The sequence below is a fragment of the Dipteris shenzhenensis genome, chromosome 1 (genome assembly GCF_047967505.1).
Source record: "Dipteris shenzhenensis isolate YYH24624 ecotype China chromosome 1, Dip_SZ_1.0, whole genome shotgun sequence".
Taxonomy (NCBI): Eukaryota; Viridiplantae; Streptophyta; class Polypodiopsida; order Gleicheniales; family Dipteridaceae; genus Dipteris; species Dipteris shenzhenensis.
The window spans coordinates 58058444-58202622 of NC_141596.1; the positions used below are offsets into that span (position 1 = coordinate 58058444).

A 144179-nucleotide genomic window follows, 5' to 3' on the forward strand; every position below is an offset into this window, starting at 1 on the left:
TACACCGGTCCATGTGCAAACATTGCTGCACTCAATTCAGGCATGTCCGCATCCAACGTAAACATCCTGCCCTTCTTCTTTCCTTTTGCTATCAAGCGACCATTATTTTTCATATCCTCAACAAAGCATCCATGAGGATTAAATTTGACCTGCAAGCCCTGCTCAACCATCTGACCAACAGAAACCAGGTTCTTGGTGATGTTCGGGACATGAAATACATCAGACAAGTATTTCTTTTTCCCATCCTGCATAGACAAAGGAATTTTGCCAATCTGCACAATAGGATGTGCAGTATCATCACCAGTCTCCACAAATCCTGGTTTTTCCATTTTCCTTGCATCCTGCATCCATTCAGCATGACCTGTCATGTGGTTTGACGCACCTGAGAGAGAGAGAGAGAGAGAGAGAGAGAGAGAGAGAGATTATTTCGAATTGCTACATGTTTTCTATTGTCTTGCTATAGGGATGGCACATGCACAGTTTCACCCCTTCATCCCTCTGGTCTATATTGATTCACAATCCATTGATGCTCGTCTTCAACATCTCCGCCTTCAAAGCTTCGGCAGCCTCGATTGGATGAGGGTGAATATTCATCCAGTAGCGTTGGTGCTTTGCCAGCATCTAGCTATGGGGTTTGCGGTGGAGTTTTTGGGTGAGCATCGGGAGCTAACAATTCAGTTGATCTATCATCGATTTTTGCCGGTGGATGGAGGAGTGCTTGTGCAACTCACTTGTTCAACTGAGTCGATGTTGGCTGAGTTTGGGACTCCTGCCAGAGGAGAGTACAGGCTTAACGCATGCAAGGATGCTCAAATGCGGGACCTGTATCACTAGATTTTGGATTCTATGTTTTTATAGGCAAAGACATATACGATCACTCCCGGTCTCAAGGGATGATTGCGGTGGCTGAGCAGCAACTAGTGCCATGGGCATGAATTCTAAAGGAGTGGATACATGTAGAGGCTCAGAGGGTGGCAACAACGGTTGATAAGAAGCACATGCTATGAACTCGAAGATTGGTCAGATTTTGGAGATCCCATTTCCTTTACATCTTGAGTATACAACGCCTCGATGGGATATGCCTTAATTCTTACTCTTGAGCTTGAAGGACCTTTGTAGGAGGAGGCTGAAGGTTCAGCTAGTCGAGTGCCTAAGAAGCAGAAACGTCAAGGACCTCATATCACTTAGGGCATTGTTTCTTCTCTTGCGCACCTAACTCCTCCTCATGCAGGTGGGACGGGGAGTGTGTTCTTCAGTGGAGTGATATTAACTCAGATCAACATTGTGCCTCCATTTCCACCACCGGTCATGGCAGAGAGGCTGACGGTGGTAGTGATGCAAGACCGAGCAAGGTGGGAGTGACTGATGTATCTATTTAGTGCATTTTCAGTTCGGATGAAGAGTAGAAATCCGGTGATGGCTTTTGGGTGGCCTCGCAAGATAAAAAGCACCCGGAGTGCGGGATGCTTTTGGACAGGCAAAGATAAAAGGTACTCGGATTACCGTGTGCTATTGCATAGGCATGGTAAAAGGTACCCGAAGTGATGTGTGCTATTGCACGAGCAGGTGATGACAACAAAGGACGTTCAGACAAGCATTAATAACTGATGACAATTGATGTTTTTCTGGATGGATTCAGAATAGAGATGCTTCTAATTCATGTGTACTGAGTGAAGGATTAAGATTAACTTACTGCACTATTTGTATCTATCATAGGGGATGGGTATTTGTTGTGGATTCGCACAGTCCACCGTGAGTGCCATGAGTTATTGCATAACCATGGGGGTGCATCAGTAACTTTGAGGGGTATGCGAGGGTAGGTTAGCCGCAACGATTGGTAGCTTAGTCCTCTAAGCGGTTGAGTCTTCAATGGTCTCTTCTTTAACCGTCAAACAGTTCTTGTATGCATGCTATTACTAGCATTCCAACGTTGTTCCTTACACAGTGGTTGTGAGAGCTCTTGCTCCGAAATATAGAGATCTTTAGTGTTGTGTCTCTATTCGCATTCTCTGTATTCTTGCCATTGATGTTATGCATATCATTTTATCTCCGGTTCCCATAGTGTCTGTGTGTAGTTATGATGCCACACTTTATAGTTTGCTTTGTGTTTTTTCATGTTTGTCGATTCGCTGAGAACGTTTAATACTTTTGTCGAATTAATGGGAGGTCTTGGGAAATTGAAATGACATGCATTTCCTCTTTTCTTGCATGTTTTCTTGTGCTTGTGCTTTTGAATGCCCTTGTTCTCAACTGCAAGCATCGAGATATAAGTGTACACATGCTTGTCAATAAATGCCTCCACGTCAGAGTCAGAGGACGTGCCAAAAATAGGTGCATCCTCGATCCATAGTAGACCATGATCATGCTGGCTTCCTCTATTTTGGAACTTGGTTATGAAGAAGAAGTCAAGAACTTTCCCCAAGATTGGAGCATCTTGCTTGAGCAAGAACTTCATTGCTTGGAACCTATGCACATAGTACCTTGTGGTTGTAACAGGGTCACCACGGATGAGTGTTTGCAAGTCTGCAACATGCATGTGCAAATTATGGGCATCGAAACATGGGTTCACCTTGCGCAAGCAAGAAACTAATGGCTTCTAGTTCTTCTTAGCAATTGAGAAAGTGAGAAAGAATGTTGGAGAGCCTAGCTGCCTAACCATTGCAAATAAGTTTTTCTTGAGGTTGTGCTTGTAGTCAGAAGAAGTACATAGACACACAAAGTCATGAAAGCCAATGTCGAACGCAAGATTTGCTTGATGTTTGTGTCTTGTGCTACATCCTTTACTTGTATTCTCTAGCCTTGCAGCAGCTGCCCATTTTGCATGTGAACCCAAGATGACGACAGCACTTGTGCAATGAGCACTTTCATTGTCTTGAAGATAAGTTCTCTATTGACAGTGCAAATCATCTATCTTTGTTTGTCAACTCCAAACGGGCAATGTCTTGATAAGATGTTTGGTCAAGCAACTTATACTATCGTGGGTGGCCATAGAAAAGTGTGGGGAAGGCGAGCTCCTCGCAATGCTTGTCCTTGAAAATGCTTAATGGGGATTGAAGCCCTTAGATGAGCGATGTTTATTCTTTTATCTTGAAAGTCCACCACTTGCTGTGCCGTGTAAATCCCATGTACAAGAGTACATGTTTGGATGTCATCTTCTTGTTGTGCGAGTAAACTTTCCCCGAGCGGCTCTACATCCACTTACATAGATGTGGCAGGGCAATGTACTCAACCCATTGTTCATTCAATGAGACGTTGTATTCTTTGTATAGTGGTGTGTCCAGCAACTTGCCAAGTGCTTTAAGAGTGAGGGTTGGGCGTACCAGGCCACTCATGTAACTATGAGTGTACTCTAGTTTGCACTTCAATGCAGCCATCACTGTCAAACTATCACTTAGAAAGCATGGCAAGAGACGTTGTGCTTTGTAGACATCATCAAAAACATTGACAATTGCACCACGGAGACTGTATTGGCCCTCATATATCAGCTCGCCTATTTGAGCGAATGAATCCTGATCGTTACTAAGCGCTCCTCTAGTGCATTGAATTTGCTTGCATCTTTTTTGTGTTTTGGCAATGGCATGTTTTTGGAAGCATAGGTTGGTACTTTGCCTTTACAAATTTGGCCATGGCATAGCTCGCATAGAAGATTGCATAGTGTGTTGTTCCTTGCGATCATATTGTGCTGGACCATGAATTGATTTGCTGCTATTGAAGTCCGCATTTTCCCTTTGAAGCCCAACATGCAACACGAATCATAGGAGAATGAAGGCGTATCCTGTATGTTCTTCAAGAACTTCTTGATGGCTCTTGACTCGGTTTGTGCAAATTGTTGCGTGCAAGAATGTGTACAGGTAGTCGCTCGTACCGACGGATTCACAATGGCTTGTGGATTGGCGCTTGTGGAATCCATGGCCAGAGTCAATTTTTGTTTTGTTTTGTAGACTTTTGTAATAATAGCCTTTGTTGAGTGCGTGAACAAAGGGAAGGATTCCACGTAGCATGTGGCATTATTTTTGCCAGTTGCATTAGGCATTGCAATGATCAAAGTCAACAGTGTGGCCTGGGGGGGCTTGGCCCATTGCACATAAGCACGTTTGCATTTGTGTTTGCATCTATGCAATGGTGAGAGCTCAGTGGGACTAGCGAGCTCATCCATGAGCAATGTGTTTACTTGTGTGAAACCATTCAACAATCTAGAAAGATGTGCAGTCTTGTCATGTTACGACAAATGAGTTCAAAAGAACATTGAAAGATCTCACTTTCACAATGAAGGCAATCATGGAGCAACGCACTTGAGTTGGAGCTGGTTTGAAGAATGAAAGTAATGTGCTCAAGATTAGTTGTGTTTGGATACATTAGTTGTGAGTCTGAAAGCAGTTCCCTCTAAAGAGGTGTCAAGCACGACGAAGACAAGAAAATAGAATTGCATAGAGCATGCACCAACATTCCATATGTGTGTGTTGGGAAGAAGTCAAGCAAGCATAGCACGAGGTCGTGGTTCCCTAGGTGTGCCATTCTGAAAATTGCATGCTTTTGCTCGTCAAAATCTTGCATGTCAAACTGTTCCTCCATGGACCAAATGTTTGGATGGCTGTGTTTGTTGTGAGTGCAAACAAAAGAACCATGAAATTAGAAATGAGGAGAAACACAATCATGTTATGGCAAACATCAAGCAAGTACAACAATGCATTTGGCTCGAATGCAACCAAATGACTAGAGCTATTAGCAACAATTTATAGAAATAATGTTCTTCGTTTACTGAAGCAAGACGCATGCAAACAATTGCCAGGTCACCATTTAGTTGTGATTGTTTTGGAGCTTTGTGGTAAATTTTGTTTGGATAACAGTGTCTAATTCGATTGGTCTTTTCTAATAGTCGGTCTTATGTGATCGGATGTGTCTTTCCTTACACAACAAATTGGTCGTGCAATTGTTTGACAACCTAGGGCATGGCCAACCAAAAAGAACAAAACAAATAATCAACTAGAGTTTGTATCGTCAGCCACAACTACCAGATGGCAATTGGGGCTCTGGTTGTAACGGAAGGAAAATACCCCTCATGCAATTGTTTTGCAACAGAGTGCGAGGCCAAGCCAAGACAAAGGGAACTAAGTATGCACTAAACCTTGTGACATTAGCCACAACTGAGTTCAAAAGAAACATACCCCACCTTCTGCCTCCCTTCTGCCTACGCTTGGCGCGCTGCTACATGGAATGCCTTGCATAGTGAACGCTTCGTGTCCTTGTTGATTGGTGAACCCTTCAGTAGCTCTGACTGTTTGGGAGGTTGATTACCAGAGGACAGAAGCCACGGAGGACTAAAAGTCAATGGCAGAACTTTGCGTTTGTTTTTATCGTCAGAGCAAATCATTGAACGAGGTCGTACAACTCTGTCTACACATGCACGATGATAAAATACTGCAAATCTCGAGGTCTTTCACTTAGACAACACCACACAGCACATGCTCACGAAATCATATCGTTCATAGAGGACATGGCATCGTCATTTGTTTGGGCAACCGCTTTCCCAGAAGCATGTTTCACCATCTCTGCAAAAGGGCGAAAGGAGGAATTTGCAAGTGTCCATGGACTATGGTGAATTCTGCCCTCCGTCCATCGAATCAGCAACAACATGGTTTTCGTCTGTCAATTCAAGCTCAGCCGTACCTTGAGGAAGAGCACCACAACACACCAGAATGTAGAACACAATCCCAACACTTCTTTATAGCCCACGAACGCATGCAACACCTTCCTGAGAATACCCTTGCATGCATGGGGGATCTTTGGAGTGGAATCTCCTTTCTTCACATGGACTTTTCCATGAAAAGGTTCTCCAAATCCAAATCGAATGAATAAATGAATTGCCACATAAATCTTTAGCCCAAGGAGTCTGTACGAATCCACAGTAGAACCCAAACCAAAGTACAGAAACGTTGGGGCAACATTGAAGCAGCACGCTCCATGGTAGGAATTGCAAGCGAATGAGCGGGCATGGCGCAGCAAAAATAAGAAACCAAGGATACTTATAGCCTGCATACGAGCAATGGACCAATGGTGCAATTACACGTCACACGCTGGGCCGACAAAAAAGAAGAAATTAATATGGGCTATGCAAAGAAGAAGAAGAAGAACAAACTTAACAAGGCAGGCGAGAAAGGAAAAATTGGATTTCTAAATTTCGAGGAAAAAAAGTTGACGAACATACAAAAAAGAAGTTGCATTTCTTATTACGACCATACAAAAGAAGTTGTGTGATAAAGAGCTATCCTGGAGAGAGAGCTATTGTGGAGTGTGACTGTGCTATGGCTCTGCGTCACATGTCCACCGTGGTCGGGTCTTCTTTGCGGGATACAACAGCCTCTGTCTTGCCGTCCAAATGCCCTGGTAAGCCGCTTCCTTCCTTTGCCCTGCTTCCAAGAGCAGTTGTTCATATATCCTTTGAATTTAGGGCTTTGCTTGCTCCCCCCCCCCCCCCACTCTATTATCAGAATTGCTAGCTTCTTCTGCCTTCTCATCTTTGATCTCCTTCCTCAAGGCATCTGTTCGAGGCAGAGACAAGATCTCTCGTGTTCCTTTTTTGAGAAAGTTCGCCATTCTGTAATGAGGTACTCTAGTCTTTGCTCTAAATTCAGGGGTTCACGCGTAGTTTTTCTGGGTTTTTTTATATTTGCAATCCTTTGCGTCCCTTGATCGCTACTCTCTTTTGAACTCAGTCATGGGAAAACAGGGGGCGGTCGAGCGCAAGTGACAATGATGCCTATTGGGACCCCGAAAGTGCCATACAGAACGCCAGGAGAGGGAGGCTGGCAGTGGGTCGACATTTGGAATGTGCTTGTATGTATGACCATGTTCATGATTTGAAGTGGAACGTCAATATTATTGAGCATTAATCGGACAGCTTTGTTGCACATTGGTATATCAATAGTTTACTTGTCTTAAATGAGAATGATCAAAACATAGTTGACCGTTAGCGGATCCTTCAAATTGTGTTCTGAATATGTTCTTTAGTAAAGCTCTGAGTATCTTCTTTTCATCATTGAGGTGCATTTTAGCTGTAACCATTGGGCATATCAGTAGTTACAAGCCGAGAGTACCTTACGCCTCTCTTGAAGCCACAGAGAGTCTCCACGCTCCTTCAGCCAGCTACAGATGTAGAGTCGCTACGTGGTCAGAGTATAGTTATTGGCATTGACTCATCTTCACAGAGAGTTTTCAGGCTTTCTGGTGAACTCAGGAGTGAGTTCTTAGAGGAAGGGGAGTATGTCATGTGCATGGTGGACCTAGGGTTGGATAGCAGGTTAACGTGGGTTACGGGATAGCATAGGGCTGGATGGCTATTTTTAGCCGAGATTGCTATATATAGAGATTGATTCATATATAGTGCTCGCTTTATATGGAGGGAGCTATTCATAGCATTGTGCTATCTATAGCAGGTTTCCTTCTATATAGAGGGAGGGCCAGTGCTATTGTGCAGATCAGTTGAGCGCTCCTCAACTGATGGATGGGGCTTGGACCCTGGCCGGGACTCTGGCCATCTACATGGCGGATCATAGGTGGTGTATCGAAGGTCCTTTGGACGGGCTCAGGTGGTATGGGACGCCTGGGTTAGATACGGGCCTATGGATGCGTCGAGCTGTAGCCCACGTGCTCGGGGGTGGTCAGGAGGATCGAGGCACCTGCGTTATGATTTTGGTTGTTTCGAGGACGAGATTCTAGGTCAGTGATAGGGTCAGATCCTGCGGGATCGTGTCATTTATGTCATGAGGTTAACGTGGGTTACGGGATAGCATAGGGTTGGATGGCTATTTTTAGTCGAGATTGCTATATATAGAGATTGATTCATATATAGTGCTCGCTTTATATGGAGGGAGCTATTCATAGCATTGTGCTATCTATAGCGGGTTTCCTTCTATATAGAGCGAGGGCCAGTGCTATTGTGTTCGCTTTATATGGAGGGAGCTATTCATAGCATTGTGCTATCTATAGCGGGTTTCCTTCTATATAGAGGGAGGGCCAATGCTATTGTGCAGATCAGTTGAGCGCTCCTCAACTGATGGATGGGGCTTGGACCTAGGCCGGGACTCTGGCCATCTACATGGCGGATCATAGGTGGTGTATCGAAGGTCCTCTGGACGGGCTCAGGCGGTATGGGACGCCTGGGCTGTAGCCCACGTGCTTGGGGGTGGTCGGGAGGATTAAGGCACCTGCGCTATGATTCTGGTTGTTTCGAGGACGAGATTCTAGGTCAGTGATAGGGTCAGATCCTGCGGGGTCGTGTCATTTGGTATCAGAGCCGTCCTATCACGATTGAATTCAACGCGAGGTATGCAGAAAAGATGTCTTACAGGTATGCTTTTTGAGATTGCTTTTGCAAATCTGAATTTCCGCTCATGTATGGGCTGAATCGTTGGCTGATGATGTGCGCTCATGATTGGGAGAGTTGTGGAAGAAATAGAAGTCCATAGGTTGTGCGCTCTCTCTCGGTTGCTACCTGTTTGGAAATCGTGATTCCCTGAGAAGGGTAGGCGATGAGAAGACTTGATGCTTTCAGCAGAGATATGAGGATGGATCGTTTCTGACCTATAACTACCCACGCTTGGGTTGCTGATGTGATTGGCTGTGTGGGGACGTGTGACAGTAGGCTGGTTAGGGAAAGAATTCGCTCTAGGTTCTCAAGGATGAGATTCCTACCCTAGAGACCTAGATTTGCTGCAGTTGAGAAGTAGGAGGAAAGAGAGAGCATTCAGAAAGCGGCTTGTCTAGGAGATACGGGCATCAGAGACAGGGGCGATATGATTGGGGCAGGTGCTTGGCTTTGGGAAGGAGTGCATGGCCTGATTTTAGCACGTTTTGGCTATTTTTGGCTGGCTGGAGAAAAGCGGGACCAGATCTATTAAAAGCGAGACTGTTTTTTGGTTTAAAAAAAAAGCAGGTTGCTTTTTTGTTTTTCTCTAGCAAGGAAAGCACTTGCTCAAATCAAGCACCCACCCTAAATTCACCTAGCTTTTGCTGGCCCTTCTTGGCTATTTATATACCCGGGATTTCTCTCTCTTTCTCACTTCAGCACTTCAGCGCATGGAGGCGAATTTCCCACCCTCTTTCTGTCTGAGATCAGCCTCTCAGATTCCGCCATCTTTCTTGTTGTCCTCTACCCGCCTTCTTCCTTGATTCCACGCAGCCCCAGATTCTCTTTTTGTAAGTGTGAAGAGCACGCGTTTGGACGCAGTTGCTTTTCTTCTAGTCCCTCTCCCGTGCGAGATATTTTTCAGCCATGGAAGGACATCAAAGTAATGAGACACCTACGTTGGATTACTGTTTTATTGAGATGGAGGACGAGGCTACATCGGAGGTTATTCCTCGTAGACCTCATGACCTGCTACGAGAGATGAATTCCTTGATGGATGAACTTTGGGCAGCTCTTCACTACTATAAAACCCCTCAGTACCAGAAGTATATTAAAGAAGGCTCATGCTGTTCTAAATGTAGACAGCTTGTTTTAGAGTTTTTATACCGCTTCCGTGCTATTGAGAAGTGATGAAGAGGTTGAAATCCTCAGTTTTGACCGACACCTAATTATTTTTTGCTCGACTGGATCTTTTAAACCACTCTTGGTTCAAGAAGCTCCCCAATTTTGCATGAATTATGTTCTAAATTGTCTTGTTATTAAATTGACCAGGTTTTGGTTAATTCGGATTTGATTTGTAACTAAGTGGCATTTATAATTTGATTGGTTTTTTCAAATTATATAACGTGTACTTTTGTTCCATATATCTTGCAGTTTTTTAGATATATGGTACATTGAGGATGCCTGAGACTTTGTTACATCTTAAACTGGACTTAACTAAGACAATTGGATTTCCCTTTCTCGAATCTTGGTGCGTAGATTCCTGTTTGGTTTCTATTTGAAGTTTTGATCTCGATGTGATTGTGAGTTATGGCGTTTCTTCGAGTTACTGTTTGGACATATGAAGGTTCTTATTGATTAGACCAGGATGAGTCTTGTTGGATACCTTCTTTGAATCATGTCCAAAGGCGGGGTCATTCTGATTCTGACTCTTTTAGCCCAAGGTCGTGGATAGCAGGATTCAAGAGTTGTTAGGGATGCTACATGCTGTTTCCTTCTTTGACCTATTGGTTGGGGTATTGTAACACAAGGGGGTGATATAATCACATTAAGAAAAGGATTGAGAATGGATTTGCCACCCTGACTCAATCTGGGATCATCTGAGTTGAAGAGGGATTGGCTACCTGATTCACTCATATTGTCCACTGAGTTTTTTATTTGCAGTATACTTTGGTGGTATGGGACACTAAGGTATGTTACACTTAAGATTCTCTGATGTGGTGGTATAATCCAGCGTGAAATAATACCCAAGGACCTCTAGGGTGAAGTACAAGTAGGCTGAATTGAATTGGGGGCAACCTGATTAGATTTTTTTTTACGAGGGCTGACTAAGATTCTTTACCCTGAGAGAAGCCATGTTTTTTTTGGGTTCAACCCTGGAGCTCCATAGTCTAGACTCAATCTCAAGGAGGGTTACCGCATATCTTCTGATGATGGTATGTCAGTGCCTTGTTTGGAACTTGATGTTCCTAGATAAGAGATCCTAAGAACTGGATGATCCTGTGATTGGAGCGGTTTATTGTGCACAAGTTTATACAGGATATTCGATAGTGGATCTTGTTTTAAGAGATTTCGGATTGTATGTTTCCGTAGTCTTTGGATCACATAGGATGTTATTCCTATGATGGTTGACTTTAAACATGTCTAGAACAGTACCATTGACTGGATATAGCCAACTGAATTTTTACTAATTATCCTCATGTAGGGGCATTTCGAGGATAGATCAAGGGGACCATATTTTTGGTCAGGATTTTGCCCATTGATACTTCCATGAAGATTCTTCCATCATGAGTTATGAACGGGACCTAATTGTTCTACGATGGAAAGTCTGTCATGTATTTCAACCCAAGAATTTGAATTACAAGGGTATTCCGTTGAGGGATTTTCTGAATACTAAGTAATTCAAGAATTAGGGTTGATAGAAGTTGCAACCAAAAAATTGGCCTCGAGCGGTTCAATTGATGGGGTTGTTCGAACAATGATTCCTCGATCTCAACCTAAGATTTTGAGTTCAAGGATACTCAATAGATAAGGTTGATAGAATCATTTACCTTTAAGTATAGATTTTACCATGCTTGTGTACGGATATGTCAACAGAACTAACTTTGTGGATTCAGGCGTTACTTGATTTCTCGAGGAGAATACTCAATGATACATAACCTTGTTTAGATTGCGAGATTTACTTTCCTTGGGTTGGTTATCACAGATTGTGGCTTTGGCCTTGGATTCTCTTTGATTTGAATCTCATGGAAAGTATAGCACACTCAAACTGATAGTCAGAGTATAGTTATTGGCATTGACTCATCTTCACAGAGAGTTTTCAGGCTTTTTGGTGAACTCAGGAGTGAGTTCTTAGAGGAAGGGGAGTATGTCATGTGCATGGTGTACCTAGGGTTGGATAGCAGGTTAACGTGGGCTACGGGATAGCATAGGGCTGGATGGCTATTTTTAGCCGAGATTGCTATATATAGAGATTGATTCATATATAGTGCTCGCTTTATATGGAGGGAGCTATTCATAGCATTGTGCTATCTATAGCGGGTTTCCTTCTATATAGAGGGAGGGCCAGTGCTATTGTGCAGATCAGTTGAGCGCTCCTCAACTGATGGATGGGGCTTGGACCCAGGCCGGGACTTTGGCCATCTACATGGCGGATCATAGGTGGTGTATCGAAGGTCTTCTGGACGGGCTCAGGTGGTATGGGACGCCTGGGTTAGATACGGGCCTATGGATGAGTCGAGCTGTAGCCCACATGCTCGGGGGTGGTCGGGAGGATCGAGGCACTTGCGCTATGATTCTGGTTGTTTCGAGGACGAGACTCTAGGTCAGTGATAGGGTCAGATCCTGCGGGGTCGTGTCATTATAGCACTAGGAAACTTGTGCCAAAGAAGAGCGCTAGGATAGAGAAGCTAGAGAAGAATGGGATTGTGCAGCTAAGGAATGGGAATGTACCGATAGAGAAGCCCGAGGAGAACGAAACCAATCAACCGATAAAGATGCTGAAGAAGAACGGGATCGTGCAACTACAATACTGAGAGTTTAGAGAAGCCAAAGAGGAGGGAGATCGAGAGGTTTGAGATGTCAAAGATGGGCAGGTTAAAGCATTGATCCCGTTTTTGCTCTAGGCTAAAATACCGAGCGCACCCTACTAGCTCCACCCTGTACAAAGGCTGCGCTCCAAGGGAAGCTCAAGTTTGACATGTATGACAGGACAACAAAATCATTTGTACTCTTGTCTTGGCTCAATCAACTAGAGAGTTATTTTTCCATTATGCAGAGACAAGACATGAGAGGTGCATCCTTGCTTCCATGCACTTGATAGGGGAAGCCACTGCAATGAAGGGGGAAAAAGGGCCAATTTAGAGGCCCTTTAGAGGCCTTTTAGGTGGAAAATGTGGAGGGACTCCCATCCACCCCCTGTTGTACACTTTTTGATGTGAAATCTAATCTTATCTACTTCCACCTTCTTCTTCCTACGTTTTGCCTACACTCTTCCCCAATCTCTCTCTATCTTCCTCTTCCCCTCACCCTCTTCTCTCTCTTCGCTCCCCTCTCTCTCTCTCTCTCTCTCTCTCCCCTTCTTTCTCTCCCCTACCCTCTCCCCCATCTTTGGCCTTCCCAAATCTGCCCCTTCTCCTGCATTGCATTGGTATCAGAGCTCCTTCCTAGGGCCATGTGCTTCTCATTCTCAGTGCTGTCTACTGGATGGACTCCATGCAAGCAGAAGGAGTTCAACGTCAAGCAAGTATAACGAAGACCAACTGTAAGATGGAGCAATACAGTGTCAACGACCAGCTTCAAAATCAACTGAAAATCCCATGAGGATTGCGGGCTGCAACGCATTGCTGTCCAGCGCCAAGTCCATTGCTGTAAGCCGTCACCTAAGCTTCACTGCAAGCGATGCCATCTTCTACACAGACGGCTTCATCAGCAACTTGCAGCCATAATAGCGCTTCCTTCTACGAATCCATCATTTCTTCAAAATGATGGTTACTACCTTCGTATCCCCACTCGTCTTAGATCAGTACTTGGCTGACTTCTATGCATTGTCACAGACTGGTACAGTCCAAGAGTATCTGCAGTGCTTTTGGAGACTTTCCATGTTTGTACAGGACGTATCTAAGAAAGGGAAGTTGGTGCGTTTCATCTAGGGATTGAGTCCTTTCCTAGCTGCATATCCGAAGGCACATAACCCTCAGACTATTGAGAGGGCAGCCTAGCTTGTAGAAGTGTTTGAGCCCAAATATGTCAGCAAGTATAAAATAGCAGCGGGCAGCACATACGGGAATGCAAATGAGGCTGAGAAGAAGTGTAAGGTGACTGATTGGAATGATAGGAAATCTGCAGCAGCACCTTTTCCACGGTTTCCTACTGTTTTATGGAGTAAGATGCTCTATGCTAAGCCATACACGCCATCAGATGCCAAGCTAGGAACCAAGCCTACTGCTGGAAAGGAAAAATCAGCAATTCAGCAGTATACTAGGGCTATAATGGACAGTAGGAAGAAAGCAAACTTGTGCTTTAAGTTTGGCGAGAAATGGAAGATGCGGAACACTAGCTCAGCCAAGCTTAGCATGATCATTGAACTCTCTGATGATGAGGCTTTAGTTGATGCCACAGAGTTCTTGGATGCCTCCCATGATGGGATGGCAAGAACACATGATTTTGACGAGGTTCTTGACATTGGAGCCATGAAGGGAACTGAATTTCCTTTTGATCTGGGTGGCGCTACTGTGTTCATGTTATGCAATCACTTGACATTCAGCCCGCTCGTGGCATGCGAGGTCGTAGGCCTACATCTTTTCTTGTGGAGCATCAGGTTGCTATACCTTTTCATGCACGTGAGGATGCTAATGGTAATGCTCCTGTGGATGAGGAGATCTATTCGGATGCGCAGCAACAATTTATGCTATCTCTTTTCATGCCTTGATGTGTGCCAAAAGTGCTGAAACTATCAGATTGAAAGGGATGATTAATGGCAGGACTGTTCACGTGTTGGTGGACAGCAATAGCACTCACAGTTTTATTAATTGCAAAACCTTACAGAAGGTGGGACTCGTTGCTACTGAAATAGATCACGGGCTGAGAGTAGAGGTGGCAAATGGACAGCATATGATCAGCAATTGGTTTGCCAGGATGCACGAATCAAGTTCTCTGATGATTATGAATTTGCAGGTGATCTCTTGGCATTGGATATGGGCCCAATAGATGCTGTCTTGGGCTGTGATTGGTTGAAATCATTGGGCAAAATCAGCATGGACCTAAATGCTTTGTCACTTAGCTTTGTCCACAGCATAGTATTGCAACCCCTAAATTGCAGGTCATTTCAGCAAGGCAGCTGACCAAAGAGCTCAAGAGGGAGTGTGCCATCTATGCGCTGAATGTGTCAGTATCTAAGGAGGGCAGCATTCCCCATGTTAAGGATTGTGATATGCAGAAATTGCTCTCAGAATTTGCTGATGTGTTTGCTGATATGCCTTCACAGTTGCCCCCAAGGAGAGATGTTGATCATGCCAGAGTCTTGGAATCCGGTAGCAAGCCAATTAATAAGGCCCCATACCACCATCTATCTAAGGTAGAAGGGGGAGAAGTGGCAACACAGGTGCGAGAATTGCTAGAGAAGACTTTTATCTCTCATAGCACTTCTCCTTTTGCATCCCTTGTACTCCTGGTAAAGAAAAAAGATGGCTCATACTGCATGTGCATTGACTATAGAGACTTAAATAAGGTTACTATCAAGAATAGGTTTCCGATCCCTAGGATTTTCGCACAGAGAGAGGTTTATATGAGTTCAAAATGATGCCTTTTGGATTGACCAATGCACCGGCTACTTTCTAGGCACTCATGAACAAGATTTTGCAGCCCCTTCTTGACTTATGTGTGATGGAATTTTTTGATGACATCCTCTTTACAACAAGGATAAGCAGGAACACATCAATCATGTCAAGCAAGTGCTGGAAATTCTGAGGTTGCATTAGCTTTATGCTAAAGCCAGCAAGTGTACTTTCATGGTAAGAGAGGTTGAGTATCTTGGTCATATTGTGAGCAGGGATGGAATTCGGGTGGATCCAGCCAAGGTCAAATGCACAAGGGAGTGGCCACAACCACAGAATCCCACCAACTCAGAGGCTTTTGGGTCTTGCTTCTTTTTATAGGAGATTTATTGAACATTTTGCCAAGAGGGCAGCCCCTCTCGCTGACTTGTTGAAAAAGGATGCTTTCAAGTGGTCACAAGAAGCACAACTCACTTTTGAGGACCTTAAAGATGTCTTGAGTAATGCACTTGTACTTGTATGCCCGGATTTTTCACGGCCCTTCAATGTAGAGACAAATGCAAGTGGCAAAGGCCTGGGGACTGTTCTGAGACAAGAGCTTGGAGTTATAGCTTTCGAGAGCAGAAAATTTGAGGCCAAGGAATTGAACTATCATGTTTATGATCAGCAAATGTTGGCTATCCTACATGCTTTCGAGACATGGCACCACTACCTGTACGGTGGAAAGATTAAAGTTAAGACGGATCATAGGACACTCAAGTACTTTCATACGCAGCGCAATATGTCCATGAAGCAGAAGAGGTGGTTGGCTGCAGTTCAGTCCTATGACTTTGACATTGAGTGCAGGAAGGGTAAAGAAAATGTGGTTGCCGATGCCTTGTCTAGAATGTGGGCTTGTAGTTTATCTGTCATTTCCACCATCTGTCAGGAGTGGATTCATGGGATCCAGGTAAAATATATGCAGAATTCAAAGGCAGCTCTCATATTTTTGGGGAGCCTTCAATCCAAGGGCATGCTGAATTTAAGCTGCATAATGGGCTGTTGTACTGCAAGGACATATTTATCTTGTGCCGGACTCCAAGTATACATTGCTGGTTTTGCACGAAATGCACTCATCTCCTATGGCAGGACATGTGGGTATCACTAAGACATATGAAAAGGTCAAATAGAGCTTCATCTGGGATGGCATGTAGTAGGATGTGGTTCAATATGTCACTGAATGCTTGCCTTGCCAACAGAATAAGGTGGACAAACCGCAGGTCTTTTACAGCCATTACCATTCCAGAAGGCAAATGGTCTCACATAACTATGGATTTCATCACAGGGTTTCCTTCTACAAAGAGGGGATGGGATAGCATTTATGTGGTGGTGGATAGAATGACAAAACATGCTCACTTCATACCCACTAAGACCTTGTATTCAGCATCACAGGTTGCTTGGCAATTTATTGAGCATATTTTTAAGCATCATGGCTTCCCTCAGGAAATTGTTAGTGAGAGAGATGCAAAATTTATCTGTCACTTTTGGCAGGAGTTATTCACAGCAGTGGGTACTCTCCTCACATCTAGCACTACTTACCACCATGAGACGGATAGTCAGAAAGGGTGAACAAATGCGTGGAGGAATACGAATACTTTAGGCACTTTTGTCATGATACATAGAAGTCTTGGGATAAGTGGTTGGCTCTTGCTGAATTTTGTTACAACATTACTAAAGACCTTTCCATTGGCATGAGCCCTTTTGCAATGTATGGATATAAGATTGGGATGCCGCCTCTTATTTCAGACATGGCTGTGAAAACTCAGCAAGCAAGAAGTGACTTGGAAAGAATGGATGCCCTTCTGCAGTTGGCTAACAAGACTATGCAGGATGCCCAAGCCAAGCAGAAGAAGTATGTGGATGAACGCATGGGGTATCCATCTTTTGAAGAAGGAGATTATGTGCATTTACGCCTTCTTAAGTACCATTATGCCTCGCTGAAAGGTAACGCCAACACGAAGCTTGCTCACAGGTATTACGGTCCCCACAAGATCATCGGCCAAGTTAAAGAGGTGGCATATGAGTTGGAGCTTCCCAGTACCTCCAAGATTCATAATGTTTTCCATGTGTCCTTGCCGAAGCTACATGTAGGACATCATGTCCAAGTTCTTTCGGAGTTACCACCTATTGATGAGGTGTTGGATCATGTGCCTGCTTAGGGCACGCCCTCATGGGGGGGACCTTTGCTATACAAGGTCTTGTGAAAGAAGCTCGTTGGTTGGAGGTACATGTTGGTTAGTGCATGCTGATTGGTTGAATTACATACGTGCCCTTGATTGGCGCGAATCTGTGCATGGGAGCCAAGTGGAACGACCTGTGCATGGCGGTTAGCTGAATAGTTGGTGTTCTAGTGACCTTCACAAAGATGGAGCGGCTACGGGCGTGATTCTTTTCCGAGCTCTAGCTCATGAGAGTCGTTTGAGGATGAAGTGTTGTCGCCAACCTCTCTCTTGGATGGATCTAGATTTTAATGTATTGGTAGCTGCTAGAATAACTTGTGTCTATCATAGGGTCGTTTAGGTGTGTCTCTGTGTTGCAAGGTCTGTAGTTGTGTCTACTTTGTAATCAACAACAAGGTTGGTCGGCCTGAGCTGAAGGTCCATGCAAAGGTTGAAGGTTTTGTAATTAGATCATATGGGGATTGCACATCAGGGAGACGAGGTTGCCATGGTTGGCTCTCGATTCCTCGATGAGGTTGGCAGCAGAGGGAGACGAGCGATGCTGGTATGCACGGACTCACAGATGGTTTGTGAGACTAGGGTTCCACATCGATAGGATACCTCCTTTTCAGTACAGTTTAGATGCCCCTCTGGTACTCCCACCCACCATCCCGATTGGGCCACACACCAACCAAGTCATTCGTGAGGATCTCCTGCAGCTACACACCTTTAGGACCTGGTTGGAGCTTCCAGTGAAGCTGAGTTTCTACAGAGATTATTGTCTTCGTATTTCGGAGGAGAGATTCATCACACCACCGGGGTACACTGAGCTTCATATGCCTCACTCACTACGGATCTCCATCGGATAGTTTCAGGTATCATCACACTGCCTCCGCATAGAGGGCAGCAGAGCAGAGGGGATTCCTAGGGAGCATCGCTTATGCATATTGTGCGACTGTCGAGAGGTCGAGTCGAAGGAGCATTTTATTTTCAGGTGCCCAGTGTACTACGAGATCCGAGGTCGCTACCACTGCCTCTTCAGAGACAGCTCGGGGCTCCTTTCCAGATTCCTCGCCTACCGAGATCAGAGATGCCTCGCGACCTTCATTCACGAGGGGGTCCGACACAAAGAGTACTTACTCAGGCGACGGGGCTTGGCCACATCATCATACACCTCTCAAAGCAGGATCACAGAGTTCTTCCCATCGAGTGACATTGATCGTTCAGTCTCTAGCCACAGACGTGACAGAGACCCAGACCCGACGACCTCAGCACGACACACAAGACATCGAGGGGACACACGGATCACTCTGGGGGACCTCCCGTCATTGTTTAGACCCGGGATACGTCCCACGGGAGTCATGGTGGCTTTGGTCTTGCATCGAGCCTCGTCCAGGAGATCGAGACGTACATCACCCCTTGACGGGCACCAGCGTCCCATCACCGGCTATGCACCAGCTAGGGCGACATGACATACGGAGGATTCCGCTCCACTCCAATCCTTTTCTTTTCATTGTTACATCCAGATGTATTTGATTTGATTATGTATGATCAGACTTAGGATTCAACATGGGTGATCTTAGTTTTTTCCATACGTTACCATACGCATACGTCATACGAGTACGGAAGTATGATTGGAGTATGGTTCAGCCTTTGGGGCTGAAACATACGTGACCCTAGTTTTATCCAAAAAATATAGATTGATCATTGATCATTGTACACATTAAATTGACACAGAGGTATTTACTATTAAATTGAAACTTGAAACTTGTATAATTGTATTAATTTTAAAGTTGTCAATCATGAGTCATGAGTCATGAGTCGTGAATCGTGATTCTTCATTCATGAAAGACTCCAGCCTCCAGAGACCGTAGTCATCTAGATTCTAGATTTTGATACATCATAGATGGAATCATAGATCATAGATCAATAATCAATACTACACCAAAAGGTCCAAAACATCATGATCAAACTTCAAAGGAAGTAGGTACACCGTATTAGTAACTACACCAAAACATCATAAAGAAAAGGCTGCCAGTGTGCCACCGCCTCAAGCTGCATCTTCATTCTCATCCTCTTGCTCATCCTCATCCTCATCATCATCTGCATCAATGCCTGCACCCTCCTCATCCTCCTCCTGCTCCTCATCACTATCATCCTCATCTGCCTCGCCATGGAACTCCAAAAGACTAGAGCTGCTTGAAGCTGCAGCAACATCCATCGTTCATGTAAGTCTAACAATAGGGGCTGCAATGTCTTCTCCCTCTGTATCTGCTTGCGTCGCTAGCAGCCTATCATCATCCTTCTCCTTGTTGATCATTTCTAGGGTCACTTCTATCTTCTCAAATCCCCTTTCCTTGATTTTGGAAATGAGACGCAAATTAGTATGGATGTATACTAATTTCTCGGTATTCTTTGGAAGCAGCCTATTCCTTCTTTTAGTATGGATAAGAGAGAATGTGCTCCAATTCCTCTCACAAGGAGAAGCACATGTGCCTTGCGAGAGCACTCGAAGAGCTAACCGCTGTAAATTTGGTGTGTGAGCCCCAAATGTCTCCCACCATTTCACCCCTTGGTGCATTCTCTTTTCATCCTTTGCAATCGCACGAGCAAATGGGCCTGACATGGATTTGTAAATATCCAACTCATCACATAAGGTGCCTTGGCTGTCAACATCATACTTGGTGTACCGCTCTATGGCATCCATCCACCCATCGTGCACCTCCTTGTCACTATCTAGATCTTTCTCTCTCCAAATAGGATGGAGAACAAACGCTGCCGCATGCAATAGAGAATGCATCATATTCCACTTGTCAACACATAAGGCTCTAACATCAGCCAGCTTTGAGGATTCAATCCCATCAATAGTTGCCATCTTCTCGACCATCCGATCAGTGAGTTCATATACAAGTCCCATGGTAGCCCCTTCCCTATCAGCCAGGCGAAGGATCTTCAAAATAGGTGCACAAAGCTTCACAATGAGTCTTGCATCTTGCCAAAATGAAGCACCCAATATAATAGAAGACACCTGTTGTGCTTTCACAGTGCGTGACACCTTCTTCTTGCAATACTCATCACTGACAACCATGCGACGCAATCCATTGTATACCCTCTCATCCAACAAGTTTGCTAACATGATAAACATGTAAGCAAACCGTGTTTGTGCTGGCTTCACCAATTCCTTCTTGCTGAATTTTCTATACATTTCTAACACGGTGTGTTTCCGGGTAACAAATGTCACAATCATGTTAGCATGTACCAACACTGGCTTTACCCATGGAAGCTTTCCAATGTCCTCAAACAAGAGGTCAAGGCAATGGCATGTGCATCTAGTATAGAAAATGTGAGGCCACTCTTCCTCCACCAATTCTCCTGCCCGCACACAGTTAGATGCATTGTCCATACACACCTGCACCACATTTTCAGCCCCAACATCAAGAATGGCATCTTTCAGTATCCCAAAGATGTACTCCCCTGACTTATACTGCCCACTTGTGTCCACGGACTTCAAGAAGGCTGAACCAAATATGCATGAGACCATAATATTGATTATAGGCCGGCGTCGAGTGTCAGACCAACCATCACAAGTTATGGTGCAGCCATATTTTTTCCACTTATCCCGAAACTGTAGCATCTCTTGATCTATGCATACTGCTTCATTAGTTAGCTCCGTTGTGCGCAAAACATTGTAGGATGGAGGCTTGAAGGTAGGCCCAACTTGGCCAATGGCACGAACCATCTCCAAAAAATAAGGGCTCCTCACCTTCCAATGAGGAATATCCTCTGCAAAGAAAAAACGACGGAGAGCAATGTATGCATCCTTCCGTGCTTGTGACTCCCATGCCTTTTCCAAGGTTCCCTTTGACGTCTTCAACTTCTTTTGCTTTGGCTCATATGCACTGCCAGATGCATTTCCACTTGCAGTACCACTCACTGAGGCATCTCCCAAATCAGCCACATCTTCAACAAGCTGTTTTGCAGCAGTTTTTAGGGCCACCTTTGCCTGCAATCTTCGACAAGTATCTTTCACATTTTGAGGAGGAGCAGTACACTTGTCAACCCCCAAGCCTGTGAGCCCAAGAAAATGTGCCCTTATACGGGTCGGTCCTCCATCCCATGAATGAGGGCAATATTTACATTTACAAGTGAATTGGCCCTTCCCCAAAGGCTTCAAGGCCTCTACAAATTCCCATTCTGGTCCTTTTTGTCTTCCCATTTGTAGATCTGCAAGCTGCAAATTTGCAAAAGAGGGCAAATAAGGCATTGGGCAAAGGAACAATTTCCAAAGAGGGCTTGAAGTCCTTGCAGGCTGCCCTGTTAGATGGCATCAACTAAAGAGAGAGCACTTGCTGCAAAACAGGAAAAAAAAGCAGCCATTGCATTTACCTTGACACTTGGAGCAGGTAGAACGTAGAGGCAAGCTGCGGGCTGCAATTGTACGGTGACCACTCACCTCCAAAGCAAGTAGAAGAGGGCAAAGGGCTGTCTAAATAGAGGGCAGCAAGGTGCTGAAGAAGAGGGCAAACTGAAGAAGAGTGACGGGCTGAGGGGACTCGGGAGTCGGGACTGAAGAAGAGCGCAGCAAGGTGCTGAAGAAGAGGGCAAAGGGCTGCAGCCTGCCTAAATAGAGGGCAAAGTTCAAAGTTCAAACGTCAGCCTAAATAGGCTCTTGAGGGCCGAGGCAGCAATGGTTGGTGTGCAGCCTGCAAGCAGAGAGTCGGTCGACGGCGAACAGTTCGGAAGCCTTCGCAAGGATGTCGTACGGAATCCGGATTCGAACATAGCAGCCAAGCAACAATATAAGCCTTAAGGTACGCATCCCGATTTTTTCACCCCAAAAAAAGTCACGTATGGAAATCCGTATGGACGTCCGTACGTACAGCGGTACGGAAAAAACGGCCGTACACGTACGGATGCAACAGTGTGGGTGATGATGCTCGTTTCAGTAGCTCCATCCTTACTGTGATTTGTATCAGGTTTTCTTTCAGTCTCATAGACCCATCGGTCTTCCGAAGACTCTAATAAAATTTCTTTCTTTCTTTCTTGCTCTCTCTCTCTCTCTCTCTCTCTCTCTCTCTCTCTCTCTCTCTCTCTCTCCCCTCCTTTTCTTCGCTATCCTCTCCCCCTTTTCTGCCATCTTTGGCCTTCCCAAATTCGCTCCTTCTCCTTCATTGCAGCCGCCACTTAGTAGCACAAGTGGCACAAATAGAATTACAATGTAGAGTTAGACGTAGCGAACTATGATTGGGAGGAGTCCATCTAGGACATCTGAACGAGTTTTTTGCCACCACAGTACATGGACCGCCTTCTTGCCTGGTTCTTTGTGCTTATGCAAAGGGCAACGGAGTCGGTCAACCACTATGCAAATAGCTTTCACTAATTGGCTATACATTTATAGGTACCAGATGGGGACCGGATTGGCAAGTTTTTGCATGATCTCCGTTACTATTCTCAGGGGTATGTGGAAAGCATTAGGCTGAAGATACATGCCATTGCTTATGAGCTCTCTTAGAAATTTAAGCTCATGAGTAGGGGCCAAGGGCCCAAAGGACTCCCTAACAAAAATTGCTAGGAGATTTTAGGCAAAGGGGACTCCATGCCTACAGGAGCGTTCCAGATAGGATAACATATGCAAATAGTACAAATGGGGGTTTCCTCATTGCAAAGGAGAAGCAGAGTCATATGACAAGGAGGGTTTCTATTGTCATTGCCATGAGCACGGCCATGATAAGCAGCATTCATTTGTATGTTGGAAGTATAGGGACAATTCCCGACTTGTGAGCCCCCAAATGAGGAGATCAATGGGGGTCGACATCTACAAGTTGCTGGGTGTAATCTGTGCCACATGTGCACAGGTAGGAGTGAGGGAGGCTGCCACGTGGTCACCGGACAGGCTGCCAGGTGGGCAACCCTTTAAGACTGTTGCAGAGCTGCTGCTGTGCAGGTGTACATAGGCTCTGGTACAGGCTCATGCAGTGTGCAAATGGGCTGGCATGCAACCAGCAGAAGGCATCAGCAGAAGGCCTCTGATAGGCCAGAGGATTTGAGCAGCACATTGGCAGATGTGGCGGACGGTTGGGTTAGTTACAGACTGGGTGGCAGACCAGACCCTGGTCTGTGGCTATACAGACCTGCCACTTTGGCACTCTGTTGCCGGTTGGGTTGACCTGTTGCTGGGTTGGTAGGCTGACCGGTCTGATGGGCCACATAGAGGGCTATCTAGCCCTCCCTATAAAAGGCCACATAGTGGTTACAGTTAGTAGTTCAGTCAAGGTTCAGCCAGTATTGGGCTCTACAGAGTGTACACAGCTACACTGTGTAGGAGAGTGCATGTGAGTTCAGGAGGGAGCATCAGGGAGAGCTCACCATAGAGCAAGCTACTGAAGTCTATGAGAGGCACATGGTGATCCAGGAGGGGTTTTACTGCAGAGGGTTCAGCTAACATAGCTCGTGTTGGTGCCAGACCTCATCATATTTTTGTTTCAGGTGTTGGTACAGTGCAACGTTGACAGACAGCTGCTTGACTTCCGATTTGACCCCCTCAGAGTACCAGAGAGAGACCTAGTAGAGCCTGGGGTAACGAGGCACTCAGAGGATGCACAACAGGTTACAGGATATGGCTGACACCTACTGTATCCACAGGAGTACTCATGGCGACTGCTTTGCCTATTCCCTATTTTGGGTAGAAGGGGACGCTGGATGGGAATAATTACCTGATCTGGAAGATCAAGCTACGGAGTCACTTGGTGGCGAGGGAACTATGGCAGATTACTGAGGATGTCAAGGTCAAGCCTGAGGACCTATGCGACGGGCAATGTGCTGATGAAGGTAGATCCAGATGATGTCAAAGATTGGATGGTCACAGTGCTGATGCAGTGTTGGAATGAATGCAGATTCAATACTTCTGCACATTCAATTTAAGGCTTGGAAGATCTTAAAGGATCTGTACGAGACCTACAATGTTGCACGGAAAGCTACTCTCCAGAATCAATTTTTCAACATGACCTTGGGAGGGGCAGAGACCGCAAATGAGGCTTGGAAGGTCTTAAAGGATCTGTACGAAACCAAAAATGTTGCACGGATAGTTATTCTCCAGAATCAATTATTCTCGATGACCTTGGGAGAGAGAGAAAATGTATCATAGTCTGTAGGTCTATGAAACTAAAAAATTTGGATAGAAAATACTGAAGAGTGGACTCCAAAAGCGTACTCACATTATAGACTGAGAGTCTTTAGGTTCCGATTTGAACTCCCTGATGAGAGCATTGCCTTCATGGTAACTTACCCTCCCTTCTAGCTGCCCTCACATTCACTAACTGAGTGGCTTTTGGTCTAAATTGGGATTGAGCGAGTTCTGCTGGTATCCATACTCTTGTACCTTTCAAATTTGTTGGTTTGTCTGAGAATATGTACTCTAGTAGCTCTTGTTGCAAGAGTGAGTATTGCATGAATACCATCTAGCTTGATTCTAATCATGTCGTCCTTGGCCACTCAATGCTTGTTGCTGTCTTTATTTGTTCATATCTTTCATCGAACGTTGCTTGAGCTTGATACCAATCCTCTCTACAAAGCATTAGCCTCTCTTTCTTTGTCCTCTTTGATTGCTAAATTGCCTTGTTTCTCTGGCATGGTGCTGACCTCATGAGAGATCAGAGTATCAAGCTTAGAGATAACAATGGGATGGGCTTTATTCACACATTGACGTATTGCTTCTCTCATTGAATCAGAGCTGAGCTGTTTGTTGACTTGATTCTCCAAGGTCGAGAAGCTTTTTGGTAGCTCTGCCATGTTTCTTTTGAGCCGCTGGTTTTCCTCTTTAAGGTCGTCGATCTGCTGTTGCAGGTTTAGGACCTGTGTGTCCATTCTGGTAGAGGCAAGGGGGAGAAGCCACCACTTGAGATGACCTTCCTACCAGCCCTGGCTTGGAGGACTGCTATCTGAAACTGTATTGCAGCTGTTGCTGTCGGTGCTACTGCTGCGACGCATTCTCCAGCGTGTTGCATTGCTCCACCCTAAAAGGAGCTGAAACAAATCTTCCACATAGGCTCTTGCATAGGTACTTTCACTGTTAGTTATGACAATACCCCATGACCTGATGTAGAAACCAACTTTATACTGGACAGGTCCTAGATATAGGTGGTGGTAGGACCCTTGAGGCAATAGTGCATGTTCACTCTTTCTTTTATCTATTTTGATGTTCCACTGCAGTAGCATATTTATCCTAGCTTGTATATGCGCAGGGCACTAGCTTAGTTGCTCCCTGTATGAGGAGAAGCCACGAGCATGTTAGCACAGGTGAAGAAGAGATGCGGATGCAGACTCCCATTCCATGTTGGAGGGGGACTACATGTTGGGACTGTTCTTTGCTGTACAAGATAGCATCTTGCTGTCCATAGGGAAGACGACGAGGCACACAGCCTCATACTCTTCACCTGAGATGGTGATACGACACATGGGCCACATGGCATTTATTTTGACCTGTTTGTGTGACAGAACAGCCAAAGAACGACTGCAGCAGGTGGTGTGGCAGCAGCCACATGTAAAAGCGCATCCACATGGCAAATAGCTACATGGCAACAGTCAGCACATGATGTGGCATTAGCCATGTGTTAGTTGGCAGCAGGGTCGGCTGGTCGTCCGCTGATTGGGCTAGATCTAGGGCTGGTTGCCCTAGCCTAGCCCAAGCTTGGGCCATTGTGCATCCACTCTATCATAAGCACAAGTGACTCTTCATCTCTTTATCACATGAAGAGATGAAGAGGACATCAAGAGTGGTCGTGTGGTGCCATTGCTTCTTGACCTCTAGTTTCTTGATTTGTGCAAGGAACGCTATTGAAATCTAGTAGAGGAGAGCGTGGTTTCCAGATATTGTACGTGTGGTCGGGTTTAGTTTTCAGCCTGTTTGGGCTGTGTACATTCAGGATCTACTGTGTCTCTTCTCCTTCTTAAAGATGGATTCCGACCCCTCTCTAGCCTCTTGGTTCATTTGGATCAGGAACATGGTTGTTGAGATTCGAGTGTCTTATGATAAGACAGAGACGTGTCTTACCTTTAAACACGCTTTATATTTGTAAAAAACTTAAATGCGCGAAACTTTGGAAATGTGACTTTGCACTTGGAAATTGCAATTTTGAGTTTCTAGAATCTAGCAGCTAGCTATGCTAGCAAGCTGTAACCAAGGTCCAAAGCTATATACTTGACACTAGCTATGTCTTAAAGATAAGATATGTAAGACATGTCATTTTAGTTATAATAATAAATATTTAATTCACATACTTTTTTTTTTTTGTAAAACCAAGATACTTATATAATAAAACATTCATTTACATCCAGGCCGTGCTCAAAATAGAGCTACAGCCCTATCCATCAGAAACAGTAAAAGAAAAGTTGAATACAAGAAACATCCAAATCTTCCTCATGTAAGGCATCATATAAAGACTGCCTTAATGAGGCTCTGAAAAACTCATAAGGATGCTGAAGAGGAGAATTCAGATATGCTTGGATGCGCTGCAGCCAGAGGGTCCATAAGGCCTAGTATCTGATCCAGTGGAAGAAGAGAGAATACTGTGACAAAGAAGCTGATAGTTTGCCATACATCCAAAAAAACCTGTAGAATCTGTGTGCTGGAAATCTGAGAGATAAAAAATAGGAGATTCTATCTAGAAGGTCTCTGGAATATGAACAAAACCACTATAGATGCGGAATACTCTCCGATGCAAGGTGACATCTTGGATAGAGAGGTGAAGCTATTCGTCGTTTAGCCAATTTCACTCCCACTGGGAGAATACCAACAATACATCTCCATAAGAATAGTCTTTGCTTCAATGGCATTTTCAACTTCCATATCATTTGCAATCTTCCTTTCCACCAGGCTGATGATTTGTTCAGATGCCATAAAGAATTAGCATAATGGGCAATCCAAGGAGGAGGTAAAATTAATCTATAAGCCTGTATAGATGTCAATGACTGCAAAGGCTTAGAAGAAATGCTTGAACTTGAAGACTGAGGTGCCAATCTTGCAGCCTGTCACTGCCATTCAATGTCGGAATCGGAACCAGAGGAAGTAGGAGATCAGCAATAGCTTTCCAAATAGGTCTATGATGCATTGCCAGGTTGTATTGTCTACATGCTGCTGGAAAAAGGAGAAGATTTCCTTGCATATCTACAACATCATCAATGAACCAAATACCCATTTTCATAAGATTGTAAGCTCTGATGGGTTGTTGAACAGCAAGGGGAGAGGAAAACACAGCACTCCAATGAATACTCTCCAATCTGAGTGATGATGCTAGAGAAGCAGGATGAGGAGACCATTTGATGTGAGAGAGTACTTGCTTCCAATCCTGAATCAAGGAATTAGAAAATGGACAAGCAGGGATTTTACCTTGAAATTTTCCAAGTACTACTTCCGATGGATCTACTATCCAATATCCATAAGCTTGTGTGCGCATCTGACCACACAAAATTGCTAGCATAATAGACCAAGGCTGCTCTTGTTGAAAGAATGTTTTGAGCATAGTGATCTTTCTTGCCAACACATGATATTTGATGTTTATTATATTCAAACCACCATGCATTCTGGGTGAGCAAAGCAAGTCCATTTTGAGCAACCGTAAAGCTTTTTTATGAAGCTTGGTTTTCCAAAAAATCTCCATGGCTTGAGACATAAAGGATGAGAGATCTCGAGATGACCAATGTAATAGAGGAAGGTAGAACTGGACATAAGCTAGAACAATAGATTGGACAATTCGAAGCCGTACATGCAGAGGCCATGTGGAAATCTTCCAATATTGTAATTTGTCCTGAATTTTGTTGAACACCCATAACATTTGTTGCTTATTACTGATTTTCCAGCCAATAGGATACCCCAAATGTCTAACTATATTTTCCGGTTGAATAATCTTGCCTGGCCACAGAATAGCATGCCAATCACAAAGCTTGAGAGGCATGAGTTTTGATTTCTGAAAATTAATTTTAAGACCAGCTGCCAACCTAAAATCTGAAAGGGTATCCATCAATAGGCGAATCTCCAATGGACTGTTCTTTAGCATGAAGAATGAATCGTCTGCATAGGCCTGCGCTATGAAGGGTCGTGAACCAGAAATCTGAAGCCCCTCTAGCTGTCCAGTATCAACCATGTGATCCATATAAAGAAGCAATGGATGTGAAGCGATGGCATAAAGCAAGGCACTGAGAGGACATCCTTGTCGAACCGAACGTTCGAGAGTCCAAGACTCAGACAAATGTTTCCCTATAAAGCATTGTGCAGTAGAATTTGAATAAAGCCAATATATGACATTAGATAGCTTTGGCCCAAAACCAAGTTTTTGCATGATTTGAGAGACATAATCCCACTGTACTGTATCAAACGCCTTTGCCACATCCACCTGCATGACCATATTGCCTGGGATGAAGTCCATCATGAAGGATATCCTTTATCCGATGTACTAACATTTTGGCAATCAGTTTGTATATCACCGGCATCAAAGTAATTGGTCTCCAGTCATCCATAGTCTCACAAAGAATCTTTTTGGGCACAAGCCTCACTAGACCATGCTTCCAAGCTGAGAGAAGATGTTGGTGCTGCCATGCTGCATTAATAAACTGCAGAATTGGACCCTTCATTTCTGGCCAAAAGGCTTCGAAAAATTCAACCGTCAGACCATCCCAGCCAGGGGATTTATGTTTACCCAAATGCTTAAGGGCTTCCTCCAGTTCATCATCTGAAAAAGACATTTCCAGCATTGAGGCTTTTTGCGAGGAGACAATGGGAGAAACAAGCTCAGTAAATCTGTTACGAGCCAATGCAACCTGAGGTGCAGAAGAAGAAGGCTGAGAATAAAGGAGCTGAAAGTGATCCAGACATTGTTTTTCAAGCTGAGAGAGAGATTGGGTCCAGAGACCATCTGATTTCCTTACCCTCATGATAGATTGGCTTTGCCTATGTGCATGTAAGTTCCGGAAAAAAGATTTAGAGGAACAGCCCTTATCTAGCATGGGTTTAACTCTGGCCCTAATCTGCCATTTAGACAGCTTGCGTTTGTCATTGGCATCAATTATAGAGGAAGCACAAGATAATAAATGATGCTGTTCAGAATCAGATAGAGATCTTTGATGACTAATCTGTACAAGATACTGCTTGTATGATTTTGCCCACTGGATATGCTGTCTGGTTTCTGCCAAGTACCATCTTCCATATTCCTTGATGACATTTTGAATACGATTTATGAAAGAGATCCAAGCAAATTCCAGATCCTCCTGAGCATGGGATAGCAATGGCCTGCAAGCCAGTCTGATCATATGCTGAAATATTTCAAGAGAAAGATAGAATTGATTAACCTGTAAATTTCTGACTGAGGAGAGCTGCAAGTCATCCAGAGGCATACCAAAAGAAAGGGTGAGCCAAAGTGGAGTGTGATCAGATAGTTGTTGTGAATAATCAGTCCACATCTGACATGTATATTCATCATATTGCTGAGCATGAATGAGATAAAATCTATCAAGCCTGGCCCAATAATCTGTGAAAGCATTATGATGATATGTAAATCCCATCACTGAAGGATGAGTTGCTGTCCATAAATCTGCAAATCGAAGTGATGATGTCATGTGTTCCCATTGCTGGATTTCAGAGGGCAGCATATGTGATTTATGCGTGGTATTGTCCTTCCAGTGAGGAGAATTGTTGAAATCACCACAAAGTAGAGCATTAGAGGACCAAGGATATTGCTTTATGGAGTTCCACATTTGAGCTCTGGAAGCTGAATTTTGAGAGGCATACAAAGATCCTATTTCAAAAATCTCTCCATTGATCATACATTGAATAATCATCCATCGTCCACCTAGATCATTATATGCTATCAAGGGTTGCAGATCATGTCTGGCTAAAATGCACAGCCCAGAGAATTGTTCTGATCCTGAATAGAATATATCATATCCTGAAAAAAACCCTTAATTCACATACACACACACACACACACACACACACACACACACACATAGATAGACATAAAGATTGATTTTAATTAGATATTTATTATTATAACTTAATGACATGTCTTATGTATCTTATCTTCAAGACACTTCAGACAGCTGTGTTTGAAGCGTGTCTGATGAGGTACTACAAGGAGACCACAGCTGACCACGCACGTTGATTGACATCAGCGCTCTCTCATGGGTTTTATCCCTCAGCGGTGCCTCCGGATTCTTTGTGTACTGAGATCCATTCTCAGTTGCCCAGTGGACCTGGTTTCTCAGACAACATATAGAGGACCCCACAATGATGCCACACTGCAAATATATAGTTCTTCCCATGGGTTCAGATGTTTAGTATTTGTATTCGTGTTTGTCTTGGGTGCGGATGCCCGCTTAGTGGCTCCACCCATATCATGTTTTTTCTCGTTATGTTTGGATCCTCATGTTTTTTCTCGTTATGTTTGGATCCTTAGTCTCATAGACCCTTTGGTCTTTCGAAGGCTTTAATAAACTTTTCTCTTTCTTACTTTCTCTCTCATGTCTGAACTATTGTTGGGTAAAGGTTCCTTCTGCTGATGTGCATTCATGGTGAAATCTCTCACATGGTATCAAAGCCAAGTGGGCTCTTTGATGTTTGAAGAAGATGACAGATCTGTCCACCTACAGTTCATGTCTCCTTACTTTGAAGCGGCTGATTTCATGGTTGAGTATTGAGCGGAGGGGGACCTTGAGTTCAAGGAGGCCTACTTGGTGAAGTAGATGCGTATCAGACGGGCAGCAAACCCCTTGAGATCTAATTGGAAGTCCAGGAGAATGCAGCAAAACAGGCCATTTGAAGCACATATCTCAGTTGGCTGTTTTTTTTCTCAGCAAGTTTCCAGCCTTGTGTTTCTTTGTGTTAAGCAAGCAGAAGAGCAGGAACCAAATACCTCCCATTCCAAACCTTAGGGAGGGCAAACTTGATGAACCTCACTACCCCTTGTAGAAGATCAAGGTCAAGAGGCTCCTCATCTCTTGGAGACTGTGGAAGGTGACATATCGGTCCTTTCCTGTCATGGGTCTCTGCAGGCCATGGCATGGCTTCCTACGTGGTAGTTCTGCATCCCTGCAGCCCACAGAAGCATGTCAGTCAGTAGGTTGCAGCACAAGGATAGGATGACATCAGCCTGTATGGCAGCTGACATCAGCAGCACAGGATGCACTACAGTATGGCAGCCTGTACAGAGCTGCCACATGGATGCACAGCAGGTGGAGTAAGTACAGCAGGTACCTAACTATCACATATCAGGTTGGGACTCGTGGGAACCCTACAAACAGGAGTCGGGTGCCATGCCAACTGGTCGGCAGCCTGCAGCACCAGTGAGGTCAGTCTGTGGCATCCTGCAGGGAGTCAGCCCTCTAGAAGACCTATTTTTATATAAAGGGCATTCCCCCTTCAGTCCAGCATCTTCAGGACAGCAAAAGCCCCAGTAGCAACAACAGAACCACCGCACGTCTAGAAGCAGGCTAAATAGCATCTCCAGCAGCCCCCGTCAATGCAGCAGTGGCAGACAGCCCATAGCAGTTCCAGGAGCTCACGCAGCTCCAGCAGAAACAGTCGCAATAGCCTCTTCAGCAGCAGATCCCATAGTCTCTACGGGATCCCTCCTGTCATGTGGACAATTCTTGTTGTCCTTGGCTTTTTGGAGAGAAAATGCAATCAGAACATATACATCGCATCAAAATGGTTTAGCAGAAAGGAGTAACAAAAAGTGTGTCTAATAAAAAGCATTTGCTAAGTCACTATTGGTAGAAGTCATAAACACAGGCAACTATTTGTTGAATAGACTATTAGCAGATGTAGCACAAGGTATGACATCTTATGAACCATTATTGGATACAAGTCAAAGATTGAGCATTTGATTAGAAAGCATTGGTTATGCTCTTATGACAACTAAGTTGCAAAATAGATTAGCCATTGTGTTTCAAAGATGTAGTTCAAAAGCAAGAATGACAAGCAATTAGAAAGAAATGAATGCAAAATCGGTCCTGGGACGTCGCTTGGCTCCTGTGATGTACCGTGTAGTAGTAAGGGAGGAGTTACCTTGGGACGAGTAACCACTGCGTAAGCAAGCCCCCCCCCCCCCCCCCTAAATACTAGTCTCGCTCCTGCTAGAGCCAAGGGTTACAGTAAGGGAGAAACTGCCTTGGGATGGGAAAATGCAAGCAAGTACCCCAATGTTGGATCGCCTGACCTCACCGAACAACATTGGAAATGCTAGTGATGGTCTTGTCTCTTTGGCAGGTGATTTAGTTAGGCCTAGCTCAGTAAATCAAAACCAAAAGTTGGAAGAAACATATATCGAGAAAGGTTTGACTTTTAAGCTAGGTCAAACATGAATAATCTTCATGATTCTGGGGCAGGTAACATTAAATGGTCTAACTTTAAGGCCTTATTTATTAGCACTCATTATACAAATAATAACATAAGAATTCTTAATAAACTAAGGTGTCTTAGAAACAAGCATCTTAAGACTTTCGTTTCTATTAGTCCTATTCATACCACACAAGTAATTTATGTTATCTATAATATACATAGTAGGAATATGCTTTATGTAGGACAAAAATGGCAAAATCAGGTTTCGTTGCTTTCCTATTGAGCATATAGAGGGCCATTTTAATAATGCCAAGGATTTTTACAAGGTTGCTCGACCTTGTGACTTGTTTTTGATGAGAACTTTACACATTTTCTTCCAAAGAGATTTTAATTTGGAAGGAAAAAAAAACGATGAAACTCTTCTTCGAAGATTCCGTAGGAAATTTGTCGTATCTTATATGGACAAATGTTCCAATAACTTTGTTTTTATTTGCAAGAAGTTTTGCTTCGAATGTCTTTTGAGAGAAGTGAACTCGTTTGCCAAACCTTGCGCCCCTGCCTTAGTTTCTTAAAGGATCTATTTGTCGGAGATATCATAGTCAAAGAATGTGATGTGTTAGTGTGAAGTACTAGATGATCTAGTACTAGTCTATGTGAGTGAGTCTGGTGTTGTTACACTTGATGAATGAATGAAAGCCTTCTTCATGTCTTCATTTGAGCATCATTTCCTCACACCCTAACTCTCTCTCTCTCCATCCATGTTTCTAACATGGTATCAGAGCCACCTTCCATAGCTGCTGCCATGTCACCCTTGCCCTAACCCTATTTCTGCTTCAGCCCTTCTTCCTGCAGCCTGCAGCCGCTTCAGCCCTGCTTCATTTCGCCCTGTTTTGCCTCCATTCCCTGCTGTTTGCAGCTGTTTAGAGCCTCTCCATAAGCCGCCTCTGCCTCGCCTTTTCCTGCCTGCTCAGCTGCCTCTATTCCACCTCCTTTTTCAGCCATTTGCTTCTGTTTTCCCCTCCATAGCCTGCCGTCTCTACCCAGACTGTCTAGGAGCTGTCCTCGAGTTGCTCTAGGCAGCTTTGGCGCCCTGTAAGCTAGCTGGTCAGCACTTCCTGCAAGAGGCGCCTGCATGTGTGGTTCCCCAAGGACGGTTTGGAGCTCTCCATCACCAAAATCAGGGTTTTGGAGCTGCTGCTGCATATTTTCCTTCAACAGAGTCACTTCCAAGCTATTTCCAGTGCTCCAGCATACATATACCAGCCGACTTTTACTGTGGTGACCTGCTGCAGCACTTTGGAGTGCCTTGCTGAGCCGCTTTGCAGATTTCGAGACCCGCCTTTGCCTCTGGAGCACCTACAGCAACCGCCTTTGGACTTTGGGCCCTGCTGTGTGTATTTTAGAGCATTTACAGCCACCGCCTATCCGTTGCACTGCTTTTTTATTAGGGTTTGTCTTTCCGGACACCCTCTTGCTGCGTTTTGATCAGGGTTTACATTTTGGAGCCTCTGAGGCTCTTCTTCGCATTCGGTCACTCTCCGATCGGCACATCGAGAGTCATGATATGATGTCCCTTGGTAGCTGCTCCTATGGACTTCATCGACACACCATTCGAGGGCATCCTAGCCTGGTTCTTCACCTACATACCTCTTCGCATCAAGATGTGCACACTCTTGTGTGGTACCTACTTCGGGATCATGGGTTCTCTGCCCTTAATATGCATAAAATGAATGCAAATATTTCTATGTTTGAGTTAAAGGTTCTCTGCCTTGAGTAGTTCCTCTAAAATGAATGTTTGAAGAGTCAATAAGAGGTCCTCTTCCTTGGGTTGTCCCCCAAAAATGATTGTATTGTGTTTTACTCTGGTTGATGGTATTGACCACCCAGTTCAGAGTAAGGGGGGATGACGAGTGATGGTTTGCCCTTGCCGGTCGCAAGCTGACGAAGAAGTCACTATCACACGGGAGGTGTTGGATAGTTGGACTTGCTCTTTGCAGTATTGCGGTGGAGGGGGGGTCGGTCTACTCATGCGTGTTGGGTCTCACACCTCTTTGCTCTGAAGGGGGGTGTTGGAGATATCATAGTCAAAGAGTGTGGTGATGTGATGTATTAGTGTGAAGTACTAGATAATCTAGTATTAGTCTATGTGAGTGAGTCTTGTGTGAGTGCCACGTGTCATCATGGGACTTATCCCATATGCACTAGGTGCTAGTGTGTGAGTGAGTAGCTTACATAAGGCTTGTACTTCACTTGTCTTGTTACACTTGATGAATGAATGAAAGCCTTCTTCATGTCTTCATTTGAGCATCATTTCCTCACACCCTAACTCTCTCTCTCTCTCTCTCTCTCTCTCTCTCTCTCCCCCCCCCCCCTTCACCATGTTTCTAACAGTATTCTCAAAACACCAGGGTTTTTGTAAGTCTTCAGGGTTTGTTTGCAATCCAAGTATCCCTTTTCTTTGTGCTGCTTGGAAGTTTCACAAAATTCCAAAAAGGCCAAGATTTATTGCAGCGGCTTGTAAGACTACTTTGACAGACTCTAAATGGCTAAGCTATTGCTTTAAATGTTAGAAAATACCCAACAGAGGGTACACGCAGCGGAAATAATGTCCAGGAGCTCACACAGTGTGCGGTGTGGGTGTGGAATCACAAACTTCTTTACTTATGTGCATTCAATAGGTGTGCAGACTCATCAATAGACAATGAACCAAACTAGATAGAGAAACCACCAAATAATATATTTCCGTCCACAACTATGGACACAATACAAGAGAGACAGATCCAGAGTCCCACCAATGGTGTGGTCCTCTGATCTTACCACAAAGTCCTCCTCCTATCTGCTGGCTATCTCTAGACTAGAGTCCGCGTGCTCCACCTCGAACGTAAGTAAACTTTCCGTCTAGGATGATCCTCTCCACCTTGCTGTCTGGGAACCAGCCTAGGTGGGCAGCTTCCTGGCTAAGTCTGCAGCCCTGCTAGCACCTCTCTATCCTCCTGAATGTAGGTCCAGAGGGTGGCTACCTGCTGCTCCTTTCTGCTCTGGATCTGCTGCTGCAAGTGATGTCCAAATAAGGCCTGAATGGCCTCTTTATATAGGCCCCAGGGCCTGTACCAAAAAACCGACTCAGTCTGTACAAAAACCGACTCAGTCTGTACAAAAAACCGACCCCACAGTTCCCCATTTATGGGACTGTGGGCTGCCCTTTTGGGGCACTCATTACAAGGGCCCTTGGCCCACCTTTCAAGGGCAGATGCCCTATAAATACAGGGTCCAGCCCCCCCCCCCCAAAATCTACTGCAGACAATGCGCCTCTTGTCTAGATCCATCGCAATCTGTCCCAGCCATGCTTCCGCACTTTTCTGTCCATCTGTCCTGCACATAACAGTCCTAGATGTGCTGCCCACATGACAGCCATGATGCTGTCTATGTGGCAGCCCCTTTCTCTCTTTTTCTGTTGGGTTCTGCCCTAGGTCTCCCTCCCCCATGCTCTCCTCATATGGGGGCTTACAGATGGGGAGGTGACCTTTCCAACACCCCCTCTCACCGACACATCTCAGCCCAATGCCAACACGTCGATGAAGATGCTCCAGTAACTCCCTGGTCGTAGTCCTCTGGAACCTTTTGGTGTCGAAATCTTTTCCTGGCTTTTCATCTAGTGGCTCCTGCTCCACCAGGTCCGGTTCTGCTTCCGCACACCATCCTGGTACACAGGTCCATCTCTGGTAGCACCACCTGGTACCACCTCCTTCAGTCACATTCCCGCCTCTGAACTTGAGCAACCCAGCCGTCACGATCTTCCAGTCGTCCCCCTCATAATGAGTGAACAACCTGGAGTCTTCCAGGCACCATGCTCTGAGGGTTTGTTTCAACCCGTCCTTCCTTTGGCAAGGTCTGCAACCAATGAATATTTCCAGATAACCTGGACCATGAACTTGTTGGGGTAAAGGCACTGGCCACCCTTGTAACAGTATTAATCTAGTACTACTAAGTACACTAAGTACACATTGTACTTAGGTACTTAGTGACCCTAGTCTTATCCATATATATATACTTGTGTGTACTTGGGGAGGTACCACTCAATCTTTTATCCCCACCTACTGGTGTGTGACTACTGTGAGTGTGTCTCTCTACTCCCTACTCTATCTCTCCCTCACACTCTCCGTCAACTGGTATCAGAGCCTTGCGGGCTCTCTCCCTCTCTCCCTAGCCTACCCCTACCGTACGGACAAGTCCGTACGGCCGTACACCGTCCGTACAGCCGTACGGACGGATCGCGGGCATCGTTGCCAGGACGTGGCTGCAAGACGGATCGCGGGCATCGTTGCCAGGAAGTGGCTGCAAGACGGATCGCGACAGCCAACACGTGGCTGCACGTCGCAGCCAAGGGCTGCTGCAAGAAAGAGCGCGTGTGGCGTAGCCAGTGCACGACTTTGCACTACGCAGCCAAGGGCTGCTGCAAGGTGGGAGCGCGGGCTGTGTAGCTGGACAACGTAGCTGGAGCGGCGTAGCTGCGGCGCATCTGCAAGTCACAGCGTGCGAACGACGACCAACAGGTCGACCAGAGCCAAAGCTGCAGGACGTAGGGCGTGGCTGCACATCGCAGCCAAGGGCTGCATCTGCGCAGACCAGAACTTCAGGGATTTGGCATTAGTGACAGCCTGTGAGAGCTGTGTGACTGAGTTGGGCTTCCAGTAACAGCTCCGGGTTGTGTGCAGGCCTTTTGTGTCTGGGAATTGATGCTGGGACAGCCCGAAGAGGGTGATTATGCTGTGAAGGTTCTTGTGGATTTGCAGAGCAGCTTACCAAAGTTTCTGTGCTAGAAGTGTGTATGCTTGACACTTGGGCAGAGGTTTATGCTTTTGTCAGTGTGTACCCGCACATGCCTTGTGAGCAGTAGCAGTTGATGCCATTTACTGTGTTAATGCACGGAATGTGCAGCAAATTCAAGGGGCTTTTGATGCTATTATGCTTGGGACAAATGCTTTAGTTTGTTGCTGCAAGTACATCCACATTTGGTACAGATTTAGTCGATTTTGACCAAGTTTGACTTTAGTCAAATTTGGGGCTTTTGTAGCCTGACCAGAAATCTGTCAAGTGGGAGCACTCTACATGCATCAGGCTATCTCGTAAAGCACTACTATGCTTTGAAAGTGCAAATTTGACTTACAGTTTTTTTTTTTTTTGGTCAAAGGTCAATCTTTTAATTGGGGTCAAATCTCTGATTTTCTTCATGCTTTCAAAGGGCTTTTAAGCAATCTCACTTCCAAACTGTGAATTCAGTTGGGGGGAAGTTTCTGGAGCATATGGAGGTCTAAAATCAGAGATCTTCATCCACAATCTGAGATTCACTGTTTTTTTGACAGTCCGGGACTGTCAACCAGCAAGTTTGACCAGATTTCACTGTCAAAAAGGTCAAAAAAGTACTGCTATTTTTTCAGAAAATAGTTCTGGGATTTTTCTGGAGCATTTTGAAGGAGCTGTACCGCACTTTCGCCAGCAAAAAGACAGGAACAGATTGCTGTACTGTTTCTGCAGCAAGTGGGAGAAAGACTTTCAGTTGGTTTTATGCCACTGAAACAGTACCCAGTTCATTTTCTGATCGTACTTCCGCTGCGGGGGGAATTTTCTTGGAGTAACTAGTGCTTAATTGCACGACTACAGGGAGTCAAACTCTATTCTCTTTACCATGAGTTCCGGCAGTGATGTGTCGTCCTTGTTTCAGATAAAGAAGCTCGAAGGAGCTAAAAATTACGACATATGGAGGACACAATGCTACAATGTGTTGATGCAGAAGGACCAGTACAAACCTATAAAGGAGAAGGGTGTTAAGCCCTCCAACATTACTGATGAGCAGTGGGAGAAGATGGACGGCTTGGCCAGGTCGACCATTATGCTTACAGTTATTGATTCACTGGTTGTAGGCATCAGGGATGAACCTACTGCGTGGGAGATGTGGCAACGTCTTGAGGATACTTATGCCAAGAAAAGTGCCACGGGAAAAGCTTACTGGCTAAAAAAGCTTGTTGGTCTTCAAATGAAGGAGGGGACAGCTATGTCCACTCATATTATTGAGTTTAACAGCATATTCAGCCAGGTGATCAACCAGGGGTTGAAGCTCGATGATGAGCTGAAAGCTACACTCATCCTATGTTCTCTACCTGAGTCATGGGACACATTCAGGACTTCTACCAGCAACTCAAAAACCATTCTGGTATTTGCAGATGTGGAGAGTGCTCTTCTACAGGAAGAGATGAACAGAAAGAACAATGCTATTGGGAAGTCAAATGCTTTGAATGCACGCAGCAGGTCCAAAACACGTGGTAAAGACAAAGAAAGAGAGAGGAGCAAGTCCCGCTCTAAGAGTGATCTTGTATGCAACTATTGTGGCAAGAAGGGACATATTGAGAAAAAGTGTTTTCAAAAGAAGAATGACCAAAGAGCCAAAGAAGGCAAGGCTCAAGGCAAGTCTAAGGGCAAAGAAAAAGAAGAGCTGAATGTTACTTATGTTAGTGACAGTGACAGTGGACATGAGATATGTTTCACCTCTTCACTGGAGGCTCATACACTTCATGCTGGTGATGGATCAGATATGTTTTCCTGGATTATAGATTCAGGTGCTTCCTTTCATGTGACATCCTACAGAGATCTGTTTGTCAGATATGCAGGAGGGCAGAAGGGAGTTGTCTTTCTTGGTGATAACCATGCATGTTCTATCATTGGTATAGGTGATGTCAGACTTGTTCTTGAAAATGGCCAGCAGTTAATGCTTAAAGGGGTCAGGCATGTTCCTGAGGTGAAGAAGAACTTGATTTCCACAGGGTTGTTGGATGATGATGGTTATCTTACCACCTTTGGTAATTAGAAATGGAAAATCAGCAAAGGGGCAATGGCTATTGCCAGGGGTCCTAAGGTTGATACTTTGTACTCACTTCATGCTGGACATTGTCCGCATTCTGATGTAAATGCCACCGAGCTGCCAAAGATTTCATTGTGGCATAGCCGGCTTGGCCATATGAGTATTAAGGGAATGGAGCAATTGGCTCATTTTGGTTACTTGCCGAGTCTAAAATATTCAGATTTGCAGAAATGTGAATTTTGTCTCTACGGTCGTCAAGTACAAATACCTCATAAGAGAAGGTCAAATCAGAAATTACAGCTCTTGGAGCTAGTACATACAGATGTGTGTGAGATGCCTACACTCTCTTTAGGAGGTTCAAAATACATACTGTCATTCATAGATGACGCCACCCGCAAAGTGTGGGTTTACACTCTCAGAAAGAAGAGTGATACGTTCAAGGCTTTCACTAAGTTTGTTGCACTAGTTGAAAATGAGACAGGCAAAAAACTGAAAGCCTTACGATCTGACAATGGTGGCGAGTACTTGTCCAAAGAATTTCAAGAATTCTGTGAGGCAAAGGGTATCCAAAGGGTTTTGTCTGCACCATATGATCCTCCACAGAATGGTACAGCTGAAAAAATGTTCAGGACCATTCAAGAGAAAGTCAGATCCATGTTGTCACATGCTGCATTGCCCCACACATTTTGGGCTGAAGCTGTAAAGACAGCTGTGCACCTTATTAACAGGTCACCAAACAAGAGACTATGTGGTGGTGTGCCTGAACAAGCATGGACGGGCAAGCCTCCGTCTTACAAACACCTACGGGTCTTTGGTTGTGTCGCGTATGTGCATGTACGCAGGGAGGACAGAACTAAACTGGATCCAAAGTCTCTTAAATGCATATTCCTAGGTTACGGTGACAAAGGTGAGATGGGCTACAGGATTTGGGATCCCAAGAACAGAAAACTTATACGCAGCAATGATGTCGTGTTTGATGAAACCATCATGTTCAAGGAACCTGTTGTACAGCAGGAACCTTTAAAAGTAACTATTGATGATGACAGGCATCATGGGCAACACAGACAGGCTGTAAATCAGCCACAACAGCAGCATAATCAGCCATTAAATGATGCTGCAGCAGATCCTAATGGACAGCCAGTTATGGCAGAAAACATCCCAATGGATGAGGCACAGTTAGGTAATCTTCCTGACATGCAAATGCAGCCAGGAATCATGGAACAGCCACCTTATCTGGGTGATGAACAGGCTGGACAGCCAGCTCAAGATGATGGTCTTTGGGTTAGAAGGTCAACCAGACAGACGCGGCAGCCAGAAAGATTTGTTCCAGGCATTGATTATTTGATGCTCACTGATTGTGGAGAGCCTTCATGCTACAAAGAGGCTAGGCAGAGGGTAGACAAGGTTCAATGGGATCTTGCTATGAAGTCTGAAATGGACAGTCTTCACAAGAATGGCACTTGGGAATTGGTACCCTTGCCTCCTGGTAAGAAGGTACTGCCATGCAAATGGGTTTATAGACTTAAAGTCACACCTGGTGAAAAGCCAAGGCATAAAGCCAGAGTGGTTGCCAAAGGGTTCAAGCAGGTATATGGTGTTGACTTTGAGGAGATATTCTCTCCCGTTGTCAAGATGACAACACTCAGAACTGTATTAGCATTGGTTGCACATGCAGATATGGATTTGATCCAAATGGATGTCAAAACAGCATTTCTTCATGGTGATTTACATGAGGAGATTTTTATGCAGCAGCCAGAGGGTTTTACAGTGAAGGGCAAAGAGAAGCTTGTATGCAGACTGAAGAAAAGTCTTTATGGTCTAAAGCAGGCACCCAGGGAATGGTATCATAAGTTTGATACATTCATGCGAACCCAGGGTTACAGGAGAAGTGACATTGATCACTGCTTATATACCAAGAAAGCTTCAGATGGCAGTTTACTTATCCTCATTTTGTATGTGGATGACATGTTAATTGCTGGAAAATCTCATAAGGAAATGAATGCCTTGAAAAAGAGATTGCACCAGACCTTTGATATGAAGGATCTTGGTGATGCCAACCATATATTGGGTATGCGCATACTTCGGGATAGGGAAAAGCGGTTGCTATACTTGTCTCAGAAGGAATACATTGGCAAGGTCTTGCAGAGATTTCACATGGAGGGGGGGAAGAGTATTGGTACTCCATTACCTCCTTATGTGAAAATCAGCGCTTTGGACAGCCCTCAGACAGATGCTGAGAGAGCTGAGATGTCAAAGATTCCGTATGCATCAGCTTGTGGCAGTCTCATGTATGCTATGGTTGCAACCAGGCCCGATATTGCGTTTGCAGTGGGAGTGGTTAGCAGATACATGGCTAAACCTGGCAAGAAGCATTGGAATGCAGTGAAAGGTGTCATGAGATACCTAAAGGGTACACAGGACTTGTGTATATGTTTCGGCAGTCAAGATGCAAAAGTGCAGGGTTATACAGACTCTGATTATGCCGGTCACCCTGATACCCGGAAGTCTACTACCGGCTATGTTTTCACTTTCACTGGAGGTGCAGTGTCGTGGGTATCTAGAATGCAGCAATGCGTTGCTTTGTCTACTACAGAAGCTGAATATATTGCAGCCACTGAGGCGTGCAAGGAAGCTATATGGCTATCTCGGCTAGTGGCAGATTTGGGCTACTCTAGTGATACTCCATTGTTGCATTGTGACAGTCAGAGTGCCATACAGTTGGCACGAAATCCTGTTTTTCATGCAAAGACGAAGCACATCGACGTGAAGTATCATTTTATCAGGGAGGTGCTTGAGAACAAGCAACTTCAGCTTGTGAAAGTTCACACTGATGACAATCCAGCAGATCTGTTGACAAAAGGATTGGCTGCTGAGCGGTTTGCACAATGCAGACGGCTTATGGGTATTGGATAAGCAGACCAACTGGTCCTGTACATAATGATGTATATTGCTGTTTTTTTTCTTTTACTCTCTCTTATGGGCACACTGCCTTTAAGTGGGAGGTTGTTGGGGTAAAGGCACTGGCCACCCTTGTAACAGTATTAATCTAGTACTACTAAGTACACTAAGTACACATTGTACTTAGGTACTTAGTGACCCTAGTCTTATCCATATATATATACTTTTGTGTACTTGGGGAGGTACCACTCAATCTTTTATCTCTCTCTCTCTCTCTCTCTCTCTCTCTCTCTCTCTCTCTCCCCCCCCCCCCTTCACCATGTTTCTAACAGTATTCTCAAAATACCAGGGTTTTTGTAAGTCTTCAGGGTTTGTTTGCAATCCAAGTATCCCTTTTCTTTGTGCTGCTTGGAAGTTTCACAAAATTCCAAAAAGGCCAAGATTTATTGCAGCGGCTTGTAAGACTACTTTGACAGACTCTAAATGGCTAAGCTATTGCTTTAAATGTTAGAAAATACCCAACAGAGGGTACACGCAGCGGAAATAATGTCCAGGAGCTCACACAGTGTGCGGTGTGGGTGTGGAATCACAAACTTCTTTACTTATGTGCATTCAATAGGTGTGCAGACTCATCAATAGACAATGAACCAAACTAGATAGAGAAACCACCAAATAATATATTTCCGTCCACAACTATGGACACAATACAAGAGAGACAGATCCAGAGTCCCACCAATGGTGTGGTCCTCTGATCTTACCACAAAGTCCTCCTCCTATCTGCTGGCTATCTCTAGACTAGAGTCCGCGTGCTCCACCTCGAACATAAGTAAACTTTCCGTCTAGGATGATCCTCTCCACCTTGCTGTCTGGGAACCAGCCTAGGTGGGCAGCTTCCTGGCTAAGTCTGCAGCCCTGCTAGCACCTCTCTATCCTTCTGAATGTAGGTCCAGAGGGTGGCTACCTGCTGCTCCTTTCTGCTCTGGATCTGCTGCTGCAAGTGATGTCCAAATAAGGCCTGAATGGCCTCTTTATATAGGCCCCAGGGCCTGTACCAAAAAACCGACTCAGTCTGTACAAAAACCGACTCAGTCTGTACAAAAAACCGACCCCACAGTTCCCCATTTATGGGACTGTGGGCTGCCCTTTTGGGGCACTCATTACAAGGGCCCTTGGCCCACCTTTCAAGGGCAGATGCCCTATAAATACAGGGTCCAGCCCCCCCCCCCAAAATCTACTGCAGACAATGCGCCTCCTGTCTAGATCCATCGCAATCTGTCCCAGCCATGCTTCCGCACTTTTCTGTCCATCTGTCCTGCACATAACAGTCCTAGATGTGCTGCCCACATGACAGCCATGATGCTGTCTATGTGGCAGCCCCTTTCTCTCTTTTTCTGTTGGGTTCTGCCCTAGGTCTCCCTCCCCCATGCTCTCCTCATATGGGGGCTTACAGATGGGGAGGTGACCTTTCCAACACCCCCTCTCACCGACACATCTCAGCCCAATGCCAACACGTCGATGAAGATGCTCCAGTAACTCCCTGGTCGTAGTCCTCTGGAACCTTTTGGTGTCGAAATCTTTTCCTGGCTTTTCATCTAGTGGCTCCTGCTCCACCAGGTCCGGTTCTGCTTCCGCACACCATCCTGGTACACAGGTCCATCTCTGGTAGCACCACCTGGTACAACCTCCTTCAGTCACATTCCCGCCTCTGAACTTGAGCAACCCAGCCGTCACGATCTTCCAGTCGTCCCCCTCATAATGAGTGAACAACCTGGAGTCTTCCAGGCACCATGCTCTGAGGGTTTGTTTCAACCCGTCCTTCCTTTGGCAAGGTCTGCAACCAATGAATATTTCCAGATAACCTGGACCATGAACTCTCGCTGAGTTCTCAAGCAGGTACTCTTCTGGCTTCATTACTCTTTGTCCACCACCTTCTAGCAATCTGCGTCCGAGATTTGAAGAGGCACCAATACTTACCCTTCTGCCTTCGAAGAAGGCCAATTCCTTCCAATCTCTTATCACCTGAGACAAATGAAGAGCATAATCTCTCCACAGCATGCTATAAAGGCTCAAATGCAGAATATCAAATACATACCAGATTGTTGTACTGCCTGAATGTTCGCTCTGAAAGCAAACCTTGTACCTCAATGAGGCACCCGCCAAGATTCTATGTAATCCTGTACTGTCCCCTTCTAAAGTCCAGCATCCATCTGACCATGAGACCCCAGGGCTGTCCATGGAATCCACCCTCGTGTCAGTGTCAACAGCCACACACCTAGAAGGTACCAAGCGCTCCATACTGTCCTTCACCTTCACAAAGGCATCTGACTCCTCGTCCCTTCACAAAGGCATCTGACTTCTCGTCGACCCACATCTCTATGTCAGACATCTTTACTGTGATTTCTGGATCAACATACCTGACCTCGGTAACACTCGGTGATGTCACCAGGAACAACTCTTCGATTACCACATTAGCTTTGGCCTTTCCCTCTGAATCTGAGTCAGACTCCTGTTTGTTTTTCAGATCCTCCTTTTTCTTTCTGCAGTCCTTTGCAAAATGTCCGGGCGTATCACATCTTCTTGTGCTTTCTCTTCGAAGTCCCCTCGTCGTCAGAGTCGTCGTCAGAGTTGTCTTTCTGGATCAACATACCTGACCTCGGTAACACTCGGTGATGTCACCAGGAACAACTCTTCGATTACCACATTAGCTTTGGCCTTTCCCTCTGAATCTGAGTCAGACTCCTGTTTGTTTTTCAGATCCTCCTTTTTCTTTCTGCAGTCCTTTGCAAAATGTCCGAGCGTATCACAATAGAAACACTTCTTCTTGTGCTTTCTCTTCGAAGTCCCCTCGTCGTCAGAGTCGTCTTTATTTGACTTGCCACTGTTAGGCTTGCCCTTTCCTTTACCAGCGGAATCCTTCACCAGCATCGCCTTGTCGTCTTTGTCCTTGTTGTAGAGCTTCTCCCGAGCTTCCTCCTGTAGCAGTAATGGACAACTCCTCAAATGTCAGAGGTTTGGTCCTCTGTCCTACTGTCACAGCCATAACAAAGCTCTTGAAACTCCGAGGCAATCTCCTCAGTACCATCAAGGCCAGATGGCATGAGTCTGTCTTCTGACCAATTGCTGCCAGCTTATCCCGCACCACCTTGACCTTCGTCAAATGGCTATGTATCGTATCGCCTTCTTCCATATCAAGATTGTAGAGTTGATGCTGAAGAAGCACAATCCGAGAGGTATTGTCTGTCTTGTACAGATCCTTCAGGGTGGCCCACGCCTCTACTGACGTCTCGGCCAGTTGGATATGTGGAAGAACGGAGTTCGCCGTAGTCCCTATGACTATTGCCAGGGCATGGGCATCTCTTTCTTCCCAAGCTTCAAGCTCCTCTCTGTCTACTGCCATGAGTACCTTCCCTTTACTGTCCACCAAGTCCTCCGGCTTCGACTCCTCTCCCGTGGTCAGCTTCCACAACTTCCGAGCCACTAAATGACTCCGGATCTTCACTTTCCAAATCGGGTAATTAGTCCCGTCCAGTTTCCCAGACTCTCCAAAGTTAGGGATAGTGAAAGAGAGAAAACTGGGGGAGGAGGAAGGGATAGCAGGGGCTGAAGAGGCTGTAGATGGTGACATCGCTGTTGTATATACCACACAGCACAGTCAACCAAACTCAATTGCAGTAAACCAGAACTCTGAATGCACCTGACTGAACCTGAGTCACCCTCCTTCTCGCAAGGGCACAATCCTCCAGTCGTGGAAGTCGATTCCCAAGAGCTTCTGAATCAGGGTCGTCCTTCAGCAAGGTCCCTGCCTTCAGGCTCCCACACCTGTGAGCCTCCTACTTGGGCTCTGATACCATGTTAGAAAATACCCAACAGAGGGTACACGCAGCGGAAATAATGCCCAGGAGCTCACACAGTGTGCGGTGTGGGTGTGGAATCACAAACTTCTTTACTTATGTGCATTCAATAGGTGTGCAGACTCATCAATAGACAATGAACCAAAATAGATAGAGAAACCACCAAATAATATATTTCCGTCCACAACTATGGACACAATACAAGAGAGACAGATCCAGAGTCCCACCAATGGTGTGGTCCTCTGATCTTACCACAAAGTCCTTCTCCTATCTGCTGGCTATCTCTAGACTAGAGTCCGTGTGCTCCACCTCGAGCGTAAGTAAACTTTCCGTTTAGGATGATCCTCTCCACCTTGCTGTCTGGGAACCAGCCTAGGTGGGCAGCTTCCTGGCTAAGTCTACAGCCCTGCTAGCACCTCTCTATCCTCCTGAATGTAGGTCCAGAGGGTGGCTACCTGCTGCTCCTTTCTGCTCTGGATCTGCTGCTGCAAGTGATGTCCAAATAAGGCCTGAATGGCCTCTTTATATAGGCCCCAGGGCCTGTACCAAAAAACCGACTCAGTCTGTACAAAAAACCGACCCCACAGTTCCCCAGTTATGGGACTGTGGGCTGCCCTTTTGGGGCACTCATTACAAGGGCCCTTGGCCCACCTTTCAAGGGCAGATGCCCTATAAATACAGGGTCCAGCCCCCCCCCAAAATCTACTGCAGACAATGCGCCTCTTGTCTAGATCCATCGCAATCTGTCCCAGCCATGCTTCCGCACTTTTCTGTCCATCTGTCCTGCACATAACAGTCCTAGATGTGCTGCCCACATGACAGCCATGATGCTGTCTATGTGGCAGCCCCTTTCTCTCTTTTTCTGTTGGGTTCTGCCCTAGGTCTCCCTCCCCCATGCTCTCCTCATATGGGGGCTTACAGATGGGGAGGTGACCTTTCCAACATTAAAGCCATGTTGCCTGGTGTCCATGAACGTTGCAGGGACTTTTTAGGTGTCCCCTCACTATCAAGTTGGATTTTTAAATGACTCTGTGGGAGTGATTCCTACTGTAAAATCTTTTAATTCCTTTCGAGGCATTCAAGAAAAAGACTCTTATTCTCCTTCAAAGCTACAATTTTACTACGCTTTATACAAAGATCGAGAAGATCTGAAGTTTAGAATACAAAAGATAATGGCTGAAGTTTTTAAGTTGAGATTTGACAAAGATAGATGCGAAGTGCTAAAAGTTGAAAAAACAGCTCTATGTTTTGACTTTTAGTGGCTAAATAATAAACATCATGACATTGATTCTAAAAATAAAAGATACACAAAGGTCGCAAGTGTTGAAGATGTTTGCTCTTGGATAGGCTTTCTTTTAGATAATCTTTACATCACAATAGGTGCTTCTTTGTTTCAGCAAATTATAGGAATCCCTATGGGCACTAATTGTATTGTCTTTTTAGCAAACTTTTATCTTTTCACTTATTAATTTAAGTTTATGCAATGTCTTATTTCTATTAATACCCGCCCTATCATTTTCCAAAGCTTAGCCAAGTTAGGCGTTCTATAGATGATTTATTTGTATTAGGTTTTCCTGACTTTCAAGACTTTATGTGCAAAGACGCTTGTGCTTTTGGAGAAGGAATCTATTCTCTTGACTCTTGTGAACTTAACTGCACTTCAAGAGGGGATGCTTGTGTTTTCTTAGATCTTGGACTCTTTCAATCTGTTAGAAAATGAAATCCCACCAGAGGGTATCCCGTAGCGGAAGACTGATAGATGAGCCTTTGAATTACACATGGAAGTGTTTCACTATGACAGTGTGTGTACTTCACAACCATTCATGTGTGTGTGCAAGCCAGAATAGACAGTGCATTTGAGACAAATCTAGAAGCAACACTTATATGCTTCACAAATTGGACACAATACATCACCAAAATGTCCTTGCACCTCTAGATCTCTGAGCCCGTGTGCTCCACTGAGCTTATGTGGACTGTCTGTCTAAAGGTCCTTGCGCCTTGCTGTCCGGAAAGCCAGCCTAGGTGGGCAACTCTTGCTGAGCTAAGTCTGCAGGTATTCAGCCCAGTTCACCTCCTGGATAAGGTCCAACTGCTGCTATTGCTGCTCCTTCCTGCTTTTCAGAGGCTGCTCCAAGTGATGCTCAAATGAGAAGCCTAGGGCCCCCTTTTATAAGGCAAAGTTCTACCCAAAATAGACGACCAATCTGGCCGACTTTTACAGACCTATCAGCCAACTCAAACAGGCCAAAACAGCCAACTTTTCAGCAGCCTATAAAGCCCCTTTTGGAGGCTTTGGCTGGCCCTACCTGGCCACGTGGCAGGCTGCCACTGGCCTAGGCAGGCCTGCCCATAGTCCAGCCTGATTTCCAGGCCCATAGGCCCTCAAAGCTTGCTGCACCTATTTTGTCTCTGTGAATCAGCCCTGTTCCAGGCCCTGGAAAGCTTCCAACCAGTTCCATACCCTGGCTGTTGTCATCCCGCCTGTCCACACAGTCGTTTCTTGCTGGTTTCCCTGCACATGCCTGTCCTTTCCATCCATGGACAGCCCTATGGCACTCCTGCACCACTTCTGCCCACCAGGGTGGTCCTTATCTGCCAGGTACTTCCACTCTCTGTGCTGCCCACATGGCAGCCCATGTGCTGCGCATGTGGCAGCCCCATGACTACTCCTATCAATCTATGGTCCACCTCCCCCGATATACTCGTCATATGGGGGCTCACAGGTGGGGAGTTGTCCACACAGTTGTTTCTTGCAGGTTTCCCTGCACATGCCTGTCCTTTCCATCACTTCTGCCCACCAGGGTGGCCCTGATCTGCCAGGTACTTCCACTCTCTCTTTGCTGCCCATATGGCAGTCCATGTGCTCCATGACTACTCCTATCAATCTATGGTCCACCCCCCGATGCACTCCTCATATGAGGGCTCACAGGTGGGGTGGTAACCAACCCTATTCCAACACACTGTGCTGTAGGATTAGAGGTTTGATATATATGATAACTGTGAAGAACCTGAATATAATGGTTTACACATTATAAAAACGCCTCACATTGACTCAAAGCATTTTTGATTTGGCAAAATATGAAGTCGTTTCTTTCCAATTCCATAGATTTTCTCGCCTTTGTACAACTAAAAAGTCTTTTACCTCTCAATGTAGTAATTTGATAATTTTGCTAATACACAAGAGGTATAATTGTCGTGCACGGATTGGTATCTGAGTGTACCGGGTACACAAGACTAGCTCAGGTAGCCTGGGGAGGCTTAGAGCTAGGCAGGCTTGATTCTCGGGTTGAGTGGCAAGGGTACGAACCAGTTAGGGGTCTTCGCTATTTTGGGCGCTTGGGGCCCAAGTCTATATAAGGGGCCCAGGGGTTCAGTTCTCAGTGAGCTGATGGGAGCAAGTTTAGTTACTAGGTGCTAGGTCTGATCCTGGATTGAGTCGCGGACGCGCGCCTGCATCTTAGCGTAGCCCAAGGCCCAGTAGCAGATCCCAGGCTTCATAACGCCACCTGGTGGTATGGGACACCAGGCTGGTTTGGATCTGATTGGGAGTTCGTGCTAGTAGCTCAGCTCATGGCTCGGAGGGGACATCTCCTGATTCGGGATCACATCCCGTAGATGTCATGGTCGGGTGGTGAGCAGCCTGCTCAGTTTCTCACGTTGTGTGTGTTTGTTTGTAGATCAGAGGTTTCAGGAGTGCTGGGACGTGTCAGTTGGTATCAGAGCCAACTCCTGAGGTAGGAACTTCTGATGCGAAAACTTTGGACGATTTCTTCCTCCAGGTATGCCCTAATTTCGAAATCTGTTGCTGCAAGATCTTGTTGGTTCATGGGTTATCGGAGGTGGTCAGGATGTAGGGAAAAGGTAGGAGAAGGAGAGTCTTGATTTCGGAATTGCTGAAGGGAATAGTGAGAGAGGGTTGAGGCGTAGCTAGGAGAGAGTGGAGATGCAGGTAGGAGAGGCGTGAGAAGAGCTGAGTGGTAGGCGAGGAGTTTTCGTTTGCTGGTCAGGGCTGCGTAGAGGTAGGTGACGCTGGTGCGTGTGGCTGAGAGGTGCACCATGGCTGGAAGGGATTTCGGCCAGGCAGGGAGGTGCGCCAGGGGTTGGAGCAGGGTGCGGCCACTCTGTTGGACGTGTTGCTTTTTTCGAAAAAGCACCACCCTCCAAGTTTGGGAGGTGAGCTTTTCTGGGAAGCATAGCTTCCTAGATTAGTTGCACCATCCCCTATATAGTCTGGCAGGGACCCAAGCTCAGCCATAGCCTCGGCTAGTGTGCGCAAGAAGACCTCCTTGCACATCTATTGGATTGCGCCATCTAGATTCGGTACAGCCTGCGACAGGCATCCGTACAGCTTGCGTCAGCATCCGTACAGCGTGCGACAAGCATCCGTACAGCCTGCGACAAGCATCCGTACAGCCTGCGACAAGCGTCCGTACAGACTGCGTCAGAATCCGTACAGCCAGCGGGAGGATTTCCGTACAGTACGGTCTGCTGCAGACTTTCGTACACTGCAGCCTGCAGCAAAACCAGCAAGAAGAGACTCCGGGATCATCTACGCCCGCTGATCGTCAGTTTCCAGCATCTTCTTCCGTCACATCCTCTTGGGACGGTTTTTCTCTGCTCCACTCTCCTTCCAACTTCGATTCCCCCAGTTATTTCTCTCGGTTTTATACTCTTTTCAGATCAGATTTCAGACATGGCTGATTCTGTAAATCGTGAGTTTGCCATGGGAGATCAGGATTTGGATTACCCTGCTGAGGAAGACCAGGGTCTTTACGACGATCTGATTACGAAGAAGGCCTTCAGTGAATTCACCACTGCTCTGGATGGAAAATTCGAGCAGGTTAATGCGAATCAAACGGGGTTGACACAACAACTCCAAGGGATTCAGACGACTCTCACCCTTCTGACTAGCACTGTGCAGGCACTCATGCATGTGGATGCCATGGCTTTAGTGCTAGGTCCGAACATGACTCCAGACCCTTTTCCCGGAGATCAGAAGTCTCGAACCAAGGAAGTTGTTGACACTTGGTTGCACAAGTGGCAAGTACACTTCCAGTTCCACCGGTACCCAGATGAAAAGAAAATACAGTTTGCAGCCGGTTTCATGTCAGGAAAGGCTTTGTTATGGTGGAAGGAACTCCAACCTAAGCCGTTAACATGGACAGATTTCGAAGGGGTCTTCAGGAAGGAGTTCCTGAAGGAGGACGACTATGATATCGTAGGCAAGCTTAAAGCCCTCGATATGTCTAAGCTGAACTTGTCGTTTGAAGTTTATCTTCAAAGGTTTCGAGATCTGCAGACCAGGGCCACAAAGATGGATTCCGTGACCTTGTTAGGTTTCTTTGTGGATGGTTTGCCAGATTCGTACAAGTTGCAAATCAAGAACAACAAATGTACAACGTTGCAAGAGGCCATGAATTACGCGTGTATTTATGATGATACCATGGCCGGTGCAAAGGCAACTACAGTTTCCGACACGAGTGGAAAGAACAAACGGAAGTTCTTTCAGTCTATGACTGGTACCGGGGAGACGAAGTCTATAGACAACGCCTCCAAGAAACACTTGACTCAGGCAAAGAATGGTCGAGCCCGTTTCCTTCGTACCTTGAAGCTTAAGAAGGAAGGACGTTGCTTCTACTGCGAGGAGCGGGACCACACCAAGAATGAATGTCCAAAGCGCAAGAATCAAAAGTTAGCGCTTGGACCGAAGCTCCAGGCGGGTCCAGGTACCAAAGCCAAGGGAGCGAACCAAGTTTCGATGACAGGTATTTCTGTAAATGTCATTACCTGCCGACTTTCTTGTAATTGCACTTTCAATACTTCGTTATTTGGTTCCCATGATCTTTTTCGAGTTTATGGAGAAGTTAGGGACCAAAGGATTCACATTCTCTTTGACCCGGGCAGCTCTCACAACTTTGTTAATTACAAATTTGTGCAGAAGATGGGGCTGTCCACGATACCTAGCGATCACACCTATGAGGTGCAGCTTCCAGCTGGGAAGCAGTTTTGGGATCGCAAGATTGAAGCGCTTCCTATCCGGATTCAAGCATACACGGGCTCTTCCGTGCTATGTTATGCACTTGGAGCATGTGGATTTGTTAATCGGAATAGAGTGGTTTGAAACCCACAATATTCGGATTGGATGGACGGAGCATACCCTTTCTTTTGTGGATAAGGACATCCAATTTTGTATTCAGTGTGATAAAATTCCCTCTTCTCAGGGACCTATTGTATCTTCGATGCAGCTTCGGAATATATTAAACACTTCTCATTATGATGTCTATCAGTGTGTTTTGATTCCGCTTTCTTCATTTGTTGTCTCTGTAAATAACAAGAATGATTTAAGTGTGTTTGAACACCGTGAATTGAGAATGTTGTTAGATAGTTTCAAGGATGTATTCCCTGCTCAACTGCCGGAAGGTTTACCTCCAGAACGGGTAGTAGATCATCGCATAGACTTAGTCCCAGGGGCTCAACCTATTAGTGTACCACCTTATAGGATGAGCCAGCTTGAGGAGGATGAGTTAGCTACACAGCTACAGGATTACCTGAATATGGGCTATATTCGCCCAAGTAAATCACCTTGGGGTGCACCTGTCCTCTTAAGGAAGAAGAAAGATTCTACATGGAGAATGTGTATAGATTATAAACGATTAAATAAAGTGACAATTAAGAATCGATACCCTCTACCTCGTTCCGATGATCTGATAGACCGTTTGGCCAGAGCGAAGTATTTTACTAAGATTGATTTGCGTACGGGTTATCACCAAATCTGTATCTATGCTAAACACATAGATAGAACCGCATTCCGAACTAGGTATGGTCACTATGAGTTTCTTGTATTACCTTTTGGTTTGACCAATGCTCCTGCCACCTTCCAGCAGATGATGAACGATTTGTTCTGAGATTTTTTGGGCAAATTTGTTGTAGTGTTCTTAGATGACATCTTGGTATATAGTCCAACGCTTGAGGATCACATAGGACACCTCCGGATTGTCTAAGTTATTCTAAGACAGCATAAGCTCTATGCTAAGATGAGTAAATGTGACTTCTTTATGAAGGAGATCATTTATGAAGGTATTAGCATTGATCTGGATCGTATCCAGAAGGTTTTAGAATGGCCTATTCCTCAGACTGTGAAACAACTTCGTTCTTTCCTAGGATTTACGGTATTTCTACGGAAGTATGTGCATGATTATTCACATATCACGGCACCCCTGACAAACATATTGAAAGGTCGTGGATGCAGGTCTACCCAGCCGATCTCTTGGAATGATGCAATGAACAAGGCTTTTGAAACCTTGAAGTTTTCTATCCCCTCCGAAGCACCCGTTCTTGCATTACCCGATCCTACCCGGCCTTATGTTTTAGAGGCCGATGCGAGTGATTTTGCGATTGGGGCAGCTCTATTCCAAGAGGGCAGACCTGTAGCTTTCGAGAGTAAGAAGCTAGACGACACCCAATATCGTTGGCCCACACTAGAAAAGGAACTTTATGCTATAGTGTATGCCCTTAAGGTTTGGAGACACTACTTGTATGCTTCGAAGTTTCTTCTATTGACTGATCATCAGTCAATTAAGTATGTGTGTGATGGATTTGAATTGAGGGGACGGAAAGCTAGATGGGCAGAATTAATGCAAGATTTTGATTTTGAAATACGTTATCGTAAGGGTTCGTTGAATAGTGTGGCGGATGCCTTAAGTCGAGTCAAGTTTGTAAATGCTATGTCATTTACGGAAATATCCTCAAACCTATTTCAATCCTTGAGAGGGCTTTACGCAACTGATAGTCATTTCAGTTCTTATTGGCAGAGAGTCCAGGATGGGAGCTCCATGGTTGACCAGGACTCGGGGATTGTGCCACCTACGGTATAGGCGGCGGGAGGTCAGTGGATGATTAGGAACGGCTTGCTGTTCCGAAATGGAAAGATTTGTGTGCCAGATGTTCTGGAACTTAGATTCAAGATTCTCTGGGAGTGTCATGATGCTCCTAGTGCTGGACATCCGGGTATACATGGGACTCTGTCTCTTGTGAAGCATACCTTTTATTGGCCTAAGATGCGTGCATTTATTGAGAACTATGTAGTAGGTTGCCGAGTTTGTTAGGTTACTAAGGCAGAATGCCTTAGAAGCGCGGGTTTATTACAGCCATTACAAATTCCAGGTAATAAATGGGAAAGTATTTCCATGGATTTTATTACTGGTTTGCCTCGAACGCGCAAGGGTCATGACTCCATTTAGGTCATAGTTGACCGTTTGACAAAATTGGCTAGGTTCTTACCTAGTAGAACAACTATTTCAGTTGTTCAGCTGGCTCACGAGTTTGTGGACCACTTGTTTAAGTTGTATGGTTTGCCATCTGACATAGTCAGTGACAGGGACTCAAAGTTTACAAGTAACTTTTGGACACTTGTTTTTGAGAAGTTAGAAACTACTCTAAGTATGAGTTCCTCAGATCATGCACAATCTGATGGCAGTACAGAGAAGGTTAACCAGTTGGTTGAAGACATGCTTCGGGCATATGTATCTAAGAGACAGTCTTCATGGGAAGATTATCTACCTATGATAGAATTTGCTTACAACAGTGCAAAGCATTCGAGTACTGGTTACAGTCCTTTTATGCTTATGTACGGGTTTCAACCTAAGTCACCAGTTATGGTTGGGTTAAAAGGGATTCAAAATGATGCTGCTAAGAACTTCTTGCTAGACATGCAGGAAATGTTGCAGTTTGCCAAGGAGTCTATTAGAAGTGCCCAAGATCGGGACAGATTTTATGTTAATAGACATCGTTCACCTAAAGAGTTCTTTGAAGGAACGATGGTATATTTGCGAATTCCCAAAGAATCCAAGAGCCTAAGTACTGGTTTGGTTCCGAAGTTATCCCCCAGATACTGTGGTCCGTTCAAGGTCATCAAAAGAATTGGACCAGTTGCATATCGACTAGAATTGCCTCCTGATGTTAAAGTACATCCAGTCTTTCATGTCAGTAGACTGAAAGAAGTATTGGGTGCGGATGATAAACTTGTTTCTCCTCAAGAGATAATAGAAGTTACAGATTTGACTTTTATTCCACACGAACCTGAGTGTATTCTTGAATTTCGTGACAGACAGATTCGTAATCGATCTATCACGGAATACAAGATCAAGTGGAAGGATCGTGTTGAGTAGGATGCAACATGGGAGACATTACAAAACCTCCAAAGAACATTTCCGGGTTTCTTAGCGAACTCAGGAGTGAGTTCTTAGAGGAGGGGAAGTATGTCATGTGCACGGATTGGTATCTGACGTGTACTGGGTACACAAGACTAGCTCAGGTAGCCTGGGGAGGCTTAGAGCTAGGCAGGCTTGATTCTCGGGTTGAGTGACAAGGGTACGAACCAGTTAGGGGTCTTCGCTATTTTTGGCGCTTGGGGCCCAAGTCTATATAAGGGGCCTAGGGGTTCAGTTCTCAGTGAGCTGATGGGAGCAACTTTAGTTCCCAGGCGCTAGGTCTGATCCTGGATTGAGTCGCGGATGCGCGCCTGCATCTTAGCGTAGCCCAAGGCCCAGTAGCAGATCCGAGGCTTCACAGCGCCACCTGGTGGTATGGGACACCAGGCTGGTTTGGATCTGATTGGGAGTTCGTGCCAGTAGCTCAGCTTGTGGCTTGGAGGGGACATCTCCTGATTCGGGATCACATCCCGTAGATGTCATGGTCGGGTGGTGAGCAGCCTGCTCAGTTTCTCACGTTGTGTGTGTTTGTTTGCAGATCAGAGGTTTCAGGAGTGTTGGGACGTGTCAATAATCTAAGAAAAATAATGGAAAAAGTACGCACAATCTTGCATATGAAGTCTTTTATCTATGGTGCATCGGCCTTAGGCATGTTTAGAATGATTGAACATAAGCTGAAAACAAAAAGCGAGGGACTGAATAACTCGTTATTCTTTAAGTTTCAAAAGAGAGTCTAATTGTGTATGCATATGCTTTCTAAGCTAGGAATGTAATTTGGCATCTTTGTAGGAAGCGGTTCATAAGTGTAAGTGGTTCCTTTAGTTTTTTATGTTTAAATAATTCATTTTGTAGATTCTTTCTTTCATTCATACATGAGAGAGAGAGAGAGTATTCCTATTTCTTGGTCAATATTGTTTCTTGATTTGTTTGTTTATTTTTGCTTAGTCAGCTTCTTCCTTCTTTATTTCTTGTTATCTTTCTCTTTTGTTTAATTGACATATGTTTAAGTGACATATATTAGTAAGCATTGGGTTTGCCCAATTTGATAGGGAGAGTGTGAGAGCACACACACACACACACAGAATAGGCAACAAGAGGTGTGGGGATAAAACATATGTGTGTACCTCCCCTAGTACACAGTAAAGCTTTTATATGAAAAGGATAAGGTTACAACACTAAGTACGGTGTACTTAGTGTACTAAACAAATAAAGTACTAAGTGTACTTAACTGTACTTGGGTGGCCATAGAGCCTTTACCCCAACAACCTCCCACTTAAAGGCAATATGCCCTCAAGTAAATATAAATGAGGCTCAACCTATACCCATCAACTGTCTGCAGTGTGCAAAGCGCTCTGCAGGCAAGCCTTTTGTCAACAGATCTGCTGGATTATCATCTGTGTGAATCTTGACAAGCTGAATCAGCTTATCATCTATCACCTCCCTGATGAAGTGATACTTTACATCAATGTGCTTTGTCTTTGCATGAAAGACAGGATTGTGTGCCAACTGAATAGCACTCTGACTGTCACAATGCAACAATGGGATATCACCTGTAATGCCCAAATCTTCCACTAGCCGAGATAACCATAAGGCCTCTTTGCATGCCTCTGTGGCTGCAATATATTCAGCTTCCGTAGTAGACAAGGCTATGCACTGCTGCATCCTTGACATCCATGACACTGCACCTCCAGTAAATGTATAAACATAACCGGTAGTAGACTTCCGGTTATCGGGATGACCAGCAAAATCTGAATCCACATAACCATGCACCTTTGCATCTCGCTTGCCAAAGCATATGCACAACTTCTGTGTGCCCTTCAGGTATCTCATGATACCTTTCACTGCATTCCAATGCTTCTTGCCTGGATTTGCCATATACCTGCTAACCACTCCCACTGCAAAAGCAATATCAGGTCTGGTAGCAACCATGGCATACATGAGACTGCCACAAGCTGAAGCATACGGAATCTTGGACATTTCAGCCCTCTCAGCATCTGAGTGTGGGCTGTCCATTGCACTGAGTTTCACATACGGAGGCAATGGAGAACTAAGAGTTTTCCCATCCTCCATATGAAACCTGTGTAATACTTTGCCAATATATTCGGTCTGAGACAAATACAACAAACGCTGTCCCCTGTCTCTCCGTATCCGCATTCCCAGTATGTGATTTGCATCACCAAGGTCCTTCATATCAAAGGCCTCATGCAGTCTTTTCTTAAGTTCATCAAGCTCCTTACGAGCTGTACCAGCAATAAGCATGTCATCCACATATAAAATGAGAATGATTAAGCTGCCATTGGCAGCCCTTTTGGTATATAAGCAGTGATCGTCATCACTTCTCCTGAAACCTTGAGACTTCATGAAGGTATCAAATTTCTTATACCATTCCCTTGGTGCCTGTTTCAGCCTGTAAAGGCTCTTTTTAAGCTTGCATACAAGTGACTCCTTGTTCTTGACTGCAAATCCTTCTGGTTGCTGCATGTAGATCTCCTCATGAAGATCACCATGAAGAAAGGCTGTCTTCACATCCATTTGGCATAATTCCAAATTCTCACATGCAACCAGAGCAAGTACAATCCTGAGTGTGGTCATCTTAACCACTGGAGAAAAGATTTCATCAAAATCAACACCATACTCCTGCTTAAAGCCCTTGGCAACCAACCTGGCTTTATACCTTGGCTTAGCTCCAGGTGTAACTTTCAATCTATACACCCACTTGCATGGCAGTACTTTCATGCCCTTAGGCAACTGCACCAATTCCCAAGTACCATTTTTATGGAGACTGTCCATTTCAGACTTCATGGCTAGTTCCCATAGCCTTTTGTCATGCATTTGCACGGCTTCCTTGTAACAGGAAGGTTCTCCACAATCTGTAAGCATAATAAAATCTGCTCCTGGAACAAATCTGTCTGGCGGTTTCATTTGTCTGGTGGACCTTCGGACCCATTGGTCTTGCTGTCCAACTTGCTGCTCACCTAAAACAGGTTGCTGTTCTAGTAGATCAGGCTGCAGAATTATGCCTGGGAGGTCTTCCAAAGGTGGCATGTCCCTTAGTACATCTTCCGCCACTGCGGGCTGTCCATTTGGAACTGCTGCAGCATCAGGCATCGGCTGATTACGCTGCTGTTGTGGCTGATTTGCAGCCTGCCTGAACTGTACAGGATGTCCCGAGTCATAAATGTCAACTTCTGAAGCATCAGAAGGCTTATCTGCTGCCTTAAACATACACGACTCATTAAATAAGACATCATTACTGCGTATTAGCTTCTTATTCACAGGATCCCATAGGCGGTAACCCATCTCACCACTTTCACCATATCCAAGAAAAATGCATTTAAGAGACTTAGGATCAAGCTTGCTGCGATTTTCTCTGCGTATGTGCACGTACGCAGTGCAGCCAAAGACCCTCAAGTGCTTGTAGGAAGGAGGTTTTCCTGTCCAAAGCTCTTCTGGCACTCTGCCATCTAGTCTTTTATTTGGTGACCTATTGATGAGATGTACTGCTGTTTTTACAGCTTCAGCCCAAAATCCATGAGGTAAAGCAGCATGTGACATCATAGAGCGAGACTTTTCCTGTATGGTTCTATTCATACGCTCTGCAGTGCCATTTTGCGCTGGATTGTAGGGGGCAGTGAGTTCTCTTTTAATACCTTTAGCATCACAAAATGCATTGAATGCATTAGACATATACTCCCCACCGTTATCTGACCGCAAAGCCTTCAGTGTTCTGCCTGTTTGGTTCTCAACCATAGCAAGCCATTTCTGGAACACTGGAAAGACATCACTCTTCAATCGAAGAGGATACAACCACACCTTCCTTGTGGAATCATCTATAAATGTGACAAAGTACCGTGCACCTCCAAGTGAAGGATTAGGCATCTCACACACATCTGTATGCACAAGCTCAAGTTGAGCCTCTTTATGTCCTAATCTCCTTTTATGAGGACACTGTAACTGTCTACCATATATGCAGTGCTCACAAAACTTTAAATCAGAAAATTTAAGAGACGGTAAGTAGCCAAGGCGAGCCAATTGCTCCATTCCACTTATGCTCATATGTCCCATCCGGCTATGCCACATAGAAATATTCGGCAGCTCGGTGGCATGAATATCAGCATGATTACATTCTTTAGCATGAAGAGTATACATTGTGTCAACCTTAGAGCCTCTGGCAACAACCAGGGCACCTTTGGTGACCTTCCAGAAACCATGACCAAAGCTGGTCACAAAACCTTCGTCATCCAACATGCTAGTAGAAATCAGATTTTTCTTGACTTCGGGTACATGCCTAACATTGTGAAGCATAAGCTGAGTACCATCAACAAATACAAGCCTGACATCTCCAATGCCAATAATACTGCATGCATGATTATCCCCTAGAAAAACGACTCCATTGTTGCCTGCTGCATACCTGACAAACAATTCTCTGTAAGGTGTAACATGGAATGAGGCACCTGAGTCAATGATCCAAGAGTGCATGTCTGCAAATTCGCCTGCATGGAGAGCATGAGCATCCAAAATAGAGAGAAATAGAACCTCTCCCTCACTGTCATAACCGTGTGTAGAATGAAGCTCTTCAATCTTCACACTGCTCTTGCCCTTGCTTACTAGTACAATTGCCTTTGCATCTGACGCATCAGTGTCCTTGGCCTTGTCTCTCTTATCATTTTTCAGTTTAAAGCACTGCTTTTTGGTATGTCCCTTTTTGCCACAGTAGTAGCACTCAACATCTTTGTTGGAGCGGGACTTGCTCCTGCCTTTTCCCTTTTCCTGGGATTTGCCTCTTTGCTGACTTCTCCCTCTTGTATTTAAGGCATTATTAGGCTTTATTGCATCTTGAGCTTTCAGCTTTTGCTCTTCTTGCAAAATCAGCCCTGTGATATCTGCAAAACTTATGAAGACGTTTGCATTTGTCACAGCTGTGATGAACGTATCCCAACTCTCAGGAAGAGAGATTAAGAGTGCCATACCCTTTGTTTCCTCATCCACCACGTACTTCTGATTCGCAAGCTGAGTAACAATAGAGTTAAACTCATTGAGATGTGCATCCATGGAGGTCCCTTCCTTCATCTTCAGATTGAAGAACTTGCGCAACCAATATATCTTTGTGGCTGCACTTTGCTGCTCATATGTGTCCTGTAGCTTTTTCCACACACCCCAGGCTGTCTTTTCACCATCCACATTCCAAACAACACTCTCATGGAGTGACAATTCAATTATGGACTTTGCTGACAGATCAGCTAGTGCCCAAGCATCATCAGATGTGCTAGTGGGCTTCACACCTTTGTGTATAATAGGAGCATGAAACTGCCTGAGAATTAGAACATTCAGGACCATCTTTTTCCACATTGGGTAGTTAGCAGCACCTTGTAACTTTTTAATATTGAGAAGAGAGGATTCCGAGGATGAAGCCATTATAATCATGCACTTGAACTGTACTCAAAGATCCAATTCCTGCAGCGGAACAAACAGGAACTGCACTTGCACTGTATCTCCCACTTAAACAGAGATTTATCACTGTTTACTGCTTGCTGCAGTTTCTGAACAGCAACTCTGTTTGCATCATTTAATGCACCATTGTACAACCAGCAAGATTCTGAATTTACAGAAGCATCTGCCCTGCATACACAGTGAAAAACAGCAGTGTACTTTGTACTCTGTACCTCTGTACCGTGACTGAATTCATTCAAAACTGTTGACACAGGACAGTCCCCGACTGTACCAGAAAGTACAGAATCAGTATTTGACTGTTTGACTGTTCAAAAATGTCAATTTGAAGCTTCCAGACACTTCTAAAACTGTATACAACAGTTTAGAACAGAAATTGGGCAAAAGCCCCTTGACTGGAGGCAAAAAATACAGAATTTTGTGTGCATAACTGTTTCACTGACAACTATTAGGCATTTTGTTGCTTCCAACAGCACTGATATGCATAACAATGTCAAAAGCCCCAATTCATATGCATCTGCCACTGTCCTAGAAGTAATAAAAGATGCACAAATCCTTGCACAAATCAACTCCAATGAGGAGAATATATGCAAATAAGTGTGTAAGAAGCCAATGCTTGGCTGTGGCTGCAAAAGCCCTTTGATTGCACGACCTGAACCTGTGGCCACGTATGGCTCTAACACGAGACCCGGGCTGACACCGATGGTTTCGCTGGCTGATAGTTAGCCTCTGGCCGTCGGTGGCTGTTGGTGGCGCGATGAGGTAGCTGGCTGGTGAAGTTTCGCTAGCTGGCGCCGTTGGAAAGTGACCCGTTGGTCGCTGGCGCCGGTGTCAGCTGGTGGCCCGTTGGGGTCGTTGGCTGGCGGAGCTGGTCGCTGGTGGCCTGTTGGTTGCTGGCGTCGGTGGCCTTCTGGCCGCTGGCGTCGGTGGCCTTTGGCCCTAGCTAGCGTCGCGTGGCCTTTGGCCGCTGGCGTCGGTGGCCTTTGGCCCTGGCTGGCGCCGCATGGCCTTTGGCCGTGGCGACGCAAGGCCTCAAAGGGCTGCTGGTGGCCCGTTGGCCCTGGTTGGCGCAAGAGGCCCGTTGGCCCTGGTTGGCGCAAGAGCTCAAGAAGCTGCTAGCGTAGCGCTAGCAGCAGAAGACGTCAAGGCTGAGCAGGCTGCGAAGCGCTACCAGAAGCTATCGATGGAGCAGATTCAAGCGATGGCTGGCGGTGCTCCTTGACTGCAGGTGCACACAGCTGCAGGTAAGACCCACGTTTGGGTACACTCACGAATTGGCTCTGATACCAGTTTTGATTAGGAGAGTGTGAGAGCACACACACACACACACAGAATAGGCAACAAGAGGTGTGGGGATAAAACATATGTGTGTACCTCCCCTAGTACACAGTAAAGCTTTTATATGAAAAGGATAAGGTTACAACACTAAGTACGGTGTACTTAGTGTACTAAACAAATAAAGTACTAAGTGTACTTAACTGTACTTGGGTGGCCATAGAGCCTTTACCCCAACACCCAAGAGACTCTGCGGGTCTTTAGAAACCCAGTATAGCTACTTATACTTGGGCTGATGATGACATGAGCGTTGCTTTGCTTGCTAAGTATGTCTACCTTTTGTTTTTCATTTGTTACCTCCTTTTCCTTATCTATTGTTTTCTCTTTTATTTTCTTTGTAGAATTTTGCACTTTAGAACAATATAAATCTGAATTTGTACGATTCGATATGTTCTAGATATATAGAAATGAACACAAAATGGATTAAAATAACTCACAGGAATTATGTGATGTAATTGTAGGCCAGAAAGCAATAGCCAAAATGGTTTTATGAAGGGAAATATTATCCAAGCGGTAGTATTGAAAGGTACAAAGCCGGACTTGTTGCAGAAGGTTTTGCACAACCATACGAGGGAGACTATGAGAAAATCCATGCACAGCTTGCTCAAATGGATTTCATCAGAGTTTTTGTATCTGTGGCAACGCAAGCAAAGAATAACATGTAGATCTTAAGTGGTGTATTGCCTATTGGCTAAGTTTTCTAAGCATGTTTGCTGAGAAATACTTAAAATGAAATATTGTAGTATTCACAAGCAGCTGTAGCTTGAACGAAGAGGATGTGGAGTACTTTTTGGTTAGTGCTAGCCTTTGTCATGGTTGAGTCTACCCTTCATCTCTGAAGTGTTGAAAGGCTTATGTGGTATATTCTTTCTCTGCTTTCACGTTACAATGGCCCTAGGCTGTCTTGCATTATGTCCCTCCAAGTATCAATTAATTTAATGATCATGGAATGCTATGATTAGGTTAGTAATCTTTAATAAGAGTCCTGCTTTGACTTTGCAAGCCTTTGATAGTAATACAACTTTCGATAAGATGGGATTTACGTCCAAAGTATGAGAAACTACTGGTTAATGATTTCCTTTGACAAGCATCAAGGTTTAAACTGCTGCATCTTTAATGTCTACTTGGAGTAGAATAAGTTTCTTGGTCATCATCTCATTAATTGCATTTACTGTGGAAGGCTAATTGATTAACCAATTGGAAAGAATCTAGCTCCAATATCGAGTGTAACATGTTATAATATAAGATCTAGTCTATAGTGAATGGACATTGGATAGTCTATGCTTTTTGGTGCTAGGATAAAAAATAGATCCGGAATGTTTGACTATAAGGCCTGTTGTTGGTTCTAGCTTGGAAAAGAAATTGGGGATCCCTTTGTGACTATGATCAGTCCTTGACTGAGTTTGAAAGACAGCTGCCAACAGGTTCACTAAAAGTATTTGAAGGGTTGCTCCCACTGCCAGTAGATAGCAGATTAGAACAACCAGCAGAAGATCAACATTTGCAACTTGCACAACAGACTTTGGACCCTCCATATCAGGGTCCGAATCAACCTGAACTGCCTATGGCACATGACAATGTGGAAGAAATCGTGAGACAATAGAGAGTAGTTGTACAAGAAGCTGGATCAGTCCCACGGTGGCTTATACAAACTCTGCAGGATAGTAACTTTCAGCTCCTCTCTGTAGTAGAACAAGGGCGGGTTCAGGAGGTTCAGAAGGAGCACAACACATTGACGTAGCTTGGATGAGTAATATACTTGAAATGGACCAACTTGATAGTTATGAGGATGCATGAGAGAATGTGCTTTGGATGCAAGCTGTGTAGGCAAGTATGACTATTCAGAAAAATCACACTCGGGAATTAGTGGATTTGCCTATTGGTAAGAAGGCAATGGGTACGAGATGGTTTATCAGCTAAGATGGAGGTCAGATGATACCATTGATGACGGTTGGTTGTCAAAGGCTATGCTTAGAAATATTATGAACCACTTCAAGAATGAATTTGCAAGGTACACAGTCATATGATTGTTATTTCCCAAGGGGGGTGACTTGCCGTTACATGCTTACACTAGTAGTGTCAATTGTTTCGTTCGTGGAAACTTAGGCATTTCTTGCTTCAGTAAGATACAGTCTATGGTGGCTACCTCAAATTGTGAAGTTGAGTACATGACAACTTTCACGTCGATGGTGGAATATGTAAGGCTTAGGAGATTGCTTGCAGATCTTCATGGCAAGTTAGAGACACCGACTTCATTCTCACCGTCTGTCAGAGCTCTATTTGCAGTAGCAAGGAATCCAGTGTTCATGCCCGCACGAAACATTTTGGAAAACATTATCATTATGTCAGAGAGAGGCTTCATGCAGGGGAGATCAGATCAGTCTATCGTCGAATACATCAAAATGTTGCAGATATGAAAGAAAGGAAAAAACATAGTGTAATCACTTTCGAGAGAAAGTTTGAAGCTTTCTGCAAAGCTTTAGGATTATTTATATATTGTGATTGATTTCACACCTTTTACATTTTGACTGTGTCACTATGGGGGTAGGTTGGAAGTAAAGAGGTAGTGTCAATAAGGTTAGAACGTTAGGGGCACTTGTATAAGGTTTCTCCTTGTTGTGGGCGGTTGAATTAGTCGGTAGCTCTAAACCCTAGTTAAGGGTGGAGTAAGGGTTGTCATGTTGATACGGTTTTATACTACTCTCGTTCATTCTCTCCTTTTCTGAATTCGACGAGTTTTTGCTTCGACTCCTTGCAAACTCAACTTCACTTGCCTTCATGTATTATGAGGAAAGTGCATATCTGGATTTTTCAAGCTTTTCTTGAATATGACTGTGACATGATGTAGGCCGCTCTGCACATTTCTAATATAATTATTGTTGATCTTGTTCGATTTTGCATCCTTGAGAATGGTTTGGTTGGAGTGGGTTATTAGCTGCAATGATGCTTTCTCTTTTGTTTGAGCTTGAAAGAATGCATCAAAGAAGTGGATGATGTTGCATTGTGTTTATAGAGGTATGATCCTTTAGACAATTGGAAAATTCTTAAGATTTACACCTTGATGGTTGTGTGGGACCTATTTAGGCATCTAATACTCTTTTGAAACTTTTCTTGCAGTACAGGGAAAGGATCATCTACATTGGCCAGTACATAGATGAGGAATTTGGGAATCAGATACTTGCTACAATGCTGTATCTGGATAGTGTAGACTCTTCCAAAAACTTGTACCTGTATATCAATTCGCCTGGCGGAGATGTGGGTTGGTCACCCTTTCTTTCATATCACTTCATCGTTTTAACTGTGAAGCTAGATAATTGACACAGTATGATGTGGAGAGTAGGAAAAGTAGTGTTAATACTGGATTTTATGTTTCCTCATCATTTTAACTCATATATGATGCTTCCATCTAAGTACTATACTTTTAGATGGCCTTATATTAACAGTAGTTATTGATTTTCTCATCGTGTTGTCTTCAGATTACTCCATCTATGGCTCTGTATGATACCATGGAGAGTATCAAGAGTCCTGTGGGCACCTTGGCTTTGGGTTATGCCTACAACATTGCAGGATTCTTGCTTGGAGCAGGTTCCAAGGTATGAAAAGGCTTCTGTAGTGCTAGTGCTTTTATCCTTTGGAAGGTAATGTTTACCCATGTGAGGTTGTTTATGTCTAGTCCTTCTGCCTTTGGTTTCGGTTCAGTTTGTGTAGTCGTGCTTTTATTTATCTTTATTGGATTTTACTGCATTTACTGTCTAGGGTTTACGAGTTGCAATGCCCTTGACACGCATTGCGCTCATGTCCCCTGCGGGATCTGCTCGTGGACAGGTAATCATTTTTCAGAGGCTTCAATTAGAATATAGATTCTTTATAAGTTTTGGCGTTATGTTCTTTAAAGAGATCTAGCATTGTGGCATTAATGGTTAGCTATGATGCAGGCTGATGACATTCAAAATGAAGCCAAAGAATTGTCTCGTGTTAGAAATTACGTTGTTGAACAGCTATCAAAAAAGACAGGACAACCTATTGAAAAGGTACATGCTGTAACCAAGGTTGTACTTGTTCTCTTGGTTTGGTTATTGGGCGATTGAAAACCATGCAAATAGTCTTGCTGCATGTCTATCCCTGTGTTACTAGAAATGTTTGGGGAAATGCGTTTCACAGGTGTTGTTTAGAAGAGTTTCAAGATTTTGATTGGAGTTTTGCCTGGAAATGTGCTCAGTTATACATAAAAAATACGTAATATATAAACTACATAAAGTATTGTATACATAATTATTAATAGAGTCTATCATATATGGACTCTCTCTCTCTCTCTCTCCCCCCCCCCCCCACATACACACATATGCTGCGTGCACAGTCAGCTTATAAGGCTTCTCTGGCAGATGTCTCAAAGTACTTCAGTGATTGCTTCAAGGAACGGTCCATGAGCTTTGGAGAACCTATTGGGAGAGGTGAAGGATCGAATGAAAAGAGAGAGTGCAGGTTGCAAAGGAGTCGATAGATTAGCCATCACGTCAACTAGGATGAAAGAAAATAGAGAGTACAAAGTACTTGTATCTAGACCTAGGACTAAGTGTCCTAGGTGTCACATAGGACTAAGTGTCCTATGGGGCCTAAAAGGCACTAACACTACAAGTGCCTATATTTATGCCTACAAGGCACATACCATGGCCTATAGGGCATCACTAGAACCACCAGGAGATGGCCTACAAACCCCCCTCCATGGGATGGGCTGAAGTACTTTGGAAACGTCTGAGAATACCTGGTATTTTCTGGTCATGGTGGCACATGTTCATCCAAAAGGATATAGCCACCTATGAATGTACAAGGGAAGTCAGATCATGTAACAAAGGGAACCAAGTGTAAAGCCTGTTGGAAGACTTCGAACTTGGGACGAGGAAGTGCCTTTGTAAACATATTTGCTATGTTGTCCTCTGTGGGAAGATAGGACAACTCTATGTCTCCTTCTAACAACTGCTCCCGAACATAATGATAGTGAACTTCAATATGCTTGGTACGCACATGAAACACTGGGTTGCGCGCAATGGCCAAGGCACTCCGGCTGTCAGTGTAGACAATAGTGAAGGATGTCTGGCGAATACCAAGATCTTTAAGTAACTGTCGAAGCCAAACACACTCTACTGTAGCGGTGAAAACTGCCCTGTACTCTGGCAACTCTTGGTTGCTTCTTGCTGAGCCAAGAGATACATGAATTGCCAAGCAAAAAAGAATTGCCAGTATGTGACACTCTGGTGTCAGAACATCTTGCCCAGTCACTATCCGTGTAAGCATGCATGGTAAGTGAACCCTGATCACCATAGAAGAGGGCTAAATCCTGAGTGCCTCTGAGATATCTGAAGACTCTCTTCACTGCCTGCCAATGCTGTGAACTGGGCATGTGCATGAATCTGCTGAGCTGAGATACTGCATACTGTAAGTCAGGTCTGGTGTGACATAAATAAATAAGGCATCCAACAGCCTGTTGATAAAGAGTGATATCACATGGTGGGCTTCCATCATGAGCTGAGAATTTGGAGCCAGGGTCTACTGGAGTAGAGATTGACTTGCAATCCTCGAACTGAAAACGATCAAGGAGCTGTCCAATATACTTGGACTGTGACATCATGATACCCCCCTCAACATGAGCAAACTGAATGCCCAAATAATAGTGGAGCTGTCCCATGTCTGACATTTCAAAAACCTGCTGCAAATCAGCCTTGAAAGCTGCAATATGTTGAGTATCTGGGCCCGTGATGAGCATATCATCCACATATAAAATCAGCACTAAAAAATCAGATCCACTCCCACGGACATAAAGAGTGGGCTCTGTGGGGCTATTCTGAAAACTAAGAGATAGTAAGTGTGCATGAATTTTGGCATACCATGCCCTGGGGTGCTTGCTTCAAACCATAAAGGGTTTTTCTAAGCCAGCATACCTTGTTTTCAGAATTAACAACCTCAAAGCCAGGAGGTTGTGTGACATAGACTTCTTCTTGCAGATCCCCATGAAGAAAAGCAGTCTTGATGTCAAGTTGGTGTACTTGCCAATGATGATGGGCTGCAATGGCAATGACACATCTAATGGTAGTAATCCTGGATGTGGGAGCAAATGTCTCCTCAAAGTCAATGCCTTGTTGTTGGGCATACCCTTTTGCAATAAGACGAGCTTTGTATCGATCTATGCTGCCATCATATTTCCTTTTTAATTTGTAGACCCACTGGGTACCAATGGCATGCTTGCCGGGAGGGAGATCTACTAATTCCCATGTGTCATTTTTAGCAATGGAATGTAACCCAGCTCTCATTGCATCCATCCATTCTTTACTGTCAAAAGCATCTTTATGGCACAAAGGCTCTTCATTGCAAGCTGTAGCAAGGAGTGCAAACTCAAGAAAGTGACCATGCATCTATCTATTCCCTGATCATGTCCGGGCAGCAAAAGGCTGATCTTGTTTGCTGTCCCTCAATATATCAAGAAGCCATATGGGAACTTGCCTTTGCTGTCTATTGACAGCTCTTTCTTCAATGACTGCATCATGAATAGTGGGATCATTTTGTGCCGGAAGAGAAACCTGCAAATCAGCATGGGGCAGTGGCTGATTATTGCTTGGTGGAGGGCTTGCAAGAGGCTCATGTTGCTGGTCAAAGTATTCCTCTGATGAGGGCAGAGGTAACCAGGAGTCAAAGGCATCAAACATGTCAACATCTGGCTTAGCTTTGCAGTCCACAAGAGGAGAAGCTGAATGTTCAGCAAAGATGACATCTCTACTGACAATAATCTTCCCAGTATTTGGTTGGTATAACCGATACCCTTTGCTCTCCTGGCTGTAACCAATAAATGTGCATTTGATTGCCTTGTCATCAAGCTTATGTCTCAGATGAGATGGTACATGAACATACGCAAGAGACCCAAAAACTCTCATGTGTGAAAGTGAAGGCTTCCTGCCTTTCCATGCTTCATAAGGTGTAACAGTCTTCAATGCCCGTGTAGGTTATCTATTCAGCACATAGTTTGCACACATCACTGCATCAAGCCAAAATTTATTGGGCAAAGACTTGGCCTTAAGCATGCATCTGGCCATCTCCATTGTGGACCTGTTTTTCTTTTCAGAAACAGGATTCTGCTGAGGAGTGTAAGGAGTAGTGCATGAGTGAACAATGCCCCGTGAAGAGAGAGATGCATCAAACTCCTTTGACATATACTCTCCCCCCCTATCTGTGTTGAGGGTGACAAGCTTGCATCCTGATTTATTCTCAACCATATTCAGCCACCTCTGAAAGCATAAGAAAACTTCAGATTTGGCTTTTAAAGGATATATCCAGCAATATCTTGTTAAGTCATCAATGAGAGTCATGAAATATTTGTACCTCCCAATGGCATTTGTCCTCATTGGGCCACAGACATCACTGTGCACTAGCTGCAATTTCCTTTGTGAAAGTTTTGGACAATTCTTTTGAAAAGGAAACCGATGCATCTTACCCAAAAGACAACCCTCACACACATGTTTGGAAACTGTGTGAGTTTGAGGTACATCATTTGCCATCTGCTGTGAATGTAGCTTTGCAAGAGCTCTATAATTGAGATGACCCATTCTCTTATGCCAAAGATGAGTTTCAGCAAGCTGTGAATCTGAAATAGCAAATGCTTCAATAGAAAGTGCAGATGAGTGATGAATCATGATCAAGGTGATAAAGCTTCTTTTGCAAAGTGCTAGTGAGAACTATGGCATTGTCATCACGAAGATCATATACTAGGCATCTATAGCCATCAAAAATCACTCTGAAACCTGAAGTGGCAATTGCTGATATTGAGATCAAGTTGACTTCAATTCCAGGCACAAAGAGAACATTTGTCAAAGTGACAGGATGACTTGAAATAGATGTGAGCTGCACATCTCCAATTCCTTTTACAGCATATAAAGCATTATTAGCACATGTGACAGTCCCCCCTGGAGGTGCATCAGCTAAAGAGTGAAACAATTGTCTGCAAGATGTGACATGCTTGGAAGCACCACTATCAAAGTACCAGGACTGAGCATTATTAGGAGTAAAGAATGCATCAGCTTTGGAGGGATCAAATGAGCAATGGACAGCCCATGCCGAATCATCCTGAAGAGCATGTGCATGTGAAGCATTTGCTGGCTCATGGGATTCAATAGCATGCGAGGCATTCATTGTCAATCCTGCTTTCTTTTTCTCCGAAGCAATGCGCTTTCTGCATTCTGAAATGTCATGTCCAGGCTTGTGACAATAGTTGCATCTTTTCTTCTTTGACTTATCTGCTGTATTTTTAGATGCATGGGAGGAATTGCAGCTGCTATGTGCAGATTTTGGCTTGCCCATAGGCTTGGAAGCCTTGCCTCTTCTTGTCTGTTGTGAAGCAAATGCATGATCAGGAATAATGGCTTGTCTATTAGCTCGACTTTGCTCTTCCTGCAAAAGCAAAGTAACTAGCTGATCAAAAGAATAGTGGTCAGGATTACCCATGGCCACTAATCGAGGGGTTGTAGCAAACCCTTGATATGTATCTGGTAGTCCATTCAGTGTGGTACTGACAAGCTGTGAATTTGGCACCACCTCATCAATGTTGGCAAGTTGTTCCATGAGGTCCTTGACCTTTGTCAGGTATGCATCCATAGAGTCACCTTCATTCATACTGACTTCCTGTAATTGCCTTCTCAAATATGCAACACGTGCTTCATTGCGAATCTGATAGAGATAAGCCAATTTGTCCCAAGCATCCTTTGCTGTCCTGCAAGACCGGATGTGTGGAATAATGATTCTCTTGCATGATAAAGCAATACATGAATGTGCATGTGCATCTCTTGCATCCCATCTAGACTGTTCCTGAGTTGGAAGAGCAGCAACAGGAGTGCTAGAAGATGAGGCATTAGGAGGAGTACCCCCTGCAGAGGGATACCCCTTGCAGAGGGACCAGCAGTAGAGGCAACCACTGTAGCATTGGCTGGCCTTAGATCAACCCTAGAAACAATATTCCACAAATGCTTTGCCACTGCAAAAACAGCAAATCTGGCAAAAGCCCCAAATTTAATGAGGGCAAATAGGCCAAAAAGAGGGCAAATGCAGAAAAGCCCTAAATTTTGCTGAAATTTTTGCAAATGTGACCCAATGTATGATAATTTGACTCAATGTCCTGCAAAAGTGACTCAATGTCGTGCAATCTGACCCAAATGTACTGCAAACAAACAAGAGATTGCAGACCAAACCCCAAAGCCCCAATGTTCTTGCAAGAAATTGCAACCAAAGAAGGTGAAAAGAACTGGAAGCCCCAAAAAATACCAATGTCTTGAATATGACCTTGTACGTGCAAAACCTGTACGGAGATCTCGAAAGAAGTACTAGCTATATGGACAGCTCAAGTACAAAGTATAGTGACTATATGGATCAAGTACATTGCGCGATGTACGGTGTACGGTTGCACGGTCGTACGGAAGAGGTACGGTGCATGTTGTATGGAGCCCTGAAGTACGGCAGTTGTACGGAGGCTCCCACGTGCAAGTACAACGCGACAGGTACGAAAAAGGTACAAGACCTGCCGTACGATTGTACGGAAGATATACGTAGTGCAGTACGGCGATGCAAGTGTTGATCTGTACGGGTGGCGCAGGTACGGTGGCTTTGGTGCGAAACGGACAAGTACGGCGATGCAGGTATGTACAGATGTCCGTACAGTCGTACGGACTGTACGGAAAAAGAGGGTAGTAAGCAATGAAGGTCCGGGGTCACGGAGCATGTCCTAGCTCTGATACCACTGAAGGATCGAATGAAAAGAGAGAGTGCAGGTTGCAAAGGAGTCGATAGATTAGCCATCACGTCAACTAGGATGAAAGAAAATAGAGAGTACAAAGTACTTGTATCTAGACCTAGGACTAAGTGTCCTAGGTGTCACATAGGACTAAGTGTCCTATGGGGCCTAAAAGGCACTAACACTACAAGTGCCTATATTTATGCCTACAAGGCACATACCATGGCCTATAGGGCATCACTAGAACCACCAAGAGATGGCCTACAAGAGGCTGATGTTGCAATAGATTTAAGTCAGATTTTGAATGATTCGGTGGGAGTTATAGTAGTCATAGAGTTTTTAAGGCCCTCGTAGAGTGTAAAGAAAAAGAAAAATGCACTCCAGTCTTCCTGGAAACTTTTGCAATTACAAATATGAAAAAAACAGATACAATTCTTAAGAGTCGAAAATTCAGCCTTGCAATTTGATTTTTGTTTGGCTAAAGTCATCAAATCAAGACCTTGATTTGATGTCCTTTGTTGGTAGAACTTTCTTCTAGATAATTTGTTCATAACTGTAGGGGACTATTTATTTCAACAATGTATTGGTATTCCCATGTGCATGAATTGTGCTGTTTTCTTAGCAAACTTCTATCTCTTACGTGTGGATTTGAGTTTATGGAACAATTGATCTCTTTGATTAAAACTGGTCAAAATTAATAGATGAATTATTTGTCCCAAATATTTCGAACAAACACCTCTTATATGGCTTGATATGGAGTGACTACTTTCTAATTCTATAGGTTCTCTTGTCTTTTTTTTTGGCAAAGAAAGGAACCTTCTATTAATGCTTGAAAGACTCCATACAAAACAGCAGCCCCGAAGGTGCTGAGTATGGAAAAAATCCGGAGCTGAAAGAAGAAAAAACCGGCCTGTTTGAGAGAAACCTAGCTCACTGCCTAGGGGATCTCTGATACTGGGGCTAACAGCCAGGTTGCGAGACTATACAACTAGTGAATCCCTCGCGGAGTGAATGTGTAAACAACTCATGCAGGCCAAGCCTTGCAGAATCGAGTGCACCTCACGACAGTCGTCGTAGAGCCTGGGGTCCCACGCTCCCAGGTGGAGTGGAGGGTGTAGATGATATCCAGCTATATGGCGACCAAGGTAGCCGAGGGATGGAACCGGATGCTTACCCATCACCAGACTACAACGAGCAACCCAAATGTTCCACGCCGTGATACTGGCTACTACCTCCCATACGCTGTCCTCCGGAGGAGAGTGAGGAGCTAGGCTATTAGGAGGGACCGCCTCATGGAGCTCTATCCTCTGAATGCTTTGACCTTGTATCCGGTAAGCTGGGCAGGCCTCATCAGTCTGGAATGCGTGTCCTCCCTCATTCAACCAGGCCACCATCCCCCAAGTGTAGGCTCTCTGAAGGCTCTGCATACGGGTAATAATCCTGAGGGCTCCCATCCAAATCCTCGTTGCGCTACGACAACTCCAGAGGTAGTGAGGGATTGTCTCCAGAAAACTAGCAGAGCAACAATGACACTGCCCCTCCACCCGCATTTACTCCAACCACGGGCCGATGGGCAAGCCTCTGTGGGCGGCCAACAGCAAGAAGTAGGAGATCTTCCTTGGCTGCAAACTAGACCATAATCGCGTCCAAAACCTGGAACGGACCTCCTCGGGCACTCTTTGGGTCACCCAATGCCTGCCCCTCAAAGGGGTACAAATCGAAGAGTCCATCTGAAGCCTCCTGCCAATCCGTGTGGGGTAGGAAAAGAAGGGCACCTCGTCCACTTGCATAGCAAGGCCGCCCGTGGAGGGCCAAAACCACTCTCTCGGATCCCACTGGACCTCCCTCAAGGCCTACCCTCCCAAATCCAGAAACCATCTGGGGGAATCATGCTCTGGGATACGGGGAGGATCAATGTGCCACTCCTTCCCCAAACGTCCCACCTCTTTGATCATCTGCCAATGAATCCCATTGAGGCTCCCATCCATCTCTAGGTCTCTCTCAGTGAGTGCCAGGAGTAGGCCTCTAGGTCCTACACGGATAAAACCTGGCTGCTTGCTGCCTCGCTGCATCATCATCCTCAAGGGAACACCAGTCTGAGAAAACTGACCCAACCATCTGCTCTCCATCCACACGTGACCATCCACGTGCGAAGTCCATCCCACTAGGACTCAGGGATGGCTAGGTCAATCTCTCTCATCCGCTGCCCTGCCCCTCGCAAATGCGCTAAGGCGTCAACCCTCTTCTCTGCCTCCATGGTTAATCTGCTCCATCTACCAAAGGAGCCGGCTGGTCCACTGTCCCACTATGCCCAACCAATGTGAGTCCGTTGCCCGAGCATACACCCATCCCGATCCTTGATCTCCGGGAGCCAAATAAGGGGCTGACGCTCGAACTCCTCTCTGCATCAGGGCTGAGCATGAATGAGGCCCTCTACTAATATCTGCCAGACCCTATGGAGCCTCCTCCTCAAGAGGGAACCCTTCCCCGTAAGGGGGGCCCTCTGAGAAGATCCATCGGTGTGAATGTTGTCATTGCCCCCCAGTGCGTGGGGTGTTCGCAAGAAGCCCTCGTTGTAAGAGGAGCTTCCAAGGCTCCGCACCTAGGGTGAGGCCGCGCACAACCATCTTGCCCAAGAGGGCTCTGCTTTGCATCTCCGGATCAATGATATCCAAGCCTCCCAATGCCTACGTGCAGTGGAAGATAGACTATCCTCACTCTCTCTCCTGCCCAATACTAATTGCAACTGTAAGATGATGCACTCAATATAGAAAGTGAGCTGTGGATGTGAGAGAGAGAATCAGAGGGAGAGAATGTAGTGGACCTCCGAAGAGAAAATAGATACAACTGAATAATGAATGCCCAAAGGGCTGAATACAACTGTATGGAGGGGCTGAAACCCTCACTGCAAAACTAGAAGACTAGACTACCTAGAGGAGGTGAATCCTCACTAGATTCCTGAAGAGGCTGAGGCTACCCTGCTGGTCTGTTGCGGGGAGGCCTAACTCTGTTGCTCTGAAGGCTTGAGGAATGGATCAAGAATGAGGGCCAAAGGCTGCCCTTTTATAGGCTGATAGGTCAGCTTGGCCGACTTGGTCAACACTGACCATTGACCTGGTCGGCTGGTCAACGTCGACCGTTGACCAAGTCGGGCAAAAAGTCAACGTTGACAAAAAGTCAATGCATTGATTTTTGATCAAAAAGTCACTTCTTCTTTCTTTGACCTGCGATGACGTGGCATTGACTGCCCATTGACTGTGTGCTGATTGCTGATTGCGCAGGGCTGCCTGAATGGTTGTACGAATGTCTATGTGGCCGTTGACTTGGCTCTCTGGGCTGGCACTAGCTAGCATGGCCACGAGCGTGTGGATGCTCGTGACATCCCCTTCTATTGAAACTCGAACTAGGGTACGAAAGAGGCTTCCCATCGTGCTGACGGAGGTGACTGTTTGTGGTATATCTAGATGATAAATCCTGATCCGAATGCCTGGTTCCTGAATCTGAAAATGGTTGCTGAACTCATGAATCCTGATCTGCAAGTACTGAATGCCTGGATTTAGTGCTAACTTCTCGTATGGATATTTGCTGTGGGTTAATATTCCAGGATGATGATCCCTGTGGTTTTCCTTGGTGCATATAGGTGATAGGGACGGAGGAAGACTGGGTTTGAGAAAGGCATCCCGGTCTTGGTGTAACCCTGTTGCGTGCTGTAATACTATATTCTGTTGTAACATTGTGCCTGCTGTAATACTGTGTCTTGTTGGCGCCAGCCTCGAACCCCTTGAATGACTGATATCAAAGGTCGAGGTGGAACACCCTTACTCCAATAGATGAACTTGGACCTAGGGCCTGGGATTTTGACATCCAAGCCTTGGTGCTGATAATCTAGTTGGACTTTGAACTGGTGCCACCATCGTGCTCCCAAGATGACGTCCGTTGCGTGAGTAGGTGCGACCCTGAGTGGTCGGCTGTGTACCGTCCTTGAGATCTTCAGAGTGGCTGAAGCTACCTGCATGTTGCTCTCTATCTGCTGCCCTGGAAATGCACCATTAAAGGTCATTGGTTCCATTGGCTAAGAGGCATCTGAGCCTTTTGAGCTGCTTTGGTGGAGATGATGTCCTCGGAACTGCCTGAGTCTGCTAGGATAAGGACCTTCTGACCACCGACCTGTCCATAAAACTGGAACATATTGGGAAACTGACGAGGCTCCCCCTTCTACTGAGCTTCAAGCTCCTGGATGACTACTGAGGTTGTCCCTGTAGTCTGTTGTTCATCAAGCTCCTCAATGACTACTGAGGTTGTTGAAGCTGTTGCTGAACCACTTGACGTGGCTCTTGCGGTTAGAAGCTTCTGGTAATGCGGGCAATCTTTCTTATTATGGCCCAGCACATGACAATGGAAGCATCGGTTCTCCTTGGCATAGAGTGCTCGTGTCGTTGTATCCAAGTACCTGCCATAGCCATTGCTATCCTTCGCCATCCAGCTCTTTTTTTGCTGTCCATTCCCACCATCACCTGGTGTGGAATGCTGGGACTTTCTTACTGTTGACCTGCTTGGATCCTTGACCCTTGTGCATGAGCTCAAAATTTTGAGCAAGCTCATATGCACACTCATACATAATCCTGTGGCCTGAAACTTTTGACGTACCACTGGATGTCTGTACGCAGCCCATGGAGAAATTTGCTCAGCTTCTGATTGTCCTCCAAGTGCAACTGTATAAAAACCTGAGTGAACTTATTGGCATAACGATTCACCGTCTCGGTGTCTCCCTGGCGTAGCTCGTAGAACTTACTCTGGAGCCTGTCCAAGTATTGCGGTGGTAAGAACCGTGATCGAAGATCTTTCACGAATTTCATCCCGCTGTAGAGAGGTGTCTCCTCGTCTGCATCATAGTGGTCCTTTTGCCACTTGAGCCACCAGGTGACCGCCTTGCCTGGGAGGTGCATGGATGCTAGGATGCACCGCTTGTTGTCCTTCGTAGGCATCACTGAAAAATAAATTTCGAACTGATTGAGCCACGAAGTCAACACTAAAGGTTCATGCTTACCATTGTACCGTGTGAAGTTGAGCTTCCCTGGAAAAGAAGGCTTGGCTGGAGGTGGAAGTCTCTCCTTTTCTCCCCCCTCTGGTCGAAGTAGAGAAATGAGAAGCTACCGATCCCGTTCTTCCTTCTCTTCTCGAGCAGTACGTTCTCGGAGTTCCTTGGCCTCCTGAGCCTCACGGTCACGGAGTTCCTTGGCTTCTCGAGCCTCTTGATCGCGCTCTTCTTTTGCTTCCCGAGCTGCCTTTTTGGCTTCTCGAGCTTCGCGATCGTGTTCTTCTTTTGCTTCTCAAGCCTCTCGGTCGCGTTCTTCTTTGGCCTCCCAAGCTAGCCTTTCACGCTCTCTGGCGGCCTGCTCACGATCTTCCCGCATCTCCTGAAGCTGGGTCATGCGGGTGAAGAGAGCCTCGGACTGTTGCTGCTGCATCTGCATCATAGCTTGCAACATGGCTGTCATGGCAGACATGGAATTGTCCGCAGGATTCTGTGGTGGGGGTGGTGGTGGTGGTGGTGGCGGTTGAGGCATTGAACCCTCACCCCCCTGGTGTCGGACTGCTCACTAGTGCTCATGGTATCCTTGCCGGATCTTGTCTGGACCATAAACCAATAGAGCTGCCCCTAAATTGGCCCTCCCTATCTCAGGAAAGAAACCTGAAGCTCTGAGATAGACTATCCTCACTCTCTCTCCTACCCAATACTAACTGCAATTGTAAGATGATGCTCTCAATACACAAAGTGAGCTGTGGATGTGAATGAGAGAATCAGAGGGAGAGAATGTAGTGGACCTCCGAAGAAGAAATAGATACAGCTGAATAATGAATGCTCAAAGGTCTGAATACAATTGTATGGAGGGGCTGAAACCCTCGCCGCAAAACTAGAAGACTAGACTACCTAGAGGAGGTGAATCCTCACTAGATCCTTGAAGAGGCTGAGGCTACCCTGCTGGTTTGCTACGGGGAGGCCCGACTCTGTTGCTCTGAAGGCTTGAAGGCCTGAGGAATGGATCAAGAATGAGGGCCAAAGGCTGCCCTTTTATAGGCTGATAGGTTAGCCTAACGTCGACCGTTGACCTGGTCGGTTGGTCAACGCCGATGGTTGACCAAGTTGGGCAAAAAGTCAACGTTGACAGAAAGTCAATGCGTTGATTTTTGATCAAAAAGTCACTTCTTCTTTCTTTGACCTGAGATGACGTGGCATTGACTGCCTGTTGACTGATTGCGCAGGGTTGCCTGAGTGGGTGTACGAATGTCTACGTGGCCGTTGACTTGGCTACTTGCGCTAGCACTAGCTAGCATGGCCACGGGTGTGTGGATGCTTGTGACACTACGGCATGATCATCGTCTGCCAAGCGACCCGGGCTCCAGAATTCCTGGTGCCGTCCGATCCTGCCCAAAGGAAGTTTCGAACCAACCTTCGGAGCTGCCCAATGCACCCTCTGTGAAAACACCAGTAGGAGATGATACACCAGGATGTGGCAAGGACGTGGTTTGCCACTAAGGCACGGCCTGCTAGGGAGAGTTTGACCGAGCTCTAGTAGAGAAGCTTGCGTCGAGCACTCTCAAGGACCGGGGCGATCTGTTGCTCTGTTGTAATATCAATAACCTCTTGGCATCCGAGGTATCTTGCTGTTTGGCCATCCACATATAGAATGAGTAGCATCAAACTGCCATCCTTTGCCCGTTTGGTGTACAAGCAATGATCGGTCTCACACCTATGATACCCTTGGGACTGCATGAAGGCATCAAACTTCTTGTACCATTCTCTTGGCGCCTGCTTGAGTCCATACAAGCTCCTCTTGAGCTTACACACAAGCTGCTCTTTCCCTTTAACAGCATATCCCTCTGGCTGACTCATATAGATCTCATCATGGAGATCTCCGTGAAGAAAAGCTGTCTTCACATCCATCTGACATAAATCCATGTCGTCATGAGCAACAAGAGCTAACACTGCTCTCAAAGTAGTCATCTTGACTACAGGGGAAAAGATCTCATCAAAGTCAATTCCCTTCTCCTGCTTAAATCCCTTGGCAACCAATCTGGCCTTATACCTCGGTAAAGCATTTGAATCCACTTTGACTTTGTAAACCCACTTGCATGGCAAAACCTTTCTGCCTGCAGGTAACTGCACCAAGTCCCATGTATCATTTTGAAGTAGGGAGTCCATTTCTGACTGCATGGCTTTCTCCCACTTTCTCTGTTCTTCCCATAGCTTCCTTGAAGCTGGAAGGCTCACCACAATCTGTCAGCATGATAAAATCAGCCACATTATTGGCTCCTGGAACAAATCTGGCAGGAGGCCGTTGTACACGGGTGCTCCTCCTAACAAAATGTTCCGGATTAGGCTGCTGTCCAGCCTGTTCTTCATGCATGACGGGTGGCTGTACCACCATATCTGGCTGTGCTACAGCTCCATCTGCTGGTATATCCAGTGGTGCATCATTGGCAAAATTATGTGGCTGATTTTCAGCCTGTATACCCTCTTGAACAGGGTTATCTGCAGCAGCCTGCTGCTGCATATAAATGGGCATTCTTTGCTGTCCAACATCATCATAAATAACCCTCCTGTATTCCACAAGTTGCACGGGTTCCTTGTGTACACTATCCTCTTTAAAGATGACATCATTGCTGCGTATAATCTTCCGTTTAACGGGATCCCATAACCTGTACCCCATTTCACCTTCATCACCATAACGCATAAAGATGCATCTGATAGACTTTGGATCCAGTTTGGAGCGCAGTTCTTTGCGTACATGAGCAAAGCACTCGCAGCCAAATACACGTAAGTGCTTATATGAAGGTGGCTTGCTAGACCACACCTCCTCTGGCACTTTCAACTCCAAAGCCTTGTTTGGCGACCTGTTAATAATGTGAAGTGCTGTTTGCACGGCTTCTGCCCAAAAGCCATGGGGTAATGCAGCATAAGACAACATACATCGAACCTTCTCCTGAATAGTTCGATTCATCCGCTCACTTGCACCATTTTGAGATGCATTATGAGGAGCTGTGAGTTCCTGTTTGATGCCCTTAGCTTGGCAAAACTGCACAAAAGCATGTGACACATACTCACCCCCATTATCGGATCTGAGGCATTTCAGCCTGCGACCTGCCCGATTCTCAACCTGAGCGACAAACTTCTTGAAAGCATCTAAGGCATCGCCCTTATGCTTCAAGAAATAGACCCACACTTTGCGTGTGGCATCATCAATGAAAGTAATAAAATATTTTGCACCCCCTAGTGATAACTGTGGCATCTCACACAAATCAGTGTGCACTAGATCAAGTGGTGCTCTATTCTGGGGAGTTCTCCTCTTATGAGGAGTCACAGAATGCTTGCCAAATATGCAATGATCACAAGTAGGCAAATCTGAAAAAGAAAGAGACGGCAGATAACCCAAACGTGACAGTTCTTGCATTCCTTTAACAGACATGTGTCCCAACCGGCTATGCCACAATGAAACCTTTGGCAGCTCGGTTATGGCAACAACATGATTACCCACACTGGAAACATAAAGAGGGTACAAGGTATCACTCTTATAACCCTCAGCCACTACAACCTGGCCATCAGTAATCACCCATTTGGAATCCCCAAATGTGGTGTGGTAACCACTGTCATCCAATAAGCCAGTGCTAATCAGATTTTTCTTGATTTGCGGCACATGGCGGACACCATCAAGCATGAATATGCGTCCATTAGGAAATACTATCTGTATACTGCCAATCCCTACAATCTGACATGCATAGTTGTTCCCAAGATGAACAATTCCATGAGTACCTGTGTAGGAAGTAAACCACTCCCTATGAGGAGTAACATGAAAAGAAGCACCTGAATCCAAGAGCCAGGTGTGCATGTCATGACCATCAATAACCAAAGCATGTGCTATTACAGCAGAAGAGCATAAAACATCATGTATGTCACTGTCACTGTCCTCTGCTGCAACATTCACTGCATCCAAGTCATCTGCCTTGGCCTTGCTTTGCCTTTGCTTCCATTGCCTGCATCCTTTGTTTCAGCCTTCTTGGCTTTCTGATCCCGTATGAACTTGAAGCACTTAGACTTCACATGTCCCTTCTTGCCACAATAAAAGCATTCAATATCCTTTTTGCCACGGGACTGACTGCGGGATTTGGACTTACTAGCAGATCTCCCCTTCTGCTGAGTCCTGCCTCTATCCTGTACCTGCAAGGCATTTGAAGACTTGCTGCTCGCATTATTCTTCCTGCTCATTTCCTCCATAAGGAGAGAGCTCTCTACATCAGCATAAATAAGAGTGACATTCGAATTTGACAGGGTGGTCTTGAAAGTGTCCCAACTCTCAGGGAGGGTACACAGCAAGAAAGTAGCCTTGAACTCCTCATCAAGATTCAATCCCTGTGCAATCAGCTGTGTAAAGATGGCATTGAACTCACTCAAGTGTGAGGTCATAGCTGTACCTTCCTTCATGCGAAGATCAACCAGCTTCTTCAACCAATAAACCTTACTGGCTGAGCTCTTTTGGGCATACAATTCTTCTAGCCTTTGCCATAGACCATAAGAGGTCTTTTCAGCCTGAACATTGAACACAAGAGTGTCAGAAATAGTGAGCATGATAGCTGCCCTTGCGGACAAATCAAGCTCTTCCCAGTCATCAGCTGCCATGTCAGATGGCTTGACACCCTTCACCCTTATGGGCTTAGAAATCTTCTTTAATAGAAGTACATTCAAGCACTGTTCTGCCCATAATGCATAATTGTGTGCTCCTTCCAGTTTCTTTATGTTCAGAATTGAAGAATCACTTCCCCCTGATGCCATATCAGATAAGGAAAGTATCTGACTCACTGGAAGTAAAAAGACTGAATAAAAATTCTGATTTCTCAGAAAAAACCTGCTCTATCAAGAGCCAGGAGCACTCACAATAGTGCTGTTTTTTACTGTCAGGAAAATCTGCAGCAAAACAGTAAATGACCCTGCAAATACTGTACCTTCTGACACACTGTACCGTGCTCAAAGAGGCATAAACAGTAATTTCAGAATGCTGCAGCTGCTCAACAAGTGCTTAACAGTGCATAATCAGCTGACAAGGCACAAACACTGCTGTAAACACTGCTGTACTGGCTGTACTGATCACTTCTCCCACCTCAGATGAGGTATTGCACTGAGTTAATATGCATAAACCACTTGGCAAACACCCAAAAAAAAATGACACTTCAGCCTGTCACAAAACCTGCAACAGAAAATGGGATAAATCCCAAGCAATCACCCTTCTGCCAAGGGGATAAAATGCATCTGAAGATCTCTGTCGGTGACCCAAGTGCTATCAAACAAAATCTGGGCAAAAGCCCCTTGATCTGACACCTGAACCAAGTGAAAAACACCTCAACACTGAGGTAGTATGCAATATGAAAGTCTCTCTGACAAAATCAACCAACAGTGTAATGCATATACTGTCCTGTGTAGAAATGACATACACAGATCCCAACGTACAAACACTCAATGAGGAACCTTTTGAGCACTGTCAACGATGGACAGTTAGGGACCGAGTAAACTCGATGCGCCCTGGCCAAGCGTGGCTCAACTGAGGTTCTCTGAGTGTTGCACAAGAAATGTGACCTGCAAGAAAATGTCACCTCGACATTGCGGAAATCGAGGCAAATGTGTGCTCTCTGGCACCACACTACCTCAAGGCATACAAAGCATCAACTGCCAGGCAAAAGCCCTATGATCTGCTCACCCAGAAACTGAGATTCAAGCCCAATAAAAGCATAAAAGTCCTCTGCAAAGTCAAGGCATTTCCTTCACGAAAAATAGATAACTGTGTAATCAACCACACACTGTGGTTCTCTTCTCCTCAAGCACGAGGTGAATGAAGGTACTTGCTGTACTTTCAAGAAAACACAGTTCTGTGAACTGAAAGATGATCCTGAATCAAGAGCAGAGAGCTCTTTCTCCTTCTTTTCTTCCCACAAAAAACCTGTCTGCTGTACTTGATGTACCTTCACAGTGTACGGAATCCCATAAGAGAGAAGAGAAAGAAAAATCTCGACGATCTCCCTGATGCAGCTCCCTGTACCTGCGGGGTGTAGTTCCGTACGGATGTACGGCTCCTGTACGGAGTCCGTACAACAGGTACGGATGACCGTACCTGAGCGCGCGCTGCGCGCTCTGGTTCCGCGCAGCCTGCAGTACACAGGTTGCCCCTGCGCAGACTAGCAGCTAGCAGCTGCTATACAAAAAAAAGGCCGCGCTCAGATCTAGACCCGCGCCTGCGTCCGCGCCAGTTCCGTGCCCGCGCTCGATGCCCGCGCCCGCAATGCCGTCGCTGCTCGAAGCCCGTCCGTACGGCTGTACGGACGACGTACGTCCGTACGGCGCTGCTGTTTTGCTGGCTAGGTAGAGGTCGAGGGGTAAGGTGGCTGGTCAAGGGTAGAGGGGAAAGGTGGCTCTGATACTAGTTGAAGGGCCTGAAGGGGGAAGAAGAGCAAGAGGGAGAGAGTGAGAGAGAGAGAAGACTCAAGTGTGCGGGTGTGAAGTGATGAGCCACACCACAAACTCATTAGTTTTATTAGGATTAGGTTTTATCCTATGACTGTCTTAAGACAGTCATAGATGTCTTAACTTTAATAAAGGGGTGGCAATGTGCCTTTACCCCAACACTACGCTCCTGAGTGAACCCGGTCTTAGTGTCGTGGATGATGTCAGTAAGATGGGGCCGTAATTGCAAACTCGAGACCTTGGCGAGGATCTTATATGCAGTATCAAGCAAAGTGATCGGTCTCCACTACTGGATGTCTGACCTATCTCCTTCTTTTGGGATCAAACAAATCCACCCCCTGCTCAGGGACTGAGGAAGGGATCCCGTGTCAAAGATCTCCTAGTAGGCTAGGCGGAAAGGGGTGGAGATGATCTCCTGGAAGTTTTGGAAGAAGGCTGGAATCAAGCCATCCTAGCTAGGACACTTATGGGTCGGAAGAGCCTTGAGGGCTTCCAAGAGCTCCTCATCTGTGAAAGGCTTCTCCAGACTCCTGCACAAATCCTGCGAGACTACCGTTGGAACGTGGTCCCAAACTAACTCACGGGCCACAAGACAACCTGGGGTCATCCTCTCAGTCTGAAAGAGCTGGCTGTAAAAACCTGTGGTTAGGTCTAAAATCTCCTGTGGATCAGTGTGCATGATGCCCTGCGAATCCCAAAGACGCTGACTGCGTGCTTGCCGATTGTGGCCCAGTGGTATGAAAGAATTGCTTCGTCATCATGTCCCCCTGTTGTACCCACCGGGCCTGGGAGGAGTGGTAGGAGAACTCAGCCTGCCAAATTTTCGTGTCCTGAAGCTCAAGGTGCGCTCTCAAACTTGCCACTAAGCCATTGGGATCCTGGGTCTTGCTCCTTGAGCCTCTCTATGGAGGCGAGGTCTCTCCGCAGTGCCCGCTCGCGCTCTTGAAGAGCCCTCGGGCATGAGCCTGCAACTCCTCACTACTCCTTTGGATTGCGCCGGCCACCCACGAAGCCCAGCCCTCGCAAGGTGCCTCGTGATTGCTGCCAAATCTCTGCCATGACCTGCTGAATCTCCCCATCCTGCAAGAGGTCCTCTGGAATGCGGACCCCTTCTGGGGAAGGCCTCCGCGGGGCTGCTCTAAGTAGAGTACTGCTGGAGAGTGGTCTGACATCGTGGTCCCCAACGTAAAAGCGGTCTAGCCTCTCAAGCAGTCCATCATGTCTCCTCTGTCCGAAAGAGAAGAAGCTGCTAAGTATCCTGCTGAACTCCGGCTCTTGCCACGGGTCTCTGCCACTTATCATGAAGATGAACTGCTCCTAGGTGCTCCGCTTTGCTGTGCTGGCATCTCAGAGAAAGAGGCACCGCCCTGCTTGTCCTCCCCAAAGTCCAGCTTGTTGAAGTCTCCTCCAACGATCCAGGAGTATACATCTGGAAGATACTCCGTTAGCCTCCTCCAAAAGGCCGGATGGTGCTTTCTACACACTGGGGCATATACGTTCAGGATGGTACCTGCCAGAATCCCGGTAGAGCCGTCTCTGTGCAGTGCCCAATCCCCAACGTAAAAGCGGTCTAGCCTCTTAAGCAGTCCATCATGTCTCCTCTGTCCGAAAGAGAAGAGGAGGCTGCTAAGTATCCTCTTCTCTTTCAGACTCTCCCATCCTAAATCCCATCCAAATTGCCCGAAGCTCGCCTTGATCATAAACATCTGGAGCCACTGTCTGTGAGACCGAAATGTAGACCCCTCGGCTCCCTCCCACTGCAGGGGACCACACCTCCGGGTCTCTCCTCGGGAGGAGGTGGTGTCGCCGTCTAATGTTCGGTGCTGAGAACATATGCTCCTGAATCAAAAGGATGTCCACTGCCCGCCCTACCACTGTCCTCTGCAGCTCCTGCCGAAGGATAAGGTACTGCGGTTGACTATGAGCACGGTCTCGTGCATGTTCCAACTCACTATGGTCCAGCTCATGAGGACGGGGATGTAGAAAACAAGGCTCTCATGTGAGTTCCAGAAAGGCTGCCTTAAGTGTCTTTGCCAAGTAGTCTCTGTCTGTATGTCGGCGTACTAGGGTGGGCACCGGCTCAATGCCAATCTTCCGTGCCCACTTCATCATGAAGGAGACTTCCACCTTGAACAACTCCGCACACTTCTGGAGTGGCCAGTAGTATGCCTGATCAACCTTTGCCTCAAGCGGCAATCTGATAACTCCTACCGCCAAACCACACATCGGCTTCTCCCACGTGAAGCACAGTTGAAAATTCACCTCAGCACCATGGGCATGCCAAAGGTCCAATCCCTGTGGCCCCATCCACTCATCCATCATGCGTAAAATCTGATCTCCCAACATAGCATCAAACACCATTGGGGACCACTTCTCCAACCGTGTGGAGGCGAACTAGAATCTCCAAACTGGGTGTGTCTGGGAGCCCACTATGCTAATCGAACCCCCTTTTCGGGACTGCAAGATTAGAAGCGTTACCTCGAGTGTAGAGGGTAAGAGTCTGGAACTCTAGATAATTCCTCTAGCGGCAAGGGACGCCCAGGCTAGAAATTGGGAGCTGTTGACTGGGAGGACGAGCTCCTTTTCTCTGGCTCCCCCCCCGAATGGAGAGAGGGGACGGGATGCTGTGATAAGGAAGCGGAAGGGGGCGTTGTCTTACCCTGGCCCACTGGCAGGGGAGTCGAGGCATGGAAGGGGGGGGGGCTGAAGAACTTGCTAAGGAGGTGGAGGGGGCGGAGGGGGTAGAGGTGGAGGGAGGGGGATGGGTGGTGAAGATGACCATAGCAAGAGGGGCGAGGGAGGGGAGGGGACGGGGGGAACCCAGGAGGAAGGGGGGGAGTGGAGAGGGAGAGGGATTTGGGGGGGCGGGGGGGGGGGAGTAGGGGCGACCACTGGCCTCCTTGTTGATCAGGCTCGCAGGGTATTACTCAATGTATTTCAAAATAATTGTTCTCCCCCCCTTCCATAAAAGGAAGGAGACACTTGTATCGTGACTTTTATGGGTCCCATGGGTCGGTATTTCGGCCCCTAGAGGACGGTAATACATTCTTCTTCTTCTTCTTCTTCTGCCTGCAACGCTTTGGAGCCTGTTTGCTTGGTTTCTTTTTCTTTTTAACTTGGGTCCAATCCCCTTTTGAAGGGGTCACCCAGGGGGTCTGAGACTCCTGCTACTCCTGTCTGCGGACCTGCTGACTCTGCCTGCTCTGCGGGGGGGGAGCTCCGCCTTGGCCACGGGGGAAATCTCTGGCTAGGTGACCCATTTTTTTGAAACAACGAAGACACTAGCTTGGTAATGGAGAAATCTCCACTCGTTAGCGAAGTGTATCCCCTTCAAGGGTCTCTAGGAGGGTCAACTTTGGGAGGGACTCTGGGCTCTCAATTAGCAGTCTAAGCTGTTAGAATTATTGTTATAATTTAGCAGTGACCAATGTAATGTAATAAGTAGGTTAGGGGCACTTTACTTCAATTAGAGGTTTTTCCCCCTAACCACAGTTAGTTCACTAACTACGGTTAGTGAAGGATAAGGTTTTGTCACTTAGACAAAACCTATCACTCTCTTCAGTTGTAGTACACTTTGCTATTGCGACTATCGTTTTCAGCTCTCTCCAGCTCCCACATTTTGCTCTCCCCCTTCTACTCACATAAGCCTCGTCATCTACTACCACTGATGCGGTTGAATCTTCAGCATAGTGCCAAATGCTCGACCAATGGAGGGGAGCATGGCTCTATATTCCTTTGGGAGCCCCGGGAAGCGAAGCGTAACCAGAAAATGGGGAACATGGTGTGTCGTGTCCATGTCCTCAATTGTAAAGCCATGGTACCAAGAGAAAAGGTACACCAAATGCGGGCCAAGGAGGATGGGGCTTTGCTCCAAAAGTGTCGAGGTAGTATCCGGGGAGCTCAGCTGGATGAGGAAGACGCCTCTTCCATAGATGGTGACCTCTTGATTGTGGTCACCCTTAGTGCCAAGCTCGCCTGGATCTACTCACGCACCTGTCTCCTTGTGGGTGTGAGGCTTACAATTCTGCCCATGATCACCTTGTCCTGGAGGGACTGAACTGCTTGTTGTACCTGTTGCTTGTTGGCTGGGGAAAGAAGGACCTTAACGGCTATGGGATTCGAGGGTGCTGCCATAGAGCCCCTCTGGCCAGACCAAGGGTCACCACCAAGACTTTCTTTCTCCGAACAAGCACAAATGCTCCCGTTGCAGGGAGGGAAAAGATAAAAAGGCGGGGTGAGGCGGAGAGATGTGAGAGGAGGCGGCGGAGAAGAGGCGAGGAGGGGAGCGGAAGAGGACAGCTTGAGGGAAGGAGGGAGAAGGCAAGGAAGGGGGTGGGAATGTTAGGGAAGAGGGGGCGAAGAGGCGGGGGGAAAGAGGTAGAGAAGGCAGGGAGGAGGAGGTAGCGAAGGCGAAGAGGAGGCGGGGGGGCAGCGGAAGGAGGATCGAGGGGCGACGGGAGGTGGAGGAGAAGAAGGCGGGGGGAGGCCGAAGAGAAGGCGGAGGGGTGCGGAAGAGATGACGGGGGGGGGGCGGAAGAGCAGGCGGAGGGGAGGAGGCGGAGGAGATGGCGGGAGGGAGGCCAAGGAGAAGGCAGAGGGCGGAAGAGATGGCCGGGGGGGGCGGAAGAGATGGCAGCGGCGGGGGGGAGGTGGAGGAGGAGGGCGGGGGGGAGGCGGAAGAGGCTGCGGGAGGGAAGAGATGGCACGGGAGGGCAGCGGGATCAGCCAAGGGCAGCAGCTCGTTTTCTTCCACTCTTCGGTGCTAGGTTCTCTTGTCTTTGCACAATAAGAGTGCTTTCATCTCCAATATAGTAATTTAATCATATTACTTCTTCGAAAGGCTATATAAGAAAAGTAATGAAGAAACTTTACTCAGTTCTATGTTGTAATCATTATATCTTTGGTATTTCGACTTGGGGTATGTTGAACATAGAGTCAAAATGCAAAGTAGGGAGCTTGAAAGCCCATTTTCTTTTTAGTCCTTAGGTTTGTACTAATTTTGGAGGTCATATGGACTTAGGTAGTGTCTTGTTACGCTCGCGCTCGGACCTGGCTGTTCTTGCCATCGCCATCGCCGCTTGACCTCCCCTCCGCCTCCTCGTCGCCTCACCCCCGCCTTTCCTCTGCCTCGCCTCCCCTCCCCTCCCCTCCGCCTCCGCCTAGGCCCCGCTCCGCCTCCGCCCAGGCCACCGCTCGGCCCCGCTACCTCTTCGCCCTCCCTCTCGACGCCTTCCCTTCCGCCTGCGCCTCCCCTTCCGCCCTCCGTTCCACCTCTCGCTCGCCACCTCCTTCCCTCGCCCGCCTTCTCTTCACCGCCCTCCTGCCCCTTCGCCCCTTCTTTCTCGTCTCCCCCCCTTTTTTCACCCCCTTTTGCCTTCTCTCCGTCCCCTTCGAGCTTCCTTTCCCCTCTACCTCACTTCTGCCTTCTTCTTGAAACCCTCCCCCACTCCGCTTCTCCCTTTCTTTCGCCCTTTTAGCCTCCGTCCTCTCGCATTGTCCTTTCCCTTCGTCCCCCCCTCCCTTTTTTTTTCCTCCTTTCTTTACCAGCAGCAGGAGTATTCGTGTTCGTCAGAAGGAAGAGGATCTTGGTGGCGCCTTTGGTCTGGTCAGAGGGGCTCTATAGCAGCATCCTCGAATCCCACAGCTATTAAGGTTCTTCTTTTCCCAGCTGACAAGCAACATGTACAGTAGGTAGTTCAGTCCCTCGAGGACAAGGCGCTTGTGGGCAAAATTGTGGGCCTCACGCCTACATGGAGACAGGTGCGAGAGTGGATCTAGGCGAGCTTGGCATTAGAGGGAGACCACATCCAGGAGGTCACCATCTGTGGAAGAGGCGTTTTCCTCATCAAGTTGAGCTCCCCCGACACTGCCCCGACACTTGTGGAGCAGAGTCCATCCTCCTTGGCCCGCATCTTGTTTACCTCTTTCCTTGGTGTGATGGGTTCATAGTGGAGGACATGGTTACGACACACCATGTTCCACGTTTTTCAGTTACACTCCGCCTCCCAGGGCTTCCCAAGGAGTATCGAGCCATCCTCCCTTCCATTGGTCGGGCATTTGGCACAGGGCTTGAGTCCCCGTGAGAGTCGGCCGCCTCAGTTCTAGCAGATGGAGTCCCTAGGATCAGACCGGTGGTTGAGAGCCCAGAGTCCCCAGAGTTGATCTTTCTCGAGACCTTGAAGGGGGCACACTTCGCCAGAGAGTGGAGATTTCCTGGTTACCAGGCCAGTGTCTTTGGTGCAGACAGATGGGTCACCTCGCTAGAGCTTGCCCCTGTGGCCTCCCTTGTGCGCCTTCCTTCCCTCCTCCGCAGAGTAGACAGAGTCAGCAGGCCCGAGTCCAGCATCCTCTCAGGCAGGAGCAACAGGAGTCTCAGACCCCATGGGCTACCCCTCAGAAGGGGACTGGACCCAGGTTAAAATGAAAAAGAAACCAAGCAAGCACGTCTGCAAGCGCCGCAGGTAGAGGGCCAATCGCAGAGAGAGGGACAGGGTTGACCGAGAGGCCTTGAAGGAGGAACATCAGGAGCCACCTCCCCCAGCGACAGGGGCCACTGCCCATCGAGACGATCCTCCAGCTTCGGAGGTTCAGCCTCCGTACCCATCCTTGCAGCAGCAGCGAGTCCCAGGAGCTTCAGATGCAGCAATTGTGGAAGTCGTAGACGCTAGCCCGACTGGCGCTGCAGAGGAGCTGATTCAGAGCCCCGGCGAGCTTGATTAGCAAGGGGGGCTTGAGGTCGTCCTTATTCCTCCTCCTCCCCCCCCCCCCTCTTTCTCTTCACTTCTCCCTCTCCCTCCAGGGTTCCCCCCACCCCCTCCCCCCCCCTCAGCGCCCCCTTCTATGATCACTCTCACCACCCGCCCCCCTCCCTCTGTCCCGTGCGTCCCTACCCCTCCATCTCCCGCTGGCCCTCTCTCCACTTCAGCAGTAGATTCTTCTGCTTCGACACCTCTGTCAGCAGGCAAGGGAACGATGACGCTCCCTTCTGCTTCCTCATCGCACCAGTAGGTCCGTTCAGGGAGGGATCCTGAGGGACGAGGCTCGTCCTCCCGGTCAGTAGCTCCCAACCTCCAGCCTGGGCATCCCTTACCGCGGGACTTTTGGAGGTTAGGACCCTAGAACTATCTGGAGATTCCGGACTCATATCCTCTACCATTGGAGGTAACGCTCATGGTCCTTCAGTCTTGGAAGGGGGGTTTGATCAGTGCAGTGGGATCTTAGTCACACCCCGTTTGGAGATTTCCGTTTGCCTCCACAGGGTTGGAGAAGTGGTCCTCGGAGGTGTTCGATGCTATTTTGGGAAGTCAGATTACACCCATGATGGACGAGTGGATGGGGCCAAAGGGACTAGACCTTTGGTACGCCCATGGCGCGGAGGTGAACTTTCAGTTGAGCTTTGCGCGAGAGGAGGCGGTGTGTGGTTTGGCGACATGAGTTATCAGATTGCCGCTGGAGGCAAAGGTGGAGCAGGCACACTTCTGGCTCCTCCAGAAGTGTGCGGAGCTGTTCGGGGTGGAAGCCTCCTTCATGATGAAGTGGGCGCATAAGATCGGTATTGAGCTAGTATACCCTAGTACGATGCCGCACAGACACTGACTACTCGTCCTCCAAACCCCTGGCAAAATCACACAAGGCAGTCTTTCTGGGATAGGCACCCACTCAGAGGAGAGCCTTGTTTCCGACTCCCCCGTCCTCATGAGCTGGACCATAGTGAGTTGGAACGTACACGGGCTCCACGATCGTGTTCGTAGCCAGCCGTAGTACCTGATACTCCGACAGGAGTTGCAAAGGGCAGTGGTAGGGCAGGTAGTGGACATCCTTATGATTCAGGAGCACATGTTTTCAGCCGCAGACATTAGACGATGCCATCACCTTCTCCCTGGGAGAGGTCCAGAGGAGTGGTCTCCTGCTGTAGGACAGAGCGAATGGGTCTGCATCTCAGTCTCACAGACTTTGGCTCGGGCGAGCTCATTCCAAGACAGGCAGTTTGGATGGGAGTTCGGACGGGAGAGTCCAAGATTGGGATCCTGAATGTGTATGCCCCAGTGTGTAGACAGTACCGCCCGGCCTTTTGCAAGAGGATGTTAGAGTGTCTTCCGGATGTAGACTCCTGGATTGTTGGAGCTGACTTTAACAAACTGGAGTTTGGGGAAGACAAGCAAGGCAGCGCCTCATTCTCTGAGGTGCCAGTAGCAGAGCGTAGCACCTGGGAGCTGTTCATTTACATGATCAGTGGCAGAGACCCGTGGAGAGAGCCAGATTTCAGCAAGACACCTGGCAGCCTTCTCTTCTCCTTTGGACATAGGAGACACGATGGATTGATAGAGAGATTAGACCGTTTCTATGTTGGGGACTAGGCACTACACAGAGGCAGATCTACTGGGATTCTGGCAAGTACCACGATGTCAGACCACTCTCTAGTGGTACTTCACTTGGATCAGCCCTGTCGAGGTCTCCCCCAGAAGGGGTCATGTATTCCAGAGGACCTCGTGCAGGACGAGGAGATTCAGCAGGTCATGGCAGGGATTTGGGAGCAGTCAGAGATGACACCGTGTGAGGGCTGGGCTGCGTGGGTGGCCGATGCGATTCAGAGGAGCAGTGAGGAGTTGCAGGCTCACGCCCTTAGGCGAAGAAGGACCCTTCAGGACCGGGAGCGGGCTTTGAGGAGAGACCTCGCCTCCATCAAGAGGCTCAGGGAGCAGGACCTAGGTTCTCAATGGCCTAGTGACAGATTCGAGAGCGCTCGTTTCGAGCTTCAGGACACTGAGTTGTGGCGGGCTCAGTTCTCCTATCACTCCTCCCGAGCCTGATGGGTGCAGTAGGGGGACAAGATGACGAAACAATTCTTTCAGATCACTGGGCCCCGATCGGTAGGCACACAGCTACAGCGTCTCCGAGACTCGTAGAGCATCATGCACACTGACCCGCAGGAGATTCTGGACATGATCACCGGTTTTTACAGCTAGCTCTTTCAGACGGAGGGGATGACCCCAACTGGTCTTGTGGCCCGAGAGCTAGTTTGGGATCATGTTTCGACAGTAGTCTCGCAGGACTTATGGAGCAGACTTGAGGAGCCTTTCATAGATGAGGAGCTCTGGGAAGCCCTCAAGGCTCTCCGGACCCAGAAGTGCCCGGGTGAGGATGGCTTGAATCCGGTCTTCTTCCGGAACTTTTGGGAGATTATTTCCACCTCCTTCCGTTTAGCTTGTCAGGAGATTTTTGACACAGGCCTTCTCCCTCATTCTCTGAGCAATCACTCTGCTTGATACTGCATACAAGATCCTCGCCAAGGTCTTGAGTTTGCGGTTACGGTTCCATCTTACCGACATCATCCAATGCACACAGACTGGGTTTGTTTAGGAGTGCAGCATCTTGGAGAACATCTTCACGTTTTGGGAGGTAGTGGATTGGTCCAGGGAGGAGTCATAGCCGCAGGCCGTCCTTCTCTTGGACTTTGAGAAGGCCTACGACAGGGCGGAGTGGTCTTTCCTGAAGGACACTATGAGGAGATTAGGTTTCTCAGACAGATGGGTGAGAGGAGTTTTAGCGCTATAGGTAGGGAGCTCTAGTCAAATGCTAATCGGAGGAAACACATGCGAGGCCTTTCCTCTCTCTTGCTCGGTCCGCTAGGGCTGCCCACTTGCTCCCTTCCTTTTCTTGTTTGTGGCGGAGGCTTTGGGCTACTATTTGAGATCACAGGTGGCAGATCTCACAGGGTTGAGGCTCCCAATCAGATAGAAGGAGAAGCTACTTGGCGCAGAGTTTGCAGATGACACGGCCTTGTATGTTGAGGGCACCACATCGAGTTTGGAGAGAGTCAGGGGTGCCCTGGCTATTTACTGTGAGGCCTCGGGGGCACGGATCAACTGGATGAAATCTATAGGTTTCTTCACAAGCTTTGAGGAGACATAGGAGATCTGTGAGTGGGGGAGTGACTTTGGCTTCAGATGGCTACCACGGGGTCAGACAGCGGATACCTCGGATGCTAGGTGGGTATTGACATTACAACAGAGCAGCAGATTGCCCCGGTCCTTGCGAGTATTCGGCGCAAGCTTCTCTATTCGAGCTCGGTCAAACTCTCCCTAGCAGGTCGCGCCTTAGTGGCAAACCAGGTCCTTCTTGCACGGCTCGGTATATCGCCCCTTGCTGGTGCTTTCACAGAGGATGCATTAGGCAGCCCCGACGGTTGGTATGGAACTTCCTTTGGGCAAGTTCAAACGGCACGAGAAACACCAGGGCCCGAGTAGCTTGACAGATGGTGATCATGCCGCAGGCACCGGGAGGCTTGGGTGTCATTGATCCGGAGATGCAGAGCAGGGCCCTTTTGGGCAAGTTGGTGGTTCGTGGCCTCACCCCAGGCCTTTTGAGGAACACTCCACGCACTAGGGGACAGTGGCAGCCTTCACATAGATGGATCTTCCAAGAGGCCCCCCTTACGGGGAAGGGCTCTCCCTCGATGAAGAGTCTTCACAGGGTATGGCAGAGACTGGCAGGGGGTCTCATCCGTGCTCCGCCCAGATGTAGAGAGGAGTTTGAGCGCCAGCTCCTTATGTGGTACCTAGAGATCAAAGATTAGGAGGGACGTATGCTCGGATAGCAGACTCACATTGGTTGGGCATAGTGGGACAGTGGTCCAGCAGGGTAAATAAGAGAGAGAGAGAGAGAGAGAGAGAGAGAGAGAGAGAGTTTCTAGTTTTTTGGAAGTTTTTGTTTCTTGACTTGCTTGTTTATTTTTGCTGAAGTCACCTGCTTCGTTTCTTCTTTATTTCTTGTTTTTCTCTTTTGTTTATTGGACGTATTTTAGTAAGCACTGGGTTTGCCCAAGAGACTCCGCGGGTCTTTAGAAACCCAGTATAGCTGCTTATGCTTGGGCACTGATGATGACATAAGTGTTGCTTTGCTTGCTAAGTATGTCTTCCTTTTGTTTTTCATAAAAGTTTTTGTTTACCTCTTTTTTCTTATCTTTTATTTTCTCTTTTATTTTCTTTGTAGATTTTTGATTTTTTGATCTTTAGAACAACAAAAATTCTAAATTTGTATGATTGGACTTATTCTAGTCTTACAAAGGTATATTGTTCCCTGCTTCCCGGTCCTCATGAGTTGGACCATAGTGAATTGGAATGTGCATGGGCTCCACGACCGTGCATGTAGTCATTCGTAGTACGTGATCCTTTGGCAAGAGTTGCAAAGGACAGTGGTAGGGAGACCATTGGACTTCCTTTTGCTATAGGAGCACATGTTATGAGCATCAGCATCCAATGGCACCGTCACATTCTTCCGGGGAGAGGCCCGCCGGAGGTGTGGTCTCCTGCCGTAAGACGGAGTGGAGGGGTCTGCATCTTGGTCTCCCAGGTGTGTCCCCAGAGGTCTACGATGAGGGTGAGCTTGGTATCCATAGATCAGCATGAACGGACTGCTTCAGGTTGCTGAATGCTTAGCACTGTTGTAAGCAAACTCAAGCAATGGAAGGTAGTCTTCCCAATGAGGAGAATAAGCCCTCATGAGACTGCCTTCAGGAGAATAAGCCCTTAGCATGTCTTCCAAGCTTGATTGACTGGCTCAGTCTGTCCATCCATTTGGCTTTGGAAGATCAGCTGAAACTCATGTTGAGATGAGTGTCTAATTTCTTGAACAAGCCCGTTAGAAATGCCTAGTCAACTTCGCATCTCTGTCAATGACTATTTCAGCTAGTAAGCCATATATCTTCTCAACAAAGAAATGAGCAAGGGGTGTGGCTGTGATAGTCTCTCTTGTGGGTATGAACTGGGCTAATTTGGTGAGTCGGTCTAGGATTACCCAAATTGCATCATGCCCACGAGAGATTCATGGTAAACCTACGACAAAATCCAATAGCATAGTCATTGGCATTGTTTCAACCACGAATGGTTTACTAGGATCCACTATCTATAACATAGGAGCTGATGTAACAGCATGTTTTGACTCCTTAAACCAGGGATCGAGCTCCTCTGTCCACACCGTTCAGACAAGTCTGATAGGGGTAATGCTAACTTACCACAATTTCAGGATGTGACTGTGGAAGAAGTGTACAAACAATGAGATCATAGCATGGATAGCAAAAGCAGAAAAGTTGTTCACAAGAGCGGTGAATGACAGTTTGCAAACTGCTGCAGCAACTTACAGCGGGGCAAGGTCAACAAACAAGGATAGCAATTTGTTGGAAGTGAGGATCGAAAAATTCATACATGAAGGTGTGTACAAGCCAAAAGTGAGGTTATGTACTCAAACTTACTAACCTAACCATAAGGGTGAAAAAACCCTCCTAATTAGAGGTAAAAAGTGCCCAAGGGTTAGGGAGCACCTATCGCTACAAGAGGTACCTACTCATCAAATACTTCCTAACTGGGATGATGTCCTTGGGTGCTAAGGGTAATGCAGTGATTTAGTGCTTGCTACTTGAAAGACTTTAGCCACCTAGGGTTATGGTGCACTCAACTTGTTCAGCACAATATACAGAACGTCAAATGAATGGGGGACATTTAGTAGTAGCGTACCAATGCTCATCTTGTGAAAAAGAGCCTTTTCTAAAGAATCAATTATCAGGTTTCAACATGCATTGACATGCCCACTAAAAGCCTTGTGGTTGTCCATTAATATGCTGGGAAGAAGTCACATTATGAGAATAAAAAAAACAGTTTAATCGCATGTAGATGGCGTTATCCCTTACGCTAGGATGAAATGATGAGTAGAGATACTTCTCATGCAAGCCACAACTCTCCTACCAAAAACCATGTAGTATCTCTGATGGAAAATCTTCTAACAGCTCCTAGACGCTTGTCAGTCCTAGATTTGGTCCTTTTAGGCAAAGCTACAAAGCTTAGACACGATGCATTCAGCTTACTGCCTTATTGGTTGGAGGGGCACAAAAGGTACAAAAAATCTGGGTAGGCCAATATGAAGGCTTGATTTCCTCACTTATGCAAGTTATCTCCTCATCCTCTACCGAGTCACTTCCTCACGCTATACCGAGCTGCTGCTTTGGCTTCCAAATGTGTTTGGATCTTGGAGAAGGTTTGCCCTCTTGTTTCATGTAGTAACCCTCCTCGTCCCTGAGGAACTGGTACAGGCTGGTTTTCCTTCTAGAGTACTATATCCTCCACAATAACCTCTAGGCGGACACATTTTTTTGCGGTGCTGCTTTTCAAAGAAATTTTAAAATGTTTTGGCATAAGTTTTTATGCTTGAAGGAATGGCATTTCGTGGTTTAATACTTGATTGGTTATGATCTTTTATGACGTAGTCCGTGGATCTGTTTGCATATTGGACACGTCTTAAAGGGATCCATGTCTTGCAACTAGCAAGAAGCTGGGCTATAAGCAGATAAAGTATTTCAGCGCATTACCTAGTTTATGATGCTTTTTCTTTTCTTGTGCAGGTTGTCAAAGATCTTAGCCGCATTAAGCGTTTTAGTGCCCAAGAAGCTTTGGACTATGGGTTGATTGATCGGATAGTACGACCTCGACGAATTAAGCCTGATGCATCGAAGAAAGAAGCAGCAAGTGTTGGACTTGGTTGAAGAATTAGAACATACAACGTGCATAATGATGTAAGTTTTCTGTAGATGTATTATTAGCTGCTAGTCTCAAATAGTTTTTGTTGAGAGATCAAGATGTATTGTACCATGTGTGCTTGGTGAGGTCTTAATGCCTATCCTTTACACAGCTAATTCAATAATGAATTTTGCTTAATTACAGTTGTACATGAGTACATGGATGCAAAATTATACAGTGCATGCACATGTACTCAACCCATGCATGCATATACTCACGAATGCACCTGCGCTCATGCACTTTCTTGGTCTCGTCAGGGTGCAAATGGGAAAAGCCCTTGCCATCGGTTCATGATTTCAAAGTTTCTCTTTTGGTTTTTAGCTTTGTTTCTGTGAAAGGCCCTTTTTTGGTTTCCTTTGACAATATAATGTCTTGGTGCAACAAAGTGAGATAGGTTTTCAAGTGTCAGAAGGTATGAGCACTTTTGCGTGCTTGGTCCATAGGCACTACACATGAAAAATTGGGATTTTTACATAGTGGTTTCCGTCTTGTTCCTTGTTGACTCGGATTATGCAACAGGTTGTATAGTGTGCAAATAGTATCCGCATTGCATAAATATAAAAATATATTGTCAAATTATGTTGCTTGATTTTTCACGTGTTTCCATGGACTTTTGTGCATATGCGACCTATCACGAGGGATTTCTATTATAAGTCAGGGTGGTGGTGAGCCTCATCTACGATGACATCTCATTATGGTTATTTTCTTCAGGGAGCAGAGCTCAAAGTCTAGGCATTACCACGAGTAGATTGTACAAATTTCTTTTTGAAGGTTGGGGTATGATTGCATGTCTTGTGATTTTTCTTAGGAACCTATCCCAAATTATAAAATGGCTTTGATAGCACATAAGCAGTCATGTCTCTATATCGAACTTATACTATTGGACATGAGGCCTCTTTTTTCTAAGAGACCTTATGGGGTGCATAGTTGAAAGGCCGAAAAGTGCTTAAAAGTATTTGCCTCCAGATCCTAGGTGGAGGCCACATATGTATGTGGGGATTTTGTTGAGGAACGAGCCTCCCACTACATAGTAATGTATACAAGGCCTATATTACACACTCTTCTATGAAATAGGTTGTATAGAAGAAAAAGAAGGGCATCACTTACTTTGTCATAGTACCATGGCGTGTTCATATTTCTAAAAAACCTTCCACATTGTCTAGTGTAGATCTTACCCATAGAGTAATGAATGAACATTTGAAATTTGGAATGAATATGCTCACAAACCAAATGCATATTATTCATAGTTAAGTTTCCTTCCAATCAATCGTAGACAATCACTTGCTTAGCAATCCATTGATTTGCAACCATGACAAACATATTTTGTCTTTTCATAGTTTTTAACTCTTAATATACTTAATATACTTGCCAATATCACATTCAACTAAACATTCAACTAATGGCTCATTCAACTTCAAAAATTCGTAGCTACGAAACCATTGATCGTTTCGAATTAGAATCACTTGCATATTCATTCTAATTTTGTAAAGAAAATTGCCCGAATGAGATTTCTTAAAAGGCACGGTTGCGAGAGAGGGATGGATGTAGAGATTGTGTGGAATACTTGCGTGGAATAATCGCAATGTTCTATGTTTTTAATGCGATGGCAATCAAAGGTTGTGAAGACTGTGAAGTTGCGGCTGCGAGCAACCATGAAGACTGTGAAGTTGCGGTTGGGAGTGAAATATCTTACGAGAGTAGTTGGATCAGCCCTTTGTCACTGAGAATGTGAAAGAAGGGTGAGGGAAGCGAGCACAGAGCAAAAGGAAGCCGCTTGAGTGAAAGGGGGGGGGGGGGGGTGTTGTATATATAAAGGGAGAGAGGCAAAACCTAGAAGCTTCGAGATGCATCCATATCCAGAAACTTCCATTAATTTGCCTTAGCTTAATCGGCCATTGTGCTCAATTCTTTCCACAAGCTTTTGTTAATTAGGCATCACGCTCCCTCCTATTAATTCAAATACCCATTTTTCCAATGTTGTGGGCATCTATTTGCCTCTCAATTTATAATTTCTCATATGAGGCCAAAATGAAGCCTACATCATTATCTTTTGGATAGCAACGCATATAAGTGCATATAAAAGTGACTGCAAATAAACAAAAAGCATGAAGGAGGAATGAGGCCTCAAAATTAGTGACCTTGTTGCTAAAGCGCAAAAATCACTTTAGGCTAGCATGCTACTATTTGATACTAAAATATTCTTATGGCGAATTCAGAGTTATATATCACTAGATCATAGGGAAGAACACAAGATATAACATTCTCTAGATTATATTATTGGAGGATGACAATCAATCTTATGCTAAGATTATTAGTATCATTATTACCACGTGAATATTTTCTTGACACTCCAACTCTATACATATATGTATTAGGAAATGAATTTGAAAGGAAAAATGGATGACTTATACATAAACACCAAGGAAAAGGAATATATAAAGAGAAACTAAAGGGCCAGAATGCATATCTTGTATGTACATGTCAATCTTATTCTTTTCTCAATTCTAAAATGAACCAATCACTCAAATCAATAGATGCACACTAGCAAGAAAGCTTGCTGTCATTGAGCAACTAGCAACATGGTATTTTGCTACCATCCTTACTAAAGTTTGAGTCGTTCAAAACACATTCGCTAGCATCTTTACTAAATTCTTAATGAGACTTCAAAGCTAAACATGGAAGTAGTTTGATTGATCCGAACAGATTCGAGGTTGCCTTTGCTTTTGGCTTTTGGTTCTTAATTTAGCAAGTTTAACTCACAATCTATAATCTTATATGAAGCTAAAATTAAATCCTTCAACAATATCAAAAAATAGTTTGTCATAAATAAAAAAATATAAACTACAAATACAAAAATGCATATGACATGGGACTTGAAAACCTCGGAGCCATGGAGTTGATCTCTTGCAATTGCATTCAAAAGAGTCGAGATTTGTCAAGACAAGGGCAACCCAATTCAAAAAGTTTTACCAGGCAAGTCTTGATGGAAATTATATTTTTGGGAGGAATTGGGATTTGTGCATTTGAGTTGTTGAAGTTTCAGATTAGTTGAGAGCAATGCATTACATTAGTTGAGATTTGGACTCAAACAAAGCTCTCGTGGATTAGAAATGTAAGCAATCAAATCTAGAGATTAGGAACTATAAAATAGCTAGGTATGGACCTTTAGAATTTAGAGGAAACAACATTGGCCTCTCCTCGTAAAGAGACCCCCTTCGTCACCACTATTTGTGGCCTTCTCACATGGTAGGTCTCCGCATCCTTTTTGGGTGGGCTGCCTTGACCTCACCCCCTCTTGGTAGGTTCCTAATATTGTGTAACTTGTTCCCTAAAAAAATGAACAATTTTTAAAGTCCCCTAGATAGCCCAAACATCACCCAAAAGCCCTCCCATAATAACCCCATGTACACATGCCCTCTTCTTAAGTGAAAAGTGTTCTTATTCTAGCATAATATCTCAACAAACTTCTTCCTTATCTTTGGTTTACTCTCATTCTTCTTATGATGGTGAAGCAATCACCTTCCCTATTCTAAATCTATCATTGCAATCTTGTTATGTCACAATTTGAAGGATAAAAACGATGTTTAGATTGCTGAAGAGGTTAGATTAATGCAAGCCTCTATAATCAGTCCACACAAAGTTTCAAGAAAAGATAGAGCAAAGAAAAAAAGGAATAAGAAAAGTCACATTGTTGGGTCTTTCAAGGAAAAAAAAGGCCTCAAGGTGATGGCAATACGTGTACATGGCTTGTGACATAAACTTGGATCATGAAATCTGAGCTTGCTTTCCTTCAATTGTAAGTATATTCATGCATCATAACAATATACTATCCTTAACTTTAAGATTGTCAGTTTTGTAAGTCCTCGAGTATGTTGGTGTGTGTGCGTTTTGTTAATTATTTAAAGATGAGGCTTTAATGCATTTTCACTTTGTTGTACTTTTCATTCCTTGGGTATTCTATTACTCTGCAAGTGCCTATCAGCATTATGACACTCTATTTGCCCATTCTTACAAGCTAATAAAGTTGTGTATGTGTGCGTGCATGTGCGTGCGTGTGTGTGTGTGTGTGTGTGTGTGAGAGAGAGAGAGAGAGAGAGAGAGAGAGAGAGAGAGAGAGAGAAAGAAGAAAGAAAGAAACTATTATTATCGTCCTCTCGGGGCCTGAAATCGACCCATGGGACCCAATGGAATGTTACAAAAAGTCTCCTTCTTTGAAGATGGAGTGGACAGCTAGCATGTTGCTACCTGTGTAATACATTGGTCACGGTATGCAAGGACCTTGGTAATGTAATTGCCCAAGTCTGCGAGGTGAGGATGCGAAAGCAAGCTCTCCAAACTGTTGTGATGCTGCGTGACATTGCTGAAATCTTCTCTTAGATGCTCATATCGCGGACATGTCAAAAGAACATGTGCCTCATTTTCCACTTCATCTAATGAAGTGAAAGTGGATGAAGTGCAAAGGAGAAGCTGGCACGATTGCGAGAAAATTAAAGGAGTTCGTGGTCTACACAACATATGGGGCTTCTCAAACAACCAACTGATTAAAACAAGAAAACTTTCTTGTTTCTACAGTGCATGCATCATAGGGGATCATGACGATTGTGAGAACATTGCAACTGTGAAGACATGGGAGCGAGTTCAAGTTTTCCCTCTACATTCAGATGGAGTGACAAATGACTCACCACAGTTTGGGGAGAGTTTGGATGTCCTCATTTATTGTCTGGAAGAGGGGGATAACTTTGCAGTTTGTTGCAGATTCTGGGGAGAATAAGGAAGATGACCCATACTTTCTGTTGCAATGCACAAAACCTAAGTACAAGGTTGAGGAAAGATTTAAGGATAATTGGGGAACAACCTATGAGAAGTGGGATGTAGTAGTTGGAGCTTTTTGGTCCAAAAAAGCATCCAAGAGAGGCCGCAATTACGAATTGCTACATAAGAGTCCACAAACATGTGTGTACTCTCATCTAGTAAGAGCTATCAAGTTCCAGATGCAACCTGTGCCACAACGAAAGAAGGGCAAGAGTGTTTTCAAATTGGATTTAGACACGCATGAGCACATCTTGGGGTATCTTGGAGCGGTGGACGAGGACGACCGAGATAGTACTAAGAAAATGTATGTAATCTCATTGCAAGGAAACAATAAGTCCACTTGTCCTACAAAATGGAATTTGTATTTGACACTGCTTCTTTTTAGTATATCCCAAACAACCATCATGCTGGTTTTATTAAATTATTTTTGTAAATTCCAAATGGTAAATCCCATGCTTGTTTTTAGTATATCCCAACAACCACCGTGCTGGTTTCCATAACGAATCCACACATCCGACAAATCCATTCATCTTGTAATAATAGAATCAAACCACCGTGCTGGTGGCTGTTAATATCCTAGTGCAAACCAACCACCGCACTGGCGATAACTTATCCTACACTAATCTTGCACTACTACCGTGGTATTCCTACACTACTACCATGCTATCCTAAAATTTGTTGCACAGTGCTATACTAAAACAGTGCTCCTTAGATTGTTTATCGTTTCGTTAACCGTCGGATTTCATCCCATGCTTGCTTTTAGTATATCCCAACAACCATCGCACTGGTTTCCCATAATGAATCCACACATCCTACAAATCCATTCATCTTGTAATAATAGAAGAAAACCACCACACTGGTGGTGGCTGTTCATATCCTAGTGCAACCAACCACCGCGTTGGTGATAAGTTATCCTGCACTACTACCGTGCTATCCCTACACTATTGCCATGCTATCCTAAATTTTTTTGGATAGTGCTAGTGCCCTTTAGACTGGTTATCGCATTAACCATTAGACTTCAATCATCGGGCTACTTAAAACATTTAAGTACTAATATGGAAGCAGGTCGATACAAAATCAGGTATTACGAGCACCATGAGAATATCCACAAGTTCAAGAAATATCTACAAGATTTATATTGTTTCAAATTACGACGACATTTTGCTTTTTCAAGGAAATTCTAGGCTCCCAACTATCTTATCAGCCTCTCTATGGCAAGCATCTCCCAGCTCTTGAGGCCAGTCTGCTGCACAATGGTAGACCTCTTCACATACTCGGATTACATACTGCTTGCTTGACTCTGCCGACTTATATGCCCATAGTAACTCCTCATTTTGCTGGGGGTCCTCTTCATCCTTGTCTTTGCGCTCTATACATCCTCACGCCTCTATATTGTCCTGCTAAAAGAAACCTACATCATGAGCTTGACAAGTACCTTAAAGGAGCATGAAAAACAATAGCCAGGGAAAATAATATTCACCGTCTCTGCGGACTCAAGTAATACACCCACCACCGAAGCATGCTCTCCTTGCAGCTATTTTCCTCCTTCTCCGGGTCTATTTCTATGAGGATGCCATCCAACATCATTTTCAGATAGAATAATAGCATTCCAAAGTTATTTGGCTATGCCATATATTTGCTGTAGGTGGATCGGTGTACAAAGTTTTGGGGCTAGAATTTGTAATGGGCTCTTAGTTGTGTCTGCACTGCACTTAAATAGGGAGAGAGTTCATTGTGCCCAACCTTCTCAATCTTTAGTCTCATGTTAGTTTGATAATCGAAATCTTTGAGTTCATTGAGCCTGACCTTCTCATTCTTCAATCTTATGTTAGTTGTCTAATCGAAATCTTTCGTGGTAATCAAAATCTTTGAGTTCATTGAGCCTGACCTTCTCATTCTTCAGTCTCATGTTAGTTGTCTAATCGAAATCTTTCGTCTCACATTAGTTGTCTAATTGAAATCTTTCATCTCACATTAGTTCTCTAATTGAAATCTTTGAGTCTCACATTAGTGATCTAGTCGAAATCTTTCATCTCACATAACTTGTCAAATCAAAATCGTTCGTCTCATTATTATCATCGCATTGGCGTGGATCAAAGAAAACTATCTAGTCACATAGCTGAGAACACCTTGCCCACATAAACTCTGGAGAAGATTAACAATTCAATAGATTACACACAGATTACATAGATTGCAATCTCAAAGACTCCTTTACTTCAGATTACATCTCAAGGACTCCTTGTTGAGCTCCCTGATTGCAGGCTCGGCCCTCCTTGTTTCTTTCTAGAATGGAGCTGGTTCCTTCCTGTAGGGGCCCGGCCCTGCCTTCATGGCGATTTCTCTTTCCTTGATTTGAACTTCCTGGATGCAGGCTCAACCCTTCTTGCTCCTTTCATGAAGGGGGCTGGTTCGTCCCTTCAGGCTCCTTTTCCTTATAGTTGACCTTCTTCAATTTGAGCTCCTTGTCTTTAAGATCTTTTGCCCAAATGGCAAATTGAGCTGTAGCATCTACTTTCTCGTCGTAGATAGCTGTAGCAAGATGGCACATTTGATCTCTCCATGATCTAGGGAATGGTAAATGGCATTCCCTACATAGTGATTTTGTATGCACAAACACTCCAAAGCAAAAAATGTGTACAGGGTGGTAGCACGCAGGCCATTGGATACAACAATCATCTATGATGGGGGTATGGTAGAGCATGCATTTTGGACCCTATTACACAGCTTGATAGGCATCCGATTTAACTATTGCGACTGTCAATACCACAGTCTTGCTCTGTACATGACAAAGTTGCTTCTTGATTCCTTCTCCCTCATCCTAATGCTGTGCATGTTCTCCTTCATCTTCTCCACTTTTTTCTCACTCTGTGCAACAGCTTCATCTAAGTCCCTCAACATGTGTTGAAGCTGCATAAATTGCTGAAAAACATCTTCATGGGCTGTTTCCAAGACTTCCACTCTAGTTTGGAAATCTCTCAGGACAATGGACTACTTTTCATAATTGTCGAAAGCCACGGCAAGCTCGTGCAAACATCTATCCTGATCTTCTTGCAGGGTCTTGTAGCTTGCTCTTTGGACTTCCAACAGTGTTTTGAAAAAACAACCTTCATCGTTGGTTGCTGCTGTGGCTTTCTCTTGTAGAAAAGTCACTTTCTGAGACATTTGCTTATCGTATTACTCAAAAATCCCTTTGAGGGTAGATTTCTAAGTCACTTTTTGAGACATCTGCTTATCGTATTGCTCAAAAATCCCTTTGAGGGTGGATGCCATCAGGTGTAGTGCAACTCTAATCTACTACGATGACAATTGGGATTTGCTCTCGGAGATTGCCCTTGAGAAAGATACATCATGTCCTTTCAGTTGCTCTACTACTACCTGCCATAATTTGTAGGTTCCTCTCGTATCCAGAAAGAAGTGAATGGTCTTCTTCAGCACATCTTGGAGGTCTGTTGGCAAGATTGAAATCTTGACTCCACCATATTTATACTAATCTGAGTGTTGGGGTAATATGTCTAGAATATCTTGTCTCTTCCACTGTTTCTAAAAAAAGTGTGCTTGCAAACTGCCTCCAAAAATTCCTAGAGCATTTTCAATCACTCTTTCATTGATGGTAATCTTTTGACCTTGACAGACTACTTGCCCCTCCTCCACGTTCACCTCTTATACCAACCTGGTGAAGTTTTGGAGAGCATCCAAATTGGGCTTTTTAAGAGCGACAGGGGAGCTCCGATATGTCACAATTTCGAGTTTAGGGGAGGAGGGGCTCTCGCACTGTGCTACAGAGGGGGAGGAAAGATCGTGTGAGGAGCTCTCGGACTATGCAAGGTCCATTACGAGAGGGGATAGAAGTTGCAAGAAGAGTGCAAGGGAGATAGAAATGGTTGAGAGTGATAGAAGATGAAACAATAAAGGAAATGGAATAGTGGAGGCTTGAATCTATAGTCCGATTGCATGGGAGAAAGAAATGGTCAAGAGGGATAGAAGATGAAGTAGTGAAGGAAATGGAATAGTGGAGGCTTGAGATTGCAAGGGAGAATGAAACGGTCGAGGGGGATAGAAGACAAAATGGTTAAGGGAATGGACTAGTGGTTTGTAGCCCGACTACACTATCAAGGTGAGAGCCACTACAGTGATTGTAGCTCGACTATTGTCAAGGTGAGAGCCACCACAGTGGTTGGCTCGAATTTTGATTAATTCAAGGCAGCAATACTGACTTGCATGGTAATGAATGATTAGAAGTAGTGGCATCTAAGATTCCCAATCACGTATTTGGTGGTGGCTAAGACCCAATAGGTTGGCAGTTAATTACCAACCACCATAGTGGCCCACAATTACTCAGCTTCTAGTTACCACCACTGGGCTTGCATGCATGATTACTACGAGTGGAGTAAATTACCAATCACTGGGCTTGCATGCTCAGGAGAGTACTAAAGTCTATGGTAATGAGGGACTAGAGGTGATTAGTCTTGGTGATTTACTTTTGTGGGAATTACTTCCCGATGGTGGTGGTTGTCATCAGCCAACGTCTATTGTGGTGGCTACAATTCCACTGTGCCATCGCTCACCCACCACGGTGCTTAAGCATGCGTGATTACTATGAGTGTAGTAAAAGTTACCAGTGACCGGCGGGCTCGCATGCTCAGTAGAGAACTGGAGTGCATGGTAATGAGTGAACAGAGCTTCATGATTTACCTTTGTGGGAATTACTGCTCGGTGGTGGTGGCTCTGATCAGCCACGTCTGTCGTGGCTAAGATCCCCTAGATGTCGACAAAGACCTCAGTATTTTCAGAGTAGAGTACTCTCGACTTGCTAGAGGGGATATAATCTGAGTCGTCCTGGCAATGTGCATGGTCTTTGGCCTCTCCATTGTATCCTCCTTTGGCTCCCTAAAAATTTTTAATGCAACAAGCTAGATTGGCCGAAAACTGAATTGTACAAATTCCCTCTTGCTCAGACGAGGCTCTCAGCAATGGCTGGATGTAATCTTTTGGGCTCTCAACGATCTTTTGGCTCACTGGATGTAATTTATGTAATCTTTTGTCTCTAAGGTATTTATGTAATTTCTTTTTGTTCAATTTGAGGCTCTCAATATGCACTATTTTTAACTTTTATATTCGAATGGTTATGGTTGCTATCTGTAATCTTTTGGCCTTTAAGGCTCTTAGCAATTGTCGAGTTTTTATAAATGTAAGATCCTCTGTTCAATTTTTGCTCGGTATAAATCGATAATTTTTATATAACCTATTATTGGATGTAGATGTACATTGTAATCTCTTTTGCTCAATTTCACTCGATAAATTGTACTTTTGTTGTCTGTTGTCATTTATATTTATTGCAACAAGGACTAAAATACCAAGAAAGAAGGACTACAATTTCCTTGGTTTATGACCAAAATAGCGCTAAAATAACTCCAACGACCCTGGCACTATTGTGGTTGCATGGAGATACATCTAGAAAAATACAATTAAACTTTCAAAAAATGCAATTGGCAATATAGCTCTTGAGGGGTCCCCTCTAGGGGCAAGGGCCATATTGACGTGCATTATACAATATCTAGGATGCCACTGAACAGAAATGGCATGTTGATATGGCCCTTGCGCCCAAAGGGGACCCCTCAAGGGCCATATCATCAATTGCATTTTGCTTGTTAAAAAACAGAATACATTTTCCTTCTTAGACAAATATATAACTCAAAGGACCAGTGCGATGGCTTTCATAGATCTCCTTCTATTTGCCAGCACGCTCCCTCCTCTTGTAATATGTGAAAATAGGTAACAAAGCTATAACTCCGAAAACCAGCACAGTGGTCTCTCCAAGACAACCTTGAATTCTGGGTGATGTGACAGGTCATCATCAGCAGGCCAGAGACTACACTGAGGTGATGCTTATAATGATAGATTACATCTCATTATTACGTCAAAAACCAGCACGGTGGTCTCTCCAAGCCAACCTATGATTTGCATGGGTTGCAGGCAAAGATGCAGCAAAAGGCTGCATGATGATAGGTGGTAGGCCAAAGACTGCGCTGCGGTGGTGTTCAAAATGATAGATTGTGTCTAATTATTATGCCAAGAACCAACACAGTGGTCTCTCCAAGACAAGCTTGAATTTTAATGATCTGCATGGGTGCGGTGCTCCGTGACAGGTGGCAAAGCTGTGGCAAAAGGGTGTGCAATGATAAGTGATTAGGCGGTGTAGGCCAGAGACTCTGTGCTACGTGAAGTAGTGCAGAGATGCCGTGTTGAGCTATGCGGTGTTCTGAACTAATAGATTGCATCTCATTATTATGCCAGTGCACCTTCATGAAGTCGAGAAAATTTTTGGTGAGAGCGCTAGTCCGTGCAAAATTCAAATATTAACCTAGGAGCGCATCGCATTGCAGCCCCAAAAATAGTGCCGCGATTGGCTACACCCAAGCAAATGTTGACCCTAGGTGAAACTCTCATGAAATTCCTTGTCTATTTCAACTGGCATCATATTAGATTCTTTTCTCTACGAGCTAATGTGTGACTTGGTCGACCTGACTCTTGTGCAGTTGCAATTCTTGTTGTTGTAGGGTATGGATGCAAAAATCTAGTTTCTCTGCACTTTCATGGACAACTTTGAGCTTGGTCTTACATTTGTCCTCCTATGTGGTTAATATCTCAAGGCATGATCTCACACAAATAGAATAGTATTTAATTGTTCAAGATCAGACTGTAGGCCTCTAACTTGATTCTTTTCTATTGTTGACATGGGTGTGCAAATAACTAGTATTGTGTTACCCATAATGTTTAAGTTAGAGACCCCTATCCATTACAAAATGCTAAGAGCTCTCCACTCTTTTATATTATTTGTGTAGTGCAACATAGATAGGAAATTTCTATTATGCTTCCTTGATCTATTAAAGGATTAGACCAACTTCACCTTCGATCTAAGATCCCATGAATGCATAATCAAATAAAAGACTACCTCATGTAGAAACAAACAAAGAAATTAGAGGCTATGGCTTACTTTATACAATCTACTAGTCAAGGAACTTTGGGAATTTCTCTTTCAATCAAGCAAGAGTAGGATTTATTGGATATGGATTTTGTAGATAATACATCAATCACTGTTAGGGGTTATCCGTACATTTTGACTACTAGTACTTCATCACATTGACGAGTTTTTCCTACTATCATGTGAACTTGTCAAAATGAGAACCTATCATAAAAGGTATTTGGACTTGTGTAGGGCACAAAACTCTAGATGAGGGAGTTGACAAAGGATTTGTCTTGGTGCCCAAAGGAACATTCACAAGATATTAGGTATTTAAGGTTAGTATTGATGTGTCTCCTACTCAGTAGCTTGGTCTTACATTTGAAAGTATGCAAAGGAATCGCCTATTGGACTACAACTAGAATTTCTTTGTTTGGAAGAGAACTTGTGCTCAATCATGCATTGTTGGGTGACCATGTCTTATGTGGCTCATGGTGGTGTTTCCAAATTGATAGTATCAAATAAATGAGGAGATTGATTAAGTATTGGTGGTTACTAGTTTAGGGGAGATCAAGAGATCAAGGAGACTATTATGCACACATATGGAACTCTCCCATAGGTTTCTACCATGAGACTTGAAGTTATAAGAGCCATCCCTCATCCATGAAGACATATTCTTATTGAGCCTCAAGATGATCTCATTCTATTGGTCTGAATGCTTTTGTGAGTTTGGCATATGTTTAGGTGAGCGTCGGGATTTACTTTTGTAGACACTTCTCACAGACTTACATGTATGTGGTCATTAGCGTGATTTATACTATAAAAGGATCTGTTTACTATGATGCCTAGGGAAGCTATGGTCACTAGAGCCATCTCGATTGACTATCGCACATGAGCCTAGATGGAGACTTTGGATATTTTAGGTGAGACCTCTAGTATAGTTCAATTGGGATTCTAGGGAGTGGTGTTGGCCACCTCCCACTACTTCAGATCCTCCTTTGCCTATTTTTAAGTATTTAATAAGGACCAGATACATGATTTAGCAGAGAGGTATTCATCATATATCCATATTTGTTTAGCATTACCAGGCACATGGGATTACTATAGGTAGCCTATGTCAAGGTTCTAGAACCACTTTTGGGGGATCAATAGAGCCAATAAGTTTCATACTTTCTTGTCTTATCATCCAAAGGGTTATCCCTATGGGTTCATGCTTATAGTAGAATCACTCTTGGGTGCTCTAGGTTGTCATGCATTAACCAAATGCAATTTCAGATCAGCAAACTCTGCCATCAATTGGGAGATATTATGATCTAATTCAAAGGACTTTGGTACCTAAGGAGTGCCCATTACCTCCACCTTAGAAGTTGAAGCTATTGAAGACACAAAAGAGGATTCAATCTATAGAGAAGATTCTGATGGAATGTAACATCTTCTGATGGAATGTAACATCTGACCACCTTGCAGTAGCCAAAGGATTATGGCACCAAGGGGAGGTGTTGAGAGATATGGTGCCATGAGCACATAGATTAAAGGGCAAAGGTATGTGATAAGGAATGTATTAAACTAGCCACCCTAAGATGTGGACTACATGACGTGGAGATGTGGATTGAGGATATCCACAAGGAGAGACGTGGATCAAAGGATCCCACAAGTGTTGACTATTCAAAGGGCACTCTCTTTATAAGAGGCCTATCATGTATTGTTGAACACACATTGCAAGAGATATAGATTTGCTATCTCCCTCTCATGTCTTATTTAGTATGCTTTGATCCTCCTTAGTTCTTCCTCTTATCTTATGTGCACTAGGCTAAGTACGATCCGCACTTTGTTATGGTATCAGAGCATAGGTTTAGCTCTCCTAGTTTAGCTCATTAGTAGTTCACTAGGATTGCTTCCATTCCTATATTAGTTTTAGAATGTAAGATTAGTTTTAGGTCTCAAGAGTTTCTTACTTCTAGTTTTGAGAGAGATATTCCTTGGGTTCATTTCCATTGTGAGACTTTTCTTTGTGAGGAAGAGAGATATCATTCCGTCCATTTTCTTATGAGAGAATTTCTCTTCATGTGTTCGGTGCCCTTTCTTCTTCTTCTTCTCGGATGAGGAAATTTCTATTGTTAAGGGAAAGAGAGCTTTGGAGAGAGATCTAGTCTCTCGGTTTTGTGAAAGGCAAGAACGGCTACTTCGACCAAGTGCAAGGAAAAAAAGGTGATAGAAGTGCTCAACGCTCCTATGCACACACCGCTCAACTAGCAACACCAATGAGCGGCTAGTCATTGACTCTTGGCATCTCTTACGGGCTACCTACGGCCAACAGCTACTCCTTTGCTTAGCTCCAGCAAGACCAGTCACTGGGACAGCTTATGGCAAAGCAAGCATAGGCGGCTCCCTCCAACAAAGGCGTTCGACTCCCTGCCAACGCGATGGTCAACAGCCTTCAACAACAATACAATCCAAGCCTCTACATCAACCAGAAGCCCATCTCTGCTACATGCTCTGCTAGCTCAATAGGCAGACAACGACGCTGCAGTAGCAGTGGTAGTGTCTCCTACGACTAAGGCAAAGCTCATGGGAGGCTCCAATGAAACGGCCTCACCATTTAGTGCATCCAGCTCCTCGACTCTGCAACGGACAAGCTCCATCCACCGGCGCCCAGTAACTAAGCTCTCCAATGACCTACACAACCTTGCTACTCCAGCATATGCTAGCTCCACGGTAGACGCCACGCACAGCAAGCAACTTCCTCACGGGCTACCTCCTAAGGTGTAGCATAGCCTAGAGACGAGGCTTCATCTACAACAACACTCTGCCCAAGCTTTGCAATAGCAGCCAGGTAAGTCCACAGCACCCCTACAAAAGCCTTGCTACGTAGCGCCAAGCTCTCCTAGCCAAACTAGAGCAGAAGCTCCACTACCACTTCCAATAGTAGCAACGACTGCAACTTCACAGACTCCAGCCTGCTGAATGGATGCTCATCCGACTCCCAATACCTTACACCTTTCATAGTAGCCTACCTTTGAGCAGCATCCACTGCTCAAGGGAACTAGAAAAGGCCACTTTGAAGTTCTCAGAGCAAGGCGACTTGGAACTGGTGGTTGTGGTATAGTTTACAAGGGCAACATGGAGGACGGCTCAATTGTGGCAATTATGAAGTCGAATAACATAAAACTTCTTGGGGAAGCCGATCGCTTCATGAACGAAATCATTCTCCTATCTAGCGTGAAAGCATAAGGTTGAGATGTAGCCCGTCTTCTGTCCAACCATGGCTAATCCAAAACTTCTCCAAAAGCAAAGCAAGACACAACTCAGACGTCACGCAGATGACCTTATCCTTCAAGTATCATGATTCAAATTAACCATGGTTTTGTTTACCCAAGTTTAGTTAAAGACATCTTGGTCAAGACTTTGCCACGTGGCAGATAAGACTTGTCTCTAGTAAGGTCAAACATAGCCATGGTTAGGATATAGGGTTAGGTAAAAATGCCACATCACCAAGTGCCACCTAAGCACATAGCTCCTTGTTAAGCATTGTGTGAGTGCAACATGTAAATCCTTTTGCCACATCATCAAGGCCCCTCTTCTTCACAAAAGCTTCAACAAAGCGTAACTTCCAATCCACGAAGAATTTGCACATGCTCCAAAAAGGAAAAGTGATCATCTTTTTGAGCTCTACGTGCCTGTCAGTTCAAAATCATTGTTGGCAATTAGACACTGCCATTGAAGCAAAATAAAGCTCATGGTAAGAGCTCATGGTAAGACCTTCGCACAAATGGAAAAGCAACGCATGAATGCAAAAAGCGCAAAAGCACAAGTGCATGAGATGACCATAGCAAAAAGCATGGCATCCACACAGAAAGCATTAAGGCACATGGAAGAACAAAGCATCATGCATCAAGTTATATCAAGCGAAGAAGACAACAACATCGTCATCAAGCCATGAGCCAAAAGGCAACATCAAGCATTGAGAAGCAACATCCTTTCCACCTTCAGCCCATATGTTTGTAAATCAAACCTGACCACCTACGAGTAGCTATGAAAGCACCCAGTGGAGGTATTGACATGTAAACCACACTTTACCACCTTAAGTAGCAATGCAAGCACTAAGGGGAGGTGATGGAATGTAACTCACATCTGACCACCTTGCAGTAGCCAAAGGATTATGGCACCAAGGGGAGGTGTTGAGAGATATAGTGCCATGAGGACATAGATTAAAGGGCAAAGGTATGTGATAAGGAATGTATTAAAGTAGCCACCCTAAGATGTGGACTACATGATGTGGAGATGTGGATTGAGGATATCCACAAAGAGAGATATGGATCAGAGGATCCCACAAGTGTTGACTATTCAAAGGGCACTCTCTTTATAAGAGGCCTATCATGTATTGTTGAACAAACATTGCAAGAGATATAGATTTTCTATCTCCCTCTCATGTCTTGTTTAGTATGCTTTGATCCTCCTTAGTTCTTCCGCTTATCTTGTGTGCACTAGGCTAAGTACGATCCGCACTTTGTTAGCTTCTTTCTTGGTTGCAATGCAAAGTGCCTCCACGTATGTCGTTGGATCTTTACTCATTACTTTTGAGCGAAGACAAGGCTCTAAAGCCATTAAAAATTTGCTCATCTTGAAGTGCTCCATCCTTGATAGACTTTGAGGGGCTAATGATGCAGATGCCACAGCTCGCAAAGCTACCCTTTCATACTTTGTCCATAAGGTTCATATTGGATTGGCAATGTAGAGACCATCTCACCCTCTCCTTGATAGAACCAACCCAATTGCAACATCAAAGCATTTGGCAACTCCATTGCCCTAGATCTCTACTTCATTGCAGTAGCCACAACTTGGTCCTATTCCTTCTTGGTGGAGTCCAACAAGGCCTCATGCCAACTCAAGGCTACACCTTCAAGAAAGTCAAGCAAACTCTCTACCCAATCCTTCATGGACCATACAAAAAGCCGGCATCCTCGAACCAAATCTCGAAGATAAGACTCTGAGTTTTCCCCTTGGGTCCCTCGAAACACTAGAACTTCACCATGATGAAACACAAAAAGGAAACACCAATATCCAAATAATATCCCAAGAAAGATCCAAACAAGATTCCATAGAGCCTTAGTATACCAAGACCAACTTATTATGCATAAACACTTGTTGAAAACCCTCCACAATGTGATCCTCAACCAAATCTTTAAAAATAAGTGACCAACTAGCATTGTAAAAACATTGTGTATACAAGCATTCAATAATCACCCTTCTCACAATTGGAAGTGCACATAACAGCTTCAAGATATTGTACTCTTCATCATTTGCGTAGCAAAAGAAGTTGAAAGTATTGAGAATCACCACTTCACTGTTATAGTCAAAAATCACCCAAAGACTCAACTCTTCTTCACACCAAGCTGCCAGTGCATGAAACAATCCCAATCTATCATTGTGCATGTTAATAGCATTATCGATTCACTAACATATTCAAGAGTGCAAACATAAAGGATATGATCATGATGATCGTGCAAATAGCTTGAGCATGACCTTCACAATCTTCTAGTTCTCTTAAATGGGCTGCAATCTCTTCTAATGGAGTTCTTCCATGCTTCCTCTTTATCACATCAGAAAACACATGCCTATACTAGGCATAACATGCAATGAAGTACGCCCAAGACTGTTTAGTAAGGTGGGATGAATCTAATACCAAACATACCCAGCATCTCCACCAAAAGATGTGACATGAAGTTGGGGGCTTTATTTACTAGTAGTTAAATTAGTTTAGTTTAATTTGTGGGCTATTTTCGAGTCATGCTTGGACTGTGATCATCCGAAACCAGCTCGATGGTTGGAATAGTAATATATAATTCAGCTAGTTAATGTGATTGTTGTTTAGCTATTTAATTATTCTATTTTCTACTAGCTTTGTTTAATTAGTATGTGGTTGTCCTAAACCAGCCTGGTGGTCAGAACATCAAGCTGGTACAGTTATGTGCCTGTCCTAAACCAGTCCGGTGGTTGAAATTGTTTTGTTTTATAGTAATGAATTTGTTTTGCTTTTTAGTAGCTTGATTAGTTTAACTAGCTTGATTATACTATTATTTTTATTTGTTTCAACAAAATTTTATTTCCTACACGTTGGGTGAACAGACGAAGTTTTATCTAAGTTTATGGCTCAGAACCCATTTGATTGGGCAAAAGAGCTTTGAGCATTATAATCCCTGGTACATTGGCAAACTCAAACACACATAGACTTTGACTTGGCTTGGTAAGCTTTGAATGACTTGTTGATATCTAGTTGTGTTGGAGCATTGCTCCATGGAGATAGATGCCCATGCTCTCTCTTTTCTCTCATCTCAGGCGAGGTGAATCTGGTAGACCAAAGCGAGCCATCACTTGGCCCTAACTAAAAACAAAAATAAGGCTAGAATCTCACCAGAAGCTTGAAGGAGAAGGCGAAAAGCATCGAAAAATAGTAGGAATGCGCAAAACAATGAAAAATAGCAGTGAATTATGGTTAAAGGTGAAAAAAATGCTGCGGAGCTCGCCTTCTATATACCCAACTCAACACACTAGCCGGCATGTCACCACACCGATCGATGTTTTTGGCCAACGCATGCACGCCGTGTGTTCGGTCGGTGGACACCGACCAGTGTATCACTACACTGACCAGTGTAATCCCAATACACCACTCGATGTAGGTGTTCCGTGTATATGATACCGATCGAGTACCTCTTCACTTCCTACTACTTTCAATCTTAGTGAGAGAGATCTTTATCACTGGAAAAGCAACATTAAAAAGAAACTTTTATGCTAAGAGACCACACCATAATTTCCACCTTTAGATGAGAATGAAGATGGTAACATCCCAAGTGATGTTGTACTCAAGCATAGGGAGAAGGAAAGGATCAGTAGAGGCCATCATCTTAGCAAGCCGGTCTGCGCCAAAGAGAAGAGTGATACATTGTTGAAAGATCTTGCAGCTTAAAATGACACAAACTGATATATATCAAGGAATTTGAAGGGGCTGATTGGGTCGGATGGGTAGGTTCCTGGGAGACATTGCACCTCCTTCATAGACACCTTTACAATAAGCTCAAAACACTCTACAAACTATCATCAAACATAGAGGCCTATAACTTCCAACAGAGACATGATATCAAGCTTCAAACACGTTTGGATATGCACTTGAAATGGGCTTAGGTCTGATATAAGTTTTATAAGAAACAGAGAAGCGGTCAGAAAGATATGGGCAATTTACTGGACGGGGGTAAAAACTATCATAAACATAGACTGTCTGACACAAAGACTTATAAATTTTTGAGTTTGTACCAGACATAACATATAATCACACAATGAAATGCTCTCAAAGATAGCTTCATGGTGATATAACTTTCATCAAAATTGGACCACCGAGTAAAGAGTTATGAGAAAAACATTGATAGGGTGTCAAACAGTCATTAAAACCACACACTCCTTCTATTGGTGTCGACTTGGGAGAATACTCCCTCCATGCTTAGACTTTATGAAGGATCCAGATACCATAGAGGTCGACTAGGAGAGAGGAAAGAATTCCCTTTGTGGGTCGGGAAATGGGTGGACCATGTGTGCACAATGAGCGGCCGATTAAGAAGCACTTTGAAGACTTTGAAAGGAAGAAAAGAAATATGGAAGGAGAAAAGACTCGAGGGAGGTAATATGAAGTGACATTCATTTCCATTAGAGTCATGCTCTACTCAAATGCAACTCCATATGCTATACACACAAGGGTGAAAAAGAGGTTTCATACATACAAGAGGGAGCAGGAGCTCCAAGACTACTCATAGAAAGAGAATAAGCTAGAGAGATATGGACTCAAGCGTCTACATAAGAGGATATCTACAAGAGAGAGAGAGAGAGAGAGAGAGAGAGAGAGAGAGAGAGAGAGAGAGAGAGAGAGAGAGCTCATGGAAGAGGCTTGAGGAGACTAGAGCTACAACAGCATGAGGCTCAATGGTGGAAGAGATGTTGAACAAGGGAGAGGAGGGCTCCTTTTATAGAGATTTTGTCACCCTCCTTCAACCATTTACAATTGCTGCCTATAGATTCCTTTTCCCATTTACAATTGCTGCCTATAGATTCCTTTCCCCATCAATCACATAAGCCCATATGTCACCATCCATGTCCTTTTTGGCTACTCTTGCCATGTGTCTCATCAAAAGATGTTCAAGACTCTTAAAATATTGAGAAAGTTAAGAGTGTCCCCACATGGAGCCCATAGGGACCCTCTCTTTTCCATATGTCCACATAGGAAATCTAGAAGGATTCCTCTTGACTCCACACTCTTCCACACTCCTCCACATGCCTTCCACACGCTTGGCATGTGATGTCTCTTATATTATTGGAACACATGGACATGAGATCCACCTCTTTATATGACTCACTCTTCCTATTTTCTAAAAGCCCCATAATATCCCATACACAAATAACTCTCACCCCATACCAAGGTATTTATCATTCATACACATGGTATTTACAATGATAAATTCCACTCATCCTCTCAATCCCATACAATATCTTAGAAAATAGAAATAAGTGAGAGGCCCTAGGCTATCACTTGATACTCAAACTCTTATCAAACATATTGAAAAATAATACCAATTTTGAATAAAATATATTAATTTTTGGCGTTACATATTCTTCACCGGTTCAGTTGAAGTGTTGGAACACAACGCTATATGAATATTTGGAGAATGGCACCAATGCGATTCATCACCTAGAGATTGGAGAAAGGCTCTGGTGCCATTGTCCTCAATCCCTGTGATTAATGGCACTGCTGCCATTATCAATATAATCATATGTTGTTCAAGAAAATGACACTAGTGCCAATCTCCAACCATGATCCATGACAACCTTGCTCCAACCTTGACATCTAGAGAGTGGCACTAGTGCTATATTGTGCAATCCATGTTATACATGGCAACTTAAGAGATACAATGAAGGCGTGCATGGAGTCTAATGCAACCACCCAAGAGTAAATGAGAAAATTGGGGAATACTTTCTTGCATGCACAACAAAAGCTTTCCCAACTCGCATCTTTCCTAATTCTATCTCTCCCACTATATTATCCCAATATAGAATTCCAATTCATAAACACCAATCCAAAAGACAATACTACATTCATTTTTTAAAGAAAAACCTAGATAGTAAACCCACAAACATAATATGGAAAAGTATTTGTGGACAAGTACATCAAAGGAAAAACAATGCAAGTTGTATGTTTAGCAATCACATTAGTGGGCAACTTTTAAAAAGAAAAACCATGAGTAATTAGACTCATAAAATATAAGATTTACAACTCTAAGAACTACTATAGCGAGCAAATAGTTCTTTCGACCTAGTCATCAAGTGAAGAAGATGGACAACTAAAGCAACATCACACATGAAAAGAATCATATACGGCAATTGAAGAAAACACGGCAGATTACAACTACAACTACAAAGAACACTAAAATAGGACATCCAGCTAGACAATCTCAAAGTAAATGAAATAGCAAAAACAACCATAACCAATTGATGCACGTGGAAAAAATAATGAACTTCACATCAGGAGAATGGGATTGGTGCCGTTCTTTGCAATCCATGTGATGAATGACACTTGTGCCATTCTCCTCAACATCATGGAGGATGGCACCAGTGGCATTATCCTCAAACTCTCACGAAGGATGGCACTAGTTCCATTCTCCACAAATTCACAATTCATGTGTTCCAATGGCATTGGTGGCACTCTTCACAACATCATATAATTGTTGGAGAATGGCACGAATATCATTATTTATTATAACCATCTTAACTTTGATAATGTGTATATATGCTTGCAGTGTGGGTGTAGTTTTTCATAATGCAAACATTTGGCATTTTGAGCTAAGATGGTGGATTTGACCACTTCTTGCAAGTTGCCAATCCTGATGTAACATACTTGAGGATAATATCATTGTTTTTGATAGTGATGATGAGGAGGAAACAAAGGATCCACAGAGTCCATCAAATAGTGAATCATCAAAGATAGCATCATGTGCTTTTCAAGTCGATTTGTTCTAATCTTTTAACAAATGATCCAAAGATCAAATTTTGGTCCAAAATCAAAAAGCCATTTCAAACACGTGCTTCTTTGCCACCAACAGATGATTCAGATGATGATGTTGAGCCAATGAGATCTTTGCCTCCTATAGCTATCAAAGATATTGCTAGTATACATTATGGTACTTGATGATTTGTAAAGGGATTTATGGCATGTATTTCCTAGTTTTAAAGGAGTAGTAGAGACTGTTTCAATAATATAACTTTGCCACTTTTTTTATTGAGGTTGGTTTCGTGTGATATGAAGCCAATGTATTGTAATGTTGTTCTTCCAAAGCATTTGAATTGCTATTCTTTCCACAGATCCATTAGAATTTGGAGAGTGGCACTAGTGCCATTCTTTGATGAGTTTTTTAAGAAATTCACCATAACCTCATAAGGGGATGATGTTATTGTCATCCATTGAAACTAAAATGGTACTATTTCAATTCTCAGCCACTTCATATGAGGTTGTGGAAAATAAGAGTAAGGTCATTTGTCCCTTTCATATTTATAATATCTATTTCATCAACCTTTATTGAATTTGTATTCATGTCCACTTCCTACAAGTTTTAGAAGTTTTGTAATGCTATTTTTGGTGTATTTTAAGTGCTTCATTGAGAAACCTCATGATTTGTAAAATGGCACTAGTGCCATGGGAAATTGCACTCCCCATGTGGTGATAGCGGTGGATAGTACTTCATGCACTTGTCTATCTCACAAGTGACATTCTCTACTAACTCATAGCAAGAATGGCACTAGTGTCATTCTCCACAACCGCATAGGGCGAGTGGCAGTAGTGCCATTCTCCATAAACTTAAATGGAGAATACCGTGAAATTTATATTGTAAGTAATGAATTAATTTCTTGGAATTATACTCATTTTAATTATTGATGCATGGAAGGAGAGAGGAACAAATACTACAAAAGAAAACATAACACCAAAAATGTGTACATTGTTGGAAGTGGTATCAGGAGAGAGTGACTTTGGGGTCAATGAGCATATCAGAATCAATGATACAAGGAAGGATATGGAGATAACTAATACACAAGAGGACATGCCACCCAAAATGGGGACAACTGCAAGCAACCTCATTAGCAATATATTTTTGGAGGTGGTGTTAAGAGCTAGCGAGTGTGAGGTTGACTCAGATCTTGGTGATGTTGGAGAATCAGTGATGCTTTGAAGAAGGTGGAGACAACTACTACACAATAAAAAATTCCATAAAAAATATGGACAACTAGAAGCAATCTCAATAGCAATGCACCTTTGGAAGTGGTGTTAAGAGATAGCAACTCTAAGGTAAAATTAGATCTTGGTGATGTGCCAAACATAATTGAACACAGAGCACAAGGTAGCTTGGAGGAGTCAAGGTCTAGAAACTTTGCAGGAAGTCCATATATAATCCATCCAATTACATCATCCTTGGATAAGCCAAGGATGATTGTGATATTGGGCTTGAATGGCTTACTATTAACTCATTGCTTGTTCAAGTAACCAATACATACGTCTGTTATGTATGGCCACAATAGTTATATGGTTATTCGACTTGGGTGCATCAAATTTATAGGGATCTTGCAACAACAAAAATTTAATTTAGGTATTTGGTCAGTAGCAATGGATCATAATGTCATCAACATGATAGAAAATCTCCAAATATATGGAAAGGAAAACCTCCCTTTCTTAGTGATATGGGCTCAATAGGGATGCTACACTTATAGTAAGAGAAGGATAAATAGGCCCGAACAGGTTGGTGTGTAGAGGCTATGTTCAAATCCTTAGCCAAAATCTCAAAGGCATTTGGATGTGATGCTAGGACGAATATACTTATTGATGACTCTCCATACAAGGCTTGCCTCAATTCTCCATCAAATTGCATATTTTCTCATACGTTTAATGTTCAAGACAATGAAGATAACACTCTACTAGAAGACTTGGTTCCTTACTTGTTGCTACATCTTGAAGAAACCAATGATGTGCACATCGTGACTGAGAGTAATTGGTATGGATAATTACCGATGATGGAGGGCCATAAAGATTTCAATTTCATTTCTTGAAGAATGGAGTGAGCAAAATCATCAATGGTTAAAAACAAAGTACAATACAAGAAAGCTTCCTATTGCAGACCAACTAAGGGAGAGGGTTAGACGTGAAGAGAGAACAGAGGATGCATCTTGTATGACACGTCACGGTGGTGGTGACTTCTTGCCTCAACTTAACCTATCACAAATAAATATGCTAAGGGCTTCTCTACCCATCGATAGTATGAGTACCATGCAAGCTTCTCATATGTCTATAAAACTAGGGTACAAACATCGCTATATTAAGAAGCACATTGTGGGGGTTAAAGGTCACTGTGCCTTTACCTCGGTTATGTACAATACTCAAACACATATATAAATGAATGAAAAAGAAGATTAGGGTGGTTCTGCACCAACAAAACTTGTGTGGCTCTCTATTTCTCTCTCTCCCTCTTCTGTTCTTGCTTCCGTTGAGAGCACTCTCAACTGGTATCAGAGCCCGGGTAATCTAGCTGAGCGTGTATGAATGCCTGGAAGCTCAGCAGCTCTATGGGAGGAAGGAGAAGCTCTATGGGAAGCTTTGTTGTTGACTTTACTTGCATTCGAGTGTGCAAAGACCTTGGAGGAACCTTTGGAAAAGTCACTTTGGTTTTGCAAAGTGGTTTTGAGAGCCTGTTAAGTGTTTTCAAAGAAAAAGTCATTTTTTGAGCTTTTCCCTGTTCCGTTCGATGACAGACACACTCCGTATTAACTTGTAGAGGCAACTATTGCTTGCTTTTGGTATCCACTTTACTTCAGGAGCTTGGAAACACCTTCATTCTTGAATCTGGGATCATTTCATTGGATTTTTGACTCATTGTGTCAGTTTCTGCGTTTTTCTACTCGGGTGTTGGAACTCAAGTTTGGAGCAACAATTTGTAGATTTGTCAGTTTCGGTGGACTCAGGAGTCCTAAAACTTCTATGTTGCTCATCATTCATGCTCTGATGGAGTTTACAAACAGCTCTATTTCCAAAAACGTTTTTCAGTCCGTGTGTTGGACCCAGTGATTGAGACCACGGTTTCCAAAACCGTCTATCCCATTGTGTTCCGGATGCCCAAAAACCCCTACCTGTCAGTTCTTACGTGATTCAATGGAGGATTTTCAGAGTTATAGATCTCTGTGTATTCGATTTTGTCTCTCTGTTATGCATTTTTTATTGTAAGGTTGTGAAACCTTAGATTTATGCCACATGGCAGTGGATAAGTGTTGACTCCCATTTCTCACTCATCGGTTGGGATTTTGGAGTTCTGGCAAAAGAAAGATATTTGTAGATTTTCTTGCTGAGTCCGATTATGCAATGGCGCCCATGTTTTGAGGCATCTCAGGTTCTATTTTCAGTAGCGGTCATTACTGTGGGACCATGATTTCTTGAGCATACCTTATGTAGATCACTCTGGTTGCAGTTTGAGCAGTGTGCGCTCATTTGTGGTGTGCATTGGGTTGCAGTGGATGATTTATAGGCCATTTGGATGCATTGCGATCCTTATTGGATGCGCTGATAGGCCCAGATTGCCTTGTGGGATGCTATTTTTATGGATGCTTTGCACATGGATACTATTTTATGCTGAGGGACAGCTTTGACACATTGCAGGTGATGCACTAATAGTGCTACGCTCTCTTGGTGAGATATTATTAATGCATATGCCAGTGGACGGTGTTTGTGCTTGAGTCATTTGGCACTTATTGGCATTTTGGATTGCCATTGCAGTTGGCATTTTCTTTTGGGCCAGATTTGCTCATATGGATGCATAGTATATGTACATGAGTCAGATGCTTTGAGACATGAGTTTTGGTGATATTTCACTCTATTGTGGCACAACATTTGGGTGCACCTAGTATTTGGTGTGATTCTCTCTTGTAGGCACTAGCATTTGGGATTTTGCTTTATTTGCATTATGGCATCCTCTTCCATGTCTGAAAAGGAGTTTTTCAACATTAAAAAGTTTGATGGAACAAACTTTTCTTTGTGGAAAGAACAGATAAGGGATGTGCTTATTTAAAAGAAGCAGATTAATCCCTTGGCAGGGATTGAAGCTAAGCCTGCAAATATGTCTGAGGATGATTAGAATGAGTTGGATGCATTAGCAAAGTTGACTATTAGACTTTATCTTGCAGAGTCAGTTTATTTCACAGTAGTAAATGAGCAGACTACGGAAGATTTGTGGAAGAAACTGTGTGCCACTTCTAAAAAGGAAACTGCCTCTAATAAAGTTTACCTCATGAAGAGGTTGTTTGAGTTGTAGATGAAGGAAGGGGTCTCCATTGCTTCTCACTTGAATGAATTCAATATTATTTTCAGCCAGCTTCAGGCTTAGAAGATGAATTTTGATGCGGAGACTAAGGCAATATTTCTCTTATGTTCATTGCCATCCTCATGGGATACCTTCCGTACAATTGTCAGTAACTCTGCACCTGGTGGAGCACTGAAATTTGATGATGTTGTGGGTAGCTTGTTGGCCGAGGAGATTAGACGGAAGTCTATGGATGGCAACAAGTAGGATGTAGCCTTAAATGTGCAAAGGGGTAGGGTCAAGGGGAAGTCCCAAGAAAGAGGGAAGTCTCGTAGCAAATCCAGGGCACAGAACATTGAGTGTTACCACTGTGGCAAGAAGGGCCATATGAAAAAGGATTGCTACAAGCTGAAAAGAGAGCAAAAGGATAAGAAAAAGAATGCAAATTGGGGTGCAAATCAAAAGGAAGAGAGTCCAAGGGAGGACAAAGGAAAAGTGAAGATCAAGGAGATCAATGCAGTCACACATGATAGTGACAATGAAGTTTTCTTCATGTCTAGTTTATCTGCAAAGTTGCTTACCACTTCAGATGATGCATATTCCCAGGATTGGATTTTGGATTCGGGTGCTTCATTCCATGTTACTCCCCATAGGGAATGGTTCTCCACTTATGACAGTGGAAAGACAGGTTGTGTGCATCTTGGAAATGACTATGCATGTGACATAGGGGGAGTAGTGTTGAGAGTTCATGCTCAACATCACATGATCATATGTGCATAGCACTAACCTTATAGGGCGCTATAAAGGAAAGGGTTAGATCCCCTAACCCTAACCCTAAAAGGGTTTGTATATATTCTATTTTTTCAACTAAATCTAGTGTATAGTTAGTCATTTGTGGTGTGCTCTCTAGCTGTGCCCTCTCTCCTCATCTCCACTCTTCTCCTGTCCCCTTTTCATATTTTGTCATGGTATCAGAGCTTCCTTGTCTTCCGCTGAGACATTGAGATTCTTGACAGTGCGAGAGAGATTGTGAGATTGAGAGTTCTCTTGAGTGATTGTGAGATCCTTCCCTTCACTTCCGTTGAGAGAAATTTCTATTCATGTGAAAATTTCTATCATTCCTTAAGAGATCTCCGTTCATTTCTTGAGATTTCCTTGTGAGGATTTCAATTCATTTTGTGAGACTTCCAATGTGAGAGAGAGAGATATGCTTTTTCATTTCTTGAGAGAATTCTGATTGAGAGCTTATATAAGAGAAGAGTGAGAGAGCTTACAAAGCTCAAATATAGGGAGAGTTCATTGAGAGAAAAGAGAAAAGCTAAGGGTGGCCTCGATTAATCACCTACAAGCAACTCCTTGCTTATCGTCTGCATCCATTTTGCGCTCTCTTCTCGGGAGAGGACCTCGCAGATTTGTTGCTCGAGGATGACATTCTCTGACTTCTAGAAGCAAAATCGTCTCTTGTGACCTGGCCTTGTTGGTGCAAGTGCAGAGGTGCCCATCTCTCCGATTTGCTGCCCACCCCCGCTCTTTTGGGTTCGTCGATGATTCTTCGGCCGGAACGGCTGCCGATTTCCTATCGTCCTGCATTCATTTGGTTCTGTACATTCCACCGATCCATCAAAGCTCTTGCATTGAAGGCTCCTTTAATGCCTTAGCAACTAACACACTGAGCAGTGGCTCCTACTACAACGACCGCAGACAACAAGCTCCTACGCCGCCTCTCAACGGACTCCTAGCCTCCACGAACTCTGCAAGGCTCCAAACGACCTCGGCTCCATCAGCCCGCATGCCCGGCTTCCTCCATGAAAGAGCGGTCTCCAATACCATAGCCTATAGCGGCTCTGCACTGCAACCTCCAGGCGGTAAGCGACGCGCATAGCCAGCAGCGGCCAACTCACAACAAACAAGCCAAAGCATCGGCTCCTGCAACTCCCTGCGCATGCTCCAACGACTTCTGTAGCCACCTACAACAAGCGTACAATGGCCAGCCACTTGCTACAAACGAGGCAAGCAATAGCAATGACAGGCTCCCACAAGACAACGTGAAGAGCAGTGAATAGTGACGACCTACAAGACCACCAAGCTGGCCGATGGCTTCAGCCTCAACAAAATGACCCGCTTCAACGAGCTCCGAAGATTCCGGCTACCAATTGCCTCTTCAATGAGCCCCGACGATTCTGGCTACCGCTCTCAGAGTCACAAAACTCGCCAGCGAGTGCCTCCAATGAATGGCCTTCTCAACAAACCATCGTAGAAGATGACGAAATATCGAGATTCCGTCGGCATCTTCGAGATTCTAACAACACTTCCAATCGCCCTCCTAGCGCCATGTGGTAGCAAGGGAGGATATCTTATCCTCAACTTCACCACATTGAGGTGTGGTCAGCCAAGTGACATGTGGCCCATCTACCATGTCATCATCTTATCCTATTTGCCACATCATCCAGCTAACACGTGGCAATCAACTACCACATCAACAGCCCATGTTAGCATTGCCACGTAGACACGTCACAGGCTACGTCATCTCATCAACCATGTCACCACTGACTACCACGTCAGCACCTACCACGTCATCAGCCATGTCACCTATGCCATGTCATCAATGCCACATCAGCATTGCCATGTCACCTTGCTAACATCATCTGTGCCACGTCAGCACTGCCACCTCAGCAGTCCAATTAGCACTGACCCTCTACAGGCATAGTCCCTTGCCAGGCACACTGTGCACACACTGCATGTGCACACTCCGGCCACCTTAGCACAGGCTTCATAGGCACACCTCTTGCTAGGCACAGTGCCACATCATCACTGCATGTGACTCACAGTGACACATCATCATTGAGCACATATGCACTCCTTTTGCCCCTCCACCTAGATCAAGTCATATCTCTTGATCCAGGAAGAATTTGAGGGTGCTCCAAAAAGGAAAGTCGCTCATTTTTTCGTGCTCTATGTGCTCGTTACATCATGCGCACATTTTGGTGCAAGTTACACTCACATTTGGGCCTTGCCGACAAAACCACTTCCTTCACGCACATTTGCCTCTCCATCGATGCATCTGACCCAGCACTTAAAAAGAACAAAAGAAAAGGAATTATTTGCTGCTCTTTCATCGATCGACGGTTGGTTTAGATCTAGATCAGAGTAGACTAGATCACCATAGAGGGGATGCTTTGAATTTCCCCAAGTTGCCAATCTAAGCCATGCTCGAAATTCCCAACTAGTACCTACTCGGAGTCAGCCCATACGCTCACATCCGATTTCACATCATTACATTACCTAAAACCTTACGTTCATCAGTTCAGTGAGCAGACTTCAGAGTTCAGAGGCATTGCAGATTGATTCAGTGGGCAGATATCATTTAATTTCACACACACATGCCACCATTGTAAAGCCTATTCGGCTATCTCGCGGCATCGTGCACATCATTTTCAGCCTTGTAAAGCCTCTTGGCTATTCCTGGCATCATTGCCACAAGCCTTGTAACACAGATCAGATCTTATATACTGCAGTTCTATCTTCACCGACGGTACATAGATTTCACTTGGCATCTTCAGTGTATTTGCAGTTGATTCATATAGAGTTTTTCAGGACACTTTTTGAGTGCATTGTTTGCACCATGTCGACTAGCAACCTCAATCTGGAGGCATCTGCTAAGTTAGACAACTCCAATTATGGTACATGGAAATACCGAATGGAGACCATTCTTGTGCTTCAGGACAAATGGGAGTATGTCGATGGATCTATACCTAGACCATTGGCCGATCCAACCACCAGTAGCTCTTCTCCATCTGTTGTCACAACACCAACAACGGGATCTACATCTACACAAATAGTTTTCGCACCAGTAGCAGATCCTGCCATTGCCCGAGCTCAAGCAGAATGGGATAAGAAAGACAAGTATGCCTATCACCTGATCAAGCAGAATGTGCAAGATGTCATGCTAGGACAGCTCAACACAGTCAAGACATCAAAAGAAGCATGGGATATGTTTGCAGCTCTCTACGAGTCCAAGAACACATCCAAGATTCTCACCCTGAGAAACCAGATCAACCAGAGTTTCCACAACAGCAGTGAAACTGGTCATGCTTATGTACTCCGCATCAAAGACTACAACAATCAACTTGCAGCAGCAGAAGAGACTATGAATCCCACAGAAATGGTTCAAGTAATCCTGAATGGACTAGGAGAAGGATATGAGAATCTAGTCCAAAGTATTGCCATCCAACGGCAAATTCCAACACTGGAAGAACTTCAGTCAGTTCTACTTGGTGAAGAACTCAGGACTCAGGCCATTCAAGCACATAAAGGTCATTCTAATGATCAGGCATTCATAGCTTCAGACAGAAGCAGAGGAAAAGGCAGAAACAGAGGTAGATCATATCAGAAAAGTGGTCATCATCAACAAAATCAAAGTCAAAATCAGCATCAGCAACATCAGAATCAGCAAAGAGGAAATCATTCCAACCGAGGAAGATTTCAAGGATGAGGGAATGCATCCACCAATGTGTCAAACATTCAGTGCAACTACTGTCACAAGTTTGGACACTATGAAAGAGATTGCCGCAAGAAGCAGTACGACCAAGGTGGTCAATCAAGTAGTAATCGAGGGAATTCCCGAGGAAGAGGAAATCATCATGGTGGACATTCTAGTCACAGTCATTTTGCAAATGAACATGGAAATATGTTTCTTGCAAGTGAGGAATTGCATCAGACTGATACAATGCACCTAGACACTGATTTCAATCCCAAAGAGGATTTCAGCTATCAAGTCGACCAAGTGGAATAGGATCCTTGGTACATCGACAGCAGTGCATCATCTCATATGACAAATCATCAGGAATGGTTCACGGAAATGAAGCCATTGGAAGGACAAAAAAATGTCATCTACACAGCAGACAATACACCGAATCCAATTCAAGGGATAGGTGTTATCCCTATGAACAATTTCACTGGTACAAAAGGATTACTCAAAGATGTGCTCTATGTTCCGAAGCTCAGTAAGAACCTTTTGTCAGTAGGTCAAATGACGGAACACAACTACAAAGTCATCTTCGACGGTGATGAATGCACTATCAGGTCAGCTAGTAGCAAAAGGTGTCAATGAAGGACGCTTATATAGGATGCTAGCTACAGTACCAGATAAGCATGCCATGTCACCTCAAATGCAACAAATGCCACTATATGCAAAATGGCACAAGAGATATGGTCATGTCAACTTCAAGTACTTGTTAGATCTCAGGAATCAGAATATGGCAATTGGGATTCCGAAGCTACAGTTTCTTGGAAAAGTTTGTGAAGCATGCTGCTTCGGCAAACAAAAGCAAACCAACTTTGTCAGAAGTACCTCTCGTGCACGAGGTATTCTTGATTTGATTCATACAGATGTATGGGGTTATGCCCAGACCCGCAGCATTAATGGTTCACTTTATTACTTGACCTTCATCGACGACTATAGCAGATATTGTTGGGTCTACTTTCTGAAAGAGAAATCGGAAGTGTTTGCCAAATTTCAAGAATTCAAAGCCATGGTAGAAAACCAAACAGGCAGAAAGATCAAGGTCATGAGATCAGACAGAGGAGGTGAATACATGTCTTCAGCATTCATGAACTTTTGCAAAAGTCACGGCATTCGAAGATAGTTCACATGTGCAGATACTCCTCAGCAGAATACAAGATCTGAAAGGAAGAATGGGACTTTAGCAGATAGTGCTAGAGCAATGCTTCGTGAAAAGCACCTTTCGAATCAGTATTGGGCAAAAGCAATAGCTATAGCTAACTATTTGCTTAATCGGCTTCCTACCGAACCTATACAAGGTATGACTCCTTATGAAGCATTCACTGGACACAAGCCACGCATTGGGCATCTCTGTATATTTGGTTGCATAGCATATGCCCACGTACATGATGATCATCGTAGGAAATTGGATGCGAAGTCACACAAATGCATCATGGTTGGCTACAGTGAAGAAAGCAAAGCATACAAATTGTATGATCCCATCAACCGCAAAGTCATTATCTCCAGAGATGTAATCTTTGATGAGGAATCAGAATGGAAAACCTCACCTACACAAGAGATAGAAGCATCGACTTCACAGTCATCTATAGAACAGGTTGATGAAGAAGAGCAAGAATTGCCAACAACACCCCAAGCAGAGCCACAGCAGCTTAGACGGTCTACTAGAGAAAGCAGACCACCAGCCAGATTGACAAAGCAATTCAGGTGGAAACCACCAACTATGCTCAGAAAGGCAAAGCAATTCAGGTGGAAACCACCAACTATGCTCTTATGACTACCATCATGGCTACAGAAGAGCTAGTGTACTTCGAAGACGCAATGGACAAGCCCGAATGGCAAACTGCTATGAATGAAGAAATGGATGCTTTGTATAAAAATAACACTTGGGAATTATGCGACCTTCCACCAGGAAAGAAGGCCATAGCCAACAAATGGGTATACAAAGTGAAGTACAATCTAGATGGTAGTATTCAAAGATATAAAGCCAGATTAGATGCAAAAGGATTTGCACAACAATATGGTCAAGATTATGATGAGACTTATGCTCCAGTAGCAAAGATGGATTCCATACGGTTCTTGATATCACTAGCGACACTCAGTAAATGGAATGTGTATCAGCTCGATGTCAAGAATGCATTTCTCAATGGTTATCTAGACGAGGAAGTCTACATGCAACAGCTAGCAGGTTATGTTGACCCAGGAAAGGAGAAAAAGGTTTGCCATCTCAAGAAAAGTCTCTACGGCTTAAAGCAAGCACCCAGAAGTTGGTACAGTAGAATTGACAAGTATTTTGCTGATCTGGGATACATGAAGTCCAATGCAGATCATACTCTCTACTACAAAGTTCAAGGGGAAGACATTACTATTGCACTCTTATACGTAGATGATCTAATTGTGACAGGAAGCAAGGATAGCTTCATCAGAAAATTAAAACAAGACTTATCTGCAGAGTTCGACATGAAAGATGTTGGACTTATGCACTATTGTCTTGGAATTGAGTTCTGGAGAGATTTAGATAGCACATTCATGAGTCAGCTCAAGTATATTGACAGTCTCCTGAAGAAGTTTCATATGGCAAATTGCAAGATTGCAGCCACTCCCATGGAACAGAGTTTGAAACTTACTAAAGATTCAGAAAAGCCTACAGTCAATGAGAGATACTACAGGCAGCTCATTCGGTCTCTTATATATCTGACAATCACACGGCCAGATATTTGTTATGCAGTAAGCTCACTAGCATAGTTTATGGCAAATCCAAAACAGTCTCACTGGAATGCAGCCAAAAGAGTCTTGAGATACATGAGAGGTACAAGAAAGTTTGGGATAGAATACAGAGGAAGTCATCCACGGTTGCATGGATACTGTGACAGTGACTATGCTGGAGATCATGAGACCAGGAGATCGACACAGGGATATGCATTTTTCCTTGGTCAAGGTGCTATATCATGATCTTTCATGCAAAGACCAAAAACATTGAGGTCAGGTACCATTTCATCAGGGAGGTACTTGAGGACAAGCGCATAGAGCTTGTCAAGGTTCATACAGATGATAACCCTGTAGATATGCTGGCGAAGAGTCTACCTAGTCAGCAGTTTGATTCTTGTTGTGTATTGATGGGCATTGGATAGTATGCTCACTAGTTGTTCTCCCTTAAAGGCACATTGTTAATTAAGTGGGAGGTTGTGGGGGTTAAAGGTCACTGTGACTTTACCCCGGTTATGTACAATACTCAAACACATATATAAATGAATGAAAAAGAAGATTAGGGTTGTTCTGCACCCACCAAAACTTGTGTGGCTCTCTATTTCTCTCTCTCCCTCTTCTATTCTTGCTTCCATTGAGAGCACTCTCACACATTTCTAAGACCTTTTTAAAGAGACTTCTAAATGCATATTTTCCATGAAGGTACATTGTTAAGGGCTAAACTTGCCTTGAACAGGAAGATGCTTAAGCATAGCAAAGACTACTAGAAAATGCAGGAACAAGAAGCTAGTCAACGGACTGTATATTAACTCAAAATATATCATTCAAGGTAAAAGTTGATACAATAGAGAAAGGAGCAAAATATTTCCTCTTACAACAACACATAGTCGAATCTGCTCTTCTCTCCATAACATTCAACTAGTGAAGAGAAAACACTATTACCTTACAGTATGACGATCATCATAATATTACCATGACTATGTTTTATAATTGATTCTAATAGTCAAAAATGGTTATAACTGCATATATGGCTATTTTCCTCACTACTACTATGACTTATGCTAACTAACAAAACCATGCTCCACTTGGTGCTGGGATATCCCCTAACACCTAGCACTCCCAGTGGACCACTTTTTTTGGAACCAAAAAGTGATGACTCGAACCCTGAAAAAAGTGTTCTTCACATGAAATATTCTTTGACATATTTCAAGTCAATTTTTTGTGTGCACATGATTTTAAGTGCTTCCTTCATGGTAAGCAGGTCTGCAGGTTCTATTGTGGGCATTGCTAGTTGGACTATTGCTACAGATGGTCAGCTCTTCTGCTCTATTTCCATGCTTCGGTCAATGGAATTTGTGTATTCAATTTGTGCTTCTGAGGTCTCTTGTTCCTAGGGTTTGTCATCTGCAGGATCCTCTGTCATTCATAACTGATAGCTCATGTTGGGGAATCATTGATTCTTCCACTTGAGTTTTTAGTGAATCATGTCTCAAGTTCGACATAGATTCCTGGCTGAGCATTTTTTAATGCAGTGTGGGGATTTTCTACAATGAACATGTTGACATGCATGTCTCCCTCCATATTGTCCTCCTAGGCCTCTGCATAAGCACCTAAAAATTCTAACTTGTATGGAGCAATTGTAGAATCCCGTGGGATATAATAGATGCATCTTGGAAGAGGAGCGAGTGCACAATATGAAACCAAAATGTTGTTCTCTATTAGAGATTGTGAGAGAGGTGACTCTCTCTTATAGAAAGGGGAGAAGGTAGCACCTTCCCTACATAAGTGGCAATCAGCCCCTACATCAGTGGGAATCAGTCCCTACATCAATGGGACTGGCCTAAATCAAAGGAACCTCCCATGTGGGGGCCTTTGGCTTACATCATCACTTAGGTCACACACTATAATTCATAGCACTTGATGTGCCTCTACAACACACACAAATACACATGTGACTCCCCTAGATGCACACATGCACCATAGAGCAAGCCCTTGATCACACTTATCCCAACATACCCTCCCTCAAGGGTTTGCCTCTTGCAGTGTCAAGGATACATCTAGTCTCATAGTTTCTCATGCCATCTTAGGGTGGTCAAGGATAAATCTCATTTGCTGATGGAGTTCTTCCTTCAGCTAGATTTGCTTTGTTGTTGAAGTAGTCCTTCTTCACAAGAAATGCTTGATTCTCTTTGTTGTTGTTGTTCTTCATGGAATAACACATCCCCTTTTCCAATTGTAGCCAAAGGAACTTAATAAGCAAGATATATTTGAAGCATTTCCCTTGTGCACCAAATACTGTGAGAAGATGATCCCAAGCTTCATGTGAAGTTTCAAAGCCATCAATGTGGTGAATGTATGAGTCACTTAATCCCAAAGCAATGATAGCAAGAGCCTTCTTGTCTTTGATCAACCAATTAGCTTCTTCTTTTGTAGACTTCTTTTCCTTTCCATTCACAACATACCATATCTCCTTTTTCATAAGCACAAACTTAACTTTTGTTTGCCAAGTATGGAAACTAGTTCCATCCAACTTCTCTACTTGCTTGGGCTTAGTCATGTTTACAATTCAAGTACTCATCAAAGGGGAATCACATAGTCATTATTCTAAATGCAAAGTATAAGGACACTCATGAGCTCCATGACTGAGTTCTACTACTCAAGTACAATCAAAGCAATGAAAGTTTGCAGTAAATAATGGAAGCCCCACACGTAAAGTGATTGCTCAACACCCTTTGACCAAAATATGCAAAATTCTATCAACAGAGACCAAGGTAGATTGGAGGGTGCAATTTGCATAGCTCATAGCTCTATTCAAGGGGATTTTTATGCAGAAGAAAGGCCTTATATTAGAGAAGGTCCTCCACCAAGGAAGCGCGCAATGTTGCGCCAGGTCGCCATAGCCGAGCTTGGCAAATTTGATAGGTCTTTTGTCTATTGTGCCTCCAAAACTTGACCAAACGGGCTCAGACTTCATCAGCAGCTTGCTTGTAGTGTCATCCAACTCAAGCTCAAAGGAATTTGCAAATGGGTAACCACAGAGGTGGCATTACGCGATACATCGACGAGTGAAGTTTGTGTCGGCATTGCGCATATAGGACAAATCTCTCTAATTGCTTGTAGCTAGAGGGTTGCCCATACAAGAGGAGTCTACAGCTTAGAGGATTTGAACAATGGTCACATATAATGGGAGAACTGAGCTGTCACAGATTTGGGGAAGAAAGAGAAAAATGGAGATGTGAAAAAGCTTTGAAAAACTAGTAGTTCATGCTAGAGAGAGCATCTAATGCTAGGCTAGGCTAGATCTAGAACCTAAAGCTCTGATACCAAGTGTAGAATCCCGTGGGATAGGATAGATGCATCTTGGAAGAGGAGTGAGAGCACAATATGAAACCAAAATGTTGTTCTCTATTATAGATTGTGAGAGAGGTGACTCTCTCTTATAGAAAGGGGAGAAGGTAGCACCTTCCCTACATAAGTGGCAATCAGCCCCTACATTAGTGGGAATCAGTCCCTACATTAGTGGGACTGGCCTAAATCAAAGGAACCTCCCATGTGGGGGCCTTTGGCTTACATCATCACTTAGGTCACACACTAGACACATCATAGCACTTGATGTGCCTCTACAACACACACAAACACACGTGACTCCCCTAGATGCACACATGCACCATAGAGCAAGCCCTTGATCACACTTATCCCAATAGCAATATGACTAGTCCGTTGTGGTGCCTGTAAGTCTATGAGTCGAGCAGTAAAATGTTGTATTTTTTATTTTAGCTCAGCAAGGCCATAATGTGATATGTGTAAGCAGCCAATGAAAACTCTTTATAGGTCCTCTTAGCAATAATTTGTTAAATTACATGGCGCAGCAGAACAGAAACTAAACAAAGAATAGAGAGTACATAGCGAACTAGAGAGGAATAAACTTTTCCTTCAATACTGATGTAGTACAGATGATGGCTTTATCCACTCGTGCACTCCCATAGTGGAGCTTAGATGGTGATCTAGACATATACAAGGTGAAGAGCTACTAACTGGAAGATCTGATCTGATCTAAACTGATATGATACAATGGACTGGGGAGGTCGCCTCTTTATAGCTATGAGGGCGGTAGTTGGATCAACATAGTTGGTGGAGTTGACCAGTCGACCCAGTCAGTGAAGCTGACCAGTCAACCTAGTCGGTGGAACCGACTAGTCATCCATGGAATATTCAAGGAATATTTCCTATACCATTGCCTCGGGGGCTCTTGCCCCCGAACCCCCACCAAGGGGCCAATGGCCCCCCTAGGACCCCCCAATTGCCACCTGGCCCCCAAGCCTTAGCAAGAATAAGGGGCTCCCACACAATCACCTTTCTACCATCAACGGTCTCATTGATAGACCCCATCTGACATGCAAGTCAGGATTATCTAGTGTCCTGGGCTCACACATGGCTTCTCCTCATATGGGCTCCTTACAACTTGAGCACCTTGGACCACTGGTGGTTACTAGGAGGGTGGGGCATTGAGCATATCTAACATAATCATCATCCAACCTTTGATGGTGGCCCAAAGTTTGTGTGAGGTCTCCAATCATGCAACTCTATTGTTGACATAAACACACCATCAATCTCAACATTATCTCAATCATTGCTTTCAATTGTTGTTTGACAGATTTAAAGGCCTTGACCCTTTCCTTAGCAGTGTGTTTTCCACTTGTATGTGCATGTAATCATCTGTGAGTCTCTTAAATTGAAGGAAAAATTTTGATTTCATTTCTGCAAGCCATTCTGTGACTGTTATCAAGCACTATTGTTGAACTGCCACTTGATTCTTGAGTTTTTGCAATTGGATCTATTGGGCTTCCATTTCCTCTTCATGTGCTTTTTTCTGCGTAGCTATCTATTCTTGCATCTTGGAAAACTGATACCTTATTTCTCCAATGTTAAAATTTGTAACAACAGGTGTTATTTCTCCTCCCTATCAGTTTGTAGCTACATGAGGAATATATCTTGCATATTGTTCTATTCTTCATGGAATGTGTGAACAATTCCCATTGCATAGTCGACCTCCTTTTATGCCTAGTAGGCCAGTAGTGAAATTAGGTATCAAGGCTGAAGGCCTAGCTGGGGCTGTTGGGGTTGAAGCAATAGGCGTCTGGGCTTGGGAAAATTTTGCTTGTAGACTGGTTGCTGCAGATTTCTTTAGGATGACTTTGTAAAAATTTTGATACATGTTGGTTGAGGAGGTAGTGGATTAAAAAGTTACCTCATGGTGGCAAGACAAAGTCTTGAAGCCAAGTGAGTACCACAAGTAGCCGTATGAAGACTTTAACTGGGGTTAGTGTATCAAGGAGTTGGAACTCGGCTTCAACTTCCTAGAACTGTGTGATTCGAATAGAATTTGATGAAGAGCTGACTTCACTAGGAATGTAATTAGGATCCTCTATACTACTATCAGAATGCTAAGTGATTGTTGTGTCTTCTAGTTGATCTTCAGCTTGTGCTCGGGCTCTTTCTTGGGGGAAGTAAGGTTCTCTATCCTCCTCATCTAACATTCGTCTTGAGACTTTCCATGGGAAACTAGTACTATTCTATCAAGTTCGCCGTAGTGACTTGATGTTGAAGAAGACAGAGTCATGGTATTGGTTGGTTGTGATCTTAGAGAGGTCACTTTACTTAGCTATAGATAGGACGGTATTGCATACAATCCCGGTCAAATGCTTTGTTGCCATGGAAAGTCATCAATCCAAACTAGTCGGATGCTGCTAGTGATATCTTCTGATCACCTTCTACCACCCTTGTCTTGATGTAGATGTGTGAGTATTGTATTTTTGACCCTCCTCCTTCTGAGCACGATCGATGGTACTACTATGTGTTGGAAGCTCTTCGCATGTTGTTTCTGCTCATGATTTTTGCTGGGGGGTGCATTACTAAGAAATCGTAGTATCACATGTGTTCAAGAGTATTAAAGAAACCCCTCAACTACATTTGTTTCCTCAATAAAGTCACCCCTGTTTACTTATGAACTAACATAATTTTTCCTAAATTTGAATTAAAAAACCCCTCTATTATTGTAATCCTGTTCATTTTTTCCCAAAAGTGGGGTTAAAATACTCCTCCTTTTGAATGCACGTGGTACACTAAAATTTTTAGAGGTGAATTCCCAGAGGATTTCCACAGTGTAGTTACTAGTCGGTGGAATGCATGCTGAGCTACTGGTCGGTGGTATATCACAACCAAAGCAATTTGAGGTCCTTCGGAGGTAGGATCATCAAATGCATTAAGGGCTAAACTTGCACTGAACAAGAAGATGCATAAGCATAGCAAATACTAGTGGATAATGTAGGAATAGAAAGCTAGTCGGACTGTATAGTAACTCAAAATGTATCATTTAGGGTAAAAGTTAATACGAAAGGAAAGATAGGAGAAAAATATTTCCTCTTACAACAACACACAGTCGAATGTTCTCTTCTCTCCATAACATTTACCTAGTGAAGAGAAAAGACTGTGACACTAGAGTTTGACCATCATCACTATGTTTTGTAACTTATTCTAATAGTTACAAATGGTTATAAATGCCGATATGGCTGTTTTCCCCACTACTACTATGACTTATGCTGATTAGAAAAGCTTGCTCCACTTGGTGTTGGGTTATCCCCTAACATATATATGCCAATTTTTCCTTTGATTTTGTCTCAAGATATTGTAATGTTTTTTGGGCTAATTGGGTTGTATTTTCCCATGTAGATAGATATACTTTTAAATCTTTCCTGAGTATGTACATACCAGAATGTGATCTACTTGGAACAACAAAGTTTCCTATCCCCATCAAGGAAGTCTTTCGGATTAAAAATGTAGATTTTGAGGTGCATGAGTCATCTATTACAGGCACTAGTCAGGGCTTATTTGTGCATGATTCCATTAAGAGAGGGACTACTGTTTTCCATTATGGAGGTGACAAATATGCATATCAAGATTGGAAAGATTTGTGTGAAGTTAGACCAAGGCTAAAGAAGTACTCTATCCAAGAGGACCCTTATGTCTCTATGGAGGATATGGTGTACATTATTGGTGATGTTCAGCATGGCAATGTGGCCGGGTTTATCAATAGCCCCAGAAATATAAATTCAAAGCCAAATGTTTATTATACATTTTCCCCTTATTTAACACCTTGGTACATCTCCATGAGGAGAGCAAATGTTGCAAAATATGGACACATTTGTGTTGAAACCATAGATGCTATATGCGTAGGAAAGGAGATACTTGCGAGCAATGAATTTTTAATAAATGATATTTACTCATTTGTACATTCGATACTAGTCAAATTCATTTTTTTTCTTACCAGTTCATGGAATTTGGCTCTTAAATGTTGTGTATGATTTTTATTTTAATAAGGGTGGAAGCACGTTAACCCATTCAAAAAAGCATGTCTATCAACAATGCTAAGAAGCACAATTGAATAGCATGTTGAGAGCATGTTTTGGCTTTGTTTGTAAGTGAGCATAATGTTAATTGGCAGTTACACTCAGCCCATATGTGGAGTGTATCTATCTTTTGAATTTGAATTGCAATTATAGGTTTTCCCTCTCTCTCTCTCTCTCTCTCTCTCTCTCTCTTTTGTTCTCACTTTCACATGCACAGAGGTGTAGTCTTCATTGTGCTTGCTCCATCACCAACTCTCTCTAATAGAGGTGCGATCCTCCTCCTGCTTGTTCCATTGCCAAAAACTATTGTCCTCCCTCTCACTCACTCTGCTGCTCTACTGCTACTGCAGGTGACATTGTAGTGCCTGGACTACCTCTCTCTCATACACACTCACACATAGCCACAAGCTTCCTTTATTGCTAGAAACTATTGTCCTTCCTCTCACTCCCTCTCACTTTCTCTGCTTGTTTCATCACCAAAAACTATTGTCCTCCCTCTCACTCACTCTACTACTGCTGCAGGCAACATTGTAGTGCTTGGACTGTCTCTCTCTCATACACACTCACACATAGCATGCCTACTCCATCACCAAAAACATTTTTTGAGTCGGAGTATTCTGAAGTGGCTCAATGATATGAATCATTTCAAACTACATTGAAGGGTCTACAACAATCTTGTCAAGATCTGCTTTCAATCAAGCTTTCTTGAAGCTTTGGTAAGTATGCTCATGATATGTAGTCACCAAATCTTGCTGATTCCACTTGCTTTAAAAAAAAAAGACTTGCCAATTGACAATGGGAACAATGAAAGTTGAGCCTTTTGAGGTAGTACTTGTAGGCTGAATAGCACAAATATTGTGCTATAGAGCATACATGGTGTGCCACGTCTATGTATATTGAAATTGTCTGCTATATAGGTTTGAGTAGCACAAATAGTGAGCTATATAGTATACATAGCTCCATATCTATGTGTACACTCAAATTGTGTGCTACGTAGTAGACTTTTATGGGGTATATAGCCTTGTATAGCACATATAATTTTGTATAATGCATACATGTTGTGCCCCATCTCTATGTATTGAAATTGTTTGCTATATTGCTGTAGTATGCTACATAACATATGCACGATAATCGTTCAGAGCATTGCTTAGTTTTAGCCTACACTGAATTGTAGGTTTTGGGTTTACATTTGAGCTACCAAAAATAAGGTGAGCCAATGCAAGGCAACATGGGAAGATTCATTGAACCAATAGTATGGGACAATGCCATAAGGAATTACGAAGCTGAAAAGAAAAGAGCAGCACGCAAGAGACAAATGCAGGAAGGAGGTTACTATACATGGAATTGATGATTGCAGAAGCAAAGGATTGTTAATAAAACTGACATTTTTTGATAGCATGATGATTGGCATGGGTTCAAAACTCAAGACTGAACTTTTCAATTCAATATTGGAACATCCTCAGGTCCAATGCCTTCATGCCCTTTCATCAAGAGAAAAAGGTGACGTTTAAGCATGCCTCATTGACAATGTTCACAGTACACTAGCCATTGTAAAGCAATCAGCTTCCAAAGATGAGTTGTTTTTGAAGAAAAGTGCATGACTATGCTGATGAACTCCAATCAATGCATTCCCCTAGGAAAGGTCTCAAGAGTACTTTCAAGTTCCTAGGTGTAGCTTGTATGAGGCAAGATCCAGAGTCTATGCATGGGCTGATGATGGTAATGGATCATTCTCATTGGCTGCATGTTGGAAGCAGCACCACACTAGCCCAATCAGTGATGAAATAAAAAAACTTATACAATCATTTTGGGAGGCTGAGATGCGTGTTTCCCCCAACAAGAAGGACATGTGTCAAGAAAGAGTTGGCAAAAAAATTTACACCAAGCACCTAATGCACCTTCTCGAGGAGCCTTAGGTATCGCCCTACTAAAGTGCATGATTGATAGTGCCTACTCTGCAACTTACCACTAACATGTTAGTTACATTATGATATGTTGATTTCCAGTGTCATATGTTATTAACCGAAATCATGGGATGGTTTCTTCTCACCTTTGGTCAATGCCATATGCTAGTTATAATTGTCATATTCTCTCTCTTGTACCAATGTCATAGGCTTCTTGGCACATACAACGCTTGCTACCACAATCAATGCTTGCCAGCACTTGCAATGCTTGTTAGCACTATAATTTGGCTAGAACTTGATATTAGCACTCTCATCTCACAACAAATACTTGTAGATGCTAGCACCTACACTACTTGTAGCACTTGCAATCCTTATTAGCACTTGCAATGCTTATTAGCACTTTTTGTTGGAGAAGTGAAAGGAAAGCATGAAGCTGAACATGAAATAAGAGAATGCTTATAGAATGAAGAAGGGTGAGGTCCATATGTAGGCACCTCTACATGAGCCACCAAGCTCTACAATCATCTCCTTAATCAGCTCCTAGAATCTCTCAATCAGCCTATGTCTACCACCACCTAACAGTGCTTATGGGCACCTAACTGTGCCTCTAGCACACACACATAGAACCCAAGGTGTGCCTGGGGCATACACCTTGAGATATCCCCATCAAACCCCCCCTCAAGGGAATGCCTCAGGCTATGTCAAGGATATATCTAGTCACATAGTGTCTCAAGCCATCTCATGGTGGTCAAGGATAAATCTATGGCTAGGATCTCATGCTAGCAAGGGTTCCCAAGGGTGTGAAGTCAAACAAAGGGATACATAAGACCCTCCAATGGTTATCTCCCCTGCATGTACATGCACACAACGTCTGCAGGAGGTACCATGGAGCTAAACACATACACATGGCCTACATCATATGGTGACCAGAGGTGTTTAGAAAGAACACAATAGTTTATTCCATTCATTTTGGAGGACTATCCAGGCAGAGTACCTTGACTCAACATAAATAAGAGATCTGGAGCATATGTGGAGCTGGTTCAAAAAGCATAATCATCATAGGAGGCCTCATCTTGTGGAGGCACATCAAGTGAAAGTAAATTGGTAGTTTCTGGTTTTGTAGTTGCTTCCTTTTTGGCCTTACAAAACTTTTCATGGTGATTGTTTTTGCCACAATATTTGCAAGGATTGATCTTGAAGCAATCTTTTGAGAGGTGATTAGTCTTCCCACAATGTTTGCAAGGTCGAAACTTGCCCATTTGAGTTTTTATGGCATAGGCTGTGTCATTGCCTCTTCGGAGTTCCTTGTGCCTTTCTTCTTCTTGAAGGGCAGTAATAAGACCTTTAAGAGTAGGATTAGGAAGAATTTTTCAATGTGGTGACAACATGATCATAATCTTCAAGCATAATTTTGAGCAATACTGCCATTGCATCATCCGTAGTGATTGGAGAGTTGATAAAAGCAAGTTGAGTCATGAGACTCCACATGTGATTAACATGGGCAGCCAAGGGAGTGCCACTAGCCATCTTCAATTCAAAGAAAGCAATCTTAAGTGACAACTTTGAGATGTGAGAGCTAGCACCAAAAAGAATATCAAGCTTTTGCCAAGCTTCAGAAGGAGACTCCATATCAGAAATGTGATGAATATAGTCATCTCCTAAGTCAAGAGCAATAATGCCATAGGCTTTCTCCTCTCTAGCAGGATCTCATGCCGGGCATGTAGGAGCAGAGGATTCTCCAGCATTAGAGGTTGTTGAAGAAGAAGTTGAAGCAGGTTTGATGAGCCCCCAGAGGTTTTCCCTCATCAATGCAAACTTAATTTTCATCTGCCATGTGTGAAAGCCTTTACCATTGAACTTATCAATATTCAAGAAGGTAGCCATGAGAGGGTCTAACCCAAAATGGGTAGTGTCTACTCTCTTACAAGACTAGAAAATACTAAAAAGCTTCAAAGTACAAGTATTTGGTGTAGCAAAGACTTGTAACCAAATTCCATAATAAAAATCATAATGGAAATGATACTTCAACTTGCATGCTTCATAGAGGTGGCTAAATGAAAGTATTCCAAGCAAATCCAGGTATAGCAACCTAAAGGAAAGTTGTAGCCACAAATGTACTGATGCTATTCAACACTTTAAAGTATCAGAAATGCCAAAGTAGCATCTAATGTAGCACCAAATTCACAACACTATCAAAACTGTCCAAAACAGAGGCCTGATCATGGAGGGCTTGGATCTCCCTCTTCAAAGCAAAGAAAAGAGGGATTTTTAGGTAGAAATAAAGTTGGTATACCAGAGAAGAGCCACTGAAGAGGAAAGTCGAAATGCCACGTCACATCACCATAGCCAAGAGCTTGATTGTCGACTGGTTTTTTCGCGTTTTCTTCCTCCTTGGCAGACCATTTCACTTCAAATTTGGACAAGGGCTTGTGAAGATAGTGGGAGAGAAGGAAGGAGTCTCACTTGCGGCTTTCTCACATACATAATGGGGGAATACACACAAAGGTGGAGGCTCAAAATAGTTTTCCTCTTCTTAGTTGTGAAAGCCAAAAGAACTCTAGTACAAAGAAATAGAAGAACCCTATATGTGGGTCTCAAACCAAACTCATCTAACTAAGGTGGCATACTAACTGAGCCACGAACTAGAGTACATAAGGATAGCTGTCATCTAGCTATTATTCATGGGTAGTGTACCAACCGCATCTACAGCTAACAAGTCGGTGTGACATATATGCACAACGGTCACCCTGGCATATCACGAGTGGAGCTCGATATCTCAACACTCCCCCTCGAGCTCAATCCCAATTCTTGCACACCAAGCAGGTCTCTGAACTTGCGCAGCTTCTTTGCGCCCAATGCTTTTGTGAATATGTCAGCTACCTGATCCTCTGTGCTGACATAAACTAGATCAATAAGACCTAGTAGAACCTTCTCCCACACATAGTGATAATGCACCTCAATGTGCTTTTTTCTAGCATGATAGACTAGGTTATTTGCCAAGTGTATACTACTCATGTTGTCACAATAAATGACAACTGGCCCATCTGATGCATATCATAAAGTAGCTTATGCAACCAAGCTACCTCACATGTAGCCATTGCTGTACCCCTGTACTCAGCCTCTGTGCTATTTCTTGCTGCTCCAAGTGACTGCTGCACTCCCAAAAGAGAACACATATCCACTGGTAGATCGTCTATCAGAAATACTACCAGCCCATTAAGCATCAGTGTATCCATGCAATTGTATCTGAACCCCAGTCTCATAAAAAAGTCCATACTACAATGTGGAATTCACATACCTGAGTATGCGTCTAGCCACATCCAAATGCAGTTTCCTTGGAGCCTGCATAAATTGACTTACCAATCCAACAGCCATAGCTCAAATCTGGCTTGGTAATAGTCATATAAATCAAACTTCCTACTATGCGTCTGTACATAGTAGGGTTAATCCATACTACCTCTGCAAGAGCCGTATCCCACTTGGTGATCTAATCACCTCAATGCCCAAGAAATAACGCAGCTCTCCCAAATCCTTCATCTCAAACTTCTGCTTCAATGCATTTTCACATGAAGGATATCTTCATCACTATCACCTGTGATGATCAAATCATCAACATAAATGACAAGCAGCATAATACCTTTCTCTGTTTTTCTCACATAAAGTGAGAAATATGCCTTGGAAATCTGAAAGCCAATAGTGACAATATACTGTCCTATCTTGTCAGACCATGCTCTAGGTGCTTGCTTCAAGCCATACAAGGCTTTCTTCAACCTGCAAACAAACTCAAGATGAACAACGAATTAATCCACTCTGATGTGTGGAATACTAAAGGTGCATTTATTGAAGGCTATCATTATTTTGTCACTTTTATTGATGACTACAGTAGAAAAGTTTGGGTGTATTTTATGAAAAAGAAAAGTGAAGTGTTTGGGCATTTCAAAGCTTTTAAAGCTATGGTTGAAAAAGAAACAGGCCTGCAAATAAAATGCCTAAGGTCAGATGGAGGGGAGAGTACCTCTCAAATGAGTTTGCAAGGTTCCTGTAGGAGCATGGCATAAAGCAGCAATATTCATGCAGTCATACCCCATAGCAAAATGGACTTGTAGAAAGGAAAAATAGGCATATTGGAGAGGTATCTTGGGCCATGCTAAATGAAAAAGACCTACCAGATTATTATTGGGCTGAAGCAGTTGCTACAGAAGTTTACATAATGAACAGGACTCCCACTGCAGCAATACATGGCATGACGCCAGAGGAGATGTATACTGGTAGGAAACCATATATTTCTCATTTGAAAATTTTTGGTTGCATTGCCTATGTTCATGTGCCAGATGAGTTGAGGTCCAAGTTGGATCCAAAAGCTGAGAAGTGCATCTTTATTGGTTATTCTCTGTAGCAGAAAGGGTATAGATGCTATAACCCTTCTACTCATAAGTTTACAGTGAGCAGAGATGTTTTTGATGAGATGAGTAGCTGGTATAAACTAGTAAATGTGATTGATGATGTAGATGCACAAAATGGTAATGCTGCACAGAATTCACAGTAGCAATCACAAAATATCAGTGGACTTATAGTGTCCTCTAGCAGTGATTCACATACTTCACCATGGACAGGCAGATTGATATCACGAGAATCTCC

The 144179-nt window shown here is 44.4% G+C and overlaps 1 protein-coding gene and 1 pseudogene across 2 annotated transcripts; one reads left to right on the forward strand and one right to left on the reverse strand.

Annotated features, from left to right (window-relative positions):
* The first annotated feature begins 6142 nt into the window (after positions 1-6142).
* CLP2 (CLP protease proteolytic subunit 2) lies at positions 6143-97927 on the forward strand. 2 transcript variants are annotated; one of them, XM_087383177.1, is made up of 9 exons: positions 6143-6384; positions 6536-6605; positions 6714-6834; positions 65139-65276; positions 65498-65614; positions 65778-65846; positions 65957-66052; positions 96690-96860; positions 97576-97927. In XM_087383177.1, the coding sequence occupies exons 1-8, from the start codon at positions 6303-6305 to the stop codon at positions 96828-96830; spliced, it is 834 nt and encodes a 277-aa protein (XP_087239303.1). In that variant the 5' UTR covers positions 6143-6302; the 3' UTR covers positions 96831-96860; positions 97576-97927. The 2 variants fall into 2 exon arrangements, with proteins under 2 accessions (XP_087239303.1, XP_087239311.1); XM_087383185.1 differs by lacking the exon at positions 97576-97927 and having other exon boundaries at positions 6156-6384; positions 96690-97312.
* On the reverse strand, positions 19147-21327 carry LOC147906109 (uncharacterized; annotated as a pseudogene).
* Positions 97928-144179: the final 46252 nt, after the last annotated feature.

Coding starts and splice junctions, on each gene's coding strand:
- CLP2 (XM_087383177.1), top strand. CDS start 6,303: ATGGCTCTGCGTCACATGTCCACCGTGGTCGGGTCTTCTTTGCGGGAT. Junction 65,615..65,777: donor TGCTTGGAGCAGGTTCCAAG/GTATGAAAAGGC, acceptor TTTACTGTCTAG/GGTTTACGAGTTGCAATGCC. Junction 65,847..65,956: donor CGGGATCTGCTCGTGGACAG/GTAATCATTTTT, acceptor GCTATGATGCAG/GCTGATGACATTCAAAATGA.